At 42.9% G+C, this 144179-nt stretch overlaps 6 protein-coding genes across 12 annotated transcripts; 5 read left to right on the top strand and 1 right to left on the bottom strand.

The window, feature by feature from the left end:
- The first annotated feature begins 1239 nt into the window (after nt 1-1239).
- Nucleotides 1240-7578, top strand: LOC139406445 (uncharacterized). The gene is made up of 2 exons (XM_071149033.1): nt 1240-4669; nt 6163-7578. Exons 1-2 carry the CDS (start codon nt 1648-1650, stop codon nt 6870-6872), a joined length of 3732 nt encoding a protein of 1243 aa, XP_071005134.1. The 5' UTR covers nt 1240-1647; the 3' UTR covers nt 6873-7578.
- Nucleotides 7579-28142: 20564 nt separating this feature from the next.
- On the top strand, nt 28143-37645 carry LOC139406524 (family with sequence similarity 185 member A). The gene is made up of 8 exons (XM_071149201.1): nt 28143-28813; nt 29072-29181; nt 32297-32389; nt 32526-32664; nt 35288-35329; nt 35445-35543; nt 35746-35880; nt 36031-37645. The coding sequence occupies exons 1-8, from the start codon at nt 28390-28392 to the stop codon at nt 36141-36143; spliced, it is 1155 nt and encodes a 384-aa protein (XP_071005302.1). The 5' UTR covers nt 28143-28389; the 3' UTR covers nt 36144-37645.
- A 2369-nt stretch (nt 37646-40014) lies between these two features.
- On the top strand, nt 40015-67674 carry LOC139406483 (leucine-rich repeat-containing protein 17-like). 5 transcript variants are annotated; one of them, XR_011633992.1, is made up of 10 exons: nt 40015-40252; nt 46017-46281; nt 46436-46572; nt 49250-49589; nt 49771-49997; nt 60794-60949; nt 62111-62252; nt 62396-64242; nt 65481-65550; nt 66723-67674. XR_011633992.1 is itself a non-coding variant. In XM_071149118.1 (8 exons), the coding sequence occupies exons 2-8, from the start codon at nt 46154-46156 to the stop codon at nt 62661-62663; spliced, it is 1398 nt and encodes a 465-aa protein (XP_071005219.1). In that variant the 5' UTR covers nt 40015-40252; nt 46017-46153; the 3' UTR covers nt 62664-66023. The 5 variants fall into 5 exon arrangements, 1 of the variants encoding a protein (XP_071005219.1); XR_011633994.1 differs by lacking the exon at nt 65481-65550; XR_011633991.1 differs by having other exon boundaries at nt 62396-65550.
- A 13909-nt stretch (nt 67675-81583) lies between these two features.
- Nucleotides 81584-92267, top strand: LOC139406530 (armadillo repeat containing 10). Its single transcript, XM_071149213.1, has 6 exons — nt 81584-82077; nt 82554-82699; nt 82975-83109; nt 88998-89174; nt 89296-89367; nt 89696-92267. The coding sequence occupies exons 1-6, from the start codon at nt 81810-81812 to the stop codon at nt 89945-89947; spliced, it is 1050 nt and encodes a 349-aa protein (XP_071005314.1). The 5' UTR covers nt 81584-81809; the 3' UTR covers nt 89948-92267.
- A 9469-nt stretch (nt 92268-101736) lies between these two features.
- On the top strand, nt 101737-123089 carry LOC139406469 (cation/H+ exchanger protein 2). Its single transcript, XM_071149090.1, has 20 exons — nt 101737-102092; nt 107933-108106; nt 108266-108372; nt 112063-112171; nt 112351-112467; nt 114311-114372; nt 114756-114920; nt 116398-116589; nt 116830-116929; nt 117046-117187; nt 118599-118782; nt 118957-119056; nt 119231-119355; nt 120393-120430; nt 120575-120687; nt 120763-120908; nt 121202-121296; nt 121460-121538; nt 121912-122020; nt 122319-123089. Exons 1-20 carry the CDS (start codon nt 102041-102043, stop codon nt 122390-122392), a joined length of 2283 nt encoding a protein of 760 aa, XP_071005191.1. The 5' UTR covers nt 101737-102040; the 3' UTR covers nt 122393-123089.
- An 849-nt stretch (nt 123090-123938) lies between these two features.
- On the bottom strand, nt 123939-139441 carry LOC139406494 (kelch domain-containing protein 10-like). Of its 3 annotated transcripts, XM_071149154.1 has the most exons (10): nt 139197-139441; nt 138173-138265; nt 135890-136111; nt 135585-135739; nt 131911-132059; nt 131735-131819; nt 131579-131645; nt 131448-131495; nt 127009-127148; nt 123939-126929 (listed from the first exon to the last, which is right to left on the bottom strand). In XM_071149154.1, the coding sequence occupies exons 1-10, from the start codon at nt 139288-139290 to the stop codon at nt 126720-126722; spliced, it is 1263 nt and encodes a 420-aa protein (XP_071005255.1). In that variant the 5' UTR covers nt 139291-139441; the 3' UTR covers nt 123939-126719. The 3 variants fall into 3 exon arrangements, with proteins under 3 accessions (XP_071005255.1, XP_071005262.1, XP_071005248.1); XM_071149161.1 differs by lacking the exon at nt 138173-138265 and having other exon boundaries at nt 139197-139427; XM_071149147.1 differs by lacking the exon at nt 138173-138265 and having other exon boundaries at nt 123939-127148; nt 139197-139427.
- Nucleotides 139442-144179: the final 4738 nt, after the last annotated feature.

Genomic DNA, 144179 nt, shown 5'->3' with positions numbered 1-144179 from the left:
GGGATCAGCTGTACAACACGCAGTTTACAGACCACTAAGAAAAGCACCAGCAAAAGCAACACCACGCCGGGACACTCTCCAGTAACCACCACTAGCCCTAGGCCAAAGACTTCCAGTTCAAGCGCCCCAACCAGCTCTTCCAGCTCAAGTTCAACTCCAGCAACTACAACCACCCCTAGCCGCAGCCCAAGGACCAGATTCACTAGCCTCAGCTCAAGGACCACCAGTACCAGCCCTGAGACAACATCTGCCCAAAACCCTGAACCCAACACAATGACTACCACACCTAGGATTAAGCCCAGACCTGGCCTACACCCCAAACCTGGCCAAAAGCCCAAACCAGGCACAAAACCTATTCCAGGCCTCAGACCAAAACCTGTACCAAAATCAAAGCCTGTCCTAAAGCCCAGATCACCCAGTCCAACAAGCTCCTCCAGCTCTAGCCCAAAGACATATCACAGAACTGGGTCAACTTCAACAACCACTACTTGGCTTAGCCCTGGGATCAGCTTTACAAGACCCAATCTACAGACAACTAAGAAAGGTACCATCCGAAGCAACTCCACACCGGGACACTCTTCAGCCAGCACCAATAGTCCTAGCTTAAAGATGACTAGCACAAGCTACAAGACTGCTAGTTCCAGCCCTGGGGACAGCATTAGCAGTAGTTCAACTACAACTACAACTACTGAACCCAGCACAATGACCACCAAACCTAGGATTAAGCCCAGACCTGGCCTAAAGCCAAAACCAGGTACAAAACCTAGCCAAAGTAGCACCACACTGGGACACTCTTCAGCCACCACCACTAATCCTAGCTCAACGATTACTGGCCCAAGCTATAGGGTGACTAGTTCCAGCCCTAGTGCCAGCAGTAGCAGTGACCCAACTTTAAGAAATTCAACCACCGCTACATCTAGCCCAAGGACCACCAGTTCAAGTGCCAGAATTGGTTCCTTGTGGACCCCCACACCCAGCGTAAAGCTAAAACCAGGTGCAAAGCCTATTCCAGGCCACAGACAAAAACCTGGGCTGAAATCAAAGCCTGTCCTAAATCCCACACCATCAAGTTCAACTCCAGCAACTACAATTACCACTAGCCGCAGCTTCACTAGCCTTAGCTCAAGGACCACCAGTACCAGCTCCAGCCCTGAGATTACATCCGCCCAAAACCTTGAACACATCACAATGACTACCAGACCTAGGATTAAGCCCAGACCTGGCCTAAAGCCCAAAGCAGGTGCAAAACCCATTCCAGGCCCTAGACCCAAACCTGGACCAAAACCAAAGCCTGTCTTGAAGCCCAGGCCACTCAAACCAACCAGCTCATCTAGCTCAAGCCCAAATACCTATCCAAGAAGTGTCTCAACTTCAACCACCACCACAAGCTTTAGCCCTGGGATCAGCTTTACAAGACCCAGTCAACAGACCCCTAAGAAAAGTACCAGCAAAAGCAGCACCACACCGGGGCACTCTCCAGTAACCACCACTAGCGCTATCCCAAAGACTTCCAGTTCAAGCATCCCGACCAGCTCTTCCAGCTCAAATTCAATTCAAGAAGCAACAACCACCACTAGCCACAGCCCAAGGACCAGCTTCACTAGCCTCAGCTCAAAGACCACCAGTACCAGCTCCAGCCCTGAGACAATGTCTGTCCAAATCCCTGAAACAAACACGACAACTGCCAGACTTAGGATCAAGCCCAGACCTGGCCTACAGTCTCGACTTAACCTACAGCCCAAACCTGGCCTGAAGTCTAAACCTGAACTAAAGAACAAACCACGTGCAAAGCCTATTCCAGGCCTAAGGCCTAAACCTGGACCACAATCAAAGCCCATCCTAAAGCCCAGACCACCCAGCCCAACCAGCCTCAACACTAAGACCAGTAACATAACTCCCACCACTAGCCTCAGCCCTGGAATCACAAGCCACAGTTGGCAGACCACGCGGACAAGTACTAGCCAAAGTAGCACCACACCAGGCCCCTCTCCAGGCACTACCACAAAGATTACTAACCCAAGCTACAAGACCACTAGTTCCAGCCCTGTGGTCAGCATCAGCAGTAGCAGTAGTGGTAGCCCCACTCCAGGAACTACAACCACTGCTAGACCTAGCTCAAGGACCACCCATCCAATCTCTAGAACTAGGTTCTGGTTGACTCCCAGACCTGGCTTACAGCCTAAACCAGGCTTAAGTCCTATTCCAGGACCCATACCCAAACCTGGACCAAAGCTCACACCTGACTCAAAGCCCAGACCACCCAATCCAACCAGCTCCCCCAGCTCCATCTCAAAGACCACTCCCAGACCTGGCTCAACTCCAGACATCCCCACTAGCCTCAGCCCAAAGACCACAAGTCCAAACTCCAGGACTACCAGCTCCAGCCTTGAGATTAGCTTTACAAACCCCAGTTCAGGCAGTCTCAGCAGAACCACACCAAGTCACTCTCCAGCAACCACAACCACCACTAGCTCTAGCCCAAAGATCACCAGTTCTAGCATCCGGGCAGGCTCAGGAAGATTCACACTAAGCCCAACTCCAGCAACCAAAACCACCACTAGCCCCAACTCAAGCACCAGCTTCACTAGCCTCAGCTCAAGGACCACCAATACCAGCATCAGTCCTGAGTCAAAGTCTGCCCAACATCCTGAACCCAGCTCAACAACCCCCAGATTTAGCATTAAGCCCAAACCTGGCCTAAAACCCAAACCAGACCAAAAGCACAAACCAGGCCGAAGGCCTATTCCAAGTTCAAAGCCTAAACCTGGATCAAAGCTTAAATCAGTCTTGAAGCCCAGAACACCCAGCCCGAATAGCTTCTCCAGTTCAGGACCAAAGACCACACTCAAACCCGGCTCAACTTCAACCACCACCACTAGCCTTAGCCCTGGGGCCAGAACCAGCAGTAGTCCCACTCCAGCAACTACAACCACCACCAATCCAATTATCAAGGCCAGCTCCTCCGCCACTATCCCCAGCCCATCAACCAGCTTTACTAGACTCAACTCACTGAGCATCAGTGCCAGCTCCGGCCATGTGACAAAGTCTGACCAAAATGCTAGACCCAGCCCAACGATCACCAGGTCCCAGTGGATCCCCAGACTTAGCACAAAGCCAGAATCTGGGCCACAACCCAGACCAGGCCTACAGTCCAGACCCAGCCTAAAGCCTAAAGATGACCTAAGGCCTGAAACTGAACCAAATCCCAAACCAGGCCCAAGGCCTATTCCAGGCCTAAGACCCAAACCAAGACCAAAACCAAAGTCTGTCCTAAAGCCCAGACCACCCAATCCTACTAGTTCTTCCAGCCCAAAATTCACGCCCAGGCCTGACCCATCTCTTACCACTATCCATAGCCCAAGCTCCAATACTACCAGTTCAAGGTTCAGGACTACCAGCTTCAGCACTGGAATCAGCATTACCAGCCCCACTCTACGGGACACCAGGACCAGTACTAGTCTAAGCAGCACTACACAGATCCACTCTATAGCCACCACCAGTAGCCCTGGCCCAACGACCACCAGTCCAAGCATCCGGAATGGACCTTCCAGCTCAAGCCGAAGTAGTACAACACTGAGCTCATTTTCAGCAACCAGAATCACCACTAATCCTGACCCAAAGGTCACTAGTCCAGGATTCAGGATGAACTACAGAACCTTCAGGCTCAGCATCGGGACCAGCACCAGCGGTAGCCCAACTCCAGAACAAACAACCACCACTAACACTAGCTCAAAGATTACCAGTTCAAGAATTTGGACCAACTCTTCCAGCTCAAGCAGCAAAACTCCAGCAACCACAACTCCAGCAACCACAACCTCCATAAGTTCCAGTTCAAGGACCACCAGTATCAGCATCAGTCCTGAGACAAAGTCTGCCCAAAAGCTAGAACCCAGCACAACAACTACCAGACCTGGCCTAAAGCTTAAACCTGAACGTAAGCCTAAACCTGGCACAAAGCCCAAACCAGACCCAATACCTATTCCACACCGAACACCTAAACCTGGACCAAGACCAAAGCCTGTGCTGAAGCCCAGACCTGCTCCAAAGCCTTGGCCCAAAACCACCACCCAAGGTCCAAGGACCACTTCCTCCACACCTAGCCCCAAGACATCCAATAGCCAAAGGACTATGACTGACCCCAGCCCACAAACGGCCACAAGCCCAGGCTCAAGAACTACAAGACCTAACCAACAAACTACCCTCAGCTCTAGCGCAAAAATCATCTCTAGAACTAGCCTGAAAACATCCACTAGCCCTGTCACAATGACCACTACTATCGCCAGTCTAAAAAAGACCAGCTCAAGGCAACAATTTAGCACAAGGCCTAGCCCCAAAACTAGCACTGCTAGTCCCATTCCATTGGCCAACTCTAACCATAGCCCTACTACCACCAGCCCTGACACCCCTACTCCCAGCCCCAACTCCCCTACCCCCAGCCCCATACCGGAGTCTTCCACCCCCAGTGTGAGAGAACTGCGTGTGAAGACCAGCCAGGTATCTGCTAGTCTGAATGACACAAAGGATACAAGCAGAGGGCCAAAGGTTTCTCGAGGAGGGCATCCAAAGGTCCGTCCTGGGTTAAACCTGCTCACAGAAAAGGAGCAGGTAGGCAGCAAGACTAACAGGACGGAGAACCAGCCTCAAAGCCCTGCACAGATTTCACCAGGAGGTAAGATTCATTAATTATATTTTACTTTACATGCTATTGTCTGCTATTTAAATGAAATTATGATAATTACAATGTAATTAATAATGACGTAAAGTTTAGTTTGAGCTTTCTTATGGGTTCACTGAATCAAGCCGTATTATATATTATTTGGTACCAGGTAGCCTATAGTACGTAGCTACCAAATGTGTTGACTTATTCAAAGCAAGATCCAGAAAGGCCATTCACTGTTATTAAGTTATTAAGATGACACTTTTTTTGTAAACTTAATAGAATCGTGCTATACAAATACGACACTACTAATTCTGATGACAGCTTACACAGATGTAGGATCTTCATTTGAGCCAGTTTGCTACGGCAGGAAAATAATCCTGCAGCAACAGGAGATTTTAATTATTATGTGGATTATAATTAATGGACATTTTTGTAGAGGTTAATACATTTTTCATAATGGAAAATCAAGTATGACACGTCTAAGTGGAAATGACAAATGACAAAAAGAAGCCTTTTTGAACCTCAAATACACTACAAGTTTTAAATGTCCTGCATTGCAGAAAAGACATCCTGCAACAGATTGATCAAAGATCAAAGTACAAAAACCCTATTCCTTTCCCCATTGGATAAATTATGAACTTCTTTTGAAACAGTGTAGCCTAGGTTATGGCAGATAACAGTGGAAATTGTGACTGGAAAATATATTGTTGTGAGTGGAACAATGTTGTTCTGGAATTTTCTTTTAAATATTGCTCAATCAACTTTATATCAGTGTGATATCATCTCCATTATAAATGATGAGGATTGTAACTTTGAAGTCCAAGCGACCTAAGGTGATGTTTAATGAGCCTATTATAATGTAGTGGAGGTTTGAGATCATCATCTTTGTAGCAGATGTTGTGTGGTTTGTGGTTATTCTCTGATAAATTAAGAATTTATATATGTGAGCATGTGCTTGTCTGTGAGTGTGTGTGGCTTAAATAGGGATCAAGGTGTGACTGTGCAGAGCATGCTTTTAGGTCATAGTCAGCTTAAACACACATTGTTATTGCTGAGTGGCACATATACATGTATCAAATAACAAATTAAGTGTCACACAAAGCTATTGCTAGCTTTTATTAATGTTCAAGGCCACTTTAAGCCAAGCACCTAAATGTCTTACCGACTTAACAACTCTAATTGACATTTAACTGAAATCTGTTTCAGGGACATTTTCTTTAACATAAAAATACTTCCAATGTATGGTAACCGATAAATCCTAGCTATTTCAGCATGATACAATCATATTCTAATCTTGTGTGTATAGTTTCAAATGTGTGATTTTTTTTTTTTTTTTTGCAAAAAAAAAAAAAAAAATAACCTTTATTCAACCAGTTTAGTTTCTGTAGGCCTACAATAAGAACATGTATATTTGTGTTATGCTGCAAGGCACCTTTTCTTCAACAAAGATTACAGACTACTCCAAACTAATTTTGTCATTTCACTATCCTTCCACTCAACAGTTACCATGGCACCCAGAGACTGCTCTGACCACATGGCCAGGGGGGAGAGGAATAGCAGAGTCTACCAAGTGACCCCTGACCCTAAGAACAGAACCATTGCAGTGTTCTGTGACATGGAGTCTCATGGCGGAGGGTGGACCGTCATTCAGCTCCGTCAGGATGGCAGTGTGGACTTCAACCGGACCTGGGCTGAATACCGGACAGGCTTTGGTGACCTGATGGTTGGGGAGTTCTGGCTGGGCAACGACCACATCCACCTGCTGACACGAAACAGGGTGATGGTCCTTAGGGTGGAGCTGGAGGACTTTAACGGCATGATGGAGTACGCAGAGTACAGGCTCTTCCGTGTGGCTGGCGAGCGGCTACGCTACCGCCTGTCTGTGGGTGGGTACTCGGGCACGGCAGGAGATGCACTTCAATTTAGCAAGAGTTACGACCACAACAACAGGTTCTTTACGACTCCTGACAGGGACTATGACCGCTACCCTTCAGGGAACTGTGGGGCCTACTACAGCTCAGGCTGGTGGTTTGACGCCTGCATGGCTTCCAACCTCAACGGGAGATATTATGTGGGAAAATACAAAGGGGTGCGGAACGGAATCTACTGGGGGACGTGGCATAACATATCCACAGAGTACTACCCGACTAATGACAGACAATCTTTCAAGACTGTCAGAATGATGATCAGGCCAAGGGGCTATGCAAAGTGATCTACGGCTGGCTCCTCGGTTGGCGTTCTCAGCTGTTGCAATTCTCAAATAGGGGGGCCGGGGACCCCTATGAGGCCTCCAAGATTTTTCAATGGGTCCATGACAAAAGCAGGAAAAAGCAGATCAAAATTTTTTAAATAAGATTTTTTTTAGGGAGGAGCACTGTTTGATATACGCAAATGGAAACATTCAGATTGTACTGCTGTTTCATATTTTGGGGGTTTATAATGCCTTTTGTTTAACAAGCAATTTTAATATATTCCATCATTTCATTTAATCTTTCAAATATTAAATCTCTGATTCAGGCGGGTCAACAACACCTAAATCTTCTTAATTTCTTGATAAATATTAGTGGGCCTCGGAAAAGCCTGCTCTGTTGGTAAAATACTGCCACCTCGTGGTCTGAAATGAAACAACATGGTTTATGGTTTCAAATGGAACACTCAAACTGTGGAAAAGATGTTCAGAGTTCCTGAAGTAATTTATAAGATGTCTTCTTATTATCTATGTAAGGTTACAGTGTGAAAGTATTGTTGGAAAACGGTTTCATAGAAGTCTTTCTCCTGTGACGAGAAAGAGAAATACTCTTTGAGGAGGGTAATGAAATTGTACTGAAATTGTACTGGAATGATTGACTGACGATTGATTGTTGTAATGTTTTTTTATTCTCAGTATTTTTTACGGGAAAAATTAAATGAGGTCAATAAAACAGAACTTAATTCCTTTGTTGATGTGTTCAGTCAAACCATGGTGTTGACTATACATGAATAACTTGTAGACTATCTATGCAAACCTCTCAGCTAGCACGTAAAGACTCACCCTCCACAGGTATGTATCCAAATATCCTCTTTGCAATGGCCTTTGTCACGTAGAGTATTAAGAACATAACTTACCGTCTACAACGTAATCCGAGCGCCACAACCCACAGAAGTTGAACTCCAGTAAGAACCTGTACAGAAGTAGAGTTGTGGAGAAAATAAAGTTAAAAAACAACATTAAAATCAGATCAAAGCAACTTTCCACTAGAGTGATGACAAACAGTATGTAGAGATAATTTCTCCCAAACTCATGGTGAATAGCGCATCTCACACTTACATCAACATGTGAGAGAAGAACCATTTGATTGATCACTGCCGGAAGGCCGTAGAAAGGCTATAGGAAGGAGAGACGGAGATACAGAGAGAGAGAGAGAGAGTTGAAAGAGAAGAAAACACTAACACAGGTAACTCAAGTGAAAGAGAACAAGAGAGCATCTGCTAAATTACCATATTATTAAATTAGAAGGTAACACTTTATAATAAATTGAATCAAAAGCCATTGATGAATAAATAATTGAAGGCATTCATGTTCATGATTTGCAGATTATTTGTTCATCTTTACAACTATTTTTAAATGTCAGTGAGCAATTGATTAAAGATAAATAAATAAAGTTGAAGTAGGAAGTTTACATGCACTTAGGTTGGAGTCATTAAAACTCGTTTTTCAACCACTCCACAAATGTCTTGTTAACAAACTATAGTTTTGGCAAGTCGGTTAGGACATCTACTTTGTGCATGACACAAGTCATTTTTCCAACAATTGTTTACAGACAGATTATTTCACTTAATCCCAATTCTAGTGGGTCAGAAGTTTACATACATTAAGTTGACAATTTCTAAATGCCTGAAGGTACCACGTTCATCTGTGCAAACAATAGTACGCAAGTATAAACACCATGGGACCACACAGCCGTCATACCGCTCAGGAAGGAGACGCGTTCTGTCTCCTAGAGATGAACGTACTTTGGTGTGAAAAGTGCAAATCAATCCCAGAACAACATCAAAGGACTTTGTGAAGATGCTGGAGGAAACAGGTACAAAAGTATCTATATTTACAGTAAAACGAGTCCTCTATCAACATAACCTGAAATGCCACTCAGCAAGGAAGAAGCCACTGCTCCAAAACCGCCATAATAAAGCCAGACTACGGTTTGCAACTGCACATGGAGAAATGTCCTCTGGTCTGATGAAACAAAAATAGAACTGTTTGGCCATAATGAACATCGTTATGTTTGGAGGAAAAGGGGGAAGCTTGCAAGCCGAAGAACACCATCCTAACCATGAAGCACGGGGATGACAGCATCATGTTGTGGGGGTGCTTTGCTGCAGGAGGGACTGGTGCACTTCACAAAATATATGGCATCATGAGGCAGGAAAATTATGTTGTTAAATTGAAGCAACACCTCAAGACATCAGTCAGGAAGTTAAAGCTTGATCGCAAATGGGTCTTCCAAATGAACAATGACCCCAAGCATACTTCCAAAGTTGTGGTAAAATCGCTTAAGGACAACAAAGTCAAGGTATTGGAGTGGCCATCACAAAGCCCTGACCTCATCCCATAGAAAATGTGTGGGCAGAACTGAAAAAGTGTGTGTGAGCAAGGAGGCCTACAAACCTGACTCAGTTACAGGTGACTGAGGTAGGGAGGATAGTCTCGGGGTCAGATGGTGTAGCAGCGGGGCTATACAGGCGTGAGAGCGCATAAGGCTTCACATACTTGGACCTAGAGCGGTAGGAGATAGTCCAACATTTTTTTGTTGTTGTTGAATTTTACCCCTTTTTCTCCCCAATTTCCCCAAACAGTTCTATTTTTGTTGTAGTAGCTCGGGAGAGATGAAGGTTGAAAGTCATGCGTCCTCCGATACACAACTAGCCTCACTGCTTCTTAACACAGCGTGCATCCAACCTGGAAGCCAATGTGTCGGAGGAAACACCGTGCACCTGGCAACCTTGGTTAGCGCGCACTGTGCCCGGCCCGCCACAGGAGTCACTGGTGTGCGATGAGACAAAGACATCCCTACCCCGGACGACGCTAGGCCAATTGTGCGTCGCCCAACGGACCTCCCGGTCGCGGCCGGTTACGACAGAGCTTGGGCGCGAACCCAGGGTCTCTGATGGTACAGCTGGTGCTGCAGTACAGCGCCCTTAACCACTGCGCCACCCGGGAGGAAATAGTCAAATTTAACAGAGTGAATAACAGGGCCCATCGAGATGAGTTGGGGCACTTAGCTGTGCGGAGATATTCCATGTTCTTATGGTCAGTCCACACTAAGAATGGATGTTCCGCCCCCTCTAACCAGTCCTTCCGCTCCTCCAACGCCATCTTGCCCGCAAGTAGTTTTCAATTTCCTACGTCATAGATCCTCTCAGCGAGGTTAAGACAATGGGAAAGGAAAGCACAGGGATGCAGATTTTGGTCCTGTGCAGAACGCTGGGACAGGACGGCCCCCACTCCGACGTCCGATGGGTCGACTGCCACCGCGAACTGACGGGACGGATCCGGATGGATTACGATGGAAGCTGTAGTGAATCAGTGCTTGAGGTCTGAGAACACCCGGTCAGCTGCTGGAGACCACGTGAGCAAAACCTTGGGGGAGATGAGTGCTGAGAAGGGGGAGGCCAGGGTGCTGTAAACCCGGATGAAACAGCTGTAGAAATGAGCAAACCCCAAGAACGTTGCAGCTGCACTCTGGATGTAGGTTGAGGCCAATCCACCACCACTCTAGCCCTTGTCAGAATCCATCTGAGTATTTCCTGCAGCGATGGCGATGGCGTATCCTAGGAAGGAGATGGTGGAGCAATGGAACTCACATTTTTATCTGCTTTAACAAAAAGCTGGTTCTCCAAGAGACGCTGAAGGACCTGTGGAGAACATGCTCTTGAACTGAATGGGAAAAAAACAAGGATGTCGTCGAGGTAGACAAACACAAACCAATTCAACATGTCACGGAGCACATCGTTGACCAAAAAACTGGGGGAGCGTTGATCAGTCCTAATGGCATAAGAAGGTACTCGTAGTGTCTGCTAGCCGTGTTAAAGGCGGTGTTCCATTCGTCTCCTTCACGTATCAGAACCATATGGTAGGCGTTCCGAAGGTCCAACTTCGAGAAGATCGCCGCCCCCCCGAGAGGCTCAAAAGCGGAGGAGATGAGTGGTAGAGGGCAACGTTTTTTTAACCGTGATGTCATTAAGGCCCGATAGTCGATACACGGATACACGGGTGCAGGGTTTTGTCCTTCTCCACAAAGAATAACCTTGCGCTGGCGGGGGAAGCAGATGGGTGAATTGTCCCTGCAGCAAGAGAGTCCTCAATGTACCTTTTCCATAGTCTTGGTCTCCAGACCCGACAAGGAATAAAGCCGCCCCCCCAGGCGGTGTAGTTCCTGGGAGAAGGTTGATAATGCAGTTGTAGGGTCTATGCAGAGGGAGAGATGTAGCGTGGGTCTTGTTGAAAACCTCCTACAGGTCCTGGTCCTCTGTGGGAATGGCGGAGAGATCCAAGGCTTCTCCCAAGCCCACAGGATGACGTCCCAGGGCAAGTTGCGCAAACTTCAGACAATGTGCATAGCAGAACGGGCTCCAAACCCATGTTAGAACCAGTAGCTCAGTCGACCAGGGGATTGTGCCTCAGGAGCCATGAAAACCCCAAACCCATGGGTACATGAGGAGATTCAATGAGCAGGAACTGCATAGACTCATTGTGATTACCTGACACTCACAGGTTAATAGGAACCTTATTGTGGGTGACCTTATTGTGCCAATAGAACACCCATCCAGTGCTCTGACTTCCATGGGAATGGAGAATGGTTGTGTGGCGATTCCCAGCTCCAACACCAGGGTAGTGTCCATAAAGCTCTCGCCGGCCCCAGTCAATGAGCACACGAAGAGATTTGGACTGGTCACTCCACAACAGGATGTTATGGAAAGGCATACGAGTAATGAAGGATTGGAAACTCCCCGTACGGTTCACCAGTGTACTCGTACCTACTGATGAGCCTGATCTTTTAATGGACAGGTAGATATGTAATGTCCTGTTGTTCCACAATACACACAGATATTGGTGCTCAGTCTGCGTAAGTTTCAGCAGGAGACAATCTATCCCTGCCCAGTCGACAGCCCTCAGTGATTCTTGAGGGAACTTCGGTGACATCGGACTATCCTGGTGTTGTAGATTCCGGGAACTTCCGGGATTCCTCGAAAGCGAAGTGGGAGCTGTTGATGAGAGAGTGTTTCAGGGAACAGACCTCCTCTCCCTTCTACGTAGCCGCCCATCGATCCGATAAAGGTTATGAGAGCGTTGAGGTCCATGGGAAGCTACCGGGCTGCGAGCTCATCTTTAACCACCTCCGATAATCCATGAAGGAATGTGTCAAACAGAGATTATGGGTTCCAGACACTACCACGCAGTTGAAGTAGCTTCCGAGCAACCTCTCTCCTAGACAACGGAGAATCGTTGTCCTCCAGACTGAGGCAAACGGTGGATTGTTGCTCCCACATTGCAGTAGCCCAGGCGAGTGCCCTCTCCGACATCAGCATTATCAGGTACGCTATCTTCGAGCGATCAGAGGGAAACGAAGAGGGCTGCAGCTCGAAGATGAGGGAACACTGGTAGAGAAACGCCCGGCAGGCTCCTGGATCTCCAGCGTAGCGCTCTGGAGGAGGTAGGCAGGGCTCTCGGGAAGCCGGGGTAGGCTGGTGAGAAGCGGGGTAGGCTGGGTAGCAGAAAACTACTCAAGTAAAAGTGAAAGTCACCCAGTAAAATATTACTTGAGTAAAAATCTAAAAGTATTTGGTTTTAAATATACTTAAGTATCAAAAGTAAATGTAATTGCTAAAATATATTGAAGTATCAAAAGTAAAAGTATAACTATTTTCAAATTCCTTAAAAAAGCAAACCAGACAGCATAATTTTCTTGTTTTTTTAAATTTACAGATAGCCAGGGGCATGCTCCAACACTCATACATAATTTACAAATGATGCATGTGTTTAGTGAGTGCCAGATCAGGGGCAGTAGGGATGACTAGGGATGTTCTCTTGATAAATGTGTGAGTTAGGCAATTTTCCTGTCCTGCTAAGCATTCAAAATGTAAAGAGTACTTTTGGGTGTCAGGGAAATATATGGAGTAAAAAGTACATCATTTTTTTGAGGAATGTAGTGAAGTAAAAGTAGGCAAAAATATAAATAGTAAAGTAATGTACAAATACCCCCAAAAAACTACTTGAGGAGTACTTTCAAGTATTTTTACTTTAGTACTGTACACCACTGCTGCAGTGTTAGTAGGCTGATAGTAAGGACTTTTACAGTACACTGCTTATAGTCAGCATGACACACAACATGAACACCATCTATTTGATCCAAGAAGCTTAAGTTATGTTGTCTTGCTCTATTCAATATTCTGTACCTCTATGTACAGTATTTACCTGTTTACTATCATGTACTGTGTCTATGAATGAGTGCAACAGCTTATTCAACACAAAATGACCTAACCTACAGTACAGCATATGCTCCCATCTAGCTTTCATTTGTCTGTCTTCTCTTACTGTAGCACATATCTGTTCCCCTGAATTATTATTCAGGCCACTTTGTTTTACCAACACTGTCCAAGTTTGCAAGTCTTTTTCCCCCATTATCCCCTTTCTTTCTAACTGTGGCTGACACTTTATTTCAATCTCAGGGGGAGAAGGGGAAAAGAGAGGAAAGGAATTTCCCTGTGGCTTTTTAAGAGATGCAGTGTTTACTGAGTGTGTGTGTGTGTGTGTGTGTGTGTGTGTGTGTGTGTGTGTGTGTGTGTGTGTATATGTGTGTGTATGTGTGTGTGTGTGTGTGTGAGCTTAAGTTCCTAAAGCCAGAGCTCGGAATAGGACTTGACGCTCTATTTACATGGCAGAAATGCTGTGAAATAAAACTGCAATAACATTTTGGTGGAAAGCTTTGCAAACAACGCATCCATCATGGAATAGGAATCCAATGCAGTTCCAAAGAAGCAATGTGTCCTCGATCAAATCTATTACCGACATTTGCCTTTTGGTAGGTCGTCATTGTAAATAAGAACTTGTTCTTAACTGGCTTGCCTAGTTAAATAAAGGTTAAATAAAAAAATACTACATCTTATGAAGTCATCATCTAGACTTAGATCCACTTAGTCATAGTACACAGTACTATACCTTTGGTACATCAGAACTTCTAAGGAAGTTGTGCATTGACCCATTTCTTGAAGTCAGTGCTGTAGTGCTTCTGTAGTAGAGTTAAAATGGTTATTCCATCAAACTTCAAATGATTAGAATAGTACACAACGCAGAACAGAACAACCAGGTTGAGGGTCAGTGGCCAAAGCCCGCCAACAGGAATATTCCAAGTTCAGACAGAAGTTCAGACAGTCAGATCGCTATGATCGCCAGGAACTTTACTTTAGGTGTCTATTTTTAATTGTTGCGCTACTGGTGCCGCCTGCTGATGTTAGACAGGCAGCTACAGTAGCTGAATGATGTTAACATCTTCGGGTTTTGTTTCAGTAAATGTATTTTATTTCATCTGGCTGCTTGCATCACCTACTAACACCTGGTACTACCCGTAGCTCCCGTTCTCCTCAATCCGAGAAAACACTGAGAAAGGTATGTGTTGCAGCTTAGTCCTTTGTAGCAGTCCATAACGTGAAATAAATAAAACATCCCAAGGTTAATGCTGTAGATATTGTTATAAGGGAGTGTGAGACTATTGAAACATGTAATTTTCAGAGTTTTATTGTTGTTATTAGTATAGTTTACAGAGTGCTAAAAGTGCTGCTGTTGCTAGCTAGCATGCCTTTCTGTGATGCAGACGGTTAGCTGAGCTGCCGACTGGTGCTGGCGTTGTATTATGGGAGATGTAGTTTGGTCCTCTAAGGTTTGAATGGGATAGTGTCGACTTCACGTTGTAACTTGTCTGTGTTGCAGTGTTTTTGTACACGAGTTGTTGTATTTTGGTACTGTCAACACTGAAAGCACCTAGCAATGTATTGGGGATGTGAGACAGGATATGTGTTTTACCTTTCTTCATGCTCCTGTGTAGAACAACTTGTCAGATGGTGCATTGGAGACTGATGTGTTCCTGTCCTCTTTTCACAATACTATTGCAGGTATGGTTCTATTGTCTAAGAATTAAGATGATATATTCTTTATATTAAGGACTGGTTATTATTTTATAGTATACATTATGGCATTATGTATGAGTGTGATTGTGTGAGTCCGAGAAAACACTGAGAGAGAAAGAACAACTTGTCAGATGGTGCATTGGAGACTGATGTGTTCCTGTCCTGTCTTTACACAATACTATTGCAGATACTATTGCAGCCTAAAAGACAGCCGTGGTGTCGCTCTTAATTTCTTGGTTCTCCTGTGGTGCATATAAGACCCGCTACACTTCCATATGTCCAATGATTAAATATTTACAGAGCTCTCTGCCTTAGCTCAATCTCTCTATTGGATTATGTGACTTATGCCATACTATCGTATATAAAATAGTCTAAAATAGTTTTTTTTAAACACACAAAAATTACGAAATAAGAAAAAGACAGAGAAAGTAAGCCATTTACAGGGAGGGTCAGTGCCAGTGCCACATTGTAACGATTGTCATCGGGAGAAGGAGAAGAGGACCAAAGTGCAGCGTGGTACGTATTCATAATAATTTAATAAAGAATGAATACTGAACAAACCGACATACGAACAGCTCTGTAAGATGCAACAAAAACACTAAACAGAAAATAACTACCCACACCCATAGTGGGAAAACAGGCTGCCTAAGTGTGGTTCTCAATCAGAGACAACGATTGCCAGCTGCCTCTGATTGGGAACCATACCAGGCCAAACACATAGAAATAGAAAACATAGAACACAAAACATAGAATGCCCACCCCAACTCATGCCCTGACCAAACTAAAATAGAGACATAAAAAAGGAACTAAGGTCAGGACGTGACACACATTTACAATGCAGGGTCAGTGTTGTGAGTTAATTAATTGACAATCTTCCCATTTAATGCTAAATACTGTAGCCCCAGATATTTCTGTAGTGAGTGAAGAATGCCCTCCAGTTCCTTCTCATACTGCTTTAAGGAGTACATTTTTTAACACTCAATGTTATACTATTTTAAACTGGTTTGTCTACTATATATGGATTTAACATGTGTGTTTGGAAAGAATAAACATCTACCACGAGAATCCAAATAGGTCAGAGCAGGTTTGCAATGAATAACTTCAATCAGAACCCATCTCACCCTAGAGAGTTAAGGAAAAAACTAGTAGGGGTTAACAACTCACACCCTGTTGTAAATCAAGGGAGAAGATTCAGACCTGCACTCTCAAGATTCATCAAAGGAATGTACTTTTCCCCACTGAACCTCTTAACACATTCAAAAGTGAGTACTGGAACAATATTTCTAACATAGAATGTGAGGAATGGTCAGAGATCTATAGAACACTGTCATTTTGTTTATTTTGTGATAAATAATGTTCTAAAAGAATAAAAATGTTCTAAAAGAAATACTGTAATTTGTAAAGTACAGTATATAAAGTTTCCATACTCTCCGTTGTGCATGTAATATGAAAAATGATGAGTCTTTTTGTTAAGAGAGGGATGTGATTTGAGAAGCTATAAGAGATAATTGTTTTACCTAACTTTGCACAGTGAGTAGTTACCGCCCGGAGTGAGGTCAGAGAGCGTGCCAGCCTGCTGGAACCACCTCTTTCGACCAAACTCTATTATCGATGGGTTAAGAAAAAAAAACGAGACCAGAAAAGTGTGAAGCTGCAGCTGCACATTTAAAGTGGTTTGAACTTTGAATCTCAACACGAGGTGGAAATTATAAACTCACCTCCCGGACAATCACTGGTACAGCTGATAAACTGTCCTAAGTAAAGTATCTTCAAAAGCGAATTTAAGTAGGACCATCCTGTTACTCCGCTCAAATCAAATGTTATTGGTCACATACACATGGTTAGCAGATGTTAATGCGAGTGTAGCGAAATGCTTGTGCTTCTAGTTCCGACAGTGCAGTAATATCTAACAAGTCATCTAACAAATTCACAACGACTACCTTATACACACAATGTAAGGGGATGGAAAAATAATATGTACATATAAATGTATGGATGCGCGATGGCCGTGCGACATAGGCAAGATGCAATAGATATATTGCATCTTGTATAAAATACAATATATACATATGAGATGAGTAATGTAGGATATGTAAACATTAAAATGGCATTATTTAAAGTGAGTAGTGATACCTTTATTAAATCCATTTATTAAATGGCCAATGATTTGAGTCTGTATGTTGGCAGCAGCCTTTCTATGTTAGTGATGACTGTTTAACAGTCTGAGGGTGGAAACAAACACTGACACGGAAAATAAACACCCACGAAACACAAGTGGGAAAAGGCTACCTAAGTATGATTTTCATTCAGAGACCTCGGCAGCTCAGGACAGACGGGCGACTCCGGCAGCTCAGGACAGACGGGCGACTCCGGCAGCTCAGGACAGACGGGCGACTCCGGCAGCTCAGGACAGACGGGCGACTCCGGCAGCTCAGGACAGACGGGCGACTCCGGCAGCTCAGGACAGACGGGCGACTCCGGCAGCGCTGGGCAGGCGGGAGAACCTGTAGGGAGGAGACGGAGAGACAGCCTGATGCGGGGGGCTGCCACCGGAGTGCTGGTGCGTGGAGGTGGCACCGGATAGACCGGACTGTGAAGGTGCACTGGAGGTCTCGAGCACCGAGCCTGTCCAACCCTACCTGGCTGAATGCTCCCCGTAGCCAGGCCAGTGCGGCGAGGTGGAATAGCCCGCACTGGGCTGTGCTGGCGAACCGGGGACACCATGCGTAGGGCTTGTGCCATGTACCCCGGCCCGAGGAGACGCACTGGAGACCAGATGCGCTGAGCCGGCTTCATGGCACCTGGCTCAATGCCCAACCTAGCCCGGCCGATTTGAGGCGCTGCTATGTACCGCACCGGGCTATGCCTGCGCACCGGGGACACCGTGCGCCTCTCAGCATAACACGGTGCCTGCCCGGTCCCTCTCTCTCCACGGTAAGCACGGGGAGTTGGCATAGGTCTCCTACCTGACTTCGCCACACTCCCCGTGTTCCCACCCCCCCAATACATTTTTGGGGCTGCCTCTTGGGCACAACATAGAAAACGGAACATAGACAACCCACCCAACTCACACCCTGACCATACTAAAACAAAGACATAACAAAGGAACTAAGGTCAGAACGTGACACCAATTCACAAACTTATCAAGACAACTACCCAGGTCATCCCTACTGCCTCTGATCTGGCAGACTCACTAAAAACATATGCTTTGTTTGTAAATTATGTCTGAGTGTTGGAGTGTGCCCCTGGCTATTCGTCATTAAAAATTAAAAATATACAATTGTGCCATCTGGATTGCTTAATAGAAGGAATTTGAAATGGTTTATACTTTTACTTTTGATACTTAAGTATATTTGAGCAATTCCATTTACTTTTTTACCCCCTTTTTCGTGGTATCCAATTGTTAGTAGTTACTGTCTTGTCTCATCGCTACAACTCCCCTACGGGATCGGGAGAGACAAAGGTCAGAGCCATGCGTCCTCCGAAACACAACCCAACCAAGCCGCACTGCTTCTTAACACAGCGCGCATCCAACCCGGAAGCCAGTGTAACATACCGGGGCGCGAACCAGGGACCCTCTGCACACATCAACAGTCACCCTCGAAGCATCGTTACCCATCGCTCCACAAAAGCCGCGGCCCTTGCAGAGCAAGGGGAACTACTACTTCAAGGTCTCAGAGCAAGTGACGTCACCGATTGAAACGCTACTTAGCGCGCACCGCTAACTAAGCTAGCCGTTTCACATCCGTTACACTCACCCCCCTTTTGACCTCCTCCTTTTCCACAGCAACCAGTTATCCGGGTCAACAGCATCAACGTAACTGTATAACTTTAGACCGTCCCCTCGCCCATACCCGGGCGCGAACCAGGCACCCTCTGCACACATCAACAGTCACCCTCGAAGCATCGTTACCCATCGCTCCACAAAAGCCGCGGCCCTTGCAGAGCAAGGGGAACTACTACTTCAAGGTCTCAGAGCAAGTGACGTCACCGATTGAAACGCTACTTAGCGCGCACCGCTAACTAAGCTAGCCGTTTCACATCCGTTACACTAGCCGCACCAATGTGTCGGAGGAAACACCGTACACCTAGTGATCTGGTCAGCGTGCACTGCGCCCAGCCCACCACAGGAGTCGCTAGTGCGCGATGAGACAAGGATATCCCTACCGGCCAAACCCTCCCTAACCCGGATGACGCTAGGCCAATTGTGCGTCGCCCCATGGATCCCCCGGTCGCGGCCGGCTGCGACAGAACCTGGGCTCGAACCCAGAGTCTCTGGTGGCACAGCACCAGACCATTGCGCCACCCGGGAGGCCGCCATTCCATTTCCTTTTGATACTTAAGTATATTTAAAACCAAATACTTTTAGACTTTTACTAAAGAAGTATTATGCTGGGTGACTTCACTTGAGTCATTTTCAAAAAGGTATCTTTACTTTTACTCAAGTATGACAATTGAGTACTTTTTCCACCACTGGGCAGACGGCAGGTTGTATCTAATGAAGTCCGGGACATCGTCGTTGACCATGTGGTAAGAGGCTGACAGATTAGTTCACACCAATCTGAAAATATCAACTGTCAATTCGATCATGAGAACATTTCGCCAAGAAAACCGGTAAGTCTGCAGGATATACATTATGCATTATCATTACATTTACAGTAAATTACATATTGTAATGCATGTAAATTCACTAAACATGTTACAGTATACTCTATACTACCCTCAGAATTGACAGGAGAACACATGGTGGTGGCTGTGTGCTGACCGACCAGCAGGACTGGACAGTGGTGGAAATGGTGAGGGCCAGGAATGACATACGGCTGTCCAAAATAAAGTAGGCTATTGAGGAGAACGATGTCACCTTTGCCAATGTGTGTTCCATCATGAAATACATTTACCTGTTGCCTTTTGAAAGAATTAACAATAGGGTAAAACAACTGTGGGTCAAGTATGTTCAGGTACAGCACTATATACTAGTATTATTGTTATTATTTGATGCACATGCTACTTCAATATTATATTGGAACTATACTGTAAAAATAACTAACTCCCCAAAAAATGTAGAGGATGATGGTGCTTGATGCTGCTGTGAACCATCACAAGTATATCTTTGTTGTTGAAGTGGGCTTCAACCTGGCCAAAACCCGGCACCTTGGGCGGATCCTCATCGGCCAACGGGCGACTGTCCAAGTGCCTGTAAAACGTGGGGGAAACATCTATATGCGCGCAGCCTTCTCTGAAGATGGTGTGGTAGGCCATTACTTGGACCATACAATGCTGCACACCTCATTGTGTTTCTCAATAAAATTGAGCAGGCAGGCAAGGTGAAGGGGTCACCTATGTCATTGTGCTCGACAATGCCAGGTTACACCATGCTGAATTGGTTCAGGCATGGTGTTGGGCCCATCCCCGATTCATGACCCTATACCAGCCCACATACTCTCCTTTCCTCAAACCTATTGAGTATTTTGTTTCAGTATGGAGGTGAAAGGTGTACGATCGACATCTCCATGAGCATGCCATCCTCCTTCTGGCCATGGATGAGACATGCAACGATATTAATGGCTAGAAACAACACTCTTCTGAAACTCGTCAGTTTATTCTTGTTCTGAGAAATGAACGCTATTCCATGTGGGAAATTGCCAAGAAACTGAAGATCACGTACAACGCTGTGTACTACTCCCTTCACAGAACAGCGCAAACTGGTTCTAACCAGAATGGAAAGAGGAGTGGGAGGCCCCAGTGCACAACTGAGCAAGAGGACAAGTACATTAGATTGTCTAGTTTGAGAAACATACACCTCACAAGTCCTCAACTGGCAGCTTCATTAAATAGTACCCGCAAAACACCAGTCTCAATGTCAACAGAGGCGACTCCGGGATGCTGGCCTTCTAGGCAGAGTCGCAAAGAAAAACCATATCTCAGACTGGCCAATAAAAATAAAATATTAAGATGGGCAAAAGAACAGACACTGGACAGAGGACCTCTGCCTCAAACATTGCCAATTGCATGTTATTCTAGGTACCTTAGGCAAAACATCTATCCTCTCAGAACAGAGATTCTGTAATTGTTGGCTAACAAAATAAGTGGGGCACATCAACTCAAAGTGATCCTCCAAATAAGAGTTTACAAGATCAAGCAACACATAAATTCTTATCACTGAACCATTTTCCATTGCTTATTGAATCAAAATTCTCAGCAGTTAGTGAAGACAGTTCTCTGAGTTGGCTTAGGAATGTCTTTACATTGAGAGAAATTCACATTCCTTGCATTAGACAGTGCATTAATGAATTACTTTTTGAGACCAAAGTGGAGAACCTCTACTCTACTTATCCAGTCATATGCAACATGACAAAATGTGTCTTTGTGCAGCAATTTGTTGAGTAATTCTAAACTACAGCCCACTGACAACTTTGATGTCTCAGTGCAGTTTACATGCCAAAGCTTTTCATGACATGTATACCATTTCACAAATTAGTTTGTCTGAAAATGTGACTATATTGGAAATAGAAGTTTGGACACACCTACTCATTCAAGGGTTTTTCTTTATTTTTACTATTTTCTACGTTGTAGAATAATAGTGAAGACATCAAAACTATGAAATAACACATATGAAATTATGTAGTAACCAGAAAAGTGTTAAACAAATAAAAATATATTTGTACATATAATATACAACTGAGCTTTGAAGGAATACGCAGATTTAAAGAGGAGTCCGTAATTTGCTTTCTAATGATCATGATCTTTTCCTCAAAGAAGTTCATTAATTTATTATTGCTGAAGTGAAAGCCATCCTCACTTGGGGAATGCTGCTTTTTAGTTAGCTTTGCGACAGTATCAAAAATACATTTAGGATTGTTCTTATTTTCCTCAATTAAGTTGGAAAAATAGGATGATAGAGCCCTCACTGCTGCTCTTCGATACTGCACGGTACTGTCTTTCCAAGCTAGTCGGAAGACTTCCAGTTTGGTGTGGCGCCATTTCCGTTCCAATTTTCTGGAAGCTTGCTTCAGAGCTCGGGTATTTACTGTATACCAGGGAGCTAGTTTCTTATGACAAATGTTTTTAGGGGTGCAACTGCATCTAGGGTATTGCGCAAGGTTAAATTGAGTTCCTCAGTTGGGTGTTTAACTGATTTTTGTCCTCTGACGTCCTTGGGTAGGCAGATGGAGTCTGGAAGGGCATCAAGGAATCTTTGTGTTATCTGGGAATTTATAGCACGACTTTTGATGCTCCTTGGTTATGGTCTGAGCAGATTATTTCTTGCAATTGCAAACGTAATAAAATGGTGGTCCGATAGTCCAGGATTATGAGAAACAACATTAAGATCCACAACATTTATTCCAGTGGACAAAACTAGGTCCAGAGTATGACTGTGACAGTGAGTAGGTCCAGTCTGGCTCAGAGTCAACGGAGCCAGGGCTGGCTGATAACCCAGGACACACTGGAAGGGAGTAAGCCCGGTGGAGGAGTGATGTAATGAATTCTGGGCGTATTCCACCCAGGGATGCAGTCGGGCCCACTCCCCCTTGACTCCTCAGGACCCTCCCCAGCTCCTGATTTGTCCTCGCCACCTGCTCGTTGGACTGAGGCCGGTACCTGGAAGTGAGGCTGACTGTGACCCCCAGTTTCTCCATGAAAGCCCTACATACCTGTGACATGAATTGGGGGCCACGGTCGGAGACAATGTCCTCCAGAAGGCCAGTGTCGGAAGACCTGCTGGAACAGTGCCTTAGCGACCTGGAGAGCGGTAGGGAGACCAGAGAGAGAAATAAACAGTCATGATTTAGAAAATCTGTCTACAACCACCAGAATGGTGGTGAAACCATCAGAGGGGAGATCAAATCAAATCAAATTTTATTTGTCACATACACATGGTTAGCAGATGTTAATGCGAGTGTAGCGAAATGCTTGTGCTTCTAGTTCCGACAATGCAGTAATAACAAGTAATCTAACTAACAATTCCAAAACTACTGTCTTGTACACAGTGTAAGGGGATAAAGAATATGTACATAAGGATATATGAATGAGTGATGGTACAGAGCAGCATAGGCAAGATACAGTAGATGGTATCGAGTACAGTATGTACAAATGAGATGAGTATGTAAACAGTGGCATAGTTTAAAGTGGCTAGTGATACATGTATTACATAAGGATACAGTCGATGATATAGAGTACAGTATATACGTATGCATATGAGATGAATAATGTAGGGTAAGTAACATTATATAAGGTAGCATTGTTTAAAGTGGCTAGTGATATATTTACATCATTTCCCATCAATTCCCATTATTAAAGTGGCTGGAGTTGAGTCAGTGTCAGTGTGTTGGCAGCAGCCACTCAGTGTTAGTGGTGGCTGTTTAACAGTCTGATGGCCTTGAGATAGAAGCTGTTTTTCAGTCTCTCGGTCCCAGCTTTGATGCACCTGTACTGACCTCGCCTTCTGGATGATAGCGGGGTGAACAGGCAGTGGCTCGGGTGGTTGATGTCCTTGATGATCTTTATGGCCTTCCTGTGACATCGGGTGGTGTAGGTGTCCTGGAGGGCAGGTAGTTTGCCCCCGGTGATGCGTTGTGCAGACCTCACTACCCTCTGGAGAGCCTTACGGTTGAGGGCGGTGCAGTTGCCATACCAGGCGGTGATACAGCCCGCCAGGATGCTCTCGATTGTGCATCTGTAGAAGTTTGTGAGTGCTTTTGGTGACAAGCCGAATTTCTTCAGCCTCCTGAGGTTGAAGAGGCGCTGCTGCGCCTTCTTCACGATGCTGTCTGTGTGAGTGGACCAATTCAGTTTGTCTGTGATGTGTATGCCGAGGAACTTAAAACTTGCTACCCTCTCCACTACTGTTCCATTGATGTGGATAGGGGGGTGTTCCCTCTGCTGTTTCCTGAAGTCCACAATCATCTCCTTAGTTTTGTTGACGTTGAGTGTGAATCAGTAACAAAGTCAATGGACAGATGAGATCAGGGATGCTGAGGCACGGGAAGGGAGCTTCCCTGCTAGAGCATGCCAGGGGGATTTTGTCTGGGCACATACGGAACATGAGTTTATCTAGTGGGCCGTGGCCTGCGCCAAGGTGGGCCACCAGTATTTCTCAGAGATGGAGTGAATAGTGTGAGTGAAACCTGGGTGTCCAGTATGGGATGTGTGCGCCCAAGTCAATAGCCTATTCCTTACCTCCGAGGGGGATGTAGATGCTTTCAGGACGGCAGGTAGAGGTCGCGGTTTCCCTCTCCAGAGCCTGGCGGATGTCCACATCCACGTCCCAAAACACGGGGCCAACAGTAAAGGCGGGATAGGCTGGTGGCCGCTACCCGGCTCTCAGAAGTGGAACCACAAGGTGAGGGAAAGCAGGTCAACCGGCATCCTGGTGCCCAGGCGGTGATTCTCATCCTCGATCAGGAGATGGTGGGGTTATGAAGTTGAAGCCACGGGAGGCCGAGGATGACTGTGCGTGGGTGTGGTGATGAGGAAGGGAAGGCTATCCTGGTGCATAGGTCCCACAGTGAGGGTGAGTGAGTGTGACATTACATGATCCAAGTGGTTGTCCAGCCAACGCTTGAACCGGAAATTGAGAGCAGATATGAGGGGATGTTCAGTGAGGCTGCAAGGGCCTGTTCAATGAAATTCCCCGCGGCCCACTAGAGCAGTTGACAACATTTGAGGGACAGCCGGCTAGTGATATGGATTCTAGAAAGGGTTTGGCGGAAAGTTAGGATGGTGGAATACTCACGCCAAACCCAGGAGACGGATGATCACGGGACCGTCCCTCTACTCTTGTGGACCCCGGGTTGGGACATATCAGACACTGCTGAAGCTGGTGCCCCTCCTGTCCGCAATAGGGACAGATCCCCAGCTGTCTCCGACAGTGTCGCTCAGCCACAGGTAGGCGAGGGGCCCCTACTTCCATGGGTTCAGTCTCTGACTGATTGGTCAATGAAGAGAGGTGGTGGTACATACCGCTACCGCAGAAGGTTATCTAGATGGATGGCCATCACGATAAGTGCGTCCAAGGAGAGATCTCAGCACGCCAACACCGTCTGGATTTCCTCGCGCAACCCTCTTTGGAATAGGGTGCGGAGTGCCAGCTCAGTCCATCTGCAGGATGCTGCCACTGTCCTGAAGATGAGGGTGTAATCCACAGAGGTCTGGCCTTCCTGCCGTAGGTGGAGTAAGCACTCACCTCCATCTCTGGTGGATGATCGAAGACCCCCCTGAACAGAGCTGACCTGGACAGACTGCTGGATGGGCTGGGATACTGGCTCAACAGTATCCCAGCCTCTTGGGCAACGATGATACACCTCGCCAATAGCCTTCACCAGTTGAGCCAGCTGGTCGTGTTGTTGGCGAAGTAGGTCTTCCTGTTCGCTGACCATCTGGGAGATGCCTTGATCAACTGCTGCTTCCATGAGGTGAGGTGTTATTCTGTAATGAAGATGCAGGTCGTTAGGAAGCAGTTGTGTTAAATTTTATAAAATGTTCCATAATGATACACAACCAAGCACAACGTCTAAACATGAGAACATAAACAGAGACAATAACGCCTGATGGGAAATGACAATGGAGTGCTATATATATATGCTATATATATATATATATATATATATATATTAGGGGGAGTAATCAGGGAAGTGATCAGGTCCAGGTGTGCCAAATGATGAGGCACAGGTGTGCGTAATGAGGGTTGCCAGGTATACGCAGTGATGGGTTGCCAGGACCGGTGGTTAGTAGACCAGAGACGTCAAGTGGTGGAGCAGGAGTAGACGTTAGTCTTTTTCTACCATTTTCTGCTACACGGGGCACAGACATAACAAGAATATCTGGTGTGGTGGTCCAAACAGTCTGTCTAATCAATACACCATCACATTGACTGCATTTTGTGTGTGCACCCCCTTTAGTGATTAATTGCCTGAATATAATATATAGCAATGGTGTGTCTGTATTTAGACTAACCTGAAAAATGTAGCTGAAGTAATTCTCATTGTGTGAGATGCTGTTTTTGCAAGTTTCACAGCTATCAGTATGCATAGCACTGATCACTGTTTAAATGGCCAACTATTTTAACCAGGAGTAATTGATACGTCAAATCTAGATGTGTCCAGGCCTTTGTACTGCAGACAACAAGAGAGCAGCAAAGTTCTTATTTAATATCTGAACATTTTGTCATGGATTGTGGGTCAAAATGTTTGACGGTAGAATTCACTATCCTGAGATATAACAATGATGCAAGGATGAGTTGAACTAACAGTTTGAAGCCCTGTTTGCAAATCTACATATTGTTATCTTGTATCGTTCAAGAAATCCTGCTGAAATGTCAACCTATTGACCAGATTTGGCACATTACACAGTAAATTCTGATCATTGTTCATCCCTGTCTTTTTCATTAAGACTGAATGATTCAGAACTTATAGCTGGAATCATTTGAAAAGACCTACAGAGATGCTTTGGTGATTTTTTTTTCCCTTTTCTCACAGCTTTCCTCGGGTTGCGTTGCCTTTTGGGATTTCTAAGTTAGGTTTTCTCACATATGTTTCTCTGGATAGCTTTATGCAGAGTATAGATTTTGACAATGCACTCGTCAATTCTATGTTTTGTATCATCAAGAAAAAAAACTATGATTTTGAACATTACCTCACTAATTGCTGTACTTATTCCGTCTTGGTTTTGACTTGTATGATGCAGAAAACCTCTGTACATTTCCTGTCAAAGGTCAGACCAAGTTTGTTTTACATGGAGAACGTTTTTGAAAAGTGTGTCCAACAGCCCTTTCATAAAGTAAGGGTTTTGATTAGTGTCCAATGCACATATACTAATGTCTCACAAGAAAACACAAGAGGCCCATACATTTTTAATGACTAACAATAACAACAAAGAAACACACTATTGATAACTATACCTACTTGAACATGGAGTTCAACTGTAAATTAATGTGAATTGGATAGCCTATGGATCTGTAATGCATTGAGTGCAGTGCGATCCTCATCTCATTTGAGTGCTGGATTTAGGCCTCAGGGTTGGGGCCAATTTGAATTGAAGGTTGTTTATTTTCATTTTCTTCTAAATAAGCTGATAAGGAAAGCTATTTAAAGTCAAGAAGCTATTTTTTCTCTCCATTTTCTAATTTAAAATTACTTCCAGAATTTATTGACTTCAATTTGACTCCAACTCATTTAGACCTATTAAATTAACAACACATAGACCTCCATACACAAACAGTAATAGTGACAAAAAATGTACAAATAACAACCAAAACACTGCATTGAGACCAATGTGGATTTAACAGAATCGTTGGAAGGCAATGAATATTTGAGATAATATAAAAGTATAGCAATATGATTTTACTAGGATATGGCCTCAAAAATACTTTACACGTCGGGCCAAGATACATTTTTTGGTACAGATCAAGGCTGGCCTTGTGTTGATTTTAATGTGTAGTCCCGTGTGGCTCAGTTAATAGAGCAGGGTGCTTGCAATGCCAGGGTTGTGGGCTTGATTTCCATGGGGGACCAGTACGAAAATGTATGCTCTCACTACTACTGTAAATGGTTCTGGATAAGAGCATCTGCTAAATGACTAAAATGTGTAGAAGGAGCAACTGGCTCATCCTTAATCTAGGTTAGTATGTCAGTCCTACATTGTGTCTTTGAAGTAACTAATCACCTGCTAATAATTAGTATTTGGCACCTCCATTAGGGCAAGGCATGAGTTCATGAAAGTCTAGTATGGAATGGCATTTTATTTCACACTGGAAGCAAACAGGGTAAGCTAAAAAAACATTTTATAGACCTACAGTGTATTATTGCATTGGGGTGGAGTATAAAGTGTTGCTGGGTATTTAGACCCCATGAAATAAGACCATATATAGATTTTACACCAGTGGAGGCTGCTGAGGGGAAGACGACTCATAATAATGTCTGGAACTGCACTTATGGAATGGCATCAAACACGTAGAAACCATGTGTTTGACACCATTCCACCGATTCTGCTCCAACCATTACCACGAGCCCGTCCTCCCCAATTAAGGTTCCACCAACCACCTGTGCTACAGACTCGACAGAGTTTTCCCAACCCTCCTTTTACAGTGGCACATAGAATACTTTTTTCTCTACAAGCCAATGTGTAATTTATAGGCCTACAGTGTATTGCATTGGGGGCATTTGTTTAACTTTGGGGGGGAAATATAAATGTCACTTAAATATGAATCATTGTTAATGTTTAGACAATTATATTTAATATTGTATGATAAATACAGGTTAATTACAGTTTTCTACTATTACGTGGGGGACTTTTATTTAGACATTTTCAAAAATTCCCTCACCCGGAAGTACTTAGACGCTGACAGTGAATGACGAGGCTGGTTTATTTTTGGACAGGGCAAAAACACAGTGGTTCTAAACCTGTATTTGGTTAGAATATCACCTAAGGAACTTGTTTCATCATCCTTTGGCCAAAAGTATTGTCTTCCCGTAGGACGTGGAGCGTAACGCAACGGAGTTCCGCGCCGCAATAAAGGAGCCCTGGTGCAAATGTTTAAGTCTTTTCAAGACTGTTTATGATCTGTGACCGTGATGTTTTGTTGTTCCGCGAACCAACGTATAAGTCTCGGACTTCTATGCTGGAGGTCTCTGGCAGCGTGTCCAAATAACCTCCAAGACTCTTCCTTGTTGATTCTGAAGGCGTTCTCGACCTCGCCCCGCTCTTCAACCAAGAAAGAGGCGAGCAAACCCTTGAAGCAGTGGACTCTTGTTGTTAACCCCTTCAGCAAAGTACGGGTTCAGCTCCAATGTAACATCTCCGTACGACCTCTGGACCCGCACGCTTTCCCCGAGGCGAACCGGGCCTTCATCACCATTCATGGCACCAGCGCAGATCAAGCTGTCCAACTAGACAACTTCCAGGTGCACTATGATGACCAAAACAAGGAACTGTCCATCTTGTCCGAGGTCAAAAACAGCAACGTGTCAGTGGAGCTGACCGCTCCCATCAAAAGCGGTGAGTGTTTTGGTTTGTGAAGTTGAATCACGAGTTTAGAGCCACTGTCTGCTTCATGAATTAAATAAGTCCATTAAGAGAATGGCTCTAGGTGTACTAACTGTACTAGGATCAGACTGTCAGCTGATGCTCATGATTACATTATTAATATGATGACCCCAAGCCAAGCACTTCCCCTCCCTCTTATACAACCAGTGATTTAGTTAGATAAGACAGCAAAACGGTGAGTGAAAACACGTGTGTGTGTGTGTGTGTCAGACCTTTACATCACCACTCAAGGAGAGGGCAACGTGCATGTCCAGAAGATGGAGTGTGATACCTGCAGGGTGCAGACAGAGAGGGGGAATTGTGTGCTGCACTCAGTCAAGGTAAATATGAATATGATTAAAGTCTGTACAGTCAAGTGAAATATGAATAAGGTTATAGTTTGACTAAAACTACAGCCACATCTGTTATAATGGCCCAGCAGCCCCTTCAATTCTTATTCAAAGGGCTTTATTGGCATGGGAAACACATGTTTACATTGCCAAAGCAAGTGAATACAGAATAAATATATAAAGCATATAGGAAAACATGGTAGCAATTGAAAAGAAACAGTTTGGAGATTATGAGAAAATTATTAGACCAAAAGGTGAGGACACAATAGGTTCACCTGACACGAGACTGAATCCAAACATTATATTAACCACGTTTACATCCACAGCTTTCATTTTATTTTATTTCACCTTTATTTAACCAGGTAGGCTAGTTGAGAGCAAGTTCTCATTTACAACTGCGACCTGGCCAAGATGAAGCAAAGCAGTTTGACACATACAACAACAGTTACACATGGAATAAACAAACATACAGTCAATAATACAGTTAGAAAAAGTTGATATACAATGTGTGCAAATGAGGTAAGATAAGGCAATAAATAGGCCATGGTGGCGAAGTAATTACAATATACCAATTAAACACGGGAATGGTAGATGTGCAGAAGATGAATGTGCAAGTAGAGATTTTATTTATTTATTTTATTTCACCATGTAAAAAAGCTAACGTTTCAGTTCCTTGCTCAGAACATGAGAACATATGAAAGCTGGTGGTTCCTTTTAACATGAGTCTTCAATATTCCCAGGTAAGAAGTTTTAGGTTGTAGTTATTATAGGAATTATAGGACTATTCCCCTCTATACCATTTCTATTTAATTAACTGTTGACTATTGGATGTTCTTATAGTCATTTTAGTATTGCCAGTGTATTAGTATAGCTTCCGTCCCTCTCCTCGCTCCTCCCTGGGCTCGAACCAGCAACACAACGACAACAGCCACCACATCGATGCAGAGCAAGGGAAACAACCACCCCAAGGCTCAGAGCGAGTGAAGTTTGAAACGCTATTAGCGCACGCTAACTAGCCAGCCATTTTACTAGCCAGCCTCATCTCGGGAGTTGATAGGCTTGAAGTCATAAACAGCGCAATGCTTGGCGCACAACGAAGAGCTGCTGGCAAAACGCACGAGAGTGCTGTTTGAATGAATGTTTACGCGCCTGCTTCTGCCTACCACCGCCTCAGTCAGATACTTAGATACTTGTATGCTCAGTCAGATTATATGCAACGCAGGACACGCTAGATAATATCTAGTAATATCATCAACCATGTGTAGTTAACAGTGATTATGCTTGCTTGTTTTTTATAAGATAAGTTTAATGCTAGCTAGCAACTTACCTTGGCTTACTGCATTTGCGTAACAGGCGTAAACTCCTTGTGGAGTGCAACGAGAGAGAGGCAGGTCGTTATTGCGTTGGACTAGTTAACTGTAAGGTTGCAAGATTGGATCCCCCGAGCTGACAAGGTGAAAATCTGTCGTTCTTTTTATTTTTTTTTTTTTTTACCTTTATTTAGCCAGGCAAGTCAGTTAAGAACAAATTCTTATTTTCAATGACGGCCTGGGAACAGTGGGTTAACTGCCTGTTCAGGGGCAGAACGACAGATTTGTACCTTGTCAGCTCGGGGGTTTGAACTCGCAACCTTCCGGTTACTAGTCCAACGCTCTAACCACTAGGCTACCCTGCCGCCCCATGAACGAGGCAGTTTACCCACCGTTTCTAGGCCGTCATTGAAAATATGAATGTGTTCTTAACTGACTTGCCAAGTTAAATAAAGATTAAATAAAGGTGTAGAAAAAAATACCGATTTCCGATTGTTATGAAAACTTGAAATCGGCCCTAATTAATCGGCCATTCCGATTAATCGGTCGACCTCTAGTCCAGAGTGGTGATGCTGGACGGGCAGGCAGGTGCGGGCAGCGATCGGTTGAAGTGTAAAGCAGTGGAGTGTGTAAAGCAGTGGAGCCTCTGAGGAGGAAGGGGTGGACCATCCTCCTCTGAATTTCATAAAAATAGAAACATTACAATTATGCTTTTTAGATAAAAATATACTAAATAGATTCACGTCACCAAATAATGGATTGAATCTAGGATTTTTTTCTCTGGTTGCACATGTGACATGCTGATAAAAATTTGGTAAAACTGATTTAAGTTTGCCTGCGCTAAAGTCCCTGGCCACTAGGAGCGCCGCTTCTGGGTGACTAGAGAGACAGTATTGAACAAATTAATTTCTTCAAAAATGAAGGAGAAGCAAAAGGGAGAGCTAGCTATATTTCATAGTGTTTTTCTTTTCACTTAGTCAATCCAGCTAGCTAGTTTAGCCTACTTAAACATAGAGGGGTGCTATTTTAGCTAGCTAGCTATGACTATCCAACACTGGAACTCTTCCAAGTCAAGGTAAGCTTTTGGTTTTATTAATTTATTGCCATTGCAGCATACGCTCAAACCGGTGTGATTAGAACGCTTATTTAGAGTGTCCAGTTTCAATTGACGCAAGTCAGCGTTTGAGCTGGCCACACTGTTTTTTCACAGAAACATTTTGCACAAACACAGTCCTTACAAATGTTCTGAATGTGACCAGTTTCTTTTTGGATGCAATGTTCAGACATTCACAGAAGTAGAGACAGCATAACACAATCATGCAAACCGGAAAATGTAGGCTACAAGTCTAGCCTTTAGCATCATAGGTGTCCATTACAATCTAAGCGATAATCAGAATGAATTATTTGTCACAGTACTTGAAAACATGTGAATAATACAGTAAATACATTATCGTAGATATATACATACAGTAGAAACAACATGATAAAAATATAATTAGCAGGCAGCGCAATGATCACATTTTGTAACCGTGATTGCTTTCGGACATCACGTGCATAAAACAACTCATGCTGGGATGACCGTTAGAGATATTTGGAACTCACAGGTGAAAAGGTTGATTTCGATTTGTCAGTGGGTGCTTCACCCTCAGCACCCCTACTTTCCGTGGCTATGCCTAGAAGGTTAGGGGGAGATTAGATATTGCTTGGGCATGCATTTTCTTGTGTGGGTTTTGGGGGCAATGGGAGGAGAGCAAAAAATATTTCCATCGTAAAAAATCTCCTATTCTACTCTACAGGGTCACCAGGTGCAGGTCCAGTCCCAGGGGGGCAACGTCACTGGGGTGGGAACCATCCATGGCAATGTGGACATCAGCACATCTGGACACAGTGTACAGTAGCTGCTGTTATACTCTGAGACCTACCCTACCCAATTATGTTTATTTTATATAAGTATATTTGTGTTGAATGGTATGAGTATTACAGTTAATACTAGATATAAGCTCTTTCTGTGCTCTGTGTCTGTAGGCGGTGAATGTGAAGAAGATCCAGGGTACTACTATGAACGTGTCGACAGAACATGGCCCTCTGAAGGTGAAAGCCATCTACGCTGAGTCCACCTCCATATCGTCCTCTTCAGGGAGGATACAGCTGGGACACATACATGGTGAGGAGGGGAGTGCTGCGCATATAGTGGATGGTACAGTTAGCATTGCATAGTAACATGGCCTTCATGAGACTTGAAACATTGTCACCCCAGAGCTTTGGCTTTTATGAGTCAATGGCAATGACAGTGGTTTGTGGGATACTTTGTCGTTGTGATATCGGTTTGAATTCACACATACAGTTGAAGTCGGACATTTCCATACACCTTCGCCAAATACATTTAAATTTACCACAGGTGGACTCCAAGTTGTAGAAACATCTCAAGGATGATCAATAGAAACAGGATGCACCTGCACTCAATTTGGAGTCTCATAGCAAAGGGTCTGAATACTTATTTACATAAGGCATTTCTAAAGACCTGTTTTCACTGTCATTACGGGATGTTGTGTGTAGATTTGAGGAACAAAAATGAATGTAATACATTTTAGAATAAGGCTGTAACGTAACAATATTTGGAAAAAGTCAAATGGTATGAATACTTTCCGAATGGACTGTACATGTTGGCCACAATATAATACTGTATACCTAGTCATATACAGTTGAAGTCGGAAGTTTCCATACACCTTAGCCAAATACTTTTAAACTCAGTTTCACAATTCCTGAAATGTAATCATTGTAAAACATTCCATGTCTTAGGTTAGTTAGGATCACCACTTTATTTTAAGAATATGAAATGTTAGAATAATAGTAGTGAGAATCATTTATTCAGCTTTTTTCTCTTTCATCACATTCCCAGTGGGTCAGAAGTTTGCATACACTCAATTAGTATTTGGTAGCATTGCCTTTCAGGTAGCCTTCCACAAGCTTCCCACAATAAGTTGTGGGAATTTTATCCCCTTCCTCCTGACAGAGCTGGTGTAACTGAGTCAGGATTGTAGGCCTCCTTTCTCGCGCACACGTTTTCAGTTCTGCCCACAAATTTTCTATGGGATTGAGGTCAGGTCTTTGTGATGACCACTGCAATACATTGACTTTGTTGTCATTAAGCCATTTTGCCACAACTTTGGAAGTATGCTTGGGTCATTGTCCATTTGGAAGACCCATTTGCTACCAATATTATGACTGATGTCTTGAGGTGTTGCTTCAATATATCCACATCATTCTCCTGCCTCATGATGCCATCTATTTTGTGAAGTACACCAGTCCCTCCTGCAGCAAAGCACCCCCACAACATGATGATGCAACCCTCGTGCTTCACGGTTGGGATGGTGTTCTTGGGCTTGCAAGCCTCCCCCTTTTTCCTCCAAACATAACGATGGTCATTATGACCAAACAGTTCTATTTTTGTTTCATCAGGCCAGAGGACATTTCTCCAAAAAGTACGATATTTTTCCCCATGTGCAGTTGCAAACAGTCTGGATTTTTTATGGAGGTTTTGGAGCAGTGGCTCCTTCCTTGCTGAGCGGCCTTTCAGGTTATGTCGATATAGGACTTGTTTTACTATGGATACAGATACTTTTGTACCTGTCTCCTCCAGCATCTTCACAAGGTTCTTTGCTGTTGTTCTGGGATTGATTTGCACTTTTCGCACCAAAGTACGTTCATCTCTAGGAGACGGAATGTGTCTCCTTCCTGAGCGGTATGGCGGCTGCGTGGTCCCATGGTGTTTATACTTGTGTGCTATTGTTTGTACAGATGAACGTGGTACCTTCAGGCGTTTGGAAATTGCTCCCAAGGATGAACCAGACTTGTGGAGGTCTGCAATTATTTTTCCTGTGGTCTTGGCTGATTTATTTTGATTTTCCCATGATGTCAAGCGAAGAGGCACTGAGTTTGAAGGTCGGCCTTTAAATACATCCACAGGTACACCTCCAATTGACTCAAATTATGTCAATTAGCCTATCAGAAGCTTCTAAAGCCATGACATAATTTTCTGGAATATTCCAAGCTGTTTAAAGGCACAGTCAACTTAGTGTATGTGAATTCTTACCCACTGGAATTGTTATACAGTGAATTATAAGTGAAATAATCTGCCTGTAAACAATTGTTGGGAAAAATTACTTGTGTCATGCATAAAGTAGATAGTAGTTGGTCCTAACCAACTTGCCAAAACTATAGTTTGTTAACAAAACATTTGTGGAGTGGTTGAAAAACAAGTTTTAATGACTCCAACCTAAGTGTATGTTAAATTCCGACTTCAACTGTATACTGCCAAATACTGGCCAGCACTTTTAGTTAGGGCCCTGAATTTTTAGTGAACACGTGACATGTCATGCAAAAACCCTGGGCACTGTTTATCAGCTATATCTAAGGCACAGAGTTTTTCCTGGTCAGTACTGTTTTGGTTTAGTGACTACCATTAGACTAGACTAGAGACTTAAATGCTTTCCCTAACTTGGTGTAAACAAGATGATCAAGTTGTGGATGGCCTGAGTGAGTCACTGCTTAGATAAATCAAGGTTCGGTAGAGTGAAAGAAGAAGAGGAACCTCTGGTAAAGAAAACAACCAGGAAGAGCAATTAACAGAGAGAAAGTGAGGCGAGAAGAGGATGAGTCAGCCATAATTAATGGAGATTTCCCCTGAGATAGACAGCCTCTCTGTTCTTCTAGAGGACATGGAAACCATTAGCCTGTGAGCTCTCTGGGTACATCAGCATCTCACATTTAGTTTCTTTGTCATACAGGCGATGCCACAGTGCGAAATGAGACTGGAGATATAATTGTAGGTAAGTGGAACAATACTCTGTTCTACATTTGAAAACCGATTGTGTCAAATTTTGTTTGAGGCTATTTTAACCTGATTTTAAGCGTTCTTTTTTTTACTTTGACACGTTTCGCCAGATGGTTCTAACAATGGCTACCTGAAGGTGTCGTCAAAGAGTGGAAACATTGATGCATATGTAGGAGACAATGGCAGTGCAGAACTCCACTCTCAGCAAGGTAAACATAACATTCTGGGTGGATGTACTGGGTATAGAATGCTCAATAGGATGAGCCACATCTGGTCATCCTTCTGAATTGACTCTTTCTCTCTCTCCAATGTTACACCTCTGACCCAGTCTTCTCCTGTCACTGTCTTCCCATCACTATTTTCTCCCTTTTGCTTTCTACCCCCCCCCCTCCTTCTTCCTCCCTCTCTCAGGTGCAGTGTCTGTGCGTGTCCCCTCCTCTATAAGAGCAGGAGTGCAGCTGTGTGGAATGTCAGTAGAGATCAGCCCAGAGATAGTCCTTCAGCAAGCAGAGAGAGATTCCAAAGATAGCATGACTACTGTCACTGGTCAGTCATCCCTATAAATACTACTGGGACTAAACTCACCAATGAGTTACACTTACTCCTACTATGTTTACTCACCCAGTGAGTATAGTACACAACTGCTACTGTTATTACTAAACCCACCCGATTCCATTTATTCTGCTCTCCCTGTAGGCCATATGAATGGGCAACTCCAGGGTGACCAGTGGATCAGGGCCCAGGCAGACAGAGGCTCCATCACCCTGAAGGCACAGAGCTGGTTTGAGTCTCTGAAGCTGGGCAGCTGAGGCTTCACTGCTACGCCCCATTCCAAAAATGTCCTACCTACTTCCTCTCTACCTACTGAACTAAGTCCTCAGGGACAAGAAGTGTAGACATAACTATCTCATTGACTGTGACTGTTGGGCAGAGTCCAACCACAGTTGTCTTTCTCGGTTACTGCTGAGCTGACATAGGAGAGGAGAAGAAAAATAAAAGAGAAAGTTGCCAATGTGGAACTGGGAGACAGATCAGTGATACGATGAAATGAATCGCCCTCTGGGAGCCTTGACACATGCAGACGGAGAACCCCATGAGAGCAGATTTAAACCAAATAAAATCTCATTGATTTCTGTTCTTAATCAATAGTTTTTGGTGAATTTCATGATCAAGTTAAAATCATATCTGTAGTATTGACAACGGCTACTAGGCTTTATTACGTGTCTAAATGCAGTTGCAAAACATGATCACGATCAGGTTTCTGCTTTAGCCAACTGTTATCATGAAATGGCTCAAGCATAATTTTATAAAATCAAATGTACCTTTATTCAACTAGGCAAGTCAGTTAAGAACAAATTCTTATTTTCAATGACGGCCTAGGAACAGTGGGTTAACTGCCTGTTTAGGGTCAGAACGACAGATTTGTACCTTGTCAGCTCGGGGATTTGAACATGAAACCTTTCGGTTACTAGTCCAACGCTCTAGCCACTAGGCTACCCTGACGCCCCATGAATCTAGTGGCAGCCAGGCTAGTTCAATCATTGGCTGTTTCTGAATACCCACGCTTGCGTTTTAAATACTATGCGAAAATAGAAAGTTTGATAGTATGTGAAATGTAAATGTTTTAGCTTTCTTTTAATGGCAGGATGTATATTCATTTTGGCTTTTCATCTAGTAGAATTCATTACACACTATTGAGGAAGATAATTGTCTTGTTTGTTATGACAAAACCAGGAGAACCTCACTCTTAAGACTTTCTGACCGTAGGGTTGAAACTGCAAAATGTACAAAATGTTTTGGGATGCTTCGTAAAAGAATTACAAGTGTTTGTTGTTGCCTTTTATTTTAAACTATTCACGGGGGGGTTTAATTTACTGTGAATAAAAAATACTGGGAAAAGTGTTGACATGAACACTGACAATGAAATCATTGAGGCAATTTTGTTTTTTGAATATTTCAATGCAAAACTGTTTTGCTGTATGATGTAAATGAAATTCAATAATCTGTTGTAATGCATATAAAAAATCTAGATCCTTTCTCCCACTCAGTTGAAATGTTTTGATGTAAAAGCTTTACATAAATGTATATAATGCATTGATGTTCTGCTAAAAATTCAACAATATTTCCTAGCCTAAAAATAATCTGTTTTGTGGTTATTCATCTTTGGTCATTCGAGTCAGGTGCTTGACATTGAGTTAAAGGTGCAGTGAATGGTAGGGATTTGGTTGACCTTAAATTGGTAGTTGGAATGTATATATAAACTGTATAAACTCAGTCCTGGTGTTTTTGTTTGTCTGCATGGACTGTGTACTCATGTGTAATTGTAGTCCTCTCCACAGGCCTTTATCAAATTCCTATTTTTGTTATTTCTACTTGGTGCTGGCTCGTCTTCCTCGTAGGTGTCCTTGTTCTAGTTGGATCATCTGATTGGATACAGCAGTCATAGCCAAACTAGTAGGGGGCTACATTGTTACTGTGCTCCCACTGCTCAGCACTGCAGTCTCATGGCCTGGAAACATGAGTAAATTTTTGGGGGTGTTTGACATGGCTAACTAATTCTACACACATATACAGCAAGCTATGGAAGCATTACCTAGTCCATGATGTTGCATTGACTGATGTCTAGAGGGAGGAGAGAGGAACTGCTACTGTGCCATTCCAGACCAGAATCAAACATGTTATCACAGTAAAAGGCTCTGCATGGTTAATCCAAGTTCTGCATTGGACATACAGCATTTACTGCGATGCGGCCTCCACAGAAGTCAGAGCAAACCCACTTTTTGCACTTTGCAGAAAAAGTGGAAGTTGTCAAGGAAGTGAGTTTGTTTATATAGGACCTACCGCCAATCAATCAATGCGGAGCTATATGGAGCCTACGCATTGTTACAAAATTTGGGAGGGCGGCAATGCAGTACGGAGCTCAATTTAGCTTCTGCAAGCCTCCAGAGGCCCCGCAATTGCGTCAAACCCTCCACGAGGAGCCTCCGGATTCCATTTTCGGAGCAAGAATAGATTGGCTTTCAGACACACTCAGGTGGTTCAGCTCACTGCAACTAGTACAAACACATCACGCCAGTCAGTCAATGCGTGTACAGTACATGTGTGTAATATGTGTGTTAATGTATTTGTATGACCGTACTCTGAGCCACCCTCATGATAGATAAGTTGATGTGGCTGCAGTTGCTCAGATTCAGCTCCCTCAGTTTAGAGGCAGAGAACCCTAAAGTCATGGAATCACTGTGCCTATTATTCACCCTGCAACAAGCATGCACTCATACACACACACTGTCAGGTGACGCAACCGGATGTAATCTAAAGTAGAGAGACAGTACACACACACAAACACCTACTGCAGTGTGAGATGTCGAGGTAGACCAGGTTTTGGATGGCGCCCATAGACTTGACTGGCGTCAGTCATTCTGGGGCAGTAAGCAGCATGGAGTGTAGTGAGGCCTGGAGAGCTATGACACAGAGCTCTGACTGCTACCTACAGGAACACACAGATATACTGTCAGAACAACACACACCATAACAAACTATGTGTGTGTTGATAATGCCCCTGAACCATCTGTCTTGACTAATCACATCTTCAGAAACAAACTGACCATCTCCTTTGGCTGAAGAGCTATAATCATTGGCTGATCAGTTAACAGTGACCTGTGCCAGATACAGCACTGTATAAGGCCAAAAATGTGTGGATTTCCAAAGTTCCAGAGTTGACCCACAACATGGCCCACAAGATGTTTCTCTCCATGCTGCTGGATGCTGCATCATGGTTTGATGTCACAGACCAATCACATGAAATAAGGCGTGTAGCTTGTCACTTAGTCACCCAATCAGATTCCCTGTAAACATCACCCCGGCAACGTGACTCACCACAACGATAGTTGCCAAGACAATCAATGAAAACTTATACACAGATATGGAACATGAGTCGTGGCACACACACTCACAGACACTCACCATCCACTCTGAACTTGGTGAGGTTGTCCATCTCAGAGATGGACAAAGTCTGAGAGATGGGCCGTGTTCCATAGGGAGATGGCAGACAGAGAGTGATACTTAGAGTCTAGCTCCAACTGGAGGAAACCAGACAGTGACAGGCAGAGGTCCATTAACTCATTCACTCACAAAATACACAGGTAGTCAATGGTGGTTAAAAAAGATGGTACTACTCCCTAGAAAGAGAACAACTATTGTCCAGAGCCTAAATTAGTTGTCCGGTAGCTCCATATGTACCAGCACACAGTTGTCTGACAGAGTGGGCATGTCATTGAAGACTTCTGCTGCCTGAAACCATCCACTGAGATCTTTAGGGACAAGACACGCGCACGCACTCGCACACACACTACATTATAACATTAGAGAGCAGTGGGGTGAGAGAGGGAGAGGGTGAATATGGACATGTACATTTCAACAAACAAGTTAGCTGCAACCTTTCTGTCTCTCTCTCGCAGCAAAGTACAACCACTTAACTAGCTGGAAAAATGCTGGCCCTGGTGAGAGTCCTTGTTCATGCTGGAGTACATGTGCATGTGGGTGTGTGTGTTGTAATTTAAAACCAGTGCGTAAGCTGGAGCCCCCTCCTTCCTTCTCTCTCTCTCTCTCTCTCTCTCTCTCTCTCTCCCTCTCCCTCTCTCCCTCTCTCCCTCTCTCCCTCTCTCTCTCCCTTTCAGAGCCAGAGAGAGAACCTTTCTCATTCCCCAGGGTCAACATACAGACTTGGAGAGGAGCACACAAACTGACTCCAGTGCAGCCAGGGGGCAGAGGACACAGATGTGTTGGAAAACTGATCTGGATATAGTTAAAGCAGATAGAAGAGGAGACATATGGATCAGAGAGGACCGCAGAAACTGAACTGAGTGCAGCCGGAGAGATTGAGGTGGATGAGCTTGTGGCAGCCCTTCCCTTTGGCCAGGTACTGTAAGCCTTTAACAGTGAATCTACCTTCCGACAGCTCCTGGACAGACAGACAGAAGGGGTTTAAGATCAATATGTGAACAGTGCTGGGCCACAACTGGCTGTGTGTTAGCTTCATATTCATACTGGATGTTCTGAAGGCACCTCTAAAGATCTATGATTTGTAACAAGTAATTTGACAAGTAATACTCCATAGTATTTATAAAGACAATGTGTTATTTTATCACAGCTCTGCACCTGCAGCCTGTTATCAGCCTGATTCCACTAATTCAAGTCTTCTCACTTTCTTCGATTTGTGTAGGTGTGGGTTTTGGGGTTATGACAATATCTGACTGATTATTTGACTTCTGGTAGGGTTTCCCCAGGTGAATGACCAACGTAGGAGGGCAAGAAAGGGGTGAGCGGGTTGGCGGAGGGATGTGAGGTAGGCAGTCGTAAATTGACTGTGGCATTTGATTGGGAGAAGCTTTTTAACTTGAGTTTAGACCTTGATAATCAGGAGGAATCCCATAAGAACAGCAGAGGAAGGATGGACAGAGAGAGAGAGGAGGAGAGGAGGGACTACCAGAGAAAGAGGGACGTGTAGGTATGTGTTGACAGCAGCACTGACAGTCAGATGGTTAAAAGTCTTTGGAAATGAACTGAAATAAGACTTTATTTCTGCAGGTTCATTCTTAGCCAGCTCTGTGAAGCAATTTCCAAAAATGTATTCTCCATGAGCTCATAGGGTTTAACAGAAAACAGAGCCTATGGAATTGCTTTCAGGTGTAAAATGTTTTGGAATATAAACACTTATGGAGAGGGTACAAAGACACATGGTCAAGGTCCCTGTTAACCGAAGGCTGTTCGGGTCAGTAGACAGCTCGTTATTTAACGTCTTAATTTTGACACAAAGACCTAAACGACCTTCCATGCCTTTTGGGTTTGACAGACAAAGCCTGGTTTAGTTTTTCTCTCTCTCTGTTTCTCTCATTCATTGTTTCAGCTTGCCACATTATCTCACTACATAACTGGGATAATAGTATTGGGAAATCATAACTGGCGTACGGTTGAAGTCGGAAGTTTACATACACCTTAGCCAAATACATTTAAACTCAGTGTTTCACAATTCCTGACATTTAATCCTGGTAAAAAGTCCCTGTCTTAGGTCAGTTAGGATCACCACTTTATTTTAAGAATGTGAAATGTCAGAATAATAGTATAGAGAATCATTTATTTCAGCTTTTATTTCTTTCATCACATTCCCAGTGGGTCAGACGTTTACATACACTCAATTAGTATTTGGTAGCATTGCCTTTAAATTAGATTCACTTGGGTAAAACATTTCGGGTAGCCTTCCACAAGCTCCCACAATAAGTTGGGTGAATTTTGGCTCATTCCTCCTGACAGAGCTGGTGTAACTGTAGCCTCCTTGCTCGCACAGGCTTTTTCAGTTCTGCCCACAACCTTTCCATAGGATTGAGGTCAGGGCTTTGTGATGGCCACTCCAGTACCTTGACTTTGTTGTCCTTAAGCCATTTTGCCACAACTTTATAAGTATGCTAGGGGTCATTGTCCATTTGGAAGACCAATTTGCGACCAAGCCTTAACTTCCTGACAGATGTCTTGAGATGTTGCTTCAATAAGTCGACATAATTTTCCTGGTCCTTTCACATATCACACTCATATAGCATTATAAGACTAAATAAGCATGCATATACTGTTCCTTGCGAAAGTCTTCATCCCTTTGGCATTTGTTAAATGTTGTTGCCTTACAACCTGGAATTAAAATAGGTTTTTGGGGGGGTTTGTATCATTTGATTTAGACAACATTAAAAAAAACTTGAGCATGCATAACTATTCACGCCCACCCCACCAAAGTCAAAACTTTGTAGAGCTACATTTTGCAGCAATTACAGCTGCAAGTCTCTTGGGATATGTCTCTATAAGCTTGGCACATCTAGCCACTTGGATTTTTGCCCATTCTTCAAGACAAAACTGCTTCAGCTCCTTCAAGTTGGATGAATTCTGCTGGTAAACAGCAATCTTTAAGTCATACCACAGATTCTCAATAGGATTGAGGTCTGGGCTTTGACCAGGCCATTCCAAGACATTTAAATGTTTCCCCTTAAACCACTCAAGTGTTGCTTTAGCAGTATGCTTAGGGTCATTGTCCTGCTGGAAGGTGAACCTCCGTCCCAGCCTCAAATCTCTGGAAGACTGAAACTGGTTTCCCTCAAGAATTTCCCTGTATTTAGCGCCATCCATCATTCCCTCAATTCTGACCAGTTTCCCCAGTCCCTGCCGATGAAAAACATCCCCACAGCATGATGCTGCCACCACTATGCTTCACTGTGGGCATGGTGTTCTCGGGGTGATGAGAGGTGTTGGGTTTGTGCCAGACATAGCATTTTCATTGATGGCCGAAAAACTATATTTTTTGTCTCATCTGACCAGAGCACCTTCTTCCATATGTTTGGGGAGTCTCCTACATGCCTTCTGGTGAACACCAAACGTGTTTGCTTCTTTTTTTCTTTAAAGCAATGTTTTTTTTCTGGCCACTTCCGTAAAGCCCAGCTTTGTGGAGTGTATGGCTTAAGTGGTCCTATGGACGTTTCAGCTCCTTCAGGGTTATCTTTGTTCTTTTTGTTGCCTCTCTGATTAATGCCCTCCTTGCCTGGTCCGTGAGATTTGGTGGGCGGCCCTCTCTTGGCAGGTTTGTTGTGGTGCCATATTCTTTCCATTTTTTAATAATGGATTTAATGGTGCTCCGTGGGATGCTTAAAGTTTCAGATATGTTTTACAACCCAACCCTGATCTGTACTTCTCCTCAACTTTGTCCCTGACCTGTTTGGAGAGCTCCTTGGTCTTCATGGTGCCGCTTGCTTGGTGGTGCCCCTTGCTTAGTGGGGTTGCAGACTCTGGGGCCTTTCAGAACAGGTCTATATATACTGAGATCATGTGACCGATCATGTGACACTTAGATTGCACACAGGTGGACTTTATTTAATGAATTGTGTGAATTCTAAAGGTAATTGGTTGCACCAGATCTTATTTAGGGGCTTCATAGCAAAGGGGGTGAATACATATGCACGCACCACTTTTCCGTTTAAAAAAAAAGTTTCATCTTTTGAAACAAGTCATTTTTTTCATTTCACTTGACCAACTTGGACTATTTTGTGTTTTTCCATTACATGAAATCCAAATAAAAAGACATTAAAATTACAGATTGTAATGCAACAAAATAGGAAAAACGGCAAGGGGGTGAATACTTTTGCAAGGCACTGTAGTCCCTTATAACAAACAAGCCCTCAGAGTTCATTAAATGGTTCATAAAAAATCAAACAGGGCCACTTAACAAACCAGACCCCAAATCAGACCCCTTGACTTTCTCCACATGTTGTTACGTTACAGCCTTATTCGAAAATGTATAAAATATTTGATTTTTTTCAGCAATCTACAGACAGTACCCTATAATGACAAAAGTGAAAACAGGTTTTAGATTTTTTTTTAAATGTATTAAAAATGAAAAACACAAATAACTTATTTACATAAGTATTCAGACCCTTTGCTATGGGACTCAAAATTGAGCTCTGTTACATCCTGTTTCCATTGATCATCCTTGAGATGTTTCTACAACATGATTAAATTCAGTTGATTAGACATGATTTAGAAAGTCACACACTTGTCTATATCAGGTCCCACAGTTGACAGTGCATGTCAGAGTAAAACCAAGCCATGAGGTCGAAGGAATTGTCCGTAGAGCTCCGAGACAGGATTTTGTCAAGGCACAGATCTGGGGAAGGGTTCCAAAAAATGTATGCAGCATTGAAGGTCCCCAAGAACACAGTGGCCTCCATCATTCTTAAATGGAAGATGTTTGGAACCACCAAGACTTTTCCTAGAGCTGGCAGCCCGGCCAAACTAAGTAATCGGGGGAGAAGGGCCTTGATCAGGGAGGTAACTAAGAACCCAATGGTCACTCCAACAAAGCTCTAGAGTTCCTCTGTGGAGATGGGAGAACCTTCCAGAAGGACAACCATCTCTGCAGCACTCCACCAATCAGGCCTTTGATGTAGAAAATGTGTCCCTATTTTTTACAGTAATGACATGTTATTTAAAGAATGTAGTGTTATCGGTAAAGATGAATGGTGACTGTAAATCACATTATACGACAAGCAGTTTCCCCCTCAACCCGAGTCCCCATGTGGTACCGATTTCACTGTAGCTTTACACCTAAACAGTATTGGGAAGTATACATCATATGGAATAAAGGGAAAAGGAATGATTCCCTGTAGTCCTCTTAATGTCATGTTGTAGATAATAGTAGTGGTGCTGTATAATCAAGCAATGTCTAGTTTTAATAATCTGACTCCAACTGTCAGTCTGAGTGGTGATGAGCTTCAGAACAGTGGCATTCCATCAAGGCTAAGCACTTGGTTTACAAAGGTGTTTGTAACCTGTGCAAAGTTTGCACCCATTATCAAAAGGGAATGAATGAAAAGCATAAACTAAAGATGTTCTTCCTGGTCTACCGTTAATTCCCCCCCTGGAAGATAAGATAAGAGGGTAGTTTGTACCCGTGACAGGATGTTGCCGTTACTCATGTTAATGTTGGAACAGTGGCAGGTTCAGCTCCTGTAGGTTTCTCCATTCACCTCTGAAAGAGGGGGATACAGAAAGAGAGAGAGGTGAGATGGAAAAGCAGCAGAAGGAACATAAGAATGTTTCCAGGTGTGTGTGCTTTATTTGAAATAATATACTCAGGAGCAAATACATATAAACAAACACCAACAAACAAATCCCTGACTGTGATGAATGTTTACAGGGAAGGACTGGTTTCTGCCATGACTTGTCTCATCAAGTTTTACAAAGCTGTTTTTATCTGGGTAATCTCGCCCACATTGACTTCATGGTTTCAGCTGAATTTACTGTCACGTGTAAGTAAAATAAGCAACTGCTAAATGCAGAAAGAATGTGTAAATCAAACAATATTCGAAATGTTGACATTTAACCATTGTGTTGCTTTAATGCCATCTGTCAACTTTCTCTCTGTCCCAGTCACTCACACTGTCTGTTTTCTCTCTGTCCCATTCATTCACACTGTCTGTTTTCTCTCTGTCCCATTCCCTCACACTGTCTGTTTTCTCTCTGTCCCATTCATTCACACTGTCTGTTTTCTCTCTATCCCATTCCCTCACACTGTCTGTTTTCTCTCTGTCCCATTCACTCACACTGTCTGTTTTCTCTCTGTCCCAGTCACTCACACTGTCTGTTTTCTCTCTGTCTCAGTCACTCACACTGTCTGTTTTCTCTCTGTCCCAGTCACTCACACTGTCTGTTTTCTCTCTGTCCCATTCACTCACACTGTCTGTTTTCTCTCTGTCCCAGTCACTCACACTGTCTGTTTTCTCTCTGTCCCAGTCACTCACACTGTCTGTTTTCTCTCTGTCCCAGTCACTCACACTGTCTGTTTTCTCTCTGTCCCAGTCACTCACACTGTCTGTTTTCTCTCTGTCCCAGTCACTCACACTGTCTGTTTTCTCTCTGTCCCAGTCACTCACACTGTCTGTTTTCTCTCTGTCCCAGTCACTCACACTGTCTGTTTTCTCTCTGTCCCATTCACTCACACTGTCTGTTTTCTCTCTGTCCCAGTCACTCACACTGTCTGTTTTCTCTCTGTCCCAGTCACTCACACTGTCTGTTTTCTCTCTGTCCCAGTCACTCACACTGTCTGTTTTCTCTATTTCCCATTCTCCCTCCCTCTCTCTCTCTCTCTGCAGGAACAGCAGCTGAATCCCATTATATCAGACACTGTCAACATGCAATCCTCCACTCCCATTTTCCAGTAAAACCTCCACTCCACCCACTGCTTCGCTCCAGCTATCACAAGCGAGAGGCAGCCCCAGCTGGGCTGAGGATGCGTGTGACCTCCCCTCTCCTCCTGGCTCTCCTAGTACTCCTGCTGCTCCCACCACCCTCCCAGCTGAGGAAGGCAGGCCAGGGCAGGCGGCTCAAAGTAGGCAGACGCCTCCTCAGACGGGACAGGTATGGATGGATTCTAGGTGGTTTCTCTCATTTTATATCTTACTCGTTTGAACCACAATGTTTTATTGACTTTATTAGGTGTTATAAGTAAGTCTATTTAGCTGCAAATATTATCTACATTAATTATGCTAAAATGTATTGTTCTCATCATTAGGGTGAGAGGTCAGGGGCGCCAGGGCAGGTCAGGAGACTCCAGGCATCAGGTCCCTGAATGCTCAGAGTACAGCGACTCTGAAGACCTCTTCTTGGACTGCCAAGGGAGAAAACTTTCCTCCATCCCCATTGCCTTATGTAATTATAATGCGCTGGATTCTAGCTTATTTACTTTATGATTTTACTGCCTATAAAGATCAAATAGGGACAGATTTAGCCTACTCCTGGACAAAACATCACTTTCAATGGGGATTCTTCACTGAACACGGTTTTTAGTCCAGGACTGGATTAATCTAGTATCAGGTCACTGGCGAGGGCCGAGTGTCTTGAAAAGTGCTTACAGTATCTGTCTTTTTGGCGCGCAAAACGTTTTGTGGATGGTACTGCGCTGCGTACAGAACCACCGCGCACTCAACGTTATGGAGATACATTGAGTTTCCTTTTATATCCACAGAGGGTACTTGAGAAGACTCACGAGACCATATGCCTACTGGTAAAATGCACACGAGGGGCTACTTCAGGGCTACTCTGGGAAGAGCAACATTAAGTTAGTGGTACAGTAACCGAAAAAGGTTGGGAATCACTGGCCTAGGTTATCCTACACAATTGCACACAGAAGCCTAACACTGTCCAATCTGAAGCACAGAAACATGTGAAAACATTCACTCATTATCTTGATACTTTCGGTTAAATATTTTAGACCCTGCTGTTAATCAAGCAACAAAAAAAGCAGAAAACAAATGTAGGCATATTGGATTGGATCCAACGTGGATCAAAGGTCTTCACTGGCTCAATGAACAAAACCTCAACATATTCTGGACATTCTTACGAACACCATTTTCCTGCACTGACTGTTTTTGCATCAGGTGCTATAACACAACAGCTGCTTGTCATTCAGAAAAATACTTCCTGGATCAGCTGATGATGGTCGACAATATCACTAGGCCTAACTCAACAGCTGGATATAACGCACATCCAATAAGTAGGTATATTAGCCTTGCATAGCGTACTGAAGAACCACGCAAATTAGGTGACTTTCGGTTGGAAGCATTCGATTTTGCAAATCGCATACATAATTTTGGATTTGTGTGCCCATAAAAACAATTTTTGTGTCGTAGTCTAAAATACTAATATAAATTGATAAAGTGGTGCTGCCGTTAATAGCGCAACATCTCTTAGACTCAGCAATACTTTTGTCCCGCTGATGGCCCATAAGGGGTAGGTTTCGGAACATTTCACACCTATAGTCTATTGGTCAATCAGCTCCCAGTGGTCTGGACACGTTCCTGTCTGCATTGCAGGGCAGTCAAGATTTAATTCAGTCTCCTTTTCATATAAAAAAAAATTGCAACTGGTTGCCTGTTGGTACCCCAGCTAGCACAGTGGATTTGGGCCGATTCCGGCTGAGAGTCAGCGCACTCAGCTGAGAGTCAGACTCGGCCGAGGTCATGTGGCCGGAGTATGGGCCGCCTTTGGCAGTATTACTTATGGCTAGAATACGGGGATTGAGCCCTGGCAGATTCCAGTGTGATTTATCTGCCCCAAATGTATTACTTGGGGCTCGGGCCGATTCCGTTATGAGTTATCTAGCCCAAATGTAGTACTTGGGGCTCGGGCCGATTGTGGCTACTCTCTGGCAGATGATTACACAGGCTACTTTATATAATTAACATTTCATTATTGATTTATTTTTCCATATTTTCTGTATCAGAAAATAAAATTAACATTTAAATTAAATTCTTTAAATCCTTTAAATCCTGTTTAAGAAGGATTTTAGTGTTTGGATACATTGTGCAAACACTGATAAGCATTAAAACCTTTGTGGATGGGGCCTCCCGAGTGGTGCAGCGGTCTAAGACACTGCATCGCAGTGCAAACTGCGTTGCTACTGATGCTGGTTTGATACCCATGCCGGCTGCGACCGGGAGACCCATGAGGCAACGCACAATTGGGTAAGGCCGGACGGGATGTCCTGCGGGCCAGGCACATGCACGCTTCCTCCGACATATGGATGCGGCTGGCTTCCGGGTTAAGCTTGCATTGTGTCAAGAAGCGGTGCGGCATGGCTGGGTTGTTTCGGAGGACTCATGGCTCTCGACCTTCGCCTCTCCCTAGGCCGTATGGGAGTTGCAGAGATAGGACAAGACAATTGGATATGACAGAAAGGGGGTAAAGAATAAACAAATACAATTATTTAAAAAAATGTGTGGATGGGTGTAATTTGTATGTACAATAGTCATTTTTAAAATGACTAAATCGGGTAATTTTGTAAACATTTATTTCAAATTGTATTGGGCCACTTCTGAGGGGATTCTGGTAAAATGCCGACAAAGTCGGCTGAATTCCGGAACACTGAAACTGCCTGATGTACTTGGGCCGATTCTGAGCAGTCATTCATTTTGATTCCAGGCCGAGTCCGACACCCGATTCTGGGCCAATTCAATCAGTTCCGGTCCCCCGGAATCAGTTCCTCATTGCTAACTGGGACAGACTTTACATAGGTTATTGATGCCGATCAATGTATTAGTAGGCTTATGGATTACATTTTTCAAGTTATTCATCCAACCCTGTTTTATTTATTCCATCTAAAAGGAAGGCAGCGAATTTGTATTTATTTATTTTATAAAATTTTCTGCCAATATGAACAAATGTATTTTTGTCGTCAGTGAATACCTTCCTAATATTGAGTCGTCGATAAAGGAGTTTACTTCTGCTGCAACCTTCACTGTAACAAAATACAACACGTTGCGCCTGTGCTTTGCTTGAAAAGTGTTATGGAAATGAAACATATTATCATGATCATTCTTATTGTCAGCCTGGTCACGGGCTCCAGACCACCTCCTGCTGGCCCGTAACCGTATCCGGGCCCTCCACGACGGGGCCTTTTCTGGCTTTGAGGGCCTGAGGAGCCTGGACCTGCAGCAGAACCGGATCTCAATGTTGAAGGAGGGGGTGTTCCTGGGCCTGATACACCTCACCACCCTTCTGCTGCAGCACAACCGTCTGGGCACGCTCAGCGAGGAGGCTCTCATCCCCATGCCAGCCCTGCGCTACCTGCGTCTCCATGACAACCCCTGGAGCTGCCGCTGCACACTCGACAGTCTGGTTCGCACCCTGCAGGTGCCCAGCAACCGTAACCTGGGGAACCATGCCAGGTGGGTGGGAATAGAATGTGACACAGGGCTCAACAGAGGTGTCCCAAATGACATCTGTGGGCATTGGTCTAAATAAGTGTACTATACTTTATATAATGGACAACAGAAATCTGTGTTCTCATCTTCATGTTGCTATAGCACCTCCCTGTTTAAAACAAATGCTCTACTGAACACAATCTAGGTGTGCGGAGCCAGTTGGGCTGAGGGGCAGGAAGCTGAGACAGGTGGACCCAGAGCTGCTGTGTCTGGAGCTGGAGCCTCCCAGCGACCCCCCAGACCCACAGGGGGAGGACCAGAGGGACTCCACATACCCTCTGCAGCCCATCCCCATCAAGGGCAAGCCTGACGCCACCACCTCCTGCCATACCTACCTGTTCCCCACACCCCGACTGGACTGCAGAAGCAGAGGTGAGGTCACAAACTATCAGACCCACCTGGTACAAATACTTGAGGTGGGCTTTATTTACACTGAACAATAATATAAACACAACATGCAACAATTTCAAAATACAGATATGCATGTGTTGGTCACAGATGCCTTAAAAAATGTAGGGGTGTGGGTCAGAATACCAGTCAGTATCTGGTGTTACCACCATTTGCCTCACGCAGCTTGACACATCTCAAGATGTTGCTTGTGGCCTGTGGAATGTTGTCCAATTCCAATTCAATGGCTGTGCGAAGTTGCTGGATATTGGCGGGAACTGGAACACGCTGTTGTCCTCAATGGGTGACATGTCTGGGGAGTATGCAGGCCATGGAAGAACTGGGACATTTTCAGCTTCCAGGAATTGTGTACAGATCCTTGTGACATGGGGCCATGCATTATCATGCTGAATCATGAGGTGATTGCGGCTGATGAATGACACAACAATAGGCCTCTGGATCTTTTTTGTTCAGTGTAGCTTGCTTGACCAGCATGTAGGGTGGGTGGTATTTGCACTTTTGGAACTATTCCATTGGTTTCATTGTACCATTTTACCTATCTATGTGTAGGCAGACCTGTTTACAGACTGGTTGCTTTTACGCTAGGAAGCGAAGCAGCAGGAGTATTAACAGTTGGCAGCTGTAGGTTGTGAATATCTTAACCAAATCAGCATGTTTTATCCAACCTTATGTTTGTGTTTCTCTGGAAATTCACTACAGATGTGGATTACCATAATTACATCAATTTACTTCGTCAGAGGGCAGGTTAGAATGAAAACAAGAGCATGTGTACATGTGAGTTTGTGTGTAGAGATTGGTAGTTGGTATTTTATTGGTATTTTATTTGGATCCCCATTAGCTGTTGAAAAAGCAGCAGCTACTCTTCTTGGGGTCCACACAAAACATGAAACATGACATAATGCAGAACATTAATAGACAACAGCTCAAGGACAGAACTACATAAATACATAAAAATGAATAAATTATCATTACGAAAGGCACACGTAGCCGACATGTCAATACATATACACAAACTATCTAGGTCAAATAGGGGAGAGGCTTTGTGCCGTGAGGTCGTTCTGTCCTTGAACAAGGCAGGTCAATTTGTTCTTAACTGACTTGCCTAGTTAAATAAAGGTTAAATACATAAAAAAAATAAAAGGTGTTGCTTTATCTGTTTTTTAAAGCCAGGTTTCCTGTTAACTTGAGCAATATGAGATGGAACAGAGTTCCATGCAATAATGGCTCTATATAATAGTGTACACTTTTAAAAATTGGTTCTGGATTTGGGGACTGTGAAAAGACCCCTGGTGGCATGTCTGCTGGGGTAAGTGTGTGTGTAAGAGCTGTGTGTAAGTTGACTATGCAGACAATTTGGGATTTTCAACACATTAATGTTTTTTATAAAAAGAAGAAGTGATGCAGTCAGTCTCTCCTCAACTCTTAGCCAAGAGAGACTGGCAGCATAGTATTTATATCAGCCCTCTGATTACAATGAAGAGCAAGACGTAGCGCTCTGTTCTCAGCCAGCTGCAGCTTAACTAGGTCTTTCTTTGCAGCACTTGACCATATGACTGGACAATAACCAAGATAAGATAAAACTAGAACCTGCAGGACTTGCTTTGTGGAGTGTGGTGTCTGCTTTATTACGGACAGACCTCTCTCTATCTTTTCAACCATTGAATCTATACGTTCTAACAATGACAGTTTACAATCCAAGATAACGCCAACTCTTTGTTAACGCTTTCCGTGACTTTACTAGCTGTGGTTGCTGATGCGAATATGGTTAAATCATCAGCATACATGGACACAGATGCTTTGTTTAATGCCATTGGCAGGTCATTGGTAAAAATAGAAAAGAGTAGAGGGCCTAGAGAGCTGCCCTGCGGTACACCACACTTTACATGTTTGACATTAGAGAAGCTTCCATGTAAGAAAACCCATTGAGTTCTATTAGATAGAAAGCTCTGAATGGCAGAGGTTGATTAAGAAATAAGGCCAGAGGAGGTGCGGTATATGGCCACGACTAAGAGCTGTTCTTGGGTACGACGCAACATGGTATATTGGCCATATATCACAAATCCCCAATGTGCCTTATTGCTATTATAAACTGGTTACCAACGTAATTGTAGATGTAAAAATAACTGTTTTGTCGTACCCGTTGTCAGCCAATCAGCATTCAGGGCTCGAACCACCCAGTTTATAAAAAGCCATAACACATACGTTTTTTTCAACAACAGGTTATGGTCAATAATATCAAATGCTTGACTGAAATCTAACACTACAGCTCCCACAATCTTCTTATTATCAATTTCTTTCAACCAGTCATCAGTCATTTGTGTCAGTTCAGTACATGTTTAGTGCCCTTCTCTATAAGCATGCTGAAAGTCTGTTGTTAATTTGTTTACAGAGAAATAGCATTGTATTTGGTCAAACAACATTTTTTCGAACAGTTTGCTAAGAGCAGCAGGCTTATAGGTCTGCTGTTAGAACCAGTAAAGGCCTTTTCACCAGTCTTTAGTAGCGGAATGACTTTGGCTTCCCTCCAGGTCTGAGGACAAAGACTTTCCTCTAGGCTCAGTTTAAAGATATAACACATAGGAGTGGCTATAGAGTCAGCTACCATCCTCAGTAGCTTTCCATCTAAGTTGTCAATGACATGTTTGTCATTATTGATCGATAACAATCATTGTCCCACCTCTCCCACACTAACTTTACAAAATTCAAACTTGCAATGCTTTTCTTTCATTATTAGTTTTTTTTATGTATGAATATGATGGCTCACTGTTCATTATTGCCATTTCCTGCCTAAGTTTGCCCACTTTTCCAATGAAGTAACCATTAAAATAATTGGCAACATCAAATGGTTTTGTGATAAATAAGCCATCTGATTAGATGAAAGATTGAGTTGAATTTGTATTTCTGCCCATAATTTCATTTAAAATACTCCAAAGTTTTTTTTCCATCTTTCTTTATATTATTGATCTTGGCTTCATAATATAGTGTATTCTTCTTTTTGTTGAGTTTAGTCACAAAACAGTTCTAACAGTCAGTTTCTTAACAGGTGCATGTTTATCAATAATTGGAAAAAGCAATTTCATAAATTAATCAACTTCAGTGTCTGGATGCTCCTTATTAATCACATCAGACAAACAAATATTTTTAACATCATCCACATAAGAGTCACAGCAAAATATTTTGTATGATCTCTTATATACTATTTTAGGGCCAGCTTTTAGAACTTTGGCTTTCCTGGATATAGCCACTATATGGTGATCACTGCATCCAATGGGTACGGATACAGCTTTAGAACAAAGTTCTGCAGTATTAGAAACAATGCTATTGACACATGTGGATGATCTTGTTCCTGCAGTGTTTGTAAACACCCTGGTAGGTTGATTAATAACCTGAACCAGATTACAGGCGCTGGTTACTGTGAGAAGCTTCCTTTTGAGCAGACAGCTTGATGAAAACCAGTCAATATTCAGGTCCCCAAGAAAGACCTCTCTGTTTACATCACATACACTAACTATCAAGCATTTCACATATATTATTTAGATACTGACTATTTATTTAGATACTGACAGATGTGCCAAGTGAACCTGTAACCACAACACTTCAATAACACTTGACATAAGATCTTCTCTAAGCATTACAGGGATATGGCTCTGAATATATAGAGCGACACCTCCCCCATAAGAATTTCTGTCTCTTCTATATTTGTTACATCCTTGTATTGCTACTGCTGTGTCATCAAATGAAATATCTAATTGAGTCTCAGAAATGGCTAATATATGAATGTTATCTGATGTTAGCAAGATATTGATTTCATGAACCTGATTTCTAAGGCTACATATATTAATATGGGCTATGTTCAGCCTTTTCCTGGGTAGCTTATCAGAAATAGACATAATATGGAAAAGAGCAAACAAAGCAAGAAAAAAATAGACATTCAGCAGTCTATTAATCAGTTGGTGTATGTGTGTGTGTGTGTGTGTGTGTGTGCGCGCTGCAGGGTTGAAGCTACGAACCCATGTGCTTGGCTCCCTCATCCCTTCCAGACTTCTGAGAGGTAGGATGGACAATGAGCCTGTCATAGCGGATATAAGCAATGTCCCCACACGGTCTGGCAGCTTTCATGGCTGAGATAAGTTCTTTCCTCTTCTGGCGCACAGCTTCAGGATGGTCCTGGTTGGCTCTTTACAGAACAGCTATCTTGTCCTTGAACCTCAGGAACCTCAGGAACTTGACCACTATCGGCCTGGGCATGTCACCTGTGCCGGTGGTGGGTTTTCCAGTCCTGTGGGAACGCTCCTCCTCAATCTTCCTGTGGTCCATCTTCAATTTCTCAGTGATAATTTCCCTCACTTTGTCCTCAGACTCCGTCAAGGTCTCATATGGAGATTCTGCAATTCCGTCCACAAGCATGTTATTCCGCCTTGATTGTCCCTCAAGTCTGATTTATCCATCATTGTTATCATGGATTCACAGACAGAACTGATGTCCTCTCTCAATGACTTACAGATTGCTGTCATCTTGCCGTTCTCCTGTTTCACCTCATCGAGCTGACCCTGGGTGAACTGCAAGCTTGGATCTCAATCCAAGATGGCGTAGCAGTTGGACGTGTGTCTTTGTCTTGTCCCGTGTATATATATTTTTCTTCATGTATATTTTGTAGATGTTTTAATCTAATTTTCCATCTACGGACTGAATATACTCTCCTGCAAACCGCCTCACCCAATGTGGTACGGATCTGCTATTTTTATAGTTTAGAACCGGAACCCCCTTCAGGAGCTAGCCAGCTAACTAGCTACTAGCTACTAGTCAGTTAGCCACTGCTAGCGGTCCTCACAATTAACTCGGACATCAGCCAGCCTCAACCCAGTCAATTCCTGCCAGTCTGCACAGCGCGATATCAGCCCAGAGCATATCGGACTGCTTTTTCTCTACCACATCTCCGGATTCCTACCTCAAACTCTGAACCTTTACACCAGATCATTGCAGCTAGCTAGCTGCTATCAGAGTGGCTACTCCTGGCTAATGTCTCTGTCCCGAAGCAAGCACCAGTTAGCCTGGAGCTAGCCTTGAGCAAGGCCCATTTCCCAGCTAGCCAAAGAGGTCCACCAGCCATTTCTTGGGCTACAATACCTCTTTTGCCAATTGGCCTGGACCCTTTACTGCTGACACAGAGCCCCGCCGATCCATCACGACTAGTCTGCCGACGTAACCGTCCGAGGTGGTCTCAACAGGCTCTTCCGGCCCGCTAGCTGTCTGAATCACTGTGTCTCCAGCTCGCCTAGCATAGCAGCAACTACGGAATTGGCTCCCTGACTCGTCTAGTGCTACTCATTGGACCCTATGATCACTCGGCTACACATGCCTCTCCCTAATGTCAGTATGCCTTGTCCATTGCTGTTTTGGTTAGTGATTATTGTCTTATTTCACTGTAGAGCCCTTAGCCCTGCCCAATATGCCTTAAATAGCCCTTTTGTTCCATCCCCACACATGCAGTGACCTCACCTGGCTTAACTGGTGCCTCTAGAGACAAAACCTCTCTCATCGTCACTCAATGCCTAGGTTTACCTCCACTGTACTCACATCCTACCATACCTTTGTCTCTACATTATGCCTTGAATCTATTCTTCCGCGCCCAGAAATCTGTTCCTTTTACTCTCTGTTCCGAATGCACTAGACGACCAGTTCTTATAGCCTTTAGCCGTACCCTTATCCTACTCTGTTCCTCTGGTGATGTAGAGGTTAAGCCAGGCCCTGCAGCCCATAGCACCACTCCCATTCCCCAGGCACTCTCATTTGTTGACTTCTGTAACCGTAAAAGCATTGGTTTCATGCATTATTCACTGCTTTAGCACACTCTGCCAACCCTGATGTCCTAGCCGTATCTGAATCATGGCTTAGGAAGGCAACCAAAATTCCTGAAATTTCCATCGCTAACTATAACATCTTCCAACAAGATAGTAAAAGGGCACAAGGCGAGACACAGATGCAGACATAGGAGGCAGATGATTAGTCCAAGATGTTTATTAACAATCCAAAAGGGGTAGGCAACAGAATGGTCGTGGACAGGCAAAAGGTCAAAACCAGTTCAGAGTTCAAGAGGTACAGAATGGCAGGCAGGCTCGATGTCAGGGCAGGCAGAATGGTCAGGCAGGTGGGTATGGAGTCCAGAAAACCAGGCCGAGGTCAAAACTGGGAAGACTAGTAAAGAGAGTAGAACAGCAGGCGCACGGGAGAAAGACGCTGGTTGACTTGAACATACAAGACGAACTGACACAGAGAGATAGGAAACACAGGGATAAATTCACCAGGGAAAATAAGCGACACCTGGAGGGGGTAGAGACAATCACAAGGACATGTTAAACAGATCAAGGCGTGACAGATAAAACCGCCTAAGGGGGCGGAGTTGCAATCTACTACAGAGATTTGCAGGCTGTCATACTATCCAGATCTGTGCCCAAACAATTCAAGCTTCTAATTTTAAAAATCCACCTTTCTAGAAACAAGTCTCTCACTGTTGCTGCTTGTTATAGACACCTTTCAGCCCCCAGCTGTGCCCTGGACACCATATGTGAATTGATTGCCCCCCATCTATCTTCAGAGTTTGTACTGTTAGGTGACCTAAACTGGGATATGCTTAACACCCCGGCTGTCCTACAATCTAAGCTAGACGCCCTCAATCTCACACAAATGATGAAGGAACCTACCAGGTACAACCCTAAATCTGTAACCATGGGCACCCTCTTAGATATCATCCTGACCAACTTGCCCTCTAAATACACCTCTACTGTCTTCAACCAGGATCTCAGCGATCACTGCCTCATTGCCTGTGTACGTGATGGGTCCGCGGTCAAACGACCACCCCTCATCACTGTCAAACGCTGCCTAAACCACTTCAGCGAGCAGGCCTTTCTAATCGACCCGGCCCGGGTATCCTGGAAGTAAATTGACCTCATCCCGTCAGCAGAGGATGCTTGGTTGCTTTTTAAACGTGCTTTCCTCGCCATCTTAAATAAGCATGCCCCTTTCAAAAAATGTAGAACTAAGAACAGATATAGCCCTTGGTTCACCCCAGACTTGACTGCCCTTGACCAGCGCAAAAACATCCTGTAGCGTTCTGCATTAGCATCGAACAGCCCCCGCGATATTCAACTTTTCAGGGAAGTCTGGAACCAATATACTCAGTCAGTTAGGAAAGCTAAGGCTAGCTTTTTCAAACAGAAATTTGCTTCCGATAGCACAAATTCCCAAAAGTTTTGGGACACTGTAAAGTCCATGGAGAATAAGTACACCTCCTCCCAGCTGCCCACTGCACTGAGGCTAGGAAAGACTGTCACCACCGATAAATCTACGATAATCAAGAATTTCAATAAGCATTTTTCTATGGCTAGCCATGCTTTCCACCTGGCTACCACTACCCCAGCCAACAGCTCAGCACCCCCTGCAGCAACTTGCACAAGCCCCCCCTTCTTCTCCTTCACCCAAATCCAGACAGCTGATGTTCTGAAAGAGCTGCAAAATCTGGATCCCTACAAATCAGGTGGGCTATACAATCTGAACCCTCTCTTTCTAAAATTATCCGCCGAAATTGTTGCAACCCCTATTCCTAGCCTGTTTAACCTCTCGTATGAGATCCCCAAAGATTGGAAAGCTGCAGCGGTTATCCCCCTCTTCAAAAGGGGGAGACACTCTAGACCCAAACTGTTATAGACCTATATCCATCCTGCCCTGCCTTTCTAAAATCTTTGAAAGCCAAGTTAAAAAACAGATCACCGACCATTTTGAATCCCTCCGTACCTTCTCCACTATGGAATCTGGTTTCCGAGCTGGTCATGGGTGCTCCTCAGCCACTCTCAAGGTCCTAAACGATATCATAACCACCATCGATAAAAGTCAGTACTGTGCAGCTGTCTTCATCGACCCGGGCAATGCTTTCGACTCTGTCAATCACCACATTCTTATCGGAAGACTCAATAGCCTTGGTTTCTCAAATTACTGCCTCGCCTGGTTCACTAACTACTTATCAGACAGAGTTCAGTGTGTCAAATCGGAAGGCCTGTTGTCCTGACCTCTGGGAGTCTCTATAGGGGTGCCACAGGGTTCAATTCTCGGACCAACTCTTTTCTCTGTACATATCAATGATGTCGCTCTTGCTGCTGGTGATTGTCTGATCCACCTCTACACAAACGACACCATTCTGTATACATCTGGCCCTTCTTTGGACACTGTGTTAACAAACCTCCAAACGAGCTTCAATGCCATACAACACTCCTTCCGTGGCCTCCAACTGCTTTTAAATGCTAGTAAGATAGGTATCTAGGTATCTGGTTAGACTGCAAACTCTTCTTCCAGACTCACATTAAGCATCTCCAATCCAAAATTAAATCTAGAACCGGCTTCCTATTTTGCAACAAAGCCTCCTTCACTCATCCTGCCAAACATACCCTTGTAAAGCTGACTATCCTACCGATACTTGACTTCGGTGGTCATTTACAAAATAGCCTCCAACACTCTACTCAACAAACTGGACGTAGCCTATCACAGTGCCATCCGTTTTGTTACCAAAGCCCCATATACTACCTGTAGCACGCGCTCCAGCAGGTATATTTCACTGGTCATCCCCAAGCCAACACTTCCTTTGGCCACCTTTCCTTCCAGTTCTCTGCTGCCAATGACTGGAACGAATTGCAAAAATCACTGAAGTTGGAGTCTTATATCTCACTCTCTAACTTTAAGCATCAGCTGTCAGAGCAGCTTACCGATCCCTGTACACAGCCAATCTGTAAATAGCACACCCAACGACCTCATCCCCATGTTGTTATTTATCCTCTTGCTCTTTTGCACCCCCAGTATCTATCACCCCAGTGTTAATGCTAAATTATTATTTCACCTCTATGTCCTATTTATTGCCTTACCTCCCTACTCTTCTACATTTGCACACACTGTACATATATTTTTCTAATGTGTTATTGACTGTACGTTTGTTTTTGTCGCACTGCTTTGCTTTATCTTGGCCAGGTCGCAGTTGTAAATGAGAACTTGTTCTCAACTGGCCTACCTGGTTAAATAAAGGTGAATTAAAATAAAATTAAAATAAAATAAAAGCTGTTCTTTAGGTCCAGTCGTCCATTATTTTATTAGTTGAATCCACCAGTATTTGGACAAAACACATGAAGCCATTTTTTTGGTGTTATGACAACTGCTTGTAGAACTCTTTTTGATCGTTTAAAAGATCCTTCACCTGTGATAGAGAGACACCACTGTCCTCAACAGTACTCCTGTTGGCTTTGGTGTTTGTCATGGTAGCTAGCAATGTAGGTTACGTTGTTACTCATCGCAGTTCCAGACAGGGCAGGTCACAGGAAAGACTGAAAACAACAGGGATCTAGACAGCCACAAACCCGGGACAATCCACGGGTCCCAGCCACAATGGCTAACCGCGTCACGGGCTGCGTTCAAGCCCTCAAGAACCCCGCTAGCTTGATAGGCAGTTAGCTAGCAGCTAGGCTAGCTGCTTTGTCAAATAGCTCCTCAGACCCGGCCTTGGTCGGCAGGATCACTGGACAGAGAGTAGCAGTCCCAGCAACTGATGCCAACTGCTTCGCTGGATCCATACTAAAATGTTAGCAAGCTACTAATAAACTTTCCAATACACTTTCCAAAACAACAAACCGAGCTCTCCCTCATTCAACAGGAAGTGACGAAAAGAGCTATGTCTTGACGTGGGTTCATGGTTAGACACTATGGCCATGCCTGGTACATGTGTATCTGCGTATGTATGTTTAGTACTTAGAACCCGTGCTACGAACACAACAGGACAGATGAAAGAAAATACTCCATGTTGTATGTCAGAGAACACGTATCTTTGTGAAAATCTTACTAGACCATGTCACACCACAGGAATGACAAACCCCCATTCCTCTGAGGATTCATACAATTAGAGACAGAGCTGGAGAGAGGGAGATCACGGCTGGCAGGTGTCCTATTTTTCAGTCTCTATCACTCTCTTCGACTTAATCCCACGATTTTATATACAGTCGTGGCCAAAAGTTTTGAGAATGACACAAATATTAATTTTCAGTCTGCTGCCGCAGTGTCTTTAGGTATTTTTGTCAGATGTTACTATGGAATACTGAAGTATATTTTCCTCTCCCTCGTTATAAGAGATCAGCGATCTATATGCCAAATCAGATTCAAATCAAATCACATTTTATTGGTCACATACACGTGTAGCAGATGTTTTTGCGGGTGTAGCGAAATACTTGTGTTTATAGCTCCAACAGTGCACTAATATCTAACAAGCAATATCTAACAGACTACAATCCCTCTGAAACAATAACGTCTTCATTTTATTTGGGAATAAAGTAAACCACTATAAATCTAGGACTGAGCCATTGTCAGGGCACCAGGGGATGCTTTGCACAGGGCAATCAGAGGAGTTTCAAACTGTCCCCCTACCAGTTTTCCATCTGTCCCAAACATTGGAATAAAACAAGCCTATATTTGGGGTTCTGATGGGGTTCGACAGTTGAACTAAGCTCATGAGGCATTTGGAAGTTATATTCTTCAAGAATCAATGGATACATATAATTAATTCACAAATCCAAAAATGTATGTAGCAATTGCAGATTGCCCCTTTAACTACAGCCATCTTGTTCCATGCCAATCTGTTAGAGGGGAAACTTTGGAAAAACAATTGCGACAGAGAATGACTATCACCCATAAACTCTCTCTGTTATCTCCCCTATTCCCCTCTCGGTCTCTAGATCTGGCGGAGGTTCCTGCAGACATTCCAGGGGACATGGTTCACATGGACCTGTCCCAAAATTCCCTCCGGCGCCTGAAGGCCAGAGACTTTGTGGAGGCCAGAAGCCTAAGGTCACTCAATCTCAGCGACAACAACTTGGAGGACATGGGCACAGGTGTGTGTGTAAGTGAGCGTGTAAGTGAGAGAGAGAGATAGAGAGAGGGGAAGAGAGAGAGAGATAGTGAGAAAGGGCAGAGAAATAGAAAGCCTAATTATAATATCAACCTGTTATGAGTGGGAGTCAGACAGGTAGAATATTCCTTAACCAGATCATGGATAAATGAAAACCATATGTTTACTATTCACTGTGATATCCAGAAGAAACCTATAAACACAGTTGTGTATCCCATCAGCAGATGAATAACACATGGGAGGTTTGAAGCATTTGCATTGCCAGAGAACTAATTCTGTTTGAATTCACAGGACAGTCTTGGAAGTGCTTAAAAAGGGAAGAAAATATTATATTGAACTAAAATATAAATCGATCAACATACAACAATGAATATTTTACTGAGGTAAAGTTCAAATAAGGAAATCAGTCAATTGAAATAAATTGATTAGGCCCTAATTTATAAATTTCACATGTGTGGGAATACAGATGGGCATCGGTTGGTCACAGATACCTTAAAATAACTAGGCCTCATGATCTCGTCATGGTATTTCTGTGCAAATTGCCATCGATAAAATGCAATTTTGTTCATTGTCCATAGCACATGCCGGCCCATACCATAACCCCACCACCACCATGGGGCACTCGGTTCACAAAGTTGACATCAGCAATCCGCTCGCGAACACACAACCGCAGACCACGTGTGGCTTTGAGGCCAGTTTGACGTACTGCCAAATTCTCTAAAACGAATGAACATTCAATTCTCTGGCAATAGCTCTGGTGGACATTCCTGCTGTCAGCATGCCATTGCACTCTCCCTCAAATCTGTAGCATTGGGTGGTGTGACAAAACTGCACATTTTAGAGTGGCCTTTTATTGTCCTAAGCACAAGGTGCTCCTGTGTAATGATCATGCTGTTTAATCAGCTTCTTGATATGCCACACCTGTCAGGTGGGTAGATTATCTTGGCAAAGGAGAAATGCCAACTAACAGGGATGTAAACACATTTGTGCAGAAAATTTTAGAAATAAGCTTTTTATGGTATGGAACATTTCTGGGATCTTTTTATTTCAGCTCATGAAACATCGGACCAACACTTTACAGGTTGCGTTTATATTTTTCTTAAGTGTAGTTTGACCTTGATAATCACACTTCTCTGCTTCTCAGCCTCCCTGTCTGGCCTTCTCCACCTCCATGAGTTGGACCTTTCCAACAACAACCTGCACTTCTTCCACTATGGTGTTCTAGAAGACCTCTATTTCCTGTCCCTGCTAAGGTTGGGGGGAAACCCCTGGGTCTGTGACTACAGGTGGGTAGAACTACTTTTAGGTAACTAACAACTAATTACAGGAACAATGCATTTGACCGTGAATCATTCAATGTGTCAATGTTTCAAATGGGCCTGTCCCTCATAAATAAACCATGAAATAAATAGATCAATTAATATTCCAGCATCCACTACCTGGTGTACTGGCTACGTCTGCACCCAGGGGTGACCCACTCTGGCCTGCTGTGCCACTCCCCTCCTGAGCTCAGAGGAAAGAGTGTGGAGGACTATGTTCACTCCTACAACAGAGCCTGCAGCCAGACAGAGCACAGTCAGACGGAATACGGCCAGACAGATCCAGAATTGTGGGTCACATCTATGGAGCTGCAGGAGGAGATAGAACCGGCACATCTGAGAGGACCGCAGAAATACCACGTCACCAGGTTGAATTAACAAACTACCCCAGGATGGAATGACTGACACATTGAACACATTTAAATACATTGTCTTTTTATAGAGCATTCAAATTAATTCTGTATCAGATGGTAAACTTGAACTTTGTTCAATATTGTCGTTCCTGCTTTGTCCCAAAAAACAAGAAATAACAATCCAAGTAGATATATTGGATTGAGCATATGTGAGAATCCAGAATATAAATGTGGTGTGTATAGACCGTATATAATTTGGGAAAGAAAAAAGGTATATTAGGATGAGCTATATCTAGAATACAATATATACATACACAGTGAGTAAACAACAGTATATAAAACAGAATATGAGGTGACCAGCATTCAATACACATTTTTTGGGGCGGCAGGTAGCCTAGTGGTTAGAGCTTTGGGCCAGTAACCCGAAAGGTTGCTGGATCGAATTGACAAGGTAAAAATATGTCGTTCTGCCCCTGAACAAGGCAGTTAACCCACTGTTCCTCGGTAGGCCGTCATTGTAAATAAGAATTTGTTCTTAACTGACTTGCCTAGTTAAATAAAAAATGGCTCTACATAAATGGGGCATTAGTCTGTAGGCCTTGATTTACTGCAGGTCTACTCAAACTTTTCACCCATACTGTTTATGCCATTTGCACTCCCATTGTGAGTCAATCTGAAGCCATTTCATTTTGAGAGCACACAGCAGAACAATCTCTCTGCCCCCATTCCTCTTGCTATTTCCCACAATTATATTAAGATTTTGCCTTTAAAAAAAATAGAAAAAAATACTGAACAAACTGTCAAAGCATTTAGAAGCCCTGCTCCTTTCCCAAACATAGTCATGGCCCAGGAATATTTATTTGGCAAGATGTTTGATTTAAAAAAAAAAAAGCATAGTAATCTCTGCCAAGAAATACACCTTGGTGCCATAGCTACTCTGTAACTGCTAGATTCCTACAGAATGGTCCCAGACAAAACAGTCCTGTATAATACTATTATAGGTACGCATTTATTTTATATGACCCATTTCCTAGCATACCCCCACACTAAACATGAACCACTGCTGATTAGTTTCCCTGTGGTTACAACACCCCTGGCCCTACAAATCAAAAACAAGTCACTAAAAATGTCCTTTGCTAGCAGACATAAAACATACTTGTTATTATGGGGTAACTGCTTTCAGAAATGGGTCCAGTGACACTATCATCCAGAGAACGAGAGAGCCATTCCATCCACATAAACCCAATTCAAAATAAAATAAAATAAATTCATGTGCGCGAAAGCTGGAAATATAATGCATATCGTGTGTGATGACGGCCCATGTACAATTAGCACAAGATGCTGCGCGGTGAAACACCACTTCCCATTCATTTCAATGGGGGAGGGGGAAGCGGTGAGAACCGGAGAGGTCGTGGGTCCTTTGGGCGGTGCAAAGGTGGCGTGGGAGGCGGTGAAATGTAAATTTTTCCCAAATGTATGGAAAGTCAGCAGCGGTGACCAATCATATCGAATGGCTCCCATGACGAATTTGACACTATGCGACCCAAGGCTGGAGACTTTCTTTAGCAAAGACGGCTGACAAAAATACTAGGATGGAAGCAAATGTAAGTGATTATAACGCCATAACGAATCATGCAAAAAAAAGTAAAGTTGACAGGAATATGTCAGTTAATGTAGAGACAAACGATTATGCATTTTTTTGTCAAAGTTTATTTACGAAAATCGCGATTTGACTGGCTAACATTCGCCAGCTAGCGTTATGGGTGTTGTGACATGAGTATGAAATTGTCATTCTGGCTGTATGGACTCCTGAAACAACCAACAAACCAGGCTGTCGTCTTGTGAAACAGTGGATGTAAAGAATCTAGCTAGCTAAAGCATTTACTGCACATTTAATGTACAATTGTGTAAGCTTGCCTTGCTGATATTTGCCATGCAATACAGATAGGTGAAATAAAGTAGCTAGTTAACTAATTTCTTGCTTATTGTACAATGGAGAATAAAAAAAACCTGTATGCCTATGGATGTGTAGCTAGCTATGTAGCTGATCTGTGTATGGACCCTAAAACGTTTGGTATACATATTAGTTCAGAACCTAGCTATGAACCTTGGGCTCCCAGTCGACCCAAAGTTTATCTTAAGAGCGGGTAAGGTGGCGATGACGGGACTGGGGGTTGGCATCCTCTCTCACATATAAAAACATACCTGCAGACGAGAGACAGATGGAGAGATGTTTAAGCCTTGTTTTTTATTTTTTTATTCTAACAATGTCAGTTATCAATCATCAGGAGGTGAAATGCAAAACTGACCTTGGATCATTAACTCTGGGACTACTGCATCTCTATTTCAATGTAAAGCATCTCTTTAATAATACTTCCTGTTGACCTGACCAAGTGACCGACAGCTGATATAAACTAGAGGATTTAGGGAGAAGGGGAGAGCGGGATGAAGTGAAGGAGAGAAACTGTTATTGAGAAAATAAGGTAGTTAAAGAGACAGTGTTCAACAGGAATACGTGCTTGTGGCCTCACCTGGTGTCCACACTAAGTGGCTGCAGAGTACTTTATACTGAAAAACATGCAGACACGAGGACAAACAATATAGCATAGAAATAATGAAGTGTCTTACTGTTCTCCATGGTTGGCCCTCTTGCCTATTCTTTGAAGGTGGAAGGAGCCACAGTTATACACCTGAGCCTGCTTACTGCACAACAATCAGATTGATACATGAGTGTGTAGGTGTTGGTTATAGGGTGTCTAATTGTTCTACATTTTTTTCAATATGGGTGACTTAAAATAACCTGTTTTGTTTTTGTACATATATCACACCCTTACCTACACAGCACCCTCACCTGAGAAGCAGAAATCAAAGGGAGAGAAAATGGGAATTGAAACTGCAGTTGACATAGCTAAGTAAGTGGAAGAATACTCTTATTGCAATGTGGATGGGTCTTAAAAGAGCCTTTGGTTGTGCATAGTGTATTCTATGGTGTTGCCAGGGAACAGCACCCTCTTTGAAGAAGTAGGAGGTGAAGATCTCCCGCACACAGATTGCCTCTCTTGCTGCGTTGTTGGACACCATCCTTGAAACATCCTGCAGAGCAGCAGAATTATCCTCTGGCACACGGCGGTGAGCTGCAGATCTTCTTCTGGACCTCGTGTTCATCCTCATGAAGTTATGAAGGACATAGGTAGCCTTCACACGCCTGAATTCCTCCAGGAGACAGTCCCAGGTGGCCCTGGTCACCCAACCTTGCAGTGCCCTACACGGTAACTGTAGGTCATTGTTTTGAAATAATCACCAGTTACAAGGTATCTGTAGGAAAATGGAAGATAATCTAATAATGACATTACATCACCAGGTATTTGTGGATTACTAAAGTATAATATCCCTTATAACAAATCTGGGGGGGGGGGGGGGGGTTAGGCAATCTGCAGGGGGCTCTGCCCCCCCCGGAAAAAAACTCAACATTTAAACTCGTTTCCGGCAATTCTAAAATATTTAAAAATGCACTAACACATGGGATTAATATTTATTTTATTACAATAATGTATTGTATTACATTGCTCTGTTTTTTTCTTGACCTTTTCTTGTATGTAATGGCAGAGATTAGGGATTAATAAAGTACAACCATAACCGTAATCATATAAACAGAAATCTATGCATTGTTATGAAGACAAGTACAAATATTGTGTCCAAGGTTAATCAATCTGCTGTTTTTACTTACATATTTACAAGTAAACTTGGGTGGGCAGCAGGGGCATTTGCTCTGCTCTGCAGCCCTCTCCTATATTCTCCTCTCCAGTCATCTCTTCTCCAATCCTCTCCCCTGCTCTCCAGTCATCTCCTCTGCTCTGCTCTCCTCTCATCTACTCTCCAGGTAATGACATGTGTTTTGACTTGCCATTCTTCAAGCAAAGGATCCAAAGACCTTTATGCGCTTATTGTTGACACTAATAAAAGACTGGCATATTCCTTCAAGGTCCAGTCTGTCCAGTTTCTCCAGGTGCATGTGACACATGGCCACATTATTTAGCCTTGTTTGACTCATCGATGATCTAAGCCATGTCTTATGTCTCCTCAGGGCACTAAAACTCCTCTCAGCCTCTACAGAGGAGGCAGGGACGACCAGCAGAAGCCTTAATAAAGCTTCCACTTGACTGAAGAGACCTCTGGCTCCATTTCCTGAATAATGCTAGCAACAGCCGAGCTCATTTGATATGTGTAATTAGCCCCAAACATGGCCAGCTGCACCTGCAGTAGTCTTGAATTAAATTCAGGATACTCATCTACCACCTTGTCCATGTCTCCGCGTAGGAGCACATTTTCAAGCTGCTGCAGCTTGTGGAATCCAGCTTGATCAAACCTCTAAATTGAGTTTTCACTGTGTCCAAGGCGTTGTAGAATTGGGCTCTGTACAGACTGGGCATCCGGATGGATATGGACTGCAGCCTGACTGGTGTAACGCTTTGTAGGCTTGCGGATAGAAGACTCTTAACCATCAATATTTGCACGATCTGATATCTCCGTCTTGGTGTTGTTCCTAAGACATAATGTTTCTCCTGGACCATCATTGCAACTGACCTGTAGTTAGTTGGTTACCCCAGTCCAAAGACAGAATATTCCCCTGCACCCCACCCTTTGACCTAACCCTAACCTCAGGTTAAGACACAGGTGCCAGCCACTAAGCTCAGTTGTGCCAACATTAATTATGTCGTAGGAACAACACCAACATGGAGATATCAGATCAGTCATCAATATTTGCTCCTTTTCTCACTCACCTCCATGTCACCTGCTCTCCCTGCCCTGTTAGCATCCTCATGCTTTCTCTCTATTTACTCTGAATGCACCAGAGTGACCATTAAATAAATATCAGTAAACAAGTGGTGTTTCTTGCCCTGATGTTCAGGAATGGATTACTAACCATTTCTGATCTGAATGGCAATGATTATTATATCAAGAAACACTGACTCCTCTTGTACTACTGTATACTTTTATCATCTGTTTGTACTCATTTTCTCAACATACTTTTCTTTTCTGAGGTCCAAAAAAAACTTTCAACAAAACGAATGTCACTACCACCCTTCCTCTTGCTCATGATGACATCACTGAATGAAAGCTGACTAATAAAACTGCTTGAACTTTAATCAAACCCTAATAATGCTATTAATCATAAGCAAGTACAGCTATACAGTATACAAATATGCAGTAAATGAAAGGTACTACTGTCTACATAAATTACACATGCAGCGCAACAAATTATTGACACTTTACTCAGACTTCACATGGGCTTTCTGACAAATATAACGTAATAAAGACGTTAACGTTAGTTGAATACGCCCATGAGCACCATTGTTGGTCGCTGGGTGAATGTGTGGCTAATGAACTTCCTATGTAACTTAGCTATGATAGCTAACGTTAGCGATGGTTGATTGATTAGCACTCGCAAATCGGTCTGTTTTCACCAAAAACGTTTGTTTCCACTCCATGCAATTACTGACACTTTTTAGCAAAATATTATTTCCACAACTACAGTTCCAGCGCAAAATGACGTGTTGACGTTAAAACTAGCACAATCGACAGTGTTATAGCCCACGTAACATTCATATTACATTCTAGGTTTCCCACGTTTTAATACATTTGAAAGTAATGAAATAGAGAGACAGTACAGTTTTTGAATCCGTATTTTGCAAAATACGAAATCCCACTGATTTCGCTGTGGTTCCAGTGCTTTCTTCGATTCCAAGTGGCTCTTGAAACACCGACCTTTACTTGACACCATATTTACAATGTAGTTAGGATTATTTAATGTAGTGTCACCTGAACGGTAGTTTAGCAGGTAGAGTTAAAAATCGTTTTGCGACACCATACTTTCTACAAATTGTTGTTCAAACAATTTTATTTAGTAAAGTATAAGCGTCTATCCTAAATAATGCAATGTAATGTAATTCACAACAAAAAATGGAAGTTGCGAACCTATAACGGTAACTAATAGGAGGCTAACCACTGCGCCTCAGAGATTTAATTAATATTGTTTAAAAAACTTATACTGTATATGAACATCAAACAATGCTTTTCATTACTGACCAGCAGATGTCACTAAAGTGTTAAAAGCTCAGAGTAATTAACCGTTTTTCGGTACAATTTGGTGAAAGCCCCAAAGGCTTCGGAAAGCCCGTTGCCCATCACTAGTAGTTGCCTACAGTTCTGCCTCCTCTTGCGGCGTGCGAGTCTCCAAATTCAGCGTCAGCACCGTGGCCTCCTTCCGTTTATTCCAGATAATTTTTTTTAGAGCTGGCAGGCAGGCAGGTAAAACACTTGCATTGCTTGCTGTTTGGTGTTTTAGGCTGGGTTTCTGTACAGCACTTTGAGATATCAGCTGATGTACAAAGGGCTATATAAATACATTTGATTTGGTTTGATTTGAAAAAGAGTTGGACAACATTCCTCAGGACACAATCAACCGCCTCAAAACTAACCGAAGGAGATGTGTCACGCTGCATGAGGCAAATGGTCACACCAGATACTGACTGGTTTTCTGATCCACACCTCTACCTTGTTTTTAAAGGTATCTGTGAATTTATTTCAGTTGACTGATTCCCTTATGCACTGTAAGTAGGTTGCATTTATATTTTTATTCCGTGTATTTGTTAAATGTACAGTGCAGTTGGAAAGCATTAAGACCCATTGACTTTTTGCATATTTTGTTACGTTACAGCCTTATTCTAAAATTGATTACATGTTTTTTCATCAATCTACACACAACAGCCCATAATGACAAAGCAAAAACAGGTTTTTAGAGTTTTTTGCTAATTTATTAAAGAACTGACATATCACATTTACTGAAGTATTCAGACCCTTTACTCAGTACTTTGTTAAAGCACCTTTGGCAGTGATTACAGCCTCGAGTCTTCTTGTGTATGACTCTACAAGCTTGGCACACATATATTTGGGGAGTTTACGCCATTCTTCTCTGCAGATCCTCTCAAGCTCTGTCAGGTTGGATGGGGAGGGTTGCTGCACGGCTATTTTCAGGTCTCTCCAGAGATGTTAGATCGGGTTGAAATCCGGGCTCTGGCTGGGTCACTCAAGGACATTCAGAGACATGTCCCAAAGCCACTCCTGGTTTGTCTTGGCTTTGTGCTTAGGGTTGTTGTCCTGTTTGAAGGTGAACCTTCTCCCCAGTCTGAGTTCCTGAGCGCTCTACAGTAGATTTTCATCAAGAATCTCAGTACTCTGTTTATCTTTCCCTCGATCCTGACTACTCCCTCAGTCCCTGCTGCTGAAAAACATCACGATGCTGCCACCAACTTGCTTCACTGTAGGGATGGTGCCATGTTACCTCCAGACGTGACGCTTGGCATTCAGGCCAAAGAGTTCAATCTTGATTTCATCAGACCAGAGAATCTTGTTTCTCATGGTCTGGGAGTCTTTAGGTGCCTTTTGACAAACTCCAAGCGGGCTGTCCTGTGCCTTTTTACTGAGGAGTGGCTTCCGTCTGGCAACTCTACCATAAAGGCCTGATTGGTGGAGTGCTGCAGAGATGGGAGAACCTTCCAGAAGGACAACCATCTCCACAGAAGAACTCTGCACTGTCAACTGTGGGACCTTACATAGACAGATGTGTGCCTTTCCAAATCATGTCCAATCAATTGAATTTACCACAGGTGGACTCCAATCAAGTTGTAGAAACATCTCAAGGATGATCAATGGAAACAGGATGCACATGAGCTTAATTTCTTGTTTCATAGAAAAGAGTCTGAATACTTATACCTTATTAACATATGTTTTTTTTATTTGTAATACATTTGCAAATATTTCTAAACCTGTTTTCACTTTGTCATAACGGGGTATTGTGTGCAGATTGATGAGGGGGAAAAATATTTTATCCATTTTAGAATAAGACTGTAACAATAAAATGTGGAAAAAGTCAAGGGGTCTGAATACTTAACAATTGCACTGTAAGTCTAAGAGGAGTAGGCCTTCTCAAACAAAAGGGAGATAATCTGTTGATGAAGGGAAAGATGCACAGTAAATTAATAAGAGCTTGAGAAAATCTGCAAGGAAGATGGGGAGAAAATCCCAGAATCCAGATGTACAAAGCAGATAGAAATACCCAAGATGACTCAAAGCTGTAATCGCCGCCAAATGTACTTCTACAAAGTATTGACTCAGGGGTGTGAATACTTACTGTATGTAAATTAGATTTCTGTAATTCCTTTTCAATAAACTTAACAAAATTTCTATAAAACATGTTTTGACTTTGTCATTATGGGGTGGAGATGGCTGAGAGAAAAAACATGTAATCAAATGTGAATTTAGGCTTTAACATGGCAATGCAGACAATTTTAGGGGGCCGTGCTACAGACCGCTATATCAGCCAAAAGGCCGTTTTGGCATGGGCAGCACCATTGAGGGCTTCCACTATGCTTCCACCATTTTAAAGTAGTTAAAGTAGACAACTGAGTGGGGATTCCTTTGGGTTTTAGCCTCAATGGCAAAGATGTAAAGCGAGTCCTCTCTCTCTATGGGCGGAACTGCAGGCATTGTCAGCAGACAACGTCAGCAGACAACAGGATATCCCATATATATATATATATATATGGTAATAAAAAATGACAATCTTAGTGGTGAATCTTTGTGTAGATAAAATTCTTTATTGAAGACTTATGGTACCAATAATTGCTTCCAATACACTAGATGTATGTCCTTGAACAGATTATTTTAAAAACGAACACAGAATAAATTATTAGGGTAATTTAGTTGCAAATGACAGCCTGCAGTACCCCAGTCGGCCTTCAATTTGAGGTACTCAATGAGAGGGGGCAGCACTGAGCTAGCCTGCAAGATTACCTCCTGGAGTAGCACAAACTGCGCATGTTATGGGTCATCACGAGTTACCACAGCCAGACACAAAGTCATAAAACCCACCTATTTCTAAAATTATCTTAGTAAAAAGGGATTTAAACCTAACCTTAACCACACTGCAAACCTTATGTTTAACCTTAAATTAAAAACAAAAATCACATTTTAGTTTCTATGAATTTGTATGATACAGCCTGTTTTAACTTTGTGGCTGTGTTAACTAGTGGAAATCCAGGTTGTCTCCATGAGACGCAATTTTACAATTACATTTGAGTAATTTCCAGTGGCGATCTGTTATTTGAGACCCATTTAAAAAAATAAAAAAAAACAGGGCTTGCCTGTTTTGCATGTTATTTTGGCATTAATACTTGTCACATTAATATGCAAACAATGTAAAAAATAATATATATCATTGAGTTAATAAAGCCGCATACAAACATTTTGTTTTGATGAGTAAGTCAGCTCCAAAATGCAGGTGTTTCAGCCTAGCTCAGTGCTTTCTGTGGTGGTGGTGGGGCAAGCCAGCAGAAAATACAGAGCTTTGCGCCGTGATTGGCTCAGTGTTCTGTCACTCATGGAGACTTTACATCACTGCCAAGTGTAACAGGAGACCTTGAAAATGTTAGCCCTTCGGCTGTTGCCATAGAAGTGCCCATCCAATAAGGCTGAAGGTCATTGGCCACAGATAAAATGACGTCAAATAACATTATATGTACAGTAGCTTTGATTGGACTGATCATGTCAACATCATACTTTCACAATCTTGGCTAGCAGACATCATCATGAATCAAGTCGATAATCTACTGACAAATCCTTTTTAATCCTTGTCATATGAAGAGAAATAATGAAGAGAAATTATAGATAAAACGTATCGGTGCTCATCGGCTATTGGACATAAACATTACACAACAACTTAGAAATCACAAATTCAACAAGTGGTTTGGAAGGAATCATTGGCAGTGGCTGTGGCTGTGTGGTCCCAAATCTGGGATTAAGGGGCTCTTTTCCAAATTTAAAATTCTAAACATTCAACATTGGCCAGGCTGTCAATAAAGCATGATTTGTGCCGCGTTCAAAACAACTAACTCGGAGGACCACCGCGCCATCTTCCTGTTCTAGTGAGCACAGCATGAACAATGTGAGTCCAAAAATGTATAGTATGCTGCTTCATAAATTATGTAATATGCCAGGGTGATATGTATACTGTAGCTAAGAAAGTAATGCTAAGTGTTTGTTGTGTAGTAAGATGTTAGTAGCCCACGTCCCTTGCTCTAATAATTTGGTCTAATTACCCCTATTAATTTTGCCTACTGTTTTGACTGTTCTACTGTAGCCTATAACCTGTTTTAGAGAAATGTAATCATCAAATATTGTAAGAGATTTCACTGTCTGCTTATATGGCCCCTTTATTTATCCTACAGTTCTGACTTGGTGTACAGGGAGAATCAAATCAAATCAAATGTATTTATATAGCCCTTCGTACATCAGCTGATATCTCAAAGTGCTGTACAGAAACCCAGCCTAAAACCCCAAACAGCAAGCAATGCAGGTGTTGAAGCACGTTGGCTAGGAAAAACTCCCTAGAAAGGCCAAAATCTAGGAAGAAACCTAGAGAGGAACCAGGCTATGAGGGTTGGCCAGTCCTCTTCTGTCTGTGCCGGGTGGAGATTATAACAGAACATGGCCAAGATGTTCAAATGTTCATAAATGACCAGCATGGTCAAATAATAGGTCTGGGACAGGTAGCACTGTAAGAACGGCCCATGTTCTGAATTCTGTCGCTGTACATTTTAAAAGTGCTAAACAAGTAGTTATATTGACTGTTACGTCCAGCCTAATAATGTCTTAATCGGAATTAAGAATATCCTCTTATCTGCTTGTCGTCCCCTTATGCCATAGTTTGTACATCTCAATTGTCAATAGAAACCACATCTGTTTAAGCAAGTCAGCCATATCAGCTATGTTTTTTTTAAAGGCAGTAAATGAGGCTGAATGAACTGTTTCGGTGCCAGACAAGGCTCCGCTGACAGCCAGGTGTAGCAGTGGTAAAATGCTGGGACTGCTGTTGGGATAGCTTTCTGTAGACCGGAACAGTTTGTGGGCACCTTTTGTCACCGTTATTGTGCGATTAATGTATTGTTAAGTGTTGTATAGTGTAACTGGTTGTAGACCTACCCACAAGCCATAAGACTCCTGAACACCTAATCAAATGACTTCCCAGACCATTTATATTGCCCCCCCCCCCCTCCCCTTTACACCGCTGCTAATCTCGGTTGTTATCAAATCAAAATCTAATCAAATCAAACTTTGTCACATGCGCCAAATACTACAAGTGTAGACTTTACCGTGAAATGCTTACTTACAAGCCCTTAAAAATCTGAGGTTTGTAGTTTAATTTAAGTGATTGCCTATCCAATATGCTGTGTCTATGGGGCCAGATTGCACTTCCCAAGGCTTCCAGCAGATGTCAACAGTCTTTAGAAAGTGTTTGAGGCTTCTATTGTGGAAGGGGCTCAAATAAGAGCTGTTTCAACAAGTGGACTAGGCTGAGTTCCTTCTTTTTCCTCTGTAATGACTACGCTATTGTCCGGTCGGAATATTATTGAAGATTTATTATAAAAAGACCCTAAGGGTTGATTGTAAACATCGTTTGACATGTTTCTACAAACTGTAATGGAACTCTTTTGACTTTTCGTCTGGATTTTGCACTCGCGCATTGTGCCTTTGGAATAGTAAACTAAACCAAACTGAGGTATTTGGACATAAATATGGACGTAATCGAACAAAACAAACATTTCTTGTGGGAGTCCTGGGAGTGCATTCCGACGAAGATCAGCAAAGGTAAGTGAAGATTTATAATGCTATTTCTGACTTTTGTTGACTCCACAACTTGGCGGGTAACTGTATGGCTTGCATTTGTGGCTGAACGCTGTTCTCAGATGATTGAATATTATGCTTTTGCCGTAAAGCTTTTTTGAAATCTGACACAGCGGTTGCATTAAGAACAAGTTTATCTTTAATTCTATGTAAAACATGTGTCTTTCATCAAAGTTTATGATGAGTATTTCTGTTATTTGTTGTGGCTCTCTGCAATTTCTCCAGATGTTTTGTAGGCATTTCTGAACATGGCGCCAATGTAAACTGAGGTTTTTGGATATAAATCTGAACTTGATCGAACAAAATGTCACGTCCTGACCATAGTTCCTTTGTTTTGTCTTTGTTTTAGTTGGTCAGGGCGTGAGTTGGGTGGGCAGTCTATGTGTGTTTTTCTATGTTGGGGTTTTTGTTTCCGTGTGAGTGTTTGTTGCCACACGGTACTGTTTCGGTTTCGTTCATGTTCACGTTTATTGTTTTGTATTTCATAATGTTCAGTTTATGTCTGAAAATAAACGTTATGGACACTTACCACGCTGCGCATTGGTCCTCCGATCCTTCTCGCTACTCCTCCTCAGAAGAGGAGGAAGAATGCTGTTACACAAAACATACATGTATTGTATAACATTGAGTCCTGGGAGTGTCATCTGATGATGATCATCAAAGGTTAGTGATTAATTTGATCTATATTTCTGCTTTTTGTGACACCTCTCTTTGGTTGGAAAATGGCTGAATGCGTTCTGTGACTAGTTGCTGACCTAATATAATGATATGTTCTGCTTTCGCCGAAAAGCCTTTTTGAAATCGGACATTGTAGTTGGATTAACGAGAAGTGTATCTTTAAAATGGTGTAAAATACTTGTATGGTTAAGGAATTTTAATTATGAGATTTCTGTTGTTTTGAATTTGGTGCCCTGCACTTTAACTGGCTGTTGGCGAGGTGGGGCGCTAGCGTCTCAAACGATCCCAGAGACGTTAACCAACAGTGCAGTTCAAGAAGAGTTACGGAAATATTTACCAAGTAGACAAAAATAAAAAGTAATAATAAAAAGTAACACAATAAGAATAACGAGGCTATAGACAGGGGGCACCGGTACCGAGTCAGTGTGCGGGGGACAGGTTAGTTGAGGTCATTTGTACATGTAGGTGGGGGTGAAGTGACTATTCATAGATAAACAGCGAGTAGCAGTAGTGTACAAAAAGGGATGTGGGGGGGGTCAATGTAAATTGTCCGGTGGCGATTTTATTAATTGTTCAGCAGTCTTATGGCTTGAGGATAGAAGCCGCGGAGGAGCCTTTTGGTCCTAGACTTGGCGCTCCGCTACCGCTTGCCGTGCGGTAGCAGAGAAAACAGTCTATAACTTGGGTGACTGGAGTCTCTGACAATTTTATGGGCCTTTCTCTGACACCACCTATTGTATAGGTCCTGGATGGCAGGAAGCTTGGCCCCTGTGATTTACTGGGCCGTTCGCACTACCCTCTGTAGTGCCTTACGCTCAGATGCCGAACAGTTGCCATACCAGGCAGTGATGCAACCGGTCAGGATGCTCTCGATGGTGCATCTTAGTCAACTGAGAGGGAAAAGGTTTTGTCGTGCCCTCTTCACGACTGTCTTGGTGTGTTTGGACCATGATAGTTCGTTGGTGATGTGGACACGAAGGAACTTGAAACTCTCGACCCGCTCCATTACAGCCCCGTCGATGTTAATGGGGGCCTGTTCGGACGGCCTTTTCCTGTAGTCCACGATCAGCTCCTTAGTCTTCCTCACATTGAGGGAGAGGTTGTTGTCCTGGCAACACACTGCCAGTTCTCTGACCACCTCCCTATAGGCCGTCTCATCGTTGTCGGTGATCAGGCCTACCACTGTTGTGTCGTCTGCAAACTTAATGATGGTGTTGGAGTCGTGTTTGGCCACGCAGTCGTGGATGAACAGGGAATACAGGAGGGGACTAAGTACACACCCCTGAGGGTCCCCAGTGCTAAGGATCAGCGTGGCAGACGTGTTGTTGCCTACTCTTACCACCTGGGGGTGGCCCGTCAGGAAGTCCAGGAACCAGTTGCAGAGGGAGGTGTTTAGTCCCAGAGTCCTTAGCTTAGTGATGAGCTTCATGGGCACTATGGTAGTAGAGATGTAGTCAATGAACAGCATTCTCACGTAGGTGTTCCTTTTGTCCACAAGGGCAGTGTGGAGTGCGATTGAGATTTGCGTCATCTGTGGATCTGTTGGGGCGGTATGCAAATTGGAGTAGGTCTAGGGTGTCCGGGAGGATGCTGTTGATGTGAGCCATGGTCAGCCTTTCAATGCACTTCATGGCTACTGACGTGAGTACCACAGGGCGGTAATCATTTAGGCAGGTTACCTTTGCTTCCTTGGGCACAGGGACTATGGTGGTCTGCTTGAAACGTGTAGGTATTACAGACTCGATCAGGGAGAGGTTGAAAATTTCAGTGAAAACCCTTGGTCAGCGCATGCTTAGAGTACACATCCTGGTAATCTGTCTGGCCCAGCGGCTTTGTGAATGTTGACCTGTTTAAAGATTTTGTTTACTTCGGCTACTGAGAGCATTATCACACAGTCATCCAGAACAGCTGGTGCTCTCGTGCATGCTTCAGTGTTACTTGCCTCGAAGCGAGCATAAAAGTCTAGTAGGCTCGCGTCACTTTCCCTTTGTAATCCATAATAGTTTTCAAGCCCTGCCACATCCGACGAGCATCAGAGCCGGTGTAGTAGGATTCAATCTTAATCCTGTATTGACGCTTTGCTTGTTTGATGATTCATCTAACAGCATAGCGGGATTTCTTATAAGAGTCCGGATTAGTCTCCCGCTTCTTGAAAGCGACAGCTCTAGCCTTTAGTTCGATGAAGATGTTGCCTGTAATCCATGGCTTCTGGTTGGGATATGTATTTACAGTCACTGTGGGGACGACGTCGTTGATACACTTATTGATGAAGCCGATGACTGAGGTGGTGTACTCCTCAATGCCAATGGATGAATCCCGGAACATATTCCAGGCTGTGCTAGCAAAACAGTCCCGTAGTGTAGCATCCGCGTCATCTGACCACTACCGTATTGAGTGAGTCACTAGTACTTCCTGCTTTAGTTTTTGCTTGTAAGCAGTAATCAGGAAGATAGAATTATGGTCACATTTGCCAAATGGAGGGCGGGGGAGAGCTTTGTTTGCATCTCTGTGTGTGGAGTAAAGGTGGTCTAGGATTTTTTTTCTCTGTTTGCAAATTTGGTAAAAATTATTTCAGTTTGCCTGCATTAAAGTCTCCGGCCACTAGGAGCGCTTCTGGGTGAGCATTTTCTTTTTTGCTTATGGCTTTATAGAGTTGGTTGAGAGCGGTCTTAGTGCCAGCTTCATTCTGTGGTCGTAAATAGAATGCTATGAATAACATAGATGACAACTCTCTTGGTAGATAGTTTGGTCTATTGATTATCATAAGGTACTCTACCTCAGGCGAACAATATCTTGAGACTTCTTTAATATTAGACATCGCGCCCCAGCTGTTATTGACAAATAGACACACAACCCCACCCATCGTCTTACCAGAGGTAGCATCTCTGTTCTGCCGGTGCATGGAAAATTCCGCTAGCTCTATATTGTCCGTATCGTTGTTCAGCCACGTCTCGGTGAAACATAAGATGTTACAGTTTTTGATGTCCCGTTGGTAGGATAATCTTAATTGTAGGTCATCAATTTTATTTTTCAATGATTGCACGTTAGCAAGAAGAACGGATGGCAGTGGGAGTTAACTCGCTCGCCTATGGATTCTCAGAAGGCTGCCTGATCTGTGGCCCCTTTTCCTGCGTATTTTCTTCACGCCAACGGTGTAGATCTATCCGTATTTGTTTTTTTTAAACTGCATTGTTGGTTAGGGGCTCGTAAATAAGCATTTCACCTGTTGTATTCGGCACATGTGACTAATACAATTTGATTTATACACGTGCCACGTTCAACCAGTTAGCAAGTCTTAAATGTCCAAGTTCCGACTAACACGTGAATGTGGCATATGTACAAGGTATGAGAGCAATCCATGCTTTCATTTCATTTTCCTGGCAGTGGCTGGCACTGTTTCCAAATGCTAAGCTTTTAGCATTTGTGGCACAAATCCCATTCAAGACATGGGTCTGATATTAGCATTTTTCAGGCATCATTTTCAAAGCATAGATAGGTAGCTCAATATATGGTAGTTGTGTGGTAAGAAACGGAAGAAAAAAACACCGCTCACTCAAGACTGTCTAACTCTAACTTATAGCAGAGCACTTTTGACACACCCACTACTTTCCACACGCCCACTACATTATTTTCAACACACCTACTTGTCCATACTCCGGTCGCCATATTGGGAGGCAGCTACCCCCTTTTCAAGAGATTTCCTCTTCAATTTTCCCTGAATTAATTTAGTTAGCCAACATGTAATCTTGGTTACTAGGTAAAGGTAAACCGTACAGGGAAGTCTCCAAACACAGTGAGGCATGGCTTAATGTGACCATGCCCCAAAAACGGTACAGCCATAGGTAATATAGCTAGCTAGAAGTGCAAAATTATCTAAATATTTGTCAACACATGAAGTTTGCAAGCAGGCCTCATTCTGTACTCAAGTTAAGCCATGCCTCGTTGTGTATATAAGAGAACAGAATGGGACCCGCTTGCAAACTTCCTGTGTTGACAAATAATTTGCACTGGCTATATTACTTACTTTGAATAAAAAATATATCAAAACATTTTCCTTAAAGTATCATTTTTTTGTAAGTACTAATGTTACTGTCCCCACTACAACAACAAAAATACATGTAATTTTGTCCTTTAAATGAAATACTGTAAAATGCCATTAATTCCTGTGGAGGACTGCTTTTCTGAAGACTGTCAATTTGACCAACCCGTGGCTTCAAAGCCTCTCATTGGTGAAGACTCAGTGCATTGAAGCCAATTAACCTTTACGGGATCAGTGTCCCTACACCGGGACGGTTGTTGCTAACGTACGGTAATGTGACTAGAATGACGTTGTAAGTAACAGCCAACCTTCCAGGACATAGACATGTCTGGTATGGGCAGAAAGCTTACATTCTTGTTAATGTAACTGCAGTATCCAATTTACAGTAGCTATTACAGTGAAAAAAAATGCCATGCTAATGTTTAAGGAGAGTGCACAACAACAAAACGCTTAATTTTTAATTTTTTTTTACATTTCACCTTTATTTAACCAGGTAGGCTAGTTGAGAACAAGTTCTCATTTACAACTGCGACCTGGCCAAGATAAAGCAAAGCAGTGCGACACAAAGAACAACACAGAGTTACACATGGTATAAACAAGCGTACAGTCAATAACACAATAGAAAAAAAAGTCTATATACAGTGTGTGTGCAAATGGCGTGAGGAGGTAGGCAATAAATAGGCCATAGTAGAGAAGTAATTACAATTTAGCAGATTAACACTGGAGTGATAAATGAGCAGATGATGATGTGCAAGTGGAGATACTGGTGTGCATAAGAGCAGAAAAGTAAATAAAAACCTATATGGGATGAGGTAGGTAGATTGGGTGGGCTATTTACAGATGTACAGCTGCAGCGATCAGTTAGCTGCTCAGATAGCTGATGTTTAAAGTTAGTGAGGGAAATATAAGTCTCCAGCTTCAGCGATTTTTGCAATTAGATCCAGCCACTGGCAGCAGAGAACTGGAAGGAAAGGCGGCCAAAGGAGGTGTTGGATGACCAATGTGATATACCTGCAGGAGCGCGTGCTACGGGTGGATGTTGTTATCGTGACCAGTGAGCTGAGATAAGGCGGAGCTTTACCTAGTGTAACAGTATAGACTTTAAGTCTGTCCCATCGCCCCGACCTGGGCGCGAACCAGGGACGCTCTGCACACAGACAACAGTCACCCTCGAAGCATTGTTACCCATCGCTCCACAAAAGCTGTGGCCCTTGCAGAGCAAGGGGAACCATTACTTCAAGGTCTCAGAGCAAGTAACATCACTGACTGAAACACCACTAGCGCGCACCACCGCTAACTAGCTAGCCATTTCACATCGGCTACACTAGCATAGACTTATAGATGACCTGGAGCCAGTGGGTCTGGCGACGAATATGTAGCGAGGGCCAGCCGACAAGAGCATACAGGTCGCAGTGGTGGGTGGTATAAGGGGCTTTGGTAACAAAACGGATGGCACTGTGATAGACTGCATCCAGTTTGCTGAGTAGAGTATTTGGAAGCTATTTTGTAGATGACATCACCGAAGTCGAGGATCGGTAGGATAGTCAGTTTCACTAGGGTAAGTTTGGCGGCGTGAGTCAAGGAGGCTTTGTTGTGAAATAGAAAGCCGATTCTAGATTTGATTTTGGATTGGAGATGTTTAACATGAGTCTGGAAGGAGAGTTTACAGTCTAGCCAGACACCTATGTATTTGTAGTTGTCCACATATTCTAAGTCAGAACCGTCCAGAGTAGTGATGCTAGTCAGGCGGGTGCGGGCAGCGAACGGTTAAAAAGCATGCATTTGGTTTTTAATAGCGTTTAAGAGCAATTGGAGGCCGCAGAAGGAGTGTTGTATGGCATTGAAGCTCGTTTGGAGGTTAGTTAACACAGTGTCCAAAGAAGGGCCAGATGTATACAGAATGGTGTCGTCTGCGTAGAGGTGGATCAGGTAATCCAAGAGCGACATCATTGATATATAATATATATTATCACGGCATCTGGTTTGATACATTCACCTCTGAAGATAAATAGCGTACTTATTTTCAGTAATCGTGAGGGTCCCAGAGATAAAAATGTAGCATAGTTTGATAAAAATCGATTTTTATATTCAAATGTAAGAACTGGGTTCTACAGTTTGAACCCCTTATCTGATTGTATTTTATTTATTTTACCTTTATTTAACTAGGCAAGTCAGTTAAGAACAAATACTTATTTACAATGACGGCCTAGGAACAGTGGGTTAACTGCGTTGTTCAGGGGCAGAACAACAGATTTTTAGCTTGTCAGCTCCGGGATTCAACGTTCTAACCACTAGGCTACCTGCCTCCCCAATTATACCTGAAAATGTACAATTGTTTGTGTAAAACTAAGTGAAATACGACTCAGACTCATCCTCTGGCTTATAAACAGAAGTCCAAACTCTCGTGGTAAAGTGAGCTTAACAGTCAATTTTAGATACTCCACTCCTTTCGACACACCCACTCCCTCATACTCCGGATCGCCAACAACACATACTTGAAACTCATGAACAAGGAACTCCCGTGAAAGCAGCTGGGCGGCCATTGGGGGAAAAGTGTACGGACAAGCTAAATTGTCATCTTCAACCTAGCTCGTAGCGTGTGTGCAAAATGAGTTAAATTCGTCATAATCTTTAGTTTGGCTAGATGATTCACTTTAAAGATCTGTATTTAGTATTTGAATATCTGTTCATGCGTTTCACTGAATTTCCAGCATGGGCGATGGCAGTGTCATACCCAAGTTCGGTAGTATGAAGGCTTTGCTTGGGATAGTCGCCGGGGCTGGAGCCTCCTACGGGATTTATAAACTTCTCAGTGTAACTAGCTTCAAGGAAAATAAAAAAAGTGCCTACAGCGAATGTCATGGCCCCAAGAATAACTCACCCGGTGGTTTAGTTCTGCAGCCAGGGAGCTTGTTAGCTAAGGTGTCCGGGTTGGATGTGGTTCGTGGAGGCGAAAGTCAGGCCGTGGATGTTGCATCAAGTAAGAACATTAGCTAGCGAGGTAACGTTGGCTAGCTAGTCAATAAACTAGCCAGCCAACTGAGACTGTCATTTTGTCAAGGTTGCGTTACCAAGTCTTTAGTTAGCTAAGCTAGCTAGTCGGTTTGTTTAAATCATTAATGATCGTGTAGATTATAGAACGTCTTATGTATACTTAGCTAGGTAACTAGTAAATTCGTGCGGTGCCGTGGTTGAGCATAAATCATTATTCTTAACCTCGATTGGCATGTTTTGTCCGCTAGCTAGCTAACATGCAGCTTACATATGTGTTGAAAAGGTTGCTGCTAGTCAGCTAGGTGACTAGCTAGCATTGTTGACCGCATGATCTTGTTTTGCTGTTGACAAACAGCGAACTTGCCAGCTAGCTTGAGTAACTAGTGATTCATGGGAAGAGTACTGTATGTCCTATTGTCTACAAGCATTTGGCCAGTTTAAGACATTGCTTCTCTTCCTCAGGTGACATCATCTCTAGATCACCTGGAAGCCTGGAGCCACAACACCTGAAGATGCTCCTGTCACTTCTTCAGGGCAGCCCCAACCCCTCTGACAGAGCCCAGATCCTCATCACTTTAGGAAATACTGCTGCCTTCACTGTAAACCAGGTGAGACAGGCTTCTCTAAAGCTTGTCTGTTGCCTCAATTCAAACTACTGTGAAAAGGTTTCAAATTATAATTTTCCAATTCACATGTTTGGCTTTCTAGCATTGTCATTACTCTTTATTGGCAGATCTGTATTTTCTTGTTATATTCAATTGGTGTAATATTTCTGAAATGTACCATATGTTAAGGGATTCAAATACCCATGTTTAATCATTGAGCCCTGTCTGAGTATTGCACATACAAGCCAACTTAATTTTCTACCCCCTCTCCCTCCCAGGATCTCATCCGTGAGTTTGGGGGCCTTCACGTCATAGCTGGCTTCCTGTCAGATCCTGTGCCAGAAGTCAGAGTGCAGACTCTAAATGCCTTGAATAACCTGAGCATGAACCTTAGGAATCAAGAGCAACTGAAGGTAAAACTCACCAGATTTATTTTAGTCTTTTACTTGATTCCAAAGTAAAACATCACCCCTCTAGGCACTTATAGTACATCTGAAAGGATGGATGCGTATCAGCAATATGGGTGATTCTTGTACACCTATATTTTTCAACCTAGGTGTACACGGGCTCTGAGTAAAAAATAAAAGATCAGCGTAGACCCCTGATTTGCAGGATGTGCAAATCAGGAGGGCTATGATTTCCTACTATGCCAATTTCTCTACGTGAAATGGGACATAACTTTAAAACTATCCCACTCTGGAACTTTGATATACCTGTAGAGTATATTAGGTTCAACAATGTATATATTTTTTAAATGGCCAATTCAAAAATTTTATATTTTCAATATTCATGTTTGTTTTTCATATTCATGTGAGAAATACTACTCGTATTACAGAGCAAATGGTAAAGCTTCATATGACACTGTTTTTTCATTATGGAGTCTTGAAAGGGGGCCTGGTTAATGCCAAAATGTCACAAACGTTGGAACTTTAATTCATTATTTCTCAATTATGCTTTAAGATACAAGTGTCAATGTATATGTAAACAATCCTTCTCCAAAATATCCTTCTATGTATTACATTTCATGAAGAACAAAAAAAATCATGGTCTGGTTTTGTTCTAGTTTCGTGCGGTAAATAAGGTAAAAATTCACAGAGCCTACCAAATGGCTAGCAGTTATCATATTGCAGATTCTAATCAAATCATTTTGGTTCTTCAGGAAGTTAATTCATTTAAAATTGAGTATCCGAAGATGGTTAGAATTAAAGGTCCCGAAAAGTCATTCTGATTCCAGTGTGAAATAGCCTTTTGAGTGTCTAAAACATCACCCATAATATTTGTTTTGGATAGAAATGCAAAAAAAGTGAGAAATCACTCATGGCTAACTACCAAAAAGTTTTAAAAGACAGGCTGAGTTGGCTGGGCGCTTATATTCATGAGCTTGCCTTGACTGAAAGCTCTTTGAAATGCAGCTGTCAAGCAACTTCAAATAACATTTGATTTGTCACATGCACCGAATAGAACAGGTAGACCTTACAGTGAAATGCCTACTTACAAGCCCTTAACCAACAATGCTTTAAGAAGTTAAGAGAAAGTGTTAAGTAAAAAATATAAATAAATGTAACGTACTCAAACAGCCGCAGTAAAATAACAATAGCAAGGCTATATGCAGGGGGTACTGGTACAGAGTCAATGTTCGGAGGCATCGGTTAGTTCGAGGTAATTGAGGTAATATGTACATGTAGGTAGAGTTATTAAGGTGACTGTGCATAGATTTTATTTATTTTTTAAACAGAGTAGCGCTAGTGTAAAAGGGGAGGTGGGGGGCATTTGATTAGCAGTTCAGGAGTCTTGTGGCTTGGATGTATTTGTATTTATTATGGATCCCCATCCTGGGGTCCAGCAAAATTAAGGCAGTTTATACAATTTTAAAACATTACAATACATTCGCAGATTTCCCAACACACTGTGTGCCCGCAGGCTCCTACTCCACCACTACCATATCTACAGTACTAAATCCATGTGTATGTATAGTGCGTATGTTATCCTGTGTGTGTGTGTATGCATGTGTCTGTGCCAATGTTTGTGTTGCTTCAGTCCCCGCTCTGTTCCATAAGGTGTTTCAACTGTTTTTTTGTTTTTTTAAAATCTAATTTTACTGCTTGCGTCAGATACTTGATGTGTAATAGAGTTCCATGTAGTCATGGCTCTATGTAGTACTGTGTGCCTCCCATAGTCTGTTCTGGGGGACTGTGAAGAGACCTCTGGTGGCATGTCTTAAGGGGTATGCATGTGGTCTGAGCTGTCGGACATGGGTGCACCAAACTGACGGACAGCTCGGTGCATTCAACATGTCAATACCTCTCATAAATAAAAGTAGTGTTGAAGTCAATCTCTCCTCCACTTTCAGCCAGGAGAGATTGACATGCTATTAATATTTGCTCTCTGTGTACATCCAAGGGCCAGCCGTGCTGCCCTGTTCTGAGCCAATTGCAATTTTCCTAAGTCCTTTTTTGTGGCACCTGACTACACGACTGAACAGTAGTCAAGGTGCGACAAAACTATGGCCTGTAGGACCTGCCTTGTTGATTGTGTTGTTAAGAAGGCAGAGCATCGCTTTATTATAGACAGACTTCTCCCCATCTTAGCTACTACCGCATCAATATGTTTTGACCATGACAGTTTACAATCTACTTCCTGCTTTAGTTTTTGCTTGTAAGCAGGAATTAGGAGGATATAATTATGGCCAGATTTGCCAAATGGAGGGAGAGAGCTTTGCACGCGTCTCTTTGTGTGGCGTGAAGGTGGTCTATAGCCCCCCCCCCCCCCCCCCCCGGTTGCACATTTAAGATGCTGGTACAAATGAGGTTAAACGGATTTGAGTCTCCCTGCATTAAAGTCCCCGGCTACTAGGAGCGCTGGCCTCTGGATGAGCGGTTTCCTGTTTGCTTATAGCCGTATACAGCTCATTGAGTGCTGTCTTAGTGCCAGCAGTGGTTTGTGGTGGTAAATGGACAGTTACAAAAAATACAGATAAACTCTTGGTAAATAGAGGTCGACCGATTTATGATTTTCAACGTCGATACCGATTATTATTTATTTATAATAATGACAATTACAACAATACTGAATTAACACTTATTTTAACTTAATAGATTTTTATTGATACATTTATATTAAGCCTCAAATAAATAATGAAACATGTTCAATTTGGTTTAAATAATGCAAAAACAAAGTGTTGGAGAAGAAAGTAAAAGTGCAATATGTGCCATGTAAGAAAGCTAATGTTTAAGTTCCTTGCTCAGAACATATGAAAGTTGGTGGTTCCTTTTAACATGATACTTCAATATTCCAAGGTAAGAGAATTTAGGTTGTAGTTAATATAGTATTTATAGGACTATTTCTCTCTATACCATTTGTATTTCATATACCTTCGACTATTGGATGTTCTTATAGGCCCTTTAGTATTGCCAGTGTAACAGTATAGCTTCCGTCCCTCCCCTCGTCTCTACCTGGGCTCGAACCAGGAACACATCGACAACAGCCAGCCTCGAAGCAGCATTACACATCGCTCCACAAAAGCTGCACCCCGCTAACTAGCTAGCCATTTCACATCGGTTACACCAGCCTAATCTCGGGAGTTGATCGGCTTGAAGCCATAAACAGCCCAATGAAGAGCTGCTGGCAAAACGCACGAAAGTGCTGTTTGAATGAATGCTTACGAGCCTGCTGCTGCCTACCATCACTCAGTCAGACTGCTCTATCAAATCATACTTGGTTATAACATGATTACACACAGAAATACGAGCCGTAGGTCATTAATATGGTCGAATCCGGAAACTATCATTTCGAAAACAAAAAGTTTATTATTTCAGTGAAATACGGAACCGTTCTGTATTTTATCTAACGGGTGGCATCCCTAAGTCTAAATATTCCCGTTACATTGTACAACCTTCAATGTTATGTCATAATTATGTACAATTCTGGCAAATTAGTTCACAATGAGCCAGGCTGCCCAAACTGTTGCATATACCCTGACTCTGCATGCAATGAACGCAAGAGAAGTGACACAATTTCACCTGGTTAATATTGCCTGCTAACCTGGATTTCTTTTAGCTAAATATGCAGGTTTAAAAATATATGCTTCTGTGTATTGATTTTAAGAAAGACATTGGTGTTTATGGTTAGGTACAGTCGTGCAACGATTGTGCTTTTTTCGCAAATGCGCTTTTCTTAAATCATCCCCCTGCGTTGCATCGATTTATATGCAACTCCGGACACACTAGATAAACTAGTAATATCATCAACCATGTGTAGTTAACTAGTGATTATGATTGATTGATTGATTAGTTTTTTATAAGATAAATGTAATGCTAGCTAGCAACTTACCTTGGCTTCTACTGCATTCGTGTAACAGGCAGGCTCCTTGTGGAGTGCAATGAGAGGCAGGTGTTTAGAGCGTTGGACTAGTTAACTGTAAGGTTGCAAGATTGAATCCCGGAGCTGACAAGATAAAAATCTGTTGTTCTGCCACCTGAACAAGGCAGTTAACCCACCGTTCCTAGGCCGTCATTGAAAATAAGAATGTGTTCTTTACTGACTTGCCTAGTTAAATAAAGTCTGTGTCCAAAGATTCCGATTTCCGATTGTTATGGAAACTTGAAATCGGCCATTCCGATTACTCATTCAAACTAGTGTGGTCTACAGCTTATGATGAGATACTCTGCCTCAGGCGAGCAAAACCTTGAGACTTCCTTAGATTTCGTGCACCAGCGGTTGTTTACAAATATACGTAGAACGCCACCCCTTGTCTTACCCGAGGCCATTGTTCTATCATGCCGAAGAAGCTTACAACCTGCCAGCTGTATGTTATTCATGTCGTCGTTCAGCCGCGACTCGGGGAAAAATAAGATATTACAGTTAATGTCCCGTTAGTAGGATATACTTGATCGTAGTTAGTCTATTTTATTATAGATTGATTGTACATTGGCTAATAGGACCGATGGTGAAGGTAGATTACCCTCACGGAGACAGATCCTTACAAGGCACCCAGACCTTTGTCCACATTACCTCCGTCTCTTTCTCCTGTAAATGACGGGGATTAGGGCTTTGTCGGGCGTCTGAAGTAAATCCTTCCCTTCCGTCTCGTTGAAGAAATATTATTCCTCCAGTACGGAGTGAGTAATAGCTGTCCTGTTATCTAGAAGCTCTTTTTGGTCATAAGACACGGTGGCAGAAACATTATGTACAAAATAACTTACAAATAACGCAAAAAAAACATACACAACAGCACAATTGGTTACGGGATCGTAAAACGGCAGCCATCTCCTTTGGCACCATTCTTATGGATGCAGTGTTGCAGTGAAATCATCTCAAGCAAATTTGGTGATATACAAAGCAACTCAAACAACATTCAAATTGCATCAGTGATGTCAAATGTTTTATACTTCTCCCATTTGCCATGTCTCTTGTGACGCAGCACTGATGGATGTGTTGACTTGAACAACCCCCCCTCCTCCCTTTGTTCCATGCTAGCTGAAGACCTAGCTAGCCAGTAACTAGCTAACACCAGACACAGGTGAAGACCTAGCTAGCCAGTAACTAGCTAACACCAGACACAGGTGAAGACCTAGCTAGCCAGTAACTAGCTAACACCAGACACAGGTGAAGACCTAGCTAGCCAGTAACTAGCTAACACCAGACACAGGTGAAGACCTAGCTAGCCAGTAACTAGCTAACACCAGACACAGGTGAAGACCTAGCTAGCCAGTAACTAGCTAACACCAGACACAGGTGAAAGGGGAAACATATAAGTAACTTTGCCATAGATGAATATGGTAAACTTTCAGTTATATTTGCTGATACCCTACATTGGAATGATTTTGAAACCTGTGCCCTGTAGTCAAATTTTGGCACCAGTAGAGTAGCTATATAAACCACACTCTACTGCAAAAATGCATTCTCTGATGTTGCTTACAATGCAGTACTTATTTAAAGTAGGTAAGAGAATATCATGTTACCATTGGTGTGTTAAAATGAGAGAGTTAGGGTGATGTCACCCTATCTCTCCTCTGGAATCAAAGTGTTTGACATGGGGGAGGGGACCAGTAACTTTATGATCACACTTTATCAATGTAGAAGCAACAGTCATTTTTCATACTTTGGTCATCATACTTTGGTCAGCATTCTCATGAAAAACGTGATTTTGACTGTTTGTGGCCTTTTAAGACCTTCCATCCTTAAGCGTTTCTATACTCAATACTCCATTCAATACCTAACCTTCTCTTCAAAGAGGAGAGGGTTTTTAACTACATCAATTTCTTCAGTTTAACAATCAACGTTTCTGTCCTCTGTCTGTCAGGTGTACGTGGCCCAGGTGCTGGAACTAATCGAGATGTCTCCGGTGAACTCTGACCTCCAGATGGCTGCCCTCCGGCTGCTGACCAACCTGTCCGTCACAGATGACCACCACCAGCTACTCAGGGGGTCCATCACCCTCCTCCTTTCTCTGCTCGTTGTTAGCAATCAAGTGTTACAGGTACAGTAGGAGCCATTTATGGACTGTTGTATAGCTTGTGTATATTGGAACTCAACCCAAATGTAATTCAGTGTAAATCCCAGTTATGATTGAATAATGTATTCCTACTTTTTCTTTACAGATCCAAGTTTTAAAAGTGCTTGTGAATTTATCCTCCAATCCTGATATGATGGATGACATAGTGCAAGCTCAGGTAAGACTGACATACAAATACATTTACAGACAAAACAGACACACATGGTCATCAACTCTGATAGGGCCTCGTATTACAATGATCGTTCAAGCTTAAATGTAGGCTAAATTAACAATCTAGTCACAAATCAGATCTGTTCTCTTTGAACTGCTCAGTTCAGCACCTGGGTCTTTGGGTGTGTACATATCATACCTAGTCTCATGATCCAGACTCTGTCTTCCTTTAGTATTCCCCTGATGTGCCAGCCTCCATGGTCCTGCTGTGTCATTATTGTTTAGAGCTCTAAACTTGACTTGAGCTGTGTTGTTGCTCTCTGCGTCCTTCCCAGGCTCCAGCCGCTGTGGTGCTGCTGTTTGACGTGCGGACCAGCTCGGCGGTTCTCCTGCGGCTGCTGATGTTTGCAGGGAACTTGAAGGCCTGGAGGCCTTCTGCCCAGGTGGCGGAGGCTCTGAGGAGGAGACAGGATGGCCTGTACCGGGTCCTGCTGGATGAGTCCTCCCAGCTCCAAAGCAAACTGATCCAGCTGCTCTCTCACCCCGACGGCGAGGTCCGAGCCCAGGTGGCCCGTGTCCTCTTGTAGACTCCCATACCGAACCTCAAATCCCGACACAACCTCTCTTACCTATATTATTAATTTAACCTCCAACTCCAACTTGATTTTTCCCAACCTTGACTCCTTTAACCTCCAGCTCCTCCAATCTTCCTAATCCCCAGTTCTCCTTAATCATGCCACCAAACATACATCCTACTTTCAAACCTCCACCCTCTTACCTCCACACCCCAACCAGACTTAATCAATCTGCCCAGGCCTGCCCGTGCCTTCAAACACCACCCTGCCCTTCACCCCTTCTGCCAATTTCCACCCAATCTGTGTCCTACTTCTCCACTCCAAACCTCAACCAAACCATCATAAACGTTCACTTCAGTAAGGTCCCCTACAGCCATTGGAAATCTATCCAATTATCTACCGATCAGTGATCATAAAGGAAGGAAGGAGGTGAGGTGGAGAGGAAGCCATTTAATAGTATTGAGACTCGGGCCACCTCTCCCTCCCCTCCCACTCCTCCTTCACTTAGGCTGTAATTTTAGGCTGTATTTAAAGAGGCAGCGCTCCACTTCCACTGTGTCTTTCTCTCTCCTGAGAACATGTTGTCCACTTTCTCCTGTTCTAGGCGAAGCCCCTTAACTGAAACCCACTGCCAAAACCTTTCAAGCAAGGAGAATGTGTCAGTAATATGCCCTCCAACACCTCACCCAACTAACTGCCCCTGCGTGGTGTGCTGTGCATATATGTAATGGAGTTGGTTTGGTGAACCACACTTGCATGATGCGTAAACTTGCCTGAGAGCTGAAGACTTGCAATTGCTCCCCAACCTAATACCTAGGCTTTAACAGAGTGGGCTAACACATCTTGTGGAGGAGACAATCTGGAGAGGCTGGCCAATCGTTACGGTACTTTGAAGTTACTTGATGCACACAATTTGAATGCCTTGTTGACACCAGTACAGGGATACACAGCTCCAGTCTTCGACTGTCAAGTCTTGCCCTCTTAAACTATCAATCAGTACCTGATTTACACCTGGGAATCAAAGGTCAAGTTAGGTATATCTGAAATGTGTGCACTAGCAGCTTAACGCTTTCAAGCGGAACGAGTACTCCCTGCAGACTGCTTAAATAAATTATAGGCTGAAACATTCCGTGACTTGAATTGTTTGTTTAAAGCACTGAGATAAGAAAGATGACAACCAGCTCATCTCAGGCTTCCTATAAAATCATACAGCTGTTGAATGAGACTGAGCCAGGTCAGACCTGAGAGGACTGGAGTTATGGACCCCTGGTGCTGGTGTGTCACACACCGTAGACCGTTTACAGAGGAGCGAGGGAGACTACTGTCACTGATCTCTTGTTTGTATGACTCAATAAATGTCAATGGGGTTTTCCCTGATCCAACAGCATTCACATCATCCAAATGGGATTTTTTTAGCATTGATCTCATAAGACATGAGCTGAGGCTGATTTGAAGTATAGGCTGCATTGTACTAGGTTTCTCCAACTCCCAGCACATAGTTCAGGTAACCGTGATTGAAGACCATGACTGGTTCAGTGTTTCCCCTACCCATAGTTTCCCCCCTCCCCCCTGTATAGTTGTCCCTGTCTCAACAATTTAGGTGCCAAAAGGCCTGGATGTGGCTTTGGGGGCCTTTGCGCCCCACCTGGAAAGTAATCTAGGGGGAAGACTGGATAAATATATATTTTTTTTTTTAGATAGGTGTGTCAGTGCTGGTCTGGAACAAAAGCCTGCACACCCAGAATTTCTCTGGGACTGGAGTTAGACCTCTCTGGTCTGTACAAATGCTGCAAAATTCTGATGTCGAGAGACTCCGTGTCAGACCCAAAACTATCTCTTCTCCCAGGCTTTTGTGTTTAAGAGCAGAGACGGGAAGATGGATGTGTGTTTTTAATCAGTACCAACGGTAGCATCCCCTTGTGTAAAGCTTATCTGCTACAGTTATTCAGGAAATATTTATTTTGGATTATTCAACTGTTTCTTGTTTCAACCCAGTTTTGGCCTTCTTAATGTATAGATTTGTTTTGTTTGTTTTACATTTGTGAGTAAATATGTTTTATTTTAAAGGTGACTGCCTCCATCTCTCCATGCCTCATTGTTTGAGCTTGTTATAAATGAAAAGTTGAGGTTCCTTTATTTCCAGTAAAATACGATGTGCAATCTATGCCCTCTAGTGTTGAAGCTGGTAAGTGGTTCAAAGCCAGCATATTATTATGGCACTGTCTGGGTTTCTCTGACCAAGAGGAAGGGGAAAGGTTTGTGAATGCTCCCCCCCACATAGCAAAATATTATTCATGTTTTCATTCTAATACAACTCTTTCCACAAACCAAACGCAGTGAGATCACACATATTGATTGTATTGTCAAAGTCAGACCATGTAGGAGCATAACAGTTGATTTAAGCAGAAAGACATTTGTCAAGCGCAGTGAAGGCTCCTCAGAGGAGGAAGGGGAGGACCATCCTCAGTGAATTTCTTACAAATAGTGAAACATTAAATTGATCATTTTTAGATAAAATTATACTAAATATATTCACGTCACCAAATAACTGCTTAAAACACTTGTCAAGGAAGGTCTACAGTAGCCTCAACAGCTCTGTAGGGTAGCACCATTGTGTAAACGGAAGACAGTTAGTTTACGTCCTCTGGTCACATTGACTTCAATACAAAATCTTAGAGGCTCAATTATGACAACTTCCAGAGGACACCCTCCAACCTATCAGAGCTCTTGCAGCATGAACTTGTTGGATGCATTTGCAGTTTGTTTTGTCTGTTTCCGAGTAAGGATATCTTCCCTTGACTCGACAGCTTGGGTAATGGGATGGCTGGTTGAGTGGTGCAGTGGTCTAAGGCACTTCATCTCAGTGCTAGAGGCGTCGTCATAGACACCCTGGTTCGAATCCAGGCTGTATCACAACCGGACATCATTTGGAGTCCCATAGGGCGGTGCACAAATGGCCCAGCGTTGTCTGGGTTTGGCCCGGTGTAGGCCGTCACTGTAGATAAATATTTGTTCTTAACTGACTTGCCTAGTTAAAGGTTCAATTAAATCAACTTCTGAGGCACTCACATGGCCTTTAACGATATAAGGATGGTGAAGGATATGGCTTTGTGATACTTTGCTGGGCTGATGGATTTGGGCAGCTTGTTCATTATGGACATCAAAACTGCTGGAGTCAACTCTATTAGCTCCAAAAGAGGAGTCAACATAATTCATGTAATTTCCAAAGCCACAGGGTTTGTAAGCCACATCTTTTGCCCCTTGTTTAACAGGGACTTTGACATGTTGCTCTGAGACAATGTTTGGGACTGTTTTCCCTTTAGATGGGATGGTGGGTGGGCTGATCACATAGCTTCCACATAGCTTGGACACCGGGTCTGGAGGCCATGTCTTTGGGCTTCTGAATCTGACTGATTGGGACTTTGTTCTGCTGCTCAGAAGCTGAATGCCAGAGGGCTGGTAGTTAGCGTGCTTGGGAAATAAGATGTATTGGCTATGGGGGCTGAACTTTGGGAAACTCACTTAGCCACCAGTTCTGTAAGGACCACATTGTACAGAGGAAGAGCTAGAGGGGGAAGGTATTTGTACATTCGCTTTCCTTGACCGCTGGACATTAGGAACTCTCCCCCGATTGCTCAGTTTGGCCGGGCGGCCAGCTCTAGGAAGAGTCTTTGTGGTTCCGAACTTCTTTGGTGATGGAGGCCACTGTGTTCTTGGGGACCTTCAATGCTGAGAAGTTTTTTTGGTACCGTTCCCCAGATCTGTGTCTCGACACAATCCTGTCTCTGAGCTCTACGGACAATTCCTTCGACCTCATGGCTTGGTTTTTGCTCTGACATGCAATGTCAACTGTGGGACTTTATATAGACAGGTGTGTGTGTGTGCCTTTCCAAATCATGTCCAATCAATTGAACAGTGGTGGGGAATGTACCCAATTGTCATACTTGAGTAAAAGTAAAGATACCTTAATAGATCATGACTCAAGTGAAAGTCACCCAGTAAAATACTATTTGAGTAAAATTATTTGGGTTTAAATATACTTAAGTATCAAAAGTAAAAGTATACATTTCAAATTCCTTACATTAAGCAAACCAGATGGCACTATTTTATTGTGTATATATACAGTTGAAGTCAGAAGTTTACATACATTTAAACTCAGTTTTTCACAATTCCTGACATTTAATCCTAGTAAAAATTCCCTGTCTTAGGTCAGTTAGTATCGCCACTTTTATTTTAATTTATTTCAGCTTTTATTTATTTCATTACATTCCCAGTGGGCCAGAAGTTTACATACACTCAAATCAGTACTTGGTAGCATTGTCTTCAAATTGTTTAACTTGGGTCAAACGTTTCAGGTAGCCTTCCACAAGCTTCCCACAATAAGTTGGGTGAATTTTGGCTAATTCCTCCTGTCAGAACTGTTGCAACTGAGTCAGGTTTGTAGGCCTCTTTGCTCACACATGCTTTTTCAATTCGGCCCACAAATTTTCTATAGGATTGAGGTCAGGGCTTTGTGATGGCCACTCCAATACCTTGACTTTGTTGTCCTTAAGTCATTTTGCCACAACTTTGGAAGTATGCTTGTGGTCATTGTTCATTTGGAAGACCCATTTGCAACCAAGCTTTAAATTCCTGACTGATGTCTTGAAATGTTGCTTCAATATATCCACATAATTGTCCTGCCTCATGATGCCATCTATTTTGTGAAGTGCACCAGTCCCTCCTGCAGCAAAGCACCCGCACAACATGATGCTGCCACCCCCGTAATTCATGATTGGGATGGTGTTCTTCAGCTTGCAAGCCTCCCCCTTTTTTCCTCCAAACATAACGATAGTCATTATGGCCAAACAGTTCTATTTTTGTTTCAGACCAGAGGACATTTCTCCAAAAAGTACGATCTTTGTTCCCATGTGCAGTTGCAAACTGTAGTCTGACTTTTTTAATGGAGATTTTGGAGCAGTGGCTTCATCCTTGCTGAGCGGCCTATCAGGTTATGTCAATATTGGACTCGTTTTATGGTGGATATAGATACTTCTGTACCTGTTTCTTCCAGCATCTTCACAAGGTCCTTTGCTGCTGTTCTGGGATTGATTTGCACTTTGCGCACCAAAGTACATTCATCTCTAGGAGACAGAACGCGTTTCCTTCCTGAGTGGTATGATGGCTGCGTGGTCCCATGGTGTTTATACTTGCGTACTATTGTTTGTAAAGATGAACATGGTACCTTCAGATGAACCAGCCTTGTGGAGGTCTACAATATTTTTTCTGAGGTCTTGGCTGATTTCTTTTGATTTTCCCATGATGTCAAGCAAAGAGGCACCGAGTTTGAAGGTAGGCCTTGAAATACATCCACAGGTACACCTCCAATTGACTCAAATGATGTCAATTAGCCAATCAGAAGCTTGTAAAGCCATGATATAATTTTTGGGAATTTTCCAAGCTGTTTAAAGGCACAGTCAACTTAGTGTATTCAAACATCTGACCCACTGGAATTGTGATACAGTGAATTATAAGTGAAATTATCTGTCTATAAACAATTGTTGGAACAATTACTTGGGTAGTGCACAAAGTAGATGTCCTAACCGACTTGCCAAAACGATAGTTTGTTAACAAGAAATTTGTGGAGTGGTTGAAACACGAGTTATGACTCCAACCTAAGGTTATGTAAACTTCCCACTTCAACTGTATATACGAATAGCCAAGGGCACACAGCCAGGGGTACACTGTTTAGTGAGTCCGCCAGAATAGAGGTAGTAGGGATGACGAGGGACGTTCTCTTAAGTAAGTGTGTGAATTGGACCATTTTCCTGTCCTTCTAAACATTCAAAATGTAACGAGTACTTTTGGGTGTCAGGGAAAATGCATGGAGTAAAAAAGTACATTGTTTTCTTCAGGAATGAAGTGAAGTAAAAGTTGTCAAAAATATAAATAGTAAAGTACAGATAACCCCAAAAAACTACTTAAGCAGTACTTTAAAGTCATTTTACTTAAGTACTTTACACCAGTGCAATTGAATTTACGACAGTTGGACTTCAAGTGGTAGAAAAACCTCAAGGTTGATCAATGGAAACAGGATGCACCTGAGCTCAATTTCGTGTCTCATAGCAAAGAGTCTGAATACTTATGTAAATAAGCTATTTCTGTTTATTTAGAATACATTTGCGAAAAAAGAAAAAAAAACTGTTTTCTCTTTGTCATTATGGGGTAGTGTGTGTAGATTGAGGGAATAATGTTTTTTTTTTTTTAACATTTTAGAATTAGGCTGTGATGTAACAAAATATGGAAAAAGTTCAGGGGTCTGAATGCACTGTAACTGCGGCTTGGAACGCTGTTCATCCAATCAGCATCCAGGACCCAAACAAGTTGTATAATAGACCAATACAAATTAGAGTTCCAAACCTCTCTGCCAATAACAGTTAGTTTTCTGTTATTTCCTTCCCTACTCAGACCACTCCCAGACAGTCCTAGCAAAGTTCTTACTTGAGAAACACTCTTTGCTACTAAGATATTTTTGTTTTTAATTAAAATGATTTAAAAAAAAATACCATCACAGTAAGTTATTTAATTGTTACCGAGAAATGATTTGATGTAAAGATAATAACAGCTACATTGGACCTTTTAACCCTCATACTACCAACATATTTTACATGTATTACTAATGGGTCATTTTGACACCAATAAAAAACTATTGGAAAAAGCAACAATCATAGCAAACTATCAACCTAATTCTTATCAAAACATCATTAGATATGTAAATAATGTTATCTGAAATGTAAAAAAACAAAACAAACCCAAACAGACTATTTTAACAAAATGACAGTTAATTTGCATATTCTGTCAAACGAAAATATATATTTTTCCCTTAATGTGCATCTTTTTTTCAAAGTGCAATCCACATTTAGCTCTAAAGTTGATTTTAACAATTTGATTGTAGTATCATTTAGTTTTCATAATTTTGAAGTAAATATAAATGTTGTCATATTTATGTGGTAAAAGTGGCACTTATTAAAGGGGTGGAACACCAAAATGGGAAATATACTTTTATTGACAAAAAGTGATTTAATCCATTTATCCTTAGAGACAATGACCAAAAATATGGCTTGGTTTTCTTCATTTACTTACCCCACAGCCAGCATTAGCACCGCTGCTAGTGAAACAATGGGAGTAGTAGGGCTCTAGTAGGGTTCTAAAAGGATGGTCAATTCCTCAATGTCACTTCAAACCAAATGTCATAGTAACCCAAATACCATATCAAGTTGCACATATAGAATATTTGAGGATATTATAGGAATTCTGGTATTTGTATAATATTTCCTGTAGAATAATTGTTCAAGATCCCCACCCCCTCATTGGTCGTAACACACCTCCATTAAACCTTGTTATGAACAAGCACCACCACCTGAAGGAGGGGGATAGTAAATACTCCAACCTGCAGCTAATCACGCTCTTGCCTCGGGCGGAGGAGGATAGTATGAATAACTGCGTGGGGGCAGCTACTGAGGCTATACCTAAGAGTTCAGTGAGGAGGAGGAAAGCTGTCCCATGGTGGATGGAGGAGTACTGTCCGTCAGGCAAAGTGGTCATATTTCTGTCGGTCCTGTTACCATTGGAAGGGTGACACCTGTGGGGAAAAGTGTGGTAGATGATTTAAGAGGATGAGTGGCATTAGAAGAGAGTGGGATTATCCAGTGTTGACGACTGGGGATGGTATGGCAGTAACAGATGAGAAGGCAGAGATGATGGCCAAAGCGTCTGTCCAAGTGCATAGCTCGGCAAATTTGTCAGAGGGGGCAGAGAGAACAAGATGAGCACCCTGGAGCGCTGGATAGGAGGGAGGATTTAAATGATGCGTTGTCATACAGGGGCAAGAACTACAAATATGTAGTGGGTTGTTTCAGACCTCCCCAGTGTCTGCACTACAGGTGGAGATGGGGGGATATGCGATTGGAGATTAGGAGACAGCAGCTGGCAATTCATTATTGGGTCAACCTACAGGGACATGGGGTGTCTCATCCTGTGAAAGGGATTTTACAGGCATGCTGGGAACTTGAGTGAGGACAGAACACTTGGGTGTTTGGGTGTATGGGTAATACCCAGGCGAGAGAGATGGAACTGTATGGAAGGGAGTTTAGTCCAACGGCAGCTATTCCTGTAAACCCACCATGGCTCCTCCTTCCTCCAGTAGTTGATCTAGAAGTGTTGGAGAGACTACAGAAAGACAGGGAGGGTGATGATCCATCTGATTGGTTTAATAGACATCTGGATACTGTATATCAGATTGTTCAAAAGATCCAAGGACAGGATGTACTGGGTCAGAATTTGTAGTGCAGTAATGTGGGGTGACAGTCAGGAAACATATTACAGATAATCTGGCTGTCTATAGGGCGGAGCTGATGGTCATATTGTTGGCCTTGCAGTGGGTGGAGGACGTCAAGTCAGACAGAGTAGTTATTTGTCTCTGATTCATGTACAGTGTTGATGAGTCTGCAGTCCGTTAGCTCACCTAGCAGACAAGACCCACTTTATGATGGTCTTACAAACCTATGGCGGGATTAGACATGGGTATACAGAAGATTTACTTGGGTCCCAGCCCCCATGTGGGGGGTGAAGGGGAACGAGGTAGTTGATGTACTTGCTAAACAAGCACTTAGTACTGGGGATGTTGATTTTGTTTCAATGACCAAGGAAGAGGCAAAAAGCCTGATATGGAGAGTAATTGTGCAGAGATGGCAGCAGTGGAATAGAGATACTAAGGGCAGGCATTTATTTGAAGTACAGAGGAATGTCGGGGAGGACGACAGGAAGGGACAAGAGGGGAGGCTATTTTTTTGACAAGATTAAGGGTGGGACATAGTCGGTTGAATAAGACTTTACATGTGATGGGAAAGCATCCAGCAGGAAGGTGGGATTATTGCCAAGAAATGGAGACAGTGGAGCATGTATTGATACAGTGTGGGCAGTATGACAGAGAAAGAGAGGCTGAGATCTAGTATGAAGGAGGATGTTGAGTGGAACGTCGTTAGATACAGTCTCAAATATTTAATATTTTTTAAGAGAAACAGGGCTGGCAAGTAGGATTTAATTTATCCCTGTCTCTGGCCCACACTCCAGTACAGTAGGTGGCGGTAATGCACAGTTGGATGCCAACTGCCGATAAACCCCAACGAATAAGTAATCACTATCTTTCATTCAGACGGAACCTCAGAGCTGTTACTGACATTACACACAGGAGGTTGGTGGCATCTTAATTGGGAAGGACGGGCTTGTGGTTATGGCTGGTGCGCAATTGGAGGATGGTATCAAATACATCAAACACATTGTTTGATGCTATTCCATTCACTCTCCGTTCCAGCCATTATTATGAGCCGTCTTCCCCTCCGCAGCTTCCACTTCATTACCGTCATCTGTTCCACTGTCTGAAGCCTACAAAGATCAAATGATTTCCCTCTTGTTCTTTCAGACACTCCATTCCGGCAAATCCCATCCACCCACCTACAGACATTTTTGTCAAAATGTCGAAAACTTAATCCCACTGAGATTATGGGCTATTGTGTGTGTAGGCCAGTGACCAATTTTTTTTAGCTATTTTAAATTCTGGCTAACACAACAAAATGTGGAAAAGGTCAAGTGGTGTGAATACTTCTAAAGTCACTGTAAAAATGTATTGACAAATACAATGTTCCGGTCATAACGATCTCTGATAAGCCTTTGACCAGGGTTGAAGGTCTTTGACCTTAACATTGAATTTGTGCAGGTCTACACTCAACAAATTTTCAAAAAAATATAAAATAATAGACACGTATCTATATATCTACTTCTAATATAGCTATCAATATACAGTGGCGGCCAAATATATTGTCAGCCTTGCTCTTTTCTTAAATAATTCCCTATTTCTTCTAGAATAAGTGAAAAATAAATCAAATAAAAAGTTCAGTTTCTACACGTTTTAATTAGATTGTCAACATTGCAGAACCACTAGAAAATGCTTATTGTATCCATCAATGAGCTTGCTGTACCTTTCTACTGGCAATTTGCCCCACTCTTCAGCTGTAAACTGCTCCAATTCTTCAATGTTTGAGTGGTGCCTTCTACCAACTGCTTTATGAGTGCAATTAAGACCTCCATTCAGCTACTGGCCTTTTCCCATATTTTTGTAACAAATGTGTTGAATACCCCAAATTGTTTACATAGTCAACTTACACACAGCTCTGACACACACACACACTTACCCCACCAGACATTCCACCAGGGGTCTTTTCACAGTTCCCAAATCCATAACAAATTCAAGAATATAGAGCCATTATTGCATGGAACTCCATTCCATTCCTATTGCTCAAATGAACAGCGAACCCGGTTTAAAAAAATGGATAAAGAAACACCTCATGGCACCACGCCTCTCCCCTATTTGGTCAAGATAGTTTGTGTGTATGTATTGTTATGTAGGCTTTATTAATATAATTATGTCCTTGAGTTGTTCTTGTCTATTAATGTTCTGTACTATTTCATGTTTTGTGTGGACCCCTGGAAGAGTAGCTGCTGCTTTTGCAACAGCTAATGGGGATCCTAATAAAATACCAAATGCCTTTCACTGATGTAAATATCTGATGTTCATCTGGCCCAAGCCAGGATCAATTATACAGTGCCTTCAGAAAGTACTCACACCTAAATAAGTTCAGGAGTAAAAATGTGCTTAACAAGTCACATAATAAGTTGCATGGACTCACTCTCTGTGCAATAATAGTGGTTAACATGATTTTTGAATGACTATCTCATCTCTGTACCCCACACATACAATTATTTGTAAGATCGCTTAGTCGAGCAGGGAATTTCAAACACAGATTATGTTTGCAACAATGCACTAAAGTAATGCAGCTTAAAATGAGTAATGTTATGAGTATGCTTGTAAACGTTAAGGACTGGGGAGTTTTTCCAGGAAGAAAAATAAACGCAAGGGAGCTAAGCACATGCAAAATCCTAGCGTAAAACCTGGTTCAGTCTTGCTGTCCACCAGACACTGGGAGATGAACTCACCTTTCAGCAGAACAATAACTTACAACACAAGGCTAAATCTACACTGGAGTTGCTTACCAAGAAGACAGTGAATGTTTGAATGTTCCTGAGTGGCTGAGTTACAGTTTTGACTTAAATCTGCTTTAATATCTATGGCAAGACCTGAAAATGGTTGTCAAGCAATGATCAACAACCAATTTGATAGAGCCTAAAAGTTGTTTTAAAGAATAATTGGGCAGATGTTGCACAATCCAGATGTGGAAAGCTCTAAGAGACTTAACTAGAAAGACTCACAGCTGTAATCGCTATCAAAGATGAGTCTGAAATGTATTGACTCAGGGTTGATTTATGTATTTTTCATTCATTTTGTTCAAATGTTATAATTTTTTAATCAAATTTAATCCCAGTTTGTAACACAACCGCATGTGGAATAAGTAAAGGGGTGTGAATACTTTCTGAATGCACTGTAAATGGATCAGAATCAACATTTCATGTAGTGTACATATCAAATATAGGTGGTTATTGTTGTGCATCTCACTTGTCTCACAGTGCCAAACAGACACCACAACATGACTAAACGGATGGGTACAAGGCCTCTCACAGGCTGTCAAATGCAAGCATAGGCTGTCTTTGAGACTTCCTCTGGTGAAAGGTTTTGAGAAGTTCACGGACACTGAGAGCACGCACGCACACGCTTACACACAAACGCTTTCTCTCTATGATCATGCGATGCTCATTTTCAGTTCAGTATTCACAAGAGTGGAGATTGCTGCACGTCTTCTTTTGTAAACGTGTAAAGGATGCACACGACAGCCCGATGAGCGACCAAGAGATAGGCAGGCATATGCCCACTCAAACTGTATTACGAGGAATGGCAAATTAATAGGAAAACCTTCCCAGTAAAGGTCTTACATGCCTAGCCTACAACACAGCCCCTATAGTGCAGTAATCACTACGCTTCCCATAATTCCATGTTGCCTAATCCGTGAGCGCAGAACTCTCTGCCGTCATACGACAAGGTTGAGCAAGAAGCGCGTGATGGAACCCATTACTATAACTGACTGAGAGACTGATTTGTCTCTCTCCAGCCCACACATGTCAACAGACACAGAGAGTCGACGGCGGAGATCAACCATCGACAGTCAAGGTGAGGCCGAGCTAAATAGCCTATTACTGATGTAGCTAACGTTAGTGTTGTGCGATGCTAAACTTTTTTTAGGCTATGTAAACTAACACACCAGCCATATACTTCGTATCGTCGATGTGCTTTAAAAGAAATCTGTCATATAATAAATAATCCTACCGCGAAATAATACCTACATGTTAATACATGCACATTAGGCTACAGTGTAATTTCAAGAAATTGAACAAAGGGAAAAGACAGGTGCATTGCCTATCCTTTTTTGATAATGACTGTGTTACTACTGAATTAATATATTATTGTCGTGGTCACTTAAATCAAAATCTGAGAATAAACCTGTGACGTATGATCACACGGAATACACTACAGGTTAGGCCAAAAACGGCAGATGGCGATATTGATCTGGTTTCATTTTACCATCAAAAGGCGTTGAATGCAGCCAGCAATACACTGGTATCCCCCTTGGACCGGTTCCTACCTACAACGTTCTCCATTATGGCTGCAAATGCGTTGATTTCCTCATGAACTAGATTTAATAGAGAGAAGGTATTTTTGTTGTTGAAAATATGCATACTTTCTTTACGAAACACCATTTCCAACCCCATGCTAATGATACTTCCTGATGTCACGTCCTTCGTTCAACTAGCGGTAAACAACAGATGGCTGCAAACAGATGGCGGCATGGGATATGCAACATCTGGGATAAGTGTTTGCAGGCATTAGCCACTTTAGCATGGTGGTGGAACATCGTGTTTCATAAAGAAAGTATGCATATTTTTTCCCGTTTTTTCGCCAGCCTTCTTGCCATTAAATATAGTTAAGGTGGAAATCGATGCCTTTGCAGACCGAATGGAGGAAGAACCGGTCCACTGGGATACGGGTTTATTGCCTGCTGCATACAATGCAGACTGTAAAATGGAAATGACTCAATATCACCATCTGCCGGCCTTTGGGCTAGCAACAGGTGTGGTGATACAGATGGTTTGTAGGGACTGATGGTTTGTTTACATAGCTGGTTAGAACTAACATAGCAGGTTAGGGGAGTTAACGTAGCAAATTAGTAGAACTAACATGGCAAGTTAGGAGAATTAGGTTAAGGTTAGGAAAAGGGTTAGATTTAAAATGCTAGTTGTCACCAACTGTTGTCACTGATAGGACAACTAGATAGAGCTGTAGGCCTACTCCATATAACGACAACCATAAAAAGATAAACAGACCATCAGTCCCGACAAAACAGTAGTATTATAACACCGTCACCAACATATGCTCGCACACCTGTCACGCAGGATTTTTTTCCTTGTGTCAAATGTCCTGCTCAGAATTTTAGAATTCATTATGCTGCTACCCTTTGGATTGAGCTACAATACAGTTGACATTTTTTTACTTAACTAGATAGGTGATAACATTGTGGACTTTTTGCTTTTCCTCAACCCCAATTTTGACCTTTTACCCAATCATCCCCAGTCATATCCATAGGAATAGAATCTCATTCTAGTTATGTGGTCATATCAGTGATTGGAGGAAGGGAGGACAGAAGGATGCATTTTGAAAGTATCCGATCAAAGACATAGCTTACTTTGTAGGATGAGTCCATTGGATACATACACTTCATGACCAAAAGTATGTGGACACCTGCTTGTCGAACATCTCAGCCACAAGAGCATTAATCTTGGGAGATTAGGGCTGACTCACAGTCTGCGTTCCAATTCATCCCAAAGGTGTTAGATGGGGTTGAGGTCAGGGCTTTGTGCAGGCCAGTCAAGTTCTTCCACACCGATCTCGACAAACCATTTCTGTATGGACCTCGCTTTGTGCATGAGGGCATTGTCATGCTGAAACAGGAAAGTGCCTTCCCCAAACTCTTGCCACAAGGTTGGAGGCACAGAATTGTCTAGAATCAAATTCAACTTTATTTGTCACATGCGCCGAATACAACATGTGTAGAGCTTACCGTGAAATGCTTACTTACAAGCCCTTAACTAACAGTGCAGTTCAAGAAAGAATTAAGAAAATATTTACCAAATAAACTAAAGTGAAAAATTATAACTAGGCAAGTCAGTTATGAACAAATTCTTATTTATAATAACGGCCTACCCCGGCCAAACCCGGACGACGCTGAGCCAATTGTGTGCCGCCCTATGGAACTCCCAATCACGGCTGGTTGTGATTCAGCCTGGGTGTCTGTAGTGAGTGACGCCTCTAGCACTGAGATGCCCCACTCGGGAGCCCCCCGAGTGACTAGGTATATACAGGGGCTACCGGTACCGAATCAATGTGCGGGTTAGTTAAGGTAATTTGTACATGTAAGTAGGAGTGAAGTAACTATGCATAGATAATAAAAAGCAAATAAAAGGCTACCTGCCTCCCCATACCAGGCAGTGATGCAACCGGTCAAGATGCTCTCGATGGTGCAGCTGTAGAACCTTTTGAGGATCTGGGGACCCATGCCAAGTCTTTTCAGTCTCCTGAGCGGGAAAAGGTGTTGTCGTACCCTCTTCACGACTGTCTTGGTGTGTTTGGACCATGATACTTTATTGGTGATGTGGACACCAAGGAACTTGAAACTCTCGACCCGCTCCACTACAGCCCCGTCTATGTTAATGGGGGCCTGTTCGGACCGCCTTTTCCTGTAGTCCACGATCAGCTCCTTTGTCTTGCTCACAATGAGAGAGAGGTTGTTGTCCTGGCACCACACTGCCAGGTCTCTAACCTCCTCTCCTCCCTCTCAGGCCTACCGTTGTTGTGTCGCCAGCAAACTTAATGATGGTGATGGAGTTGTGTTTGGCCACACTGTCGTGGGTGAACAGGGAGTACAGGAGAGGACTAGGAACACACCCCTGATGGGCCCCAGTGTTGAGGATCAGCGTAGCAGATGTGTTGTTGCCTGCCCTTAACACCTGGGGGCGGCCCGTCAGGAAGTCCAGGATCCAGTTGCAGAGGGAGGTGTTATATCCCAGGGTCCTTAGCTTAGTGGTGAGCTTTGTGGGAACTATGGTGTTGAACGCTCTTAGCTGTAGTCAATGAGCTGCATTCTCATGTAGGTGTTCCTTTTGTCAAGGTGGGAAAGGGCAGTGTTATTGTATGCTGTAGTGTTAAGATTTCCCTTCACTGGAACTAAGGGGCCTAGCCCGAACCATGAAAAACAGCCCCAGACCGTTATTCCTCCTCCACCAAACTTTTACAGTTGGCACTATGCATTGGGGTAGGTATAGTTCTCCTGCCATCCGTCGGACTGCCAGATGGCGACGCGGGATTCATCACTCCAGAGAATGCATTTCCACTGCTCCAGAGTCCAATGGTGGCAAGCTTTATACCACTCCAGCCATGTGCAGCTGCTCAGCCATGGAAACCCATTTCATGATTCTCCTGACAAACAGTTATTGTGCTGACATTGCTTCCAGCAGTGAGTGTTGCAACCGAGGACAGAAGATTTTTACACACTACGCGCTAGGGATGCAAGATATATCTGTAAGTATATCTGAATTGACCGATATTAGCTAAAAATGCCAACATCGGCATCGGATTGATGTCTAGTTTAACTCCGATGTGCAAAACCGATGTCAAACTGACGTGCATACCTATATAACGTAGGTAGATGACGTGCATACCTATATAACGTAGGTAGATGACGTGCATACCTATATAACGTAGGTAGATGACGTGCATACCTATATAACGTAGGTAGATGACGTGCATACCTATATAACGTAGGTAGATGACGTGCATACCTATATAACTTAGGTAGATGACGTGCATACCTATATAACGTAGGTAGATGACGTGCATACCTATATAACGTAGGTAGATGACGTGCGTACCTATATAACATAGGTAGATGACGTAACCACGCCATGAAAAATACAGCTCTACACAGAACAAAAACATAAAAATACTAAGCGCACACTTCCAAGAACTAAACAAGTTGAAGTCGAGCAGTCATTTGAAAGAGTAAGAATATTTCAGCGAGACAACTCGGGCGAAATTCATTAACGCCAAGATAATGAAATTCATTGCCCTTGACAATCAACCATTCTCTGTTGTGGATGATGTTGGCTTTCGCCGACTGGCCGAGCACCTCGAGCCTCGGTACACACTACCAAGTAGGCACAATTTTTCAGATGTTGCCCTACCGGAGTTACACAGTATTCTTGAAACGCACATCCATGAGCTACTTGCTATGGGCATCACTGCTATTAGCTTCACAACTGACATTTGGACCAGCGATGTCAGCCTCATGAGCATGCTGAGTCTGACAGCACAGTGGGTCGATGAGGATTTCGTACTGAGGAAAGCCATATTGCATGCTCAAGAATCTGCCGTTTCTCATACCGCTGCATCCATTTCAATGGCATTTGAGAACATATTTGAAACATGGAAACATGAACACACTCCTCGCTCCATTCAAACAACTGACCTGAGAAATAAGCTCATCAACTGTGTCTGTAGCAGACGTGAAACCCTCTGTCATGGCATTGAAACACCTGCTCAACAAAACTGCCAACACAGACCATGGGGTTAAAACTTACAAAAGTACTCTACAAGAGGCTGTGAACAAGTGATTTGGTGGCATTCTCTCTGAGCCACTTTACTGTGTCGCCACCTAGCTCGATGCTAGGTACCAGACCCGCTACTTCGATGCAGACAAGAAACAGGGTTTACGTGAAATGTTACAGACACAGCTGGACAAGATGTAAACGGACACAGTGACAGTGGGCATCGAGGAAGAGAGGCCACGGACAGACAGAGCTGAAACTTCACTGTTTGAGATGTATGATGAAATCCTGGATGAAACTGAACAAATGAACAACGAAACAGCACAGCAAGTAAGTGGAAGAAATGGGTTTTGATGATGTTTTACTGGTAATGGGGACATACGTAAATGCCAACTAAATAACTTTTTGGTCAGTGTGTGGTTAGGTCTTATTCAGGGTTACTACTCATTTTAGTCTAACAGGCAGTGCTGTGTTTACGAAGTAGCTCTTTTTCCCCATGGACAAATAATGTCACTGAATGGTAGTGGGTGCTGTAAGAACCGATTACCAGTAAGACACGTCTCACAAGTTTGATGTTTCAGTGTTAAGGACAGGAACTGCCCCTGTTTGTGGCTGGCGGCCTGCTAGTATCAACATTGGATAACGTCTGTCTACCTCGTCTGGTTACAGGCATCATTAAATGTTTGTAACATGCAGTTGAAACTGTATGACCTTAAGGGACATTGAAGACATTTAGGCAGAAAGATGGGGAAGTTCAAGAACATCGTTTGTATTTATACTGGTAAAGGGAAGTGATACTAATCCTTCTGTATTTTACTAAAATCAAAGGTTATTGGTCATGTACACAGTTTAGCAGGTGTTACTGCAGGCCTACTGTGACTATGAGAAGCCTTGGTACAGAAAAACAAGTCAGGGGAACATTAGATCACACTTTGGCCTAAGTGCATTGCATGACTGCTTACCTGGATGAATAAAGGTTAAATAAATAGTGTAATATATTGGGTCATAAAGTTTATTTGCCACCATCAAGCACATTCTGAAAATAACCGACCAGGCAGGCACGCCTGTCTTGTTTCAGGCAGAGTTTTGTCTCCGTGAACAAGCCCAGCTTATGTCTGTCTGTGCCCATCTGTCTGACTGTGTATGTCTGTCTGGCTGTGTATGTCTGTCATGCCTCTCCTCCTCTTCCAGACATGAAGTACAGGGTCATTGTCTCTGACCTACGGTCTTAACATGTCTCTCAAGTTCCACCAGGACACCACACGCTAGACCAGTGTTTACCAAACACTTTGGGTCATGGCCAGAACCTCTTGTGCCATTGCTACATCTCCTCCCCTCGTCCACTCCCTGCAGATTCTCCATGGGACCAAGATCACCGGGGGGGGCACCTCCACGGGCCAATGTGTGATCGGCTGTGTGTGGCCAGCCTGCACTCCGAGCTGAGGGATGCCTGCACCCCCTCGCTTTCCCCCTCCCTCCTCCCCGGACCAGATGTCTACACGCCAAAATGTCCGTCCACACACACACGTGAGTACAAGGTCCAGTCACATTTAGGTACTATAGCACTAGGAGAAGAGAGGGCGGTAAGGGTTGAAATGGAACCGGGCCAGAGATAAACTTTTGGTTGTTATTATTAACCTCAATAGAGTTCGATTGTAACATGATTGAATACATCTCACCCTTCAGGACTCAGCGCCCATGCCTCTGAGGATGTATGGGAGGACGCCACCAACAAGACCACTATCAGAGCAGAGAACGAAGTGGAGGCCAACAAACTAGCCAACAACTACAGGGTATAGTACAGTATAGTATATGAAGCAGAATCAACAACATTGCAGATGAATGAAAGATTTTGATCCATCCCAGGGATGCAGCCCTGCACACAATCATACAAATTCACAATACTTACAATTTCAACACAATCAAAACATACACTTTTTTACAAGGAATTTAAGAAAAGTCACTAACAAAACACGATCCTGAAAAACAAACACATTCCTCAGTCAAAAAGTAATCAACCAATTGTCTGAAATGTCCTAGCGACACCAAAACATCCAACTTTGTAGAATTCTAGAGATCATTCCACAAGGTGCAAAATTAACTAAACGCAGATCTACCTAACTCAATGCTGACCAAAAGGATCTCCAGAGTTGACCATCCCTGTGATCCGGTCTGGTGACTCGTATATCTGTAATTTAACAGTGATGTAAGGCATGGCAGAAGTTTGTACGGGGGCTTTATAAACTAAAATAGAGCAGTGCATTGATCCACAAGACTTAAGAAAATGCATACAGAATGTAGTGTACTGAACCTGTCACCGGTAATAAAGCATAGTGCACTATAATAAACTGTGTCAATTGGCTTCAATACAGTGGCAGCTGCATTCATATATGGTGCATTCGGAAAGTATTCAGACCCCTTGACTTTTTCCACGTTTTGTTGCGTTACAGCCTAATTCTAAAATGGAGTTTGAAAAAATGAAATACCTTACTTACATAAGATTTCAGACCCTTTGTTATGAGACTTGCAATTGAGCTCAAGTGCATCCTGTTTCCATTGATCATCCTTGAGATGTTTCTACAACTTGTTTGGAGTCCACCTGTGGTAAATTCAATTGATTGGACATGATTTGGAAAGGCACACACCTGTCTATATAAGGTCCCACAGTTGACAGTGCATGTCAGAGCAAAAACCAAGCCACGAGGTCAAAGGAATTGTCCGTAGAGCTCCGAGACAGGATTGTGTCGAGGCACAGATCTGTGGAAGTGTACCAAAAATGTCTGCAGCATTGAAGGGCCCCAAAAACACAGTGGCCTCCATCATTCTTAAATGGGAGAAGTTTGGAACCACCAACACTCTTCCTAGAACTGGCCGCCGGGCCAAAGTGAGCAATCTTGGGGAAGAAGGGCCTTGGTCAGGGAGGTGACCAAGAACCCGATGGTCACTCTGACTGAGCCTCCAGAGTTCCTCTGTGGAGATGGGAGAACCTTCCAGAAGGACATCCATCTCTGCCGCACTCCACCAATCAGGCCTTTATGTTAGAGTGGCCAGACAGAAGCCACTCCTCAATAAAAGGCACATGACAGCCCGCTGGGAGTTTGCCAAAAGGCACCTAAAGACTCTCATACCATGAGAAACAAGATTCTCTGGTCTGATGAAACCAAGCTTGAACTCTTTAGCCTGAATGCCAAGCGTCACGTCTGGAGGAAACCTGGCACCATCCAAACGGTAAAGCATGGTGGTGGCAGCATCATGCTGTGGGTATGTTTTTCACAGGCACGGACTGGGAGACTAGTCAGGATCGAGGGAAAGATGAACGGAGCAAAGTACCGAAAGATCCACAATAAAAACCTGCTCCAGACCGCTCATGACCTCAGACTGGGGCGAAGTTTATCGAAGTTTAGCACACAGCCAGGAAAACGCAGGAGTTGCTTCAGGACTAAATGTCCTTGCGTGGCCCATCCAGAGCCCTGAAAATAGCAGCGCAGCGACGCTCCCCATCCAACCTGACAGAGCTTGAGAGGATCTGCAGAGAAGAATGGGAGAAACTCCCCAAATACAGGTGTGTCAAGCTTGTAGCGTCATACCCAAGCAGACTCGAGGCTGTAATCGCTGCCAAAGGTGCTTCAACAATGTACTTAGTAAAGGGTCTGAATACTTATTTAAATGTAATAATTAAGGATTTTTTTGTTGTTTATTTTTATTGATGTTTTTCTCCTTTTTCTCTCCAATTTTATGATATCCAATTGGTAGTTACAGTCTTGTCCCATCGCTCCAACTCTCGTACGGTCAAGAGCCATGCGTCCTCTGAAGCACGACCCTGCCAAGCCGCACTGCTTCTTGACACACTGCTTGCTTAACCCAGAAGCCAGCCACATCAATGTGTCGGAGGAAACACCATACATCTGGCGACCATGTCAGTGTGCATGTGCCCGGCTCGCCACAGGAGTTGCTAGAGTGCGATGGGACAAGGACATCTCTACGCAGCCCGGGCTCGTACCCGGCCAAGTTAATTTTTTTGTTTATTTTTTTTGTTTTGAAGAATTTGCCAAAATTTCTAAAATCCTGTTTTTGCTTTGTCATTATGGGGTATTGGGTGTAGATTGATGGGGAAAAAAACGATTTAATCAATTTTAGAATAAGTCTGTAACGTAACTAAATGTGAAAAAAGTTTAGGGGTCTGAATACTTTCCGAAGGCACTGTATATAAAGTGCAATATTGGGACGCAAACTCAACATTTAAATTCATTTAAACTCTATATCTGACATGGTACAGGTGTCTTTTTTAAGCCCATGACCTTGTGTGTGAGGCGTATACGTTTGTTTCAAAGTAGATTTGTTTAAGACTACCATGAAACACTCTGTGACCCTGATTTAGCCCACTGCTGTAAAATGTTAACATGGTTAAAACTATCATTTTGATATCATGGTCATTCCTTGCATCCATAGCTCTGTCGTTGAAATTGAGAGTTGTTACATTTCTCCAGCCTTATCCCCCGCTTTTTACTGAAATAGTGGTGGGGAGAAGGCTTTGTCATTGTTTTAACTGAAATAGTGGCGGGGAGAAGGCTTTGTCATTGCTTTAACTGAAATAGTGGTGGGGAGAAGGCTTTGTCATTGCTTTAACTGAAATAGTGGTGGGGAGAAGGCTTTGTCATTGCTTTAACTGAAATAGTGGTGGGGAGAAGGCTTTGTCATTGTTTTAACTGAAATAGTGGTGGGGAGAAGTCTTTGTCATTGTTTTAACTGAAATAGTGGTGGGGAGAAGGCTTTGTCATTGTTTTAACTGAAATAGTGGTGGGGAGAAGGCTTTGTCATTGTTTTAACTGAAATAGTGGTGGGGAGAAGGCTTTGTCATTGTTTTAACTGAAATAGTGGTGGGGAGAAGGCTTTGTCATTGTTTTAACTGAAATAGTGGTGGGGAGAAGCTTTGTCATTGTTTTAACTGAAATAGTGGTGGGGAGAAGGCTTTGTCATTGTTTTAACTGAAATAGTGGTGGGGAGAAGGCTTTGTCATTGTTTTAACTGAAATAGTGGTGGGGAGAAGGCTTTGTCATTGTTTTAACTGAAATAGTGGTGGGGAGAAGCTTTGTCATTGTTTTAACTGAAATAGTGGTGGGGAGAAGGCTTTGTCATTGTTTTAACTGAAATAGTGGTGGGGAGAAGCTTTGTCATTGTTTTAACTGAAATAGTGGTGGGGAGAAGCTTTGTCATTGTTTTAACTGAAATAGTGGTGGGGAGAAGGCTTTGTCATTGTTTTAACTGAAATAGTGTTGGGGAGAAGGCTTTGTCATTGTTTTAACTGCTGATTTGCCACTGTACGCAGGGTGTCTAGCACATCACAAGTAGAGTTGTTGAAATGAAAACAAATATTCACTAAATCTGAAGTTAGGAAGTATGTTTTGTACAGTACAGGTTCAAATGAACTGTCTAAATCATATGTGCACATTTACTCTCTCGCTGTGTGTGTGCGCGTGTTTTAGTTTGGATTTAGGAAGTGGAAGAGTCATGTGACGGAGCGTCCCTTTGAGGACAGGTCGGATGTGGTCAAGGAGCTCTATTCAGAGCTCAACGCCATCAAACCACACACAGGTGAGTGTTTGTGTGTTTTTTTTTTGTGTATTTGTGCTTGTAAGGAGGAAAAGTAGTCAACTCTACAGATGTCACTGTGATACTCGGTACAAACCCTGAAGTCCTCAATCATGGCTTGCTGTGAATAGGACTACATGTCGTCATCACTAATTTCTCTCTGTCTGTGTCTCTGATGTTAGGTCATCTGATCACCTGTGGAAATGTGGTGTATGTGTTGTTGTTTGGCTGGTGGGTGTCTCTGGTCTACCTCCTGGTCAGCATACTGATGTTCATCACCATCATTGGAGTACCATATGGTATGGATCTCCATTGGCAGTACTGTCTATCCTTTGGCAGTACTGTGTTATCAAATTTGATTTGTCACATGCGCCGAATACAACAGGTGTAGACCTTACAGTGAAAGGCTTACTTACAAGACCTTAACCAACAATGTTTTAATACGTTTTAAGAAAAAATAGATAAGTTCAAAAAATAGAAAATAAAAGTAACAAATAATTAAACAGCAGTAGTAAAATGACAACAGCGAGGCTATATACAAGGGGTACGGGTACAGAGTCAATGTGGAGGGGCACCGGCTAGTCGAGGTAATTGAGGTAATATGCACATGTAGGTAGAGTTAAAAATGACTATGCCTAGATAATAAACAGAGAGTAGCAGCAGCGTAGCCCTTTGATTAGCTGTTCAGGAGTCTTATGGCTTGGGGGTAGAAGCTGTTAATGAGCCTTTTGGACCTAGACTTGGCGCTGCGGTACCCCATGCTGTGCGGTAGCAGAGACAACAGTCTATGACTAGGGTGGCTGGAGTCGTTGACCATTTTTAGGTCCTTCCTCTGACAGTCAGGGGGGCAGTCAGTCAGGGGGGCAGTCAGGAAGTCCAGGATCCAGTTACATAGGGAGGTGTTTAGTCCCAGGGTCCTTAGCTTAGTGATGAGCTTTGAGGGCACTATGGTGTTGACTACAGCTCAACGTTCAATGAATAGCATTCTCACGTAGGTGTTTCTTTTGTCCATGTGGGAAAGGGCAGTGTTGAGTGCAATAGAGATTGCATCATCTTTGTATCTGTTAGGGTGGTATGCAAATTAGAGTGGGTTTCTGGGATATTGGTGTTGATGTAAGCCATGACCAGCCGTTCAAAGCACGTCATGGCTACAGACGTGAGTGCTACGGGTTGGTAGTCATTTAGGCAGGTTACCTTAGTGTTCTTGGGCACAGGCACTATGGGAGTCTGCTTGAAACATGTTGTTATGTTGGTATTAGGTGTAAAATGTCAGTGAAGACACTTGCCAGCTGGTCAGCACATGCTCGGAGTACACGTCTTGGTAATCCATCTAGCCCTGCGGCCTCGTGAATGTTGACCTGTTTAAAGGTCTTAATCACATCGGAGAGTGTGATCACACAGTCGTCCAGAACAGCTGATGCTCTCATACATGTTTCAGTGTTATTTTCCTCGATGCGAGCATAGAAGTAATTTAGCTCGTCTGGTCGGCTCGTGTCACTGGGCAGCTCACGGCTGTGCTTCCCTTTGTAGCCTTAGATTTCGTGCACCAGCTGTTGTTTACAAATACACATAGACCCCCACCCCTTGTCTTACCAGAGGCCATTGTTCTATCCTGCCGAAAAAGCTTACAACCCGCCAGCTGTTATTCATGTCGTCGTTCAGCCAGAACTTGGTGAATCATAAGATATTACAGTTTTTTATGTTCCGTTGGTAGGATGTAGGTGCTCATAGCTCGTATATTTTATTATCCAATGATTGTACGTCTGAAGTAAATTCTTCCCGTCCGACTCATCAAAGAAAAAGTATTCCTCCAGTATTGGGAGAGTAATCACTGTCCTGATAACTAGAAGCTCATTTCAGTCATAAGATATGGTGGCAGAAACATTATGTACAAAATAAGTTACAAATAACGCGAAAAAGCACACACAACAGCACAATTGGTTAGGGAATCATAAAACGGCAACCATCCCCTCCGGCGCCATTATTTTCGATAATCAATTTCCGATTATCAATTGAATTGGTGGACTCCAATCTGAGATGAAACCTTTGTATCTTGTGGAGGGTGGGATTATCACATACTGCCATCCTAACATATGATTCCTTTAGAAATGATTGGGTCTCTCTCGCTCTCTCTGCTTTTAGGGAAGATGTGCTGGAAGTTGTCTTGGTATTTCTTATGGCCATTTGGGAAGTCCATACAGGAGGTACAGTAATATGTGTTTTGTCCATCACATTGCTTCCACTGGAAAATATCAGTTTAGAGGAAGTCAGTTAAAACTGTTAAGATACACCACATCTGTTTCAGCTCCTGTCTTCACTTCCTGTCTGTTTGTCTGTGGTGGCTGTGTAGCAGAAGTCCCTGTTTCCTTTCCCCACCACAAGCCATTAAAGGCAAATGTCCACAACAATCATGTAGACTTAAAGGTCTATGTTATCGCATATAAAATAGCTAGAATACAGCTAGCTTGTTGAACATTGTTGAACATGTGATGACTTATAGGGCAAAGATTAGACAGACAGACGGATAATGTCCTCTAAGGGAATGAATGTTGTGTCTGGGCTAAACTCTCTTGTGTTCCCCCTCTAGTTGGGAGGAGGTGTAGAGAGGTGCTGTGGTAGGTTCCCCCACTGTGAGGCCATCCCAGAGGATGCGGAGGACAATGAGGACACTTCTCCCATTCTCCTGCCATCACCCACTGAAGAGCCCATCCCAGACCTGCTACAGGGGCCACCGCAGCACAAGCCCTACTGGGTAAGAGTCTGATGTGTGATGTGGGGGCTTGTATACAGTTGCGGACAAATATGTTGACACCCATGCACTTTTCTTAAATAATTCCCAATATCTACTAAAATACAATACAACAAACTTTTGATCACCACACCGTGTTATTGGATTTTCAACATTGCAGAACCAGTTTTATTTTTCTGAACTTAAGTTTACACATTTGATTTAGAAAATAAAGACAAATGGCATGGACAATAGTATTGGCACGCCGGCGCTAGTACTTGGTGGCGCAGCCTTTGGCCAAGATAACTGCGGAGACAAACGCTTCTTGTAGTCGTCAATGAGCTTGCTGTACCTTTCTGCTGTACCTTTCTGCTGTACCTTTCTGCTGTACCTTTCTGCTGCACCTTTCTGCTGTACCTTTCTGCTGTACCTTTCTGCTGTACCTTTCTGCTGTACCTTTCTGCTAACCTTTCATGTTTGTTTACTTTTTCTTTACGCACACATTTTTTTGTGATCACCCTCCCTTCACATTTCCCACTGTCAATTGTGAATGATAATTATTCAAGTTTTACTGGTGAAACGTCCATGCAGCACCTGTATACAGTAGCATAGCCTATCTGTGTTTAGTTTCAAACAAAGCACGTATTTTGCCTGGTGGCGTGCGCTGTTGAGTTTTGGCCACATGAGAACATTTTGACCCTTCGCACAATCATCCTAAAATCTCATAAGGATTGAGGTGGTGTTTTTTTGTCTTAGAGTAACTTTATACTATGCTACTATATTCGGCTCTGTTATGTAGAATGCTATCATTATGTGATATTGCAGACATTGATTCAGCTTTGATCTAACTTTATTAAACGAGCACCATTCGCCATGAGTAGCCTGTTATCTACGAGTAGAGCAGAGACTGTGCGTAAAGTAGAGTGTCATGCGCAGAAGTTTCGAGACCTTTAGCTGTCGGGAAGAGGGGTCCAGAAAGGTTGGATCTGCAGCCACTCCGTGTGATGTATACCTTCTATCTGTCTCCTCTATCCTATGTAGCACCGTGTGATGTATACCTTCTATCTGTCTCCTCTATCCTATGTAGCACCGTGTGATGTATACCTTCTATCTGTCTCCTCTATCCTATGTAGCACCGTGTGATGTATACCTTCTATCTGTCTCCTCTATCCTATGTAGCACCGTGTGATGTATACCTTCTATCTGTCTCCTCTATCCTATGTTGCACCGTGTGATGTATACCTTCTATCTGTCTCCTCTATCCTATGTAGCACCGTGTGATGTATACCTTCTATCTGTCTCCTCTATCCTATGTAGCACCGTGTGATGTATACCTTCTATCTGTCTCCTCTATCCTATGTAGCACCGTGTGATGTATACCTTCTATCTGTCTCCTCTATCCTATATAGCACCGTGTGATGTATACCTTCTATCTGTCTCCTCTATCCTATGTAGCACCGTGTGATGTATACCTTCTATCTGTCTCCTCTATCCTATGTAGCACCGTGTGAGCACGTATGTGTGGCTGCTGTTGGGTTATCCTTTGCTGGCTGTGGTTCACTCCCTGGCCTGCCTGATCTCCTGGCTGCTGGTGTTCACCATTCCCGTGGCCAAGATGAATGCCCGGACCCTGGCCTCCATCCTCCTCATGCCCCCTGAGAACCTCTCGGTCTCCACCTGCTCAAAGAGGAAGGTAGGGGCAGGGCAGGCAGACAGGGCGCTGATAATTTAAGCATTTAAGCCAGGTATAGCCAGATCTCCTCCTTGGGAGCTGGCTATGCAGGCTTTTGTTCCAACCCTGCTGTAACACACCTGTTTTAGAAAATCTAAGGCCTTGGTGAGCAGCTGATGAAATGAATAAGATTGTCTGGATTAGTTCTCAGTAAAGAAGCCTTGTATTATTACTAACTGTAATATCCTGTATGACTTCCAGCCTCAGGGTTGTGAGACTCGAGCGCTGCTGTGCTGCTACCACGCGGTCAACTGGTATTACTACAAATACACTGTGGATGGGATCAATGTGTTTGCTGTCAGTATCCTTTATCACAAGGCCTATAGTGTTGGGGCCAAAAGGACTAGGCCGGGGTTGTTTTTGGACCAGTCATTTGATTTACATTCTACATGTTGAATTCCTTAGTCCCTTCATCAGACCTCCTACCCCTGGTGATAGTGTCCCTGGTGATTGGCTATGTAGATAAAGGAAACCAGTTTGCCAGCTCTGAGGTCAAGTTTGCCACAGCAGTCGGCTCCATCATTCCTCTGTCCTACTACATCGGCATGGGCATCGCCAGGTCAGCACACGCACTCACACACAAATACTGTAGGGGAGAGTGGGGTATGTTGAGCCACCCTTGTTTCTTGGAAACCATACACAAAATGAACAATTTGACCATAATATTCTGGAAGAAGTCATCATTTCATGGAGTCTGTGAAGGAAGAAACCACATGGGAAAAGTGGTAAACAGTTGTGTCCAAAAGAAACAGATTTTCACCAAGTCAAATGAATTTATTGTGTTGAGGTTTCGTGATGCTTGTATATAAACAAAAGTAGAGATTGTGCTATACATCAGTTGGGGCCTCTTTAAGCGTCATTATGAGGTCCTAAACCTAGCATGAAAGTACATCCCTGTAGCTGTGTGGGCTAATGGTAAAAATGTTTGCCTTTGGGTAAGTTGAGCCAATGTAAGAGTTTTCTTCCCAGGTGTAATGTAAGTCATTATCACTGGGATATGAGGTAACAACAGGGCCTCAAAGTGTTTCAAAAAGTACAAAGTGTTTGTTAGGCGTTAGGCCTGTGTTAAAAGATGCTTAACAACCATTTCAGTCCTGAGACCCCAGCAAAAATGGTCTTTTCATGTATCTAACTTTCAATCAGCTGCATGTCCAGCTCTTATATTTATCCTCTCAGTGAAGGGTTTTACAATTGTATTTTCAGGACAACCAGGACTACAAATAGAACACAACACAATTTGATATTAAACAGTTGCATTCATGAGTTATATTGACAAATGAGTGCTGTAAGTACAGTACGTTTTTGTAAAAAGACCCGGGCCCGTTCTAACTCAGCCCCCATTAATGGTCGGTATCTACGGATGCAGAAGAAATTGATTGATCCAATGGTACAACCTATAAGTATGTATGTAGCGCATACACACTATGTTTAAAAGGGGATAGAAGTCTAAAACACGCTGGTGTTACAGTGGGACTCATTGGGTTAAAATGATTCAAAGACAAAAAAGCTAATTTGATTGTGTTTAATGGTGTTTGGGAAATGAGGATATACATGGTTTCAAAAAGGCAGTGATAATATTTCATTCGGTACAGAAATGTGTAGCTAGCAAAACCCGGGGTAAATTGTGCCAAGGGACAACTTTTTTTGGACAAGCTATGTTTTCAAGACTGTAATGTTTACATTAATTCTGAATTATTTCCAGGGATACACAACATCCTGACAGATATCTTTGTTAGAATCTTTGTAAGAAACTATATTTCCCTTGACAGATTGATGCTGAATGAAAAACAATGGCTCATCTTACCCCACTCTCCCCTACATATTCCCATAAACAAACATGCATACAGTACATGTATACTTGAGGAGCAAACATGACTAGGAATCCTCGTATTACCCTTTATTTTAAAGCTGAATAAAAACAATTGGCCACAACAAAGTCATATGAACAATGCCCCTTATCCCTTCTGCAGTATCTCTGCCCAGAGCAACTTTGCGGTGGGGGCGGTGGTGAATGCGACCTTTGGCTCCATCACAGAGATGACCTTCTATATCACCGCCCTGCTGAGGGGTCACCGCGCTGGTAATGCCTGTCTGCAGGAGATAGTTAAATCTGCCCTCACCGGCACACTGCTGGGCTGCATCCTCTTCATCCCTGTGAGTCTCACACACACACACACACACACACACACACACACACACACACACACACACACACACACACACACACACACACACAGAAATGTAATACGTCTCTTTTTCCTTATTCCTCTTTTTTGCTTACTCCTCCCCCAACCACCCACTCCTGCTCACCCTTTCTTACCTCTCTAGGGGATCTGTATGATCATAGGAGGGCTGAGACACAGGGAGCAGAGGTTTAACAGTCGTTCAGCTGGGGTCAGTTCTGCTTTGCTCTTCATCTCTGTGGGAGGTGAGTCCAGACCTCCTCACCACCAACTCCTCCCTTCGTCCTTACTCCTCACCCCGTATCCAAGACCTTCAACCCTAAACCACTTCTCACCTCGTACCCAAGACCCTCAAGACCCACATATCCTCAAAAAGTTTTATTCCCCTGGCTTACCCTCTCCTCATCCTGTCTCTGTAGGTGTGTTTGCCCCCACGTTGTTCTCTAAGGCGTATGGGAACCTGGTGTGTGACAACTGCACCAATTCCACAGGGGACAACACCACCAGCGGGTCCTTCGCCTGCCGCAACTGTCACTACGACCTGGTCAGTAATGCTTAGTCATGCTCAATCATCAACAGACACATAGTCAAACTGTTACGTTCAATCATCAACAGACACACAGTCAAACTGTACCGTTCAATCATCAACAGACACACAGTCAAACTGTTACGTTCAATCATCAACAGACACATAGTCAAACTGTTACGTTCAATCATCAACAGACACACAGTCAAACTGTACCGTTCAATCATCAACAGACACACAGTCAAACTGTAACATTTAATCATCAACAGACACACAGTCAAACTGTTACGTTCAATCATCAACAGACACACAGTCAAACTGTACCGTTCAATCATCAACAGACACACAGTCAAACTGTAACATTCAATCATCAACAGACACACAGTCAAACTGTAACATTCAATCATCAACAGACACACAGTCAAACTGTACCGTTCAATCATCAACAGACACACAGTCAAAATGTAACGTTCAATCATCAACAGACACACAGTCAAACTGTAACGTTCAATCATCAACAGACACACAGTCAAACTGTAACATTCAATCATCAACAGACACACATTCAAACTGTAAATCAACAGATACACAGTCAAACTGTAACGTTCAATCATCAACAGACACACAGTCAAACTGTAAATTTCAATCATCAACAGACACACAGTCAAACTGTAACGTTCAATCATCAACAGACACACAGTCAAACTGTAACATTCAATCATCAACAGACACACATTCAAACTGTAAATCAACAGATACACAGTCAAACTGTAACGTTCAATCATCAACAGACACACAGTCAAACTGTAACGTTCAATCATCAACAGACACACAGTCAAACTGTAACGTTCAATCATCAACAGACACACAGTCAAACTGTAACGTTCAATCATCAACAGACACACAGTCAAACTGTAACATTCAATCATCAACAGACACACAGTCAAACTGTAATTTCGCAAAGTAACAGAAACACTCTTCTGTATAGTACTGTATCAGACAGTCGTGTGGCACTGAGTATTTCACCTGATGATATATTGTCATCTTACCAACAGAGTGAGAACAACTACACCTTGTTCCACAGCCACATCCAGTGAGTGTTGCGAGGTTCTGCTCCAAATTATTAGTACTTTTTTTGTAACTCGATGATCTTAGTGAATATTTAAAATATATATACTTTTGTAAAGAATTGTGATACTCATCTTTATTTGTGTGTGCATTTGTGTGTGTGTCTCAGGCCACTGGTGTACACGGTCTCCTTCCTTCTGCCTGTTGCTTACATCATTGGTTTAATCTTCACACTGAAGACACACTCACACATCTACGACATTCACGTTGGCGAGGGACATGGTAAGGGTAAAATACACAGTTATAAACTGTATAAGTAACCGCCATCCATAACTGTGTGTTTATGTGTGTCTGCAGTGACCGGCCACCATGGTGCAGTTGTCCACTGGTCTCGGTGGAGAGCTCTGGCCATCCTCATCATAGCCACTCTACTGATGTCAGCCTGCGCTGATGTCACCACTGAACACATCCAGCCCATACTGAGTCAGCCCAATATCTCACAGGTACACACACCACACCACACCACACACACACACACACACACACACACACACACACACACACACACACACACACACACACACACACACACACACCACACCACACCACACCACACCACACCACACCACACCACACCACACCACACCACACCACACCACACCACACCACACCACACCACACCACACCACACCACACCACACCACACCACACCACACACGGTTGTCTTGTCATCATGATGATCTCCTTATAGCTCCCTCTCCTCTCAACCCTCACTATCCCTCTCGTTGTTCATCAGTACTTCATAGGAGTAACCGTGCTGGCCATGGTACCTGAGATCCCGGAGATTGTCAACGGGATCCAGTTTGCCCTTCAGAACAACATCAGTCTGAGGTGGGTCCTCACTAACAGAGGTCATGAACAGTTGTTTTTCCTAACCACATGATCTGACGGGGTAAAAACTGCGATGGTGACCTGTTGGTTAGCAGGAATTATCTGACTGAAACAAGTGTTTGTTGGGGAGTGACTGACTGTTCCTCTGTGTTGCTTTTCCCAGCCTGGAGGTGGGCAGTTGCATCGCTGTACAGGTCTGCATGCTCCAGATCCCCCTGCTTGTTTTATTCAACGCCTTCTACGTAAGACACTACCCCTTGACTGTACCTGTCACTAGATAACTAATCAATAATATAAGTCCAGTTGAGAAAGGAAACACCATGTAGCAGGAGCAGAACCTGGTCAGATTAAATGGAGCTCCAACTAAGGTAGGTGTGATTGTTACTAAAGTAGCATCTAATTGGTGCACTCTCAGTTGATGTCAGCTAAGGCGGGCACTCGGATTCCCTTTCTGAATTGGCTTAAATTTTCATGGATGGATTTTTTAAATGTTTTTTTCATTTGATTTGTCAGCTCACCCTTTAGACCATAGTTATACCATGGTAGACTATAGAAAATAAATATGTTGATGGTAAAAACAGACAAGTCATTTCCTGCGTGTGTGTGTTATGACAGGATGTGGGCTTTGTGCTAATATTCTGTGACCTGCATCTGTGGGCCAGCATCTTCAGCGTGGTCCTCGTCAACTACATCTTCATGGATGGCAAATCGGACTACTTCCAAGGTAAGGCGTGACTGGAGGGTTTGCCTCAGAGCGATCCATCCCAACCTGTATGCCTGACTGTTTCTGCATCAGCCAACGTGGCATTGTAAACAACAGTGTTGTTCAATGCAGAAACAGTCAGCTACACTGTACACAGGCTAAGGTAATCAATTAACACGTTGAAATGATCATTGATCCAACCAAATCATCCTTGTCCATCTGTTGCCGGTCATCGTAGGATATTGATTATTTGAGCATGATAGAGAACTGCCCTCTAGTGGATTAAGTGTTTAATTGGACAGTTTTCTCCTCTGGTCAGGCACTGCTCTGGTGGTGGTCTACCTCATCCTCCTGGCATCCTACTTCTTCGCTCCATCGCCAGCTGGCTGCTGAGGGACTAATCTGAGCATCATCTTGTTACCTTTTATATCAGACTAAGTTGCATTCAATATGTTTTTTTTTACTTAGTTAAGTTATTTATGGAATTGAATATTGTGTGCAGACTGCTAGAGAACATCTAGAAATTTCTCTGGACTGCGGTTCAAAAACAATTCTTCAAACAGTTGGTGAAACATTTCAGTGTTGAACACTGTAGTGTCCGCACAGTCTCACAACTCCAGCTAACAACATATATACTGTAACCCTCCTGTTCCACGCTACATTTAGTCACTCATCTGTTTCTGTCAAATCAGAATCTACATATTTTCTTAGAACCACTTCTCTGAATTGACTGATTTAACGCACCAACCAAACCTTAGTACCATACTACCTTGCTGTTTAATATTATTGTTTTTAAAACCATCACTGAGCATGTTCAATAGAAGCTATGCAAACTGGAGGACAACATTCAACTGTCAAAGAGGAATTTGTCGGTGTACAGTTTGGTAAACTTTACACTGGACCTCTCTCCCTGTCTTAGGTTTGTTTTTATTTTTGTACTTGTTTGAACACCCTTAGGGTGTTTTCAGCAGCCTCTGTAAAAGAAGGTATTTTTGTACATTTAAAACGTGTTTAGAAGATGTCAAACATATTTTGTCAATGCTAAAAGTATTTTAATGCAAAGGAATAAATAATACATTTAATAGCCAAATGTGTGGGTGTTTAACGAGCCACAGTTGATTTGACGATAAATCATTCTGAAAGACCTTAAGGATTTTAAAATGTCAAAGGGCTTATCCAGACTTCCAGATCACTATGGTTAAAGGAACCTTTTTGAAACGTCAGCCACTTCACTTGTCAAAAGTCTGTCATCCACCCGACCCAAGCATGACAATTATCAAAGTTGGACTTTTTCCTGCATTACAAAATGTATTTTTTACAATCAGATTAATAAAGCACTTTTGTGGGGAAAAGTCAATCGGAGTGGCTAGGCCTGGGCAAGGGTTGTGCCCCTGCCTAGTCATGTTAAATCCATAGATTAGGGCCTAATGATTTTTATTTCAATTCACTTGTTTCCTTATGAACTCATAGTTTGTGTACATTTTTCAGAACACTTTAAATCTAGACAGAAATACTTAATTTCATCAGCTGTCTCAGACAATCCTGCTGGTGAAGAAGACAGACGTGGAAGTCCTGGGTTGGCGTGGTTACACATGGACAGAAGTTGTGAGGTCGGTCGAACATACGGCCAAATTCTCAAACTATGTGAGGCGGCTTATGGTAGAGAAATGAACATTCAATTAAATTCTGTCAACAGCTCTGGTGGACATTTCTACAGTCAGCATGCCAACTGCACGCTCCCTCAACTTGAGACATCTGAGCATTGTGTTGTGACAAAATTGCACATTTCAGAGTGGCCTTTGTAAAGGTGCACCTGTGTAATGATCATGCCGTTCAATCAGCTTCTTGATACGCCACATGTGGAGTGTCTTGGCAAAGGGGATATGCTCACTAACAGGGATGTAAACAAATTTAAGCACAACATTTGAGAGAAATACGCTTTTTGTGCCTATGGGACATTTCTGGGATCTTTTATTTCAACTCATGAAACATGGGACCAACACTTTACATGTTGCATTTATAATTTTGTTCAATATAATACAAAGTCAAAACAAGTTGTGTTTGAAAGGGAGTCAGTTAAATCAAATACATAGTACCTGGATTTTTTCAGGCCAAATAATACACCAGTCAAACAACGTTTTTTAAAAAGTGCTTACAGTACATTTATTGATTCAAACAATTTAATTAAAAAACCTAAATGGAGTCATGACAGCATCATCATGATTGCCTTTAATTGTGCAGAGTCGGGTTGTTTGTCCATCCACTACAGCGTGTGTAAAGTGACTACATTCACAGGTTGACATGGAGTTCCAAAATCTATTCCATAGATCACCAACAAAACAGACCACTGGGTGCAGTGTCTCATACAGAAGCCCACAGTTTCCCAAAAATTAGAGTTATAGCAAAGGCAAATTTCCCAGTCCAAAATCAACCCTTAGGCACTATCCCTTGATACTTCTCATGATCCTAAAAGATGTGAGTGGGTGTAAGAAACATGTCAGAAGCCAACGCTAGTCTTCCAGATCTACAAGTAGTAGCCAGGGGGCAAGAGGATTGGCATTGATTTCAGACTGAGCACCTGTGTTCTGTGCAGAAACTATAGTATAAAAAAGGAGGACCAGAGGTGACATGTCTAACTGACAGGGAAAATGTGGGGGATATTAGAGATTAAACATTGTTGAAAAGTTAAAAAGGCAGAGTCGTGATTTCATTGGTTTTTCCACCAGATACATCTCCAGTTTGGTTTAATGTTAAAATGACCTGAAGACACTGGTGCACATCTTTAAAAGCAAAAATAGGATAAATGCAGAAGGGGGTAGCTGCAGCCCAATATGACGCCCGGAGTATTGGTGAGTGGGCGCATGGAAAGGATTGTAGCGCTCTGCTATTAGGTTACACCAGAGTTTCCTGGGGACCCCAAGAGGTGCACGTTGTGGTTTTTGCCCCAGCGCTACACAGCTGATTCAAATCAACAAATGATGATTTGGTTATTTGAGTCAGCCGTGTAGTGCTGGAGCAATACAAGACCGGGTGCACTAGTCATTCGCACTGGCTTAAACTGACAGGCAAAACAGTCGAGTGGCAACAAATCTGCCCAATTAGCTGATTCACTTTCCATACACCCACTCCTTTCGACACACCCACACTCCGGTCACCATATTGGGCTGCACCATACCAAATGAGTCTATACATAGTCTGTCCAACCAAATTCACAAGTTAAGGGTTCACTATGCGTGATCGACATTCAGAAACCCAAATAAAAAGAACTGTAATGGACAGAATGGTTTGACCAAAGGTCAGTAAACAGAATAGGTGGAAGGAGGACAACATTAAAAGATGAGCGAGTCAATGGCTCATATTAGTAAAGCATGGGGGAACAGAGACTGGTGGAGGGCTATATGGACATTTCCATATTGTCAGTGACTAGGAGTAAAGTTAAAAGCCATGCTTCAGGGACACATGCGTGGTAAAAGGAGAGAACTCTACACAACCAATACAGTTGTCACACTGGAAAAAATTATCTGAAAAGGCACTAAATTAAATAAATGGCAAGCTCTTTTCACTTTGGAGCTACAGTACAGTTTCACACCGTTCCCGCTGTGTGTGTGATCAGTGTGTCTAAGAACGGAAGTTGTAAGACTCAGGCTCTAGAGAATCACAGTGCTGTCACAGGGGGTTCACATAGTCACACTGGCTCAAGTATACCAAACCAGATTTGCCCTGTCTGTCCTAAATCAATGCCTTGCCCCACCAGCCTGCTAGATGAGACCAATTCGTATTAGACCGGTCAGTGGACATAGCAGCAGCTGTTTCTTTACCAGTGGGCTTCCTTACAGAAAACAACAAGACACCATGTCTATCAGCATCATGTACCTGGTCTGTCTCCCTCAGGAACCTATACATCACAGTATCCAAAGAAACAAATTAAAAATGTCCCTTTAGGCATTAAGGAAATAAACCACCACTGAGTTTAAAGTTTCCGCTATTCCCTTTTGAACAGCATGTGTGTGGTGGGTGGGGGGAGGAATAATGAGTAGAGTTAAGGGCTCTCCATAGTGGTTTTCAGTCTACGGAGCTACGTTTGCGTCACGTTCTAAAAATTCAGCAGCACAAAAAAAGAAAATACGTAATACTACGTAGAGAGCTAAGCAAACTAACCTCCATCGGCTACGTTGCAGAGCTTTTGCCTAGACTGTAGAGCCCTTTGAAACAATACTCACGATAACGGGTATGATTAGTGTGGTCAGCTGCATGCAAACACATAAAAGGGTGAAATAAGTAGCATTCAGTGAACTCCCAAGTTCTACTAAAACTCCACTCTCCTAGTTGCTCGCCTAGTTAAGCCATGGCTAATGAAATATGAAGGCAAACAAACCCTGAAATACACCAGGTCCCAGGGACTCCAACACAAATTTCAAACATTCCACTTGGGATTTCAAACTCAGTCAAAGTGCACACATTAAAAACTTATTTTTTTTTTAAAAAGGCATCCAATGTTTGAGGATGACCTGACGTTATGTCCACAATATACATCGTTTCTCATCCCTCAGTCCATTCCCAGATAGGCCAACACAACTGTTCATTGTTCCATTGGCCATTCAGTCCCTCTGCTCAGTGGTGGCAGGAAAGGGAGTCAACTCAGTTCCATCCACAATCCGTTGGCCTTCACCGCTGTCCTTGCTTTGTCCTGTTCCCACGTCAGCCGTGAGGGCATGGTGGTCTACTTGAGGCGCTGGATGAGGGTGTGTGTGAGGCCCAGGCTGAGAAGCTGCAGGGAGGAGAGCTGAGCCAGGCGAGGGAAGGCCTTGAGCAGCCTCTCCCAGGTCAGCTCCAGCAGGCTGGGCACCACTAGCCACACCTTGTACAGAGACCCAGTCCTCCTGTTCTCTGACATGTTCACCACTCCACCATGCACATACATACAGCCAGCCTGGGAGAGGAGAGGGAGGAGAGAGAGACGTGATTGAAAATCGTACATCCAGAAAAGTGTGCGTGTGTGATGTACTGACCGGTGTGACTGCAGCACAGTGGAAGTAAGCAGGCTCAGGCATGACGGTGGGTAGCTTGGTCCACTGGAAGGTCTGCAGGTTGATCTTCCACAGGTCAGCTAGGATCAGCTCCCCGTTGTAACCCCCACATAGAAACACCTCTGAGGGGGGAGAGAGAGGGATGAACACTGACTTCCAGTCCATAGCCTAGACTAGGGAAGCAAAGGGACGGTATGTTATTGGTAACTTTCAAAGTTTACCAGTAAACTACCAGAATTTTGGTAATGGGTACTTCAGATTATCACATTTATGCAATTAATTCTGGCCCTGTGTGTGGCCTTATCACATGTAAAATACACTGAGTGAACAAAACATTAAGACATCTGCTCTATCATGACACACTGACCAGGTGAAAGATATGATCCCTTATTGAGGTCACCTGTTAAATCCACTTCAATCAGTGTAGATTAAGAGGAGACAGGTTCAAGAAGTGTTTTTAAGCCTTGAGGCATGGATTGTGTGTGTGCGCACCATTCAGAGGGTGAACGGGCAAGACAAAAGATTTAAGTGCCTTTGAACAGGGGTATGGTAGTAGGTGCCAGGCGCAGTGGTTTGTGTCAAGAACTGCAATGCTACTCGGTTTTTCACACTCAACAGTTTCCAGTGTGTATCAAGAATGGTCCACCACCCAAACGACATCCAGCCAACTTGACAGCTATGGGAAGCATTGGTTTGGCACCCCCTCTGGCTCGTGTGGTAGGGGAGACCTTCGTTGGCTATTCTCAGCCTTGTCTCAGGGTAGTAATTGGTGGTCTGTAGATATCCCTCTAGTGGTGTGAGGGCAATGCTTTGGCAAAGTGGGTGGGGTTATATCCTGCCTGGTTGGCCCTGTCCGTGGGTATCGTCGGACAGGGCCACTGTGTCCCCCGACCCACCCGTCTCAGCCTCCAGTATCTAGGCTGCAATAGTTTGTGTGCTGGGGAACTAGAGTCAGTCTGTTATATCTGGTGTAATTCTCCCGTCTTATCTAGTGTCGTGTGAGAATTTAAGCATGCTCCCACTAATTCTCTCTCCCTCCCTCCCAGAGGATGTGAGCCGTAAGATCATGCTTCAGGACTACCTGGCCTGATGACTCCTGGCTGTCCCCAGTCCACCTGGTCGTGCTGCTGCTCCAGTTTCAAACTGTTCTGTCTGTGGCTATGGAACCCTGACCTGTTTACCGGACGTGCAACTGGTCTCGGACCTGCTGTTTGACTACCACACATGCTGTCTCGACCTCTGAATCCGAATGTTTGGTACTCATTGCATATCAAATAAGATTTAAATAAAATGACAAAGCTGTAAAACATTATCTTAAATATAAAACATCAATTTAGTGAATACCATTGTGTTTAACATGGTTTTAGCATGAAATATCCTTGTCTTAATACATCTTTAATGTATATGTTTTGGTGCCAAACTGGTGGAAGTTCTGAAGTCCAGAGTTGCTGAGTTCATTTTAAATTCCATTATTGATTTGATGCTTTTCATTAGCCTATTTTCTCGTGAACCAAATGGCTATCCCCTAGAAACTAAATGCACAATATGGACACAAAAAATATATACTATATCATGCCTTTAGAAAGTATTCATATCCCTGGACTCATATCCCTGGACTCATATCCCTGGACAGCCTGAATTCAGAATGGATTAAATAGATTTTTCCCCTCACCCATTTACTTACACGCACAATACCCCATAATGGCTGTTGATCATTGCTAGACAGCAATTGAAGTCTTGCCATAGATTTAAGCTGATTTACAGTAACAGTCAAAAGTTTGGACACAGCTACTCATTCAAGGGTTTCTTTATTTTGACTATTTTCTACATTGTAGAATAACAGTGAAGACAAACTATGATATAACATATGGAATCACATAGCAACCAAAAGTGTTACATTTTATATTTGGGATTCTTCAAAGTAGCCACCCTTTGCCTCGATGACAGTTTTGCAAACTCTTGACATTATCTTAACCAGCTTCACCTGGAATGCTTTTCCAACAGTCTTGAAGGAGTTCCCACATATGCTGAGCACTTGTTGGCTGCTTTTCCTTCACTCAACTCATCCCAATTGGGTTGAAGTCAGGTGATTGTGGAGGCCAGGTCATCTGATGCAGCACTCCGTCACTCTCCCAGGTCAATTAGCCCTTACACAGCCTGGAGGTAAGTTTTGGGTCATTGTCCTGTTGAAAAACAAATGATTGTGGGACTAAGCGCAAACCAGATGGGATGGCATATCACTGCAGAATGCTGTGGTAGCCATGCTGGTTAAGTGTGCCTTGAATTCTAAATAAATCACAGACAGGGTCACCAGAAAAGCACACCCACACAATCACACCTCCTCCTCTTTGCTTCACGCTGGGAACCACACATGCGGAGAGCATCTGTTCACCTACTCTGCATCTCAAAGACACAATTAATACCAAAAATCTCAAATTTGGAATCATCAGACCAAAGGACTATTGTCCACCAGTCTAATATCCATTACTTGTGTTTCTTGGCCCAAGCAAGTCTCTTCTTATTATTGGTGTCCTTTAATAGTGGTTTCTTGCAGCAATTTGACCATGAAGGCTTGATTCATGCAGTCTCCTCTGAACAGTTGATGTTGAGATGTGTCTGCTATTTGAACTATGTGAAGCGTTTATTTGGTCTGCAATTTGAGGCTGGTAACTAATTACCTTGTCCTCTGCAGCATAAGTAACTCAGGGTCTTCCTTTCCTGTAGCGGTATATTCATGAGAGCCCGTTTCATCATAGTGCTTGATGGTTTTTGCGACTGCACTTGAAGAAACTTTCAAAGTTCTTGACATTTTCCATATTGACTGACCTTCATGTCTTAAAGTTGTCGTTTCTCTTTGCTTATTTGAGCTGTTCTTGCCATATTATGGACTTGGTCTTTTAGCAAATAGGGCTCTCTTCTGTATACCCCCCTACCTTGTCATAACAACTGATCGGCTCAAACGCATTGAAGAAATTCCACAAATTACCAAGACATACTTGTTAATTGAAATGCATTCCAGGTGACTACCTCATGAAGCTGGTTGAGAGAACGCCAAGTGTGCAAAGCTGTCAAGGAAAAGGGGGGCTAATATATTTTGATAAATGTAACACATTTTTGGTTATTACATGATTCCAGTTGTTATTTCATAGTGTTGATGTCTTCACTATTATTCTACAAAGTAGAAAATAGTACAAATAAAGAAAAACCCTTGAATAAGTAGGTATGTCCAAACTTTTGACTGGTACTGTAAGTAAAAACTGTAACTAGGCCACTTGGGAACATTTAATGTCATCTTTGTAAGCAACTCTATTGTACATTTGGGTTATTAGGTTTATTGTTATTAGATTTATTGCTGAAAGCCGAATTGGTCTCCCAACAGGTTTTCCTCTAGGATTTTGCCTGTGCTTAGCTCTATTCCGTTTATTTTTATCCTAAAAAACATCTTAGTCCTTGCCGATGACAAGCATACCCATAACATGATGCAGCCACCACCATGCTTAGAAATATGAAGAAAGGTACTCAGTGGCGTTGTGTTTGCTCCAAACATAAGGCTTTGTAGCCTTCCTTTTTTTCACTGTCATTTTTGTTAGTATTGTGGAGTAACTACAGCATTACCTCCCATAAAGTCACTATTGGCCTCACAGTGAAATCTCTGAGAGGTTTCCTTCCTTTCCGGCAACTAAGTTAGGAAGGGCGTCTGTATCTTGTTAGTGACTGGGTGTATTGATACATAATCCAAAGTGTCATTAAAAACTACATCATGCTCAAAGGGATATTCAATGCCTGCTTTTTATTTATACCTATCTAACAATAGGTGCTGTTCTTTGCGAGGCACTGGAAAACCTCCCTGGTCTTGAATCTGTGTTTAAAATGCATTGCTTGACTGAGGGACCTTGTGTGTATGTGTGAGGTAGTTATTCAAAAATCATGTTACACACTATTATTGCACACAGAGTGAGTCCATGCAACTTATTATGGGACTTTAGCACATTTTCACTCCTGAACGTATTTAGGGTTGCCATAACAAAGGAGTTGAATACTTATTGACGAAATACATCTCAGCTTTTCATTGTTAATTAATTTGTACAATTTCTAAAACACATAATTCCACTTTGACATTATGGGGTATTGTGTGTAGGCCAGTAACACAATCTCAATTGAATCCAATTAAAATTCAGGCTGTAACAGGTCAAATGTGGAAAAAGGTCAAATGTGGAAAAAGGTCAAATGTGGAAAAAGGTCAAGGGGTGGGAATAGTTTCTGAAGGCACTACATAGAATTTAAAATCATTTTAGCAAGTTAATCAAGTATAAATTACCAAAGTTACCATAAATTACCTGTTATTTACCAATATTACTGAAAATTAACCCTAGCCTGGACACACAGAGCTGAAACCTAGTAAATAGATGTAAAGTTCTTACCCTGCCTGACCTGGACACAACTGTGACACCGTCGTGCTGCAGGATACCCTGACAACAACAGAACACACATCAGTTTACAGGCGTGCACAGTAATGTGTATATGAACAACAGTAGACCCTTATGCAACCAACCTATTTTTTCATGAGGTTTCGTGATAATCTCCTCCCAGGAGTTAGTCTCTAGGTTGTAGGCATGTATCTGAGGGGGGAACAGAACGTAAACCCCCATGCTAAAATATGTCAGTAAAACAACCACCTTACATAGTGTTCTCTCATCCTGTACTGTACTTTGTCTAGGGGATATGATGTCCAGGAAGTCCCGCCTCCTAGGATGTATATTCTCTGTCCATCATGGGCCACCTCATGTCTGTACCTGAAAGAGAGATTAAGATGTGTGTGTGTGTGTGTGTGTGTGTGTGGGGTGGGGTAACTACCAGAAGATTAAGAGGTGAGGGGTGACTGACCTTTCCTCTGGCAGGTCTGTAGGGGGGTTGTTGGGTTTGAGGTGGGTCCACTCCCTGGTAGTCAGGTCCAGCCTGTGTAGGTCTGTGCTGTAGACGTAGCCTGTCGTCCCTCCAAACACATACAGATAGCCATTAATGATGGCCATGGCCTGGAAGGAGGGAGGGAGGAATGAGGGAGAGAGCATGGTTGTGGGGAATGTCCTTACGGTCAAGTGATTTGTTACATACAGTAGGTCAGACTAACAATGTAAATAATTGTGTCAGTTATTTACTTTGACCGAGCCAATCTTTTCAGATCAGAGGTTAGGAAAGACAAAAGGAAGGAAGTCATATATAGTGCATTTGGAAAGTATTCAGACTAAAGGGCGAACGATTCTGATTTTTCAACGCCGATACCGATTATTGGAGGACCAAAAAAGCCGATACCGATTAAAAATGTATTTGTAATAATGACAATTACAAAAATACTGAATGAATACTTATTTTAACTTAATATAATACATTAATAAAATCAATTTAGCCTCAAATAAATAATGAAACATGTTCAATTTGGTTTAAATAATGCAAAAACAAAGTGTTGGAGAAGAAAGTAAAAGTGCAATATGTGCCATGTAAGAAAGCTAACGTTTAAATTCCTTGCTCAGAACATGAGAACATATGAAAGCTGGCGGTTCCTTTTAACATGATATTCCCAGGTAAGAAGTTTAAGGTTGTAGTTATTATAGGAATTATAGGACTATTTCTCTCTATACCATTTGTATTTCATTAACCTTTGACTATTGGATGTTCTTATAGGCACTTTAGTATTGCCAGTGTAACAGTATAGCTTCCGTCCCTCTCCTCGCTACTCCCTGGGCTCGAACTATGAACACATCGACAACAGCCACCCTCGAAGTCTCAGAGCGAGTGACATTTTAAACGCTATTAGCGCGCACCCCGCTAACTAGCTAGCCATTTCACATCGGTTACACCAGCCTATTCTCGGGAGTTGATAGGCTTGAAGTCATAAACAACTGCTGGCAAACGCATGAAAGTGCTGTTTGAATGAATGCTTACGAGCCTGCTGGTGCCTACCATCGCTCAGTCAGACTGCTCTATCAAATCATAGACTTAGTAAAAACATGATAACACACAGAAATACGAGCCTTAGGTCATTAATATGGTCGAATCCGGAAACTATCATCTCGAAAACAAGACGTTTATTCTTTCAATGAAATACGGAACCGTTGCGTATTTTATCTAACGGGTGGCGTCCATCAGTCTAAATATTCCTGTTACATTACACAACCTTCAATGTTATGTCATAATTACGTAAAATTCTGTCAAATTAGGCGGCCCAAACTGTTGCCTAAACACTGACTCTGTGTGCAATGAACGCAAGAGAAGTGACACAATTTCACCTGGTTAATATTGCCTGCTAACCTGGATTTCTTTCAGCTAAATATGCAGGTTTAAAAATATATACTTCTGTGTATTGATTTTAAGAAAAGGCATTGATGTTTATGGATAGGAACACATTGGAGCAACGACAGTCCTTTTTCACGAATACGCACCGCATCGTTTATATGCAATGCAGGACACGCTAGATAAACTAGTAATATCATCAACCATGTGTAGTTAACTAGTGATTATGATTGATTGATTGTTTTTTATAAGATACATTTAATGCTAGCTAGCAACTTACCTTGGTTTCTTACTGCATTCGTGTGACAGGCACACTCCTCGTGGAGTGCAATATAATCAGGTAGTTAGAGCGTTGGATGAGTTAACTATAAGGTTGCAAGATTGAATCCACCGAGCTGACAAGGTAAAGATCTGTCGTTCTGCCCCTGAACGAGGCAATTAACCCACCGTTCCTAGGCCGTCATTGAAAATAAGAATGTGTTCTTAACTGACTTGCCTAGTTAAATAAAGATGTTAAAATATATATATATATATATATATATATATATCTTTTTTTAAAAATCAGCCAAATCGGTGTCCAAAAATACAGATTTCCGATTGTTATGAAAACTTGAAATCGGCCCTAATTAATCGGTCGACCTCTAATTCAGATCCCTTAACTTTTTCCACATTTTGTTACGTTACAGACTTATCCTAAGATTGAGGATTTGTATTTAATCAATCTACACCCACAATACCCCAGAGTGACAAAGCAAATATGTTTCTCAATTCCTTTTCAAATGTATTAAAATTAACATCAATACCTTATTTGCGTAAGCATTCAGACCATTTGATATGAGACTCAAAATTGAGTTCAGATGCATCCTGTTTCCATTGATCATCCTTGAGATGTTTCTACAACTTGATTTGACTCCACATGTGGTAAATTCAATTGATTGGACATGATTTGGAAAGGCACACACCTGTCTATGTAAGGTCCTACAGTTGACAGTGCATGTCAGAGCAAAAACCAAGCCATGCGGTCGAAGGAATTGTCCGTAGAGTTCCGAGATAGGATTGTGTCAAGGTACAGATCTGTGGAAGGGTACCAAAAGATTTCTGCAGCATTGAACGGCCCCAAGAAGACATGGAAAAATGGAAGAAGTTTGGAACCACCAAGACTCTTTCTAGAACAGGCCGCACGGCCAAACTGAGCAATCGGAGAGAATGGTCGCTGACAGAGCTCTAGAGTTCCTCTGTGGAGATGGTTGTCCTTCTAGAAGGTTCTCCCATCTCTGCAGCACTCCACCAATCAGGCCTTTATGGTAGAGTTGCCAGACGGAAACCACTCCTCAGTAAAAAGGCACATGACAGCCCGCTTGGACTTTGCCAAAAGGCTCCCAGACCACTCCCAGACCATGAGAAACAAGATTCTCTGGTCTGATGAAATCAAGATTGAACTCTTTGGCCTGAATGCCAAGCGTCACATCTGGAGGTAACATGGCACCATCCCTACAGTGAAGCAAGTTGGTGGTGGTATCGTGATGTTTTTCAGCAGCAGGGACTGAGAGAGTAGTCAGGATCGAGGGAAAGATAAACAGAGCAAAGTACTGAGATCCTTGATGAAAACCTGCTCTAGGGCACTCAGGAACTCAGACTGAGGGAAAGGTTCACCTTCCAACAGGTCAACAACCCGAAGCACAAAGCCAAGACAACGCAGGAGTGGCTTCGGGACAAGTCTCTGAATGTCCTTGAGTGGCCCAGCCAGAGCCCGGACTTGAACCCGATCGAACATCTCTGGAGAGACCTGAAAATAACTGTGCAGCGACGCTCCCCATCCAACCTGACAGAGCTTGAGAGGATCTGCAGAGAAGAATGGGAGAAACTCCCCAAATACAGGTGTTCCAAGCTTGTAGCGACATACCCAAGAAGACTGGAGGCTGTAATCGCTGCCAAAGGTGCATCAACAAAGTAAAGGGTCTGAATACTTATGTAAATGTTTCTGTTTTGTATTTGTAATACATTTGCTAACATTACTAAAATTGTTTTTGCTTTGTCATTATAGGGCATTGGGTGTAGATTAAAGAGGGGAAAAAAGCCATTTAATCAATTTTAGAATAAGGCTGTAACATAAAATGTAAAAAGTAAATGGTTCTGAATACTTTCTGAATGCACAGTAGGAGTAATGGAAAATGCCACAGCCCAGGTTTAAAGCTAACCGTTAACTCTCCACAGACCACACGATGTGTCAGTGGGACAGCTCAGGTGGTCAACAGATGAGAGCTCTTTACCTGCCCGTAGATTCGGTTGGGTTTCTTCCCTCGGCAGTTGAGCAGTTTCCAGCGTTTGTAGTGAACATTGCAGACATGGACGTCATTCCCGTTGCTTTCTCCAAAAGGAATCCCGGTGCCCCCAAACACCAATAGATTGTTGCCGTGTAAGACAGCTGAGACACACAGAGAAAAACACAAAACAAACTGTTCAACGGTCTGTTCTCAGTCTGACCAGGAACGGATAATAATGGTTAAGCAAGTTCATTTAGCAATGGATCGATGGGTACATAAAAGGACAGCCAATCTTCAACTTAATCCCTTACCTGACATGGAAGCCAGCTCGGTGGGCATGTAGCCCTCTGTGTGGACCTGTTGCCAGGTAGCCGTGGCGAAGTGAAACCTCCACAGCTCCCTGAAAAGAGGGTAGTCCTCGTTCTCCGAGCCACCTGCCTCCTCAAAGTCAGGATTGTATCCTCCAAACACATACAGGTTGGCATTGTCTGCCACACACCGGTGCCCGCTGCGGGCCGGGGGGGCACAGTGACCTGAGGGGGAGGTGAGTAAAGAGTGGGGTTTCATGGATGGAAGAGAGAGCAAGGGTGAGAGAAGGAGACAGGGTTACAGGGGAATTGTTCTTCCTCTTGCACTTCTTTAGTGCCCTTTGTGGATCTCTGCGATATCTTTAAGCAATAGCAAAACCTTTTCTCTTTCTGACATATGGTTTTCACCTATTTAGTCCAGCCAGATTCATGAGGGCAGGAACAACAGCGCAGAAGGGGCCGTTATTTGGAATGGAGCCTGAAACATTGTCTAGATTTCAATCTAAAACACGTATCCTACCCTTGTTGACTTGACCGCCCCTACATGATTTGCATGGGCTGAAAAGCCATAGATATGTAGGCCTAGTCTGTTATTTCCCAGCTGTGTGTCACAGACAGCCGATCTAGAGACATAAATGAGTATAATAAAATGCAGTGAAGTAATCCAGGGGGTTTCCATCAGATTTCCACCAGAGCCATTATGTAATCTGCTGCACAGATTACCAAGAACATGGCTGCATAAACAGACCGCTTTCAACAAGCAAATGCTAAAACATTTCTGATTATTTAAGAATCTAGATAAATAGGCCTAGCCATCACATAAGCAAGCATGTGGTTAAAGTACTCCCTATATGACAGGCTTAGGAGAAAGTCTGCATGTTAAATGAATAATGAACCATATCTTATTGACATATTTCGTAACATTTCCACTGTGGAGGTGGTGGAGTTCACCGTGTGTACTGATTAAATGTCCAGGCATCATCAGTATGATGAGCTTTGAGTAAACAGCAAAGGACTAAACAGCCCTATGGAATCATTGAGACTCAAGATATTTTGTTGTTGAAAAGACCAGAGGAATGTTTTTAGTGGAATAACAGATCAAATAGTCAAGTGGATCTACTTTCAGACACTGAGGAAAATAGGAGTCACAGGTCAAGGGCTCTACACTGACTTTCTAATTTTTGAGCCTACGTTGAAAAATTTAGGAGCACAATTTCTTTTTTTGAAGTAACAAGCAATTTTCTTTGTAGTAATGGTGCAAGCATGACGGTCATGAATCTGCGCTCAGTGTATTCTCCATGGCACTCAGGGGCAGCGGTACAGTGAAGTCATCATTGCAACCATTATCATTTGGGTGATTTTTTTTCTCCTCCTAGGCGCACGGAGGTCAATTGCTTCCTATAACAATTATGACAATCGTTATAGGAGCAACAACATGACCGACTCACAGAAAGAAAAATAGAACAGAGAAAGCGAGACCTCAGAACACTCCATGACAAACGTACATCCAAACCCAGAGACACTGAGGGAGAGAAAGCCTCCCGGGGTCCAATAAAGAAAGCTGAAGAGGATGAGTGACAAGAGGAAAGGAGGAACCAGGGCCAATCAGAGTAAGAAAAGTGATAAGAGAACAGGAAGGAAGAGAAGAGGTGGAGTGGACCGAGAACCATTACAAGGGAGAGGAAGAGGCTGTTTAGATAGGAAGAGAGGAGGAAGAGAGAAGGAAGCAGAGTGGTACAAGTGGATTTCCTTGAGTCATGGGGAAACGAGAGGAGGGAGAAGAGAAGCACTGCAGACTGGACAAGGGAGTGAGAGAGGAGGTGGAAGAGCAGATAGGACATTCGTGCTTGACCAACTGTAGGAGACATAGTTGCCATTGAGGGGATTCCATTAATGCCCCGTTCTGGCCAACAGCAGCTCAAAACAAAAGTGACGTACAGTAGGTGAAATATGTGGAGTAATATGTAAGAATGTGTATTTCTATGCAAAAATGATTGAGCTTGATAAATCTGCATGCTTAATATGCGTTCCCAATGAAACCTAGTTTGAAAATTCAAACATATATTTCATGGAAAAGAGATGTTTCTGAACGATGCTTCATGATGCCTTGTTGACAAGATGACCAAGTGGCGCTGATTACTGTTCAATTTTAGCATGGCGCACCCTGCTATCCCTGTTCAACCCGGGACAGCTTAAATTGAATCCCTCAGTGCACTAGAGTTGCGTTAGTATTGGTCGGTGAAGAGAGAGGTGGTCTTGGCTGCAGTTACAGTTACAGTTACCCACCTTCTCTCAGAAACCTATTAGGGATGCGGAAGTTGGGGCACGAAGGGGAGAAGATCCGCCGAGCCTGAAGCCATCTTACTCTCTTCTTAGAGCCTGCCAGTCATCACCAACCACAATCACCAGCCATGATACAGACATGTGCACACACAGACACAATTAGCGGAGAACAAAACCACAAAAACATTACAAAAGCAGACAGACCAACATTCCACCACAAACATAGGCTTTTGGTGGAGTTCAGTTCAAGCCTGCTTAGTGTCTAACCAAATAGGCTAGACAAATGGCTTGTCCATTGTTGTATGACAAACACACACAGGTACCCTAATATTTATATATTTCTTAACTCCATTATTTTACTTTAGATGTGTGTACTGTTAAACACTACTGCACTGCTGGAGCTAGGAACACAAGCATTTCGCTACACCCGCAATAACAGCTGCTAAATATGTGTATGTGACCAATAAAATGTAATTTGAGAGAGAGACACAGCCTTGGTGGTGAAGCTACCACATAAGTGGCTGACACTACCCAGCCCCTCAGAACCTAGAGTATCTTTGACTCGAGTCAAAGATACTTTTCCAACCTTACATCAGTACTTGAGTTGTTTCAAAACTGTAGTTGCCACTGATTGGTCAATACTACAATATTTCCTATGGAAATACATTTAGATCTACTCAGCAAAGTCAGTAGTACAAATGACTGGCAATGGATTGCACAGAGGGAAAATGTATGCTTCCCACCATTAGTCAGTCTTCTTTGCATGACAGTTGACTTCCGTATCAAGCTGAGCTAACGTTAGTTAACGTTAGCTGGCTAAAATACTTGGTTTAAGTCCAAGCTAAAGTTAATCGCCTGTCTCGAATATTGTAATTCGAAGATATGCCTTCCTAAACAATTACGCTGACTCGTTTTTTTTTTTTTTTGATTGCCCGTCAGTTACTTTAGCTAGCTAACTAATTCTAGCTAGGTAGTTTTACATGGATAGCAGCTAGATAGAAAAATAACAGTTCAGCTAGCTACAAACCTGAGTCTCTGATGGGAGGCCTCCCCGACAGTTTCTCGAATTTGTTGAGTTGATACAAGCCGCGACTACATTCACCATCTTCAACAGAGGACATTTTGAAAAGGTAACTAACAGTAAATAAAAAACTTTCATCGATTGAAATGATGTCGCAACAAACCGTGATAAGGACAAAAAAAAACTAAACACCAGTTTGCTAGACATGCATCCACGTCAACTTGAAACGTCGTCCACGCCAGATGAAATGCTCCAGCCAATCAGATAATCGAGAAGGCATTCAAGAGTTACAGTATTCTAAAACGTTGGGAAATGGGCTATAAACTGTTTGCAAACAAACTTCCAAGCAGATGGGTGGTAAATGTAGTCAGGGTTAACAGGCGGCAGCTAGTCTTACTGGTGTCCGACCAGTCGCGGTCGGTGCCGTTATTATGAGGGAGCATGGCCTATTTCTGTTACAGCATATTGGATGACTGTCATTTATATTCCATTAACCCAGTTCATGTAACATTGATAGTTTTAGGCTACTACATGATACTAAAATGTTCCCTGTACCCATATTGAGGTTACTACAACCTAGCCTATCAATGAAAGTCTACAGCGTAGGTGAACTCAGGTCGAGAGCAAATTTTGAGCTGACACATTGACAGACAGTGACACATTCAATACCGCATTGCACACTCTTGCCTGCATCTAGCTGATCTGGGGTGTAATCATTAGTCTATCAGTTGCAAATGAGAGTATCTATTGGACAAATACAGGTATGTTTACCCCCGTTTAGTTCCATTTAAAAACGTTTTTCAACAGAATTGGCGGAATGAATGCACCCCTGATCACACTTAAATTCTGTTCACTTTCATGGCAGCTACGTTGTATTCCTTCTGGCATCTATGTGAAACGGCTAGCTAGTTAGCGGTGGTGCGCGCTAAATAGTGTTTCAATCGCTCTGCAAGGGCCGTGGTTTTTGTGGAGCAATGGGTAATGATGGTTCTCGCCCAGGTATGGGCGAGGGGACGGTCTAAAGTTATACTGTGACATATGCACTCTCTTCTTCTCACCTTTTCTCTTCGTTTGTGGACTTCAATACACAACACATTAGCTGTATATGACCAGGCAAAAAAAACTTTACAAGCCAAACCATATCATAACCGCTACACACAGCCGACATAGTTGTCGCCATATTAGCTTACGTCATAGTTAACAAAGTTAATAGAACTAACTCGTTAGTAAACCCGCTACAATCATGCATTAACGTTACAATGTATAGTCAGTAAGCAGTTTAGCACTTACATCGGTGGCAATACATTTGTAAAACCAAAAGCTTACACTACCTTGGCTTGGAAAATGTCCAGTGTTGTGTTGAATAATCATAGCCAGAAGCTAACATAGCATCCTTCTGTTTGAGCAGGGTGTTTGAGAAAGCTAACCTAGCTAGCTGCATTTACTAGCTAAGCAAGTGAAACTGAAAAAAATAACAATCTCTCTCTCTTGCTTCTCCTTCCTGTTTGAAGAAAGTAATTTGGTCAAAACTGTTCAGCTATTGTCTTTCTCTCTCTTTGAGTCAACTACTCACCACATTTTATGCACTGTAATGCTTGATATCAGGTAGCCTAGTGGTTAGAGTGTTGGACTAGTAACTGAAAGTTTGCAAAAATGAATCCCCGAGCTGACAAGGTAAAAATCTGTCGTTCTGCTCCTGAACGAGGGAGTTAACCCACTGTTCCTAGGCCGTCATTGAAAATAAGAATTTGATCTTAACTGACATGCCTTGTTAAATAAAGGTAAAAAATAAAATAAAAAAATAGCTGTAGCTTATGCTTTCCGTATTATATTCATTCTTTGATCCTTTGATTGGGTGGACAACATGTCAGTTCATGCTGCAAGAGCTCTGATAGGTTGGAGGACGTCCTCCGGAAGTTATCATAATTACTGTGTAAGTCTATGGAAGGATGTATTGAAGTCAATGTACCCAGAAGAGGACGGAAGCTAGCTGTCCTCCGCCTTCACCATGGTGCTACCCTAGAGAGAGAGTGCTGTTGAGGCTACTGTAGACCTTCATTGCAAAACAGTGTGTTTTAATCCATTATTTGGTGACGTGAATATATTTAGTATAGTTTTATCTAAAAATGATAACATTTTTAAATGTTTTAATATTTACATTTACATTTACAGCCTCTGAGAATAATATTTTGTCTGAACCCCGCCCTGTGCAACTGGGTCCTGGACTTCCTGACGGGCCGACCCCAGGTGGTGAAGGTAGGAAACAGCACCTCCACTTCACTGATCCTCAACACAGGGGCCCCACAAGGGTGCGTGCTCAGCCCCCGCCTGTACTCTCTGTTCACCTATGACTGCGTGTCCACATACGCCTCCAAGTCAATCATCAACTTTACAGACGACACAACCATAGTAGGCCTGATTACCAACAATGACGAGACACTCTACAGGGAGGAGGTGAGTGACATGGCGGAGTGATGCAAGGAAAATAACCTCTCCCTCAACATCAACAAAATGAAGTAGCTGATCGTGGACTTCAGGAGAAAGCAGAGGGAGCATGCCCCTATCCACATTGACGACCACAGTGCAGAAGGTGGAATGCTTCATGTTCCTCGGCGTACCCATCACTGACAATCTGAAATGGTCCACCCGCAACAGCGTCTCTTCAACCTCAGGAGGCTGAAGAAATTTGGCTTGGCCCCTAAGACTCTCACAAAGTAATTTGTGGGGAGGCAGGGTAGCCTAGTGGTTAGAGCGTTGGACTAGTAACCGGAAGGTTGCAAGTTCAAACCCCCGAGCTGACAAGGTACAAATCTGTCGTTCTGCCCCTGAACAGGCAGTTAACCCACTGTTCCTAGGCCGTCATTGAAAATAAGAATTTGTTCTAAAATGACTTGCTTGGTTAAATAAAGGTCTTTTTTTTTTTAAAGACCCTCACAAACTTTTACAGATACACAATTGAGAGCATCCTGTTGGGGCTGTATCATTGTCTAGTACGGCAACCGGAACCACAGGGCTCTCCAGAGTGTGGTGCGGTCTGCCCAACGCATCACCGGGGGCACACTGCCTGCCCTCCAGGACACCTACAGCACCCGATGTTACAGGAAGGCCAAAAAAATATTCAAGGACATAAACCACCCGAGCCACGGCCTGTTCACCTCGTTATCATCCAGAAGGCGAGGTCAGTACAGGTGCATCAAAGCTGGGACTGAGAGACTGAAAAACAACTTCCAGACTGTTAAATAGCCATCACTAGCCGGCTACCACCCGGTTACTCAACCCTGCACCTTAGAGGCTGCTGCCCTATATACATATACATGGAATCACTGGTCACTTTAATAATGGAACACTAGTCACTTTAATAATGTTTACATACTGCTTTACTCATTTCATATGGATATACTGTATTCTATTCTAATGTATTTTAGTCAATGCCACTCTGACATTGCTTGTCCTAATATTTATATATTTCTTATTTCCATTATTTGACTTTTAGATGTGTGTATTGTTGTAAATTATTAGATATTACTGCACTGTTGGAACTAGCAACACAAGCATTTCACTACACCAGCAGTAACATCTGCTAAATATGTGTATGTGACCAATCAAATTTGATTTGATTTGGTGTGTGTGCATCTATCAGTTACACATACTAAAACATTATCAGTACATACACACAACAAGTAGGTCACATGGGGGAGAGCCATTGTGCTTTATTTGTTTTATTTTAAACCAGGTTTGCTGTTTACTTGCGCTATATACAGTGGGGCAAAAAGTATTTAGTCAGCCACCAATTGTGCAAGTTCTCCCACTTAAAAACATGTTCAGGACCAGTTTATTACTGGCCACCCATTCCAAAACAGAGTGCAACTCTTTGTTAGCTGTGGTTGCTGATGCGTATAAGGTTGAATCAGCATATATGCACACACATGCTTGGTTTAATGCCAGTGTCAGGTCATTGGTAAAATTTAAAAGACTAGAGGGTCTAGAGACCATCCCTGGGATACTCCACACTTGACATGTTTTACATTAGAGAAGCTTTCATTAAAGAAAACCCTCTGAGTTCTGTTAGCTAGATAGCTCTGAATCCATTTTATGGCAGAGGTTCTCAACAACAGGTCATAGTCAATAATATCAAAGACTGCACTGAAATCTGACAGTACAACTACCTCCATCTTCTTATTATCAATTTCCTTCAACCAGTCATCAGTAATTTGTGTCAGTGCAGTGCGTTGAGTGCCCTTCTATTTAAGCATGCTGAAAGTCTGTTAATTTGTTTACAGAGAAATAGCATTGTATTTGGTCAAACACTATTTTTTCAACAGTTTGCTAAGAGCTGGCAGCAAGCTGTACCCACGGTGAGGGTTCGCTGCTTCCCCAATCAAAGCCCTGTATTAACACAGAGGTTGGCATTAAACTAAAGGACAGGGCTACCGCACACAGAGATATCGCAGACAACCCTGAGGCTATGGCCGAGGACAGGAACAAGTACAAGAAGTCCCGCTATGACCTTCCCACTTCCCAGAGTCATCAAACGAGCAAGAGGATAATATAGGAATAAGGTTGAATCCTACTACACAGGCTCCAACGCCCGTCATATGTGGCAGGGGCTACAGTCCATTACGGATTACAAAGGAAGACTAAACCGTGACCTGCCCAACGATGCTTCTCTACCAGACGAACACAATGCATTTTATGCACGCTTTGACAACAACAACATCATGCCGGGTGTGAGTGCCGTCACCGACCCAGAGGATTGAGTGATCTCGCTCTCCAAGGCCGACGTGAAAAAGGTCTTTAATCAGGTCAATACCCTCAAGGCCGCGGGGCCAGATGGAATTCCAGGGCACGTTCTCAGAGTATGCGCAGAACAGCTGGCAGGCATGTTCACAGTAATTGTCAACCTCTCCTTGTCCCAGTCTGTAATACCCACATGTTTTAAGATGACCACCATAATTCCTGTCCCCAATAACTGTAAGGCTTTATGCTACA

Source organism: Oncorhynchus clarkii, chromosome 1 (genome assembly GCF_045791955.1).
Source record: "Oncorhynchus clarkii lewisi isolate Uvic-CL-2024 chromosome 1, UVic_Ocla_1.0, whole genome shotgun sequence".
Lineage (NCBI taxonomy): Eukaryota > Metazoa > Chordata > Actinopteri > Salmoniformes > Salmonidae > Oncorhynchus > Oncorhynchus clarkii.
The sequence above is the reverse complement of the archived record's forward strand: the minus strand, read 5'-3'. Positions and strand labels throughout refer to the sequence as shown.

Excerpts from the sequence above, each read along its gene's own strand:
- LOC139406445 (XM_071149033.1), top strand. The coding sequence starts at position 1,648 with ATGTCTGTCCAAATCCCTGAAACAAACACGACAACTGCCAGACTTAGG. Across the intron at positions 4,670-6,162 it reads TGCACAGATTTCACCAGGAG|TTACCATGGCACCCAGAGAC; the intron begins GTAAGATTCATT and ends TCCACTCAACAG.
- LOC139406494 (XM_071149147.1), bottom strand. The coding sequence starts at position 139,290 with ATGTCCTCTGTTGAAGATGGTGAATGTAGTCGCGGCTTGTATCAACTC. Across the intron at positions 135,740-135,889 it reads CGAGCTGGCTTCCATGTCAG|CTGTCTTACACGGCAACAAT; the intron begins GTAAGGGATTAA and ends TGTGTGTCTCAG. Across the intron at positions 127,149-131,447 it reads TTGTGTCCAGGTCAGGCAGG|AGGTGTTTCTATGTGGGGGT; the intron begins GTAAGAACTTTA and ends CTCCCCCCTCAG.
- LOC139406469 (XM_071149090.1), top strand. The coding sequence starts at position 102,041 with ATGTCAACAGACACAGAGAGTCGACGGCGGAGATCAACCATCGACAGT. Across the intron at positions 108,373-112,062 it reads AACTAGCCAACAACTACAGG|TTTGGATTTAGGAAGTGGAA; the intron begins GTATAGTACAGT and ends CGCGTGTTTTAG. Across the intron at positions 118,783-118,956 it reads GCTGCATCCTCTTCATCCCT|GGGATCTGTATGATCATAGG; the intron begins GTGAGTCTCACA and ends TTACCTCTCTAG.
- LOC139406524 (XM_071149201.1), top strand. The coding sequence starts at position 28,390 with ATGTTTTGTTGTTCCGCGAACCAACGTATAAGTCTCGGACTTCTATGC. Across the intron at positions 35,330-35,444 it reads GACTGGAGATATAATTGTAG|ATGGTTCTAACAATGGCTAC; the intron begins GTAAGTGGAACA and ends ACGTTTCGCCAG. Across the intron at positions 35,544-35,745 it reads AGAACTCCACTCTCAGCAAG|GTGCAGTGTCTGTGCGTGTC; the intron begins GTAAACATAACA and ends TCCCTCTCTCAG.
- LOC139406483 (XM_071149118.1), top strand. The coding sequence starts at position 46,154 with ATGCGTGTGACCTCCCCTCTCCTCCTGGCTCTCCTAGTACTCCTGCTG. Across the intron at positions 46,282-46,435 it reads CGCCTCCTCAGACGGGACAG|GGTGAGAGGTCAGGGGCGCC; the intron begins GTATGGATGGAT and ends TCTCATCATTAG. Across the intron at positions 62,253-62,395 it reads CCCTGGGTCTGTGACTACAG|CATCCACTACCTGGTGTACT; the intron begins GTGGGTAGAACT and ends TTAATATTCCAG.
- LOC139406530 (XM_071149213.1), top strand. The coding sequence starts at position 81,810 with ATGGGCGATGGCAGTGTCATACCCAAGTTCGGTAGTATGAAGGCTTTG. Across the intron at positions 82,700-82,974 it reads CTGCCTTCACTGTAAACCAG|GATCTCATCCGTGAGTTTGG; the intron begins GTGAGACAGGCT and ends TCTCCCTCCCAG. Across the intron at positions 83,110-88,997 it reads GGAATCAAGAGCAACTGAAG|GTGTACGTGGCCCAGGTGCT; the intron begins GTAAAACTCACC and ends TCTGTCTGTCAG.